Source organism: Leiobunum rupestre, chromosome 2 (genome assembly GCF_980474605.1).
Source record: "Leiobunum rupestre chromosome 2, qqLeiRupe1.1.hap1, whole genome shotgun sequence".
Classification (NCBI taxonomy): domain Eukaryota; kingdom Metazoa; phylum Arthropoda; class Arachnida; order Opiliones; family Sclerosomatidae; genus Leiobunum; species Leiobunum rupestre.
Genome location: NC_143385.1, coordinates 34,518,040 through 34,662,218, shown reverse-complemented (window position 1 = coordinate 34,662,218; position 144,179 = coordinate 34,518,040). Strand labels below are relative to the sequence as shown.

The 144,179-nt window shown below is 36.2% G+C and overlaps 6 protein-coding genes across 6 annotated transcripts in view; 4 read left to right on the top strand and 2 right to left on the bottom strand.

The window, feature by feature from the left end:
- Positions 1–33,472: 33,472 nt before the first annotated feature.
- LOC149957419 (histone-lysine N-methyltransferase SETMAR-like) lies at positions 33,473–34,608 on the bottom strand. The gene is made up of 2 exons (XM_090167021.1): positions 34,390–34,608; positions 33,473–34,312 (listed from the first exon to the last, which is right to left on the bottom strand). Exons 1-2 carry the CDS (start codon positions 34,606–34,608, stop codon positions 33,473–33,475), a joined length of 1,059 nt encoding a protein of 352 aa, XP_090023147.1.
- Positions 34,609–58,233: 23,625 nt separating this feature from the next.
- On the top strand, positions 58,234–91,318 carry LOC149957418 (uncharacterized). Its single transcript, XM_090167020.1, has 11 exons — positions 58,234–58,294; positions 58,350–58,497; positions 58,548–58,686; positions 58,741–59,059; positions 59,129–59,229; positions 59,289–59,597; positions 59,651–59,860; positions 59,913–60,023; positions 60,129–60,271; positions 60,331–60,707; positions 91,054–91,318. The coding sequence occupies exons 2-11, from the start codon at positions 58,351–58,353 to the stop codon at positions 91,316–91,318; spliced, it is 2,121 nt and encodes a 706-aa protein (XP_090023146.1). The 5' UTR covers positions 58,234–58,294; position 58,350.
- An 8,601-nt stretch (positions 91,319–99,919) lies between these two features.
- Positions 99,920–101,375, top strand: LOC149957417 (uncharacterized). Its single transcript, XM_090167019.1, has 2 exons — positions 99,920–101,033; positions 101,101–101,375. The coding sequence occupies exons 1-2, from the start codon at positions 99,920–99,922 to the stop codon at positions 101,373–101,375; spliced, it is 1,389 nt and encodes a 462-aa protein (XP_090023145.1).
- Positions 101,376–101,428: 53 nt separating this feature from the next.
- LOC149957416 (uncharacterized) lies at positions 101,429–104,206 on the top strand. Its single transcript, XM_090167018.1, has one exon. It carries the CDS (start codon positions 101,429–101,431, stop codon positions 104,204–104,206), a length of 2,778 nt encoding a protein of 925 aa, XP_090023144.1.
- A 69-nt stretch (positions 104,207–104,275) lies between these two features.
- LOC149957415 (uncharacterized) lies at positions 104,276–105,963 on the top strand. Its single transcript, XM_090167017.1, has 3 exons — positions 104,276–104,917; positions 105,641–105,733; positions 105,859–105,963. Exons 1-3 carry the CDS (start codon positions 104,276–104,278, stop codon positions 105,961–105,963), a joined length of 840 nt encoding a protein of 279 aa, XP_090023143.1.
- A 35,976-nt stretch (positions 105,964–141,939) lies between these two features.
- The window catches only part of LOC149957414 (uncharacterized), an 8,702-nt gene continuing 6,462 nt past the window's right edge, over positions 141,940–144,179 (bottom strand). Inside the window, exons 3-6 of the mRNA XM_090164798.1 lie at positions 144,105–144,179; positions 143,348–143,541; positions 142,220–142,345; positions 141,940–142,153 (exon numbers count right to left, since the gene is read on the bottom strand). The exon at positions 144,105–144,179 is cut by the window's right edge and continues 48 nt beyond it. Of these exons, the coding sequence (XP_090020924.1) occupies positions 142,097–142,153; positions 142,220–142,345; positions 143,348–143,541; positions 144,105–144,179 (452 nt within the window). The 3' untranslated portion in view covers positions 141,940–142,096. The remainder of the gene's footprint in view (positions 142,154–142,219; positions 142,346–143,347; positions 143,542–144,104) is intronic.

Sequence of the window (144,179 nt, the reverse complement as noted above, 5' to 3'; positions counted from 1 at the left end):
AGAACTAGAAATATTTGAAAATAAAATCTGCCAAAAATCTAATTTTAAATTTATTTGGACCACTATCAATACTTTGAAATAGTTTGTATTACTTATCTTACTTTTAATAGCTCATTACTGAACTTTGGTCGATTTTTATTAATTTTCTCTTTTCATCAGAAATAAACAACTGACGATTACATAAAAAGAATTTGGTTCAAGGAAGAATTTTATTCTTGAGTCTGTAGGCTGTGTACCGGTTTTTGGGATAGTTTTTTTGGTAACACATATCTCTGAATCAAAGCACTTAAGGACCCATTTTCATGAGACATTTTCTACTCTTTAGGATACATAGAAAAAACGTACCGTGGCAACGAGCTTGGACACAAAACGTTAAAATGCAAAATTGTTTATTAAAATGTTACAAAAATCACCCAAAATACTTTAAAATATTTCGGTATTATTTTATCTAATTTCTAACTGGCTGAAAATAATTTATTTCCGCAAACAGAACGTGAGCAATAAAAGCCGTATTTTTCAATAAATAGTTCTGCTTAGTATGGCAAATCAGTATAGGATACAATAGATACAAATACTAAAATCAAAGTATGTAACGCTTTCATTTTAATCAAATCGTAGAAGTGACAGAGTGCATTTCAAATCGATTCCAGTTGGGAAGCGAGAATTCTTCGACGTCATTCAAAGGTAATACATTTCGTTTTAAAACTAGTTTGGCTCTGCCACGGCTTAGCTAATAAACTCCGTAGTGCCAGGATTGCATATTTTAAAAACCTATTAATGGGTTCTCACTCACCCAAAGAACTTTGGACGATAATAAATAATATTATGGGAAAAAACAAAAAAATAAATAAAAAATCCACTACCACAACTACTCCCCCAGACACATTTAACAATTTTTTTGTATCACCTAATGATACTAATATAAGGAATAATAATTCCTATACCCTAGTTAATAATAATAGCAATTCGATTATGTTGTTTGAAACGGACGCCTCTGAAATCTCCGAAATAATCTTAAGTTTAAAAAATGATTCGGCTCCGGGTCTCGACGAACTTAGCCCAAAACTCGTAAAATGTATTAGTCAATATATTGTTCCCCTTTTGTTTTTTTAATTAACTTGTCATTCAAAAATGGTATCTACCCAAATTCACTAAAAAATAATCTTATAATCCCTATTCATAAAAAAGGCGACATCGATGACCCAGGAAACTACCGTCCGATTGCGTGTCTTTCTATTTTAGCAAAAATTATTGAAAATGTTTTTACCGACGCCTAATGAAATTTGTGATTAAATTTAATTTTATATCCGAAAGACAGTATGGTTTCAGAGAAAACAGTGGGGTAGACTATGCCCTAGCACACGTCTATAATAAAATTATATCTGCTATAGATTCCTCCAACATAACCATTGCCGTTTTTCTGGACCTAAAGAAGCCATTTGATTATATCGATCACGGTAAATTACTTAAAAACTATATATAATGGGTATTAGAGGTTTGCCTAATGAGTGGATTAAATCTTATCTTTCGCACAGACCCATTCAAACAAAAATCAATAACTCAGTCTCAAGTAAAAAAACATCTCGCTGTGGCCTCCCACAGGGCTCAATACTATCGCCGATTCTTTTTAATTTATTTTTTAACGATATCACGCAACTATTTAATAATGATCCACTAACTTTGTACGCGGACGATTATCTATTACTTAACAGCGACTGCGATATAAATATTGTAATAGACAAAACTAATGAAAATCTTAATGACATAGAAATCTGGCTTAAAAATAACAACCTCGAACTTAATAAGTCCAAAACTGTTTGTATGCTCATCTCAAATCGGAAAATTAATTTCAATATCACTAATAATGTACGTATGGCTGGTCATACCCTGGAAAAAGTTTCGTATTACAAGTATCTAGGCCTTTGGATAGACGAATCATTAAACTGGAGAGAGAAGGTTACGGTTTGGTTTATGAGATTATCAGTCTGATATCTTATCTCACTAACCAAACCGCAACCAGTAGACTCTCTCTGCTTCTCTTTCCGCCACCCATTCGCCAGAATCTCTGATTCCCTTCCCCCTTTCTGCCCCCATTAACCATAATCTCCAGAACGTTTTTTCCAGCACTGTTATCTTCGTTAACCAGACTGTAACAGCAAGATTATCCCCCTTCCCCCATTAACCATAATCTCCAGAATCTGTACTACCAGTGCTACTATCTTCGTTAACCAGACTGTAACAGCAAGATTCTCCCCCTTCCCCCCATTAACCATAATCTCCAGAACGTTTTCCCCAGCACTGTTATCTTCGTTAACCAGACTGTAACAGCAAGATTCTCCCCCTTCCCCCATTGACCTTAATCTCCAGAATCTGTACTACCAGTGCTACTATCTTCGTTAACCAGTGCTACTATCTTCGTTAACCAGACTGTAACCGCAAGATTCTCCCCCTCCCCCCATTAACCATAATCTCCAGAATCTGTATTCCCCGCGCTACCTCATTAACCAGATTATAATCGCTATATTCTCTCTGCTCGCCCCACCCCGTTAACCATAATTGTTATCTCTCAATCCTAAGTCCGTAATCAGTAGACTCTCTCTCTCTGCTTCCCCTTTTCCCCCGTTAACCATAATATAATCTCCTTTGGTTTTTCTTCCAATCGCCATAATTTCCACTAGCGCTTCCATTAACCATAATTATCATTATCTAGAATTTCTCCCCCTGCCCTCTTTGTTCACCCAATTAACCATAATTTCCAATCTCTAGGCAATAAAAACAAGATATTTAAATTTAATTTATTTTTATTTTAGTACTTTGTTTACATGATTACGTAAAATTGGTTCTATGACTAATCCGATATTATATATAATCCGTTTAAATCGTAATTTATCTATATAATTGTAATTAATTCAATCTTCGTAAGGGATATAAACAATTTCATTTAAGGGTTGAAATGAACTACCTTCTGCAAGTGCAAGTTGTATAAATAATTTAATTAAAAGTTCTACATCACCACGTCTGACCGGAATAGAGATGAAGTTGTCCTCCTCCGGTGCCGCTGACCTTGGTGGTGCCGGGATGTCCCATTCTTTAGAGATGTACTTTTCCGATGGTGAATTATCACTCGACGGACAGTGTGGAAAGAATCTGGCGTGGTTCCATTCTGGTACGTCTCCTGATTCCCAGTCTCCTAAGATGCCATGGCACTTGTAACATCGTACTTCATCGCCCCGTTGAATATAATAGAATCTGGCCTCCGCTAGTTTTTCTTTGGCAACATGTGGATTTTTCCAGTGGTGAAACGTTTCAAGTCGATACGCTTCAATGTCCCTAACTGATCTAGACCAAATATTTTTCTATAGTTTCAAATGATACATTCTCTAAGCCTACATGCTAAAGCCTAATTTTCTCACTAAGCCTACTAAACCTAATTTTATCAATATGGTTAAATTTCTACGCTAAAATTCTCAATATAAAACGCTTTTTTTCAATATGCAAATTGTTTTAAATATGTCTAAAAATATAGTCTATTACAAAGAAAAAAATAGTTACTTACTTTACGGTAGGAAATCCTTTGTCGAGCTGTAAAAAAAGACGGAATGATTCGACAGCAGGTCTTTATTCGTCAATGCGCCGAAGATAAACGACGCGTGGGAGATTAATCAGTTCCTATCTTGTCGAGATTAATTCATCACGTGATCTAAACTTCAAATAACCCTCAAATTCTATTGGCTGTCTCTCTCTGAGAGTTTAAATTGCCTCTAATGATTGACGTCACATATTAATCCACTTGAGTATTTGGAAAAAACCCTTTGCTACTCGAACGAGAGTTTCGAAATAAAACGTTGACGATATCAAAATCAAGCTCTCACTTGAAAATGTTTACGGAAAACAAGTGTTATGTTTTTTTTAATAATTAGTCTTTTTTTTACATTTTAAAGTATTTATTAAGAGTGAAAAAAGTTACATAGGAAACATTGTTTACAATTATTTTTTCGCGTACATAAGTTTGCATTATTAAATAAAATGGCCGAGTCAAATTTCAAACTTTTTTATCATAACAAGGCCCAAAGCTAACTAAATCTCAGTTAAATTATCTAAGGTAATGTTTTTTTTTTCACCAATCTTATTTTGCGTGTACTGAAGATAGTTTGTTAATGACGGATAGAAAACATCTTTCAATGGTTCAAGACGGTAACAGATTTCAATGACTTTTAGAAAGTACTTTAAATAGAACGTGTGGGAATAATGCAATAATATATTTCTACCAATGATTTGTTTTCATGCTAGATTGCGTAAACCAGCCCGTTGTCCTAACTATTATACCAATACTTCCTGATTCAATTTGATTTTTTTTTGTTTTTTGGATGGTTTATTTTATTCAAAAGTAGATGGTTTCGCGCTCGTAGAAGCGCGCGCATGTTTTCGAGAGAGGTCGCGTCTTATCTCTAAAAGATACCAGATGGCGTGGGAATATATTGTTTTATCCTCTGGAACCGGATTTTTTCCAGTCAGTCACCATACCTTTCTTTCTAGCTATTCGAATCGCCAAATTCGATGTGATGATTTTTCTAGCATGATTTGCGAAAGATAAAAATATCTTGTGGTCGTTTTTTTCCCAATTTTTGGAAAACGTTTGTTAGTACGTTTTTGTACTCTGTCCTTTAGCTCTATGCAAAATATACATTACGCAATATTCACCGCAAACGTTACTAGTTAGTCCTTGCAATCGTCTTTTACTAAATGTTCCCGTCTTACACATTGAATTTAAATATTTTCTGATTGGTGGTAAAAACGGGGGAAGTCCCATTGAATCAAAGTAGAATCCTCGTTTCCGGCCATCGAAAAAGACGCAAATCCAATGAGAACCGGTTTCGCCCCTTTTATCAAAATTAATGATAAGCGATTGTGGGTATTTCGCGACGGGTTTTAAATTATCTGAAGAAAAACGCCTAAAAAGTTCGGTGTTTTATACAGTGTCTAGATAAGTCCACGTTTGTCGTAGTCATTTTAATAGTCTCGAATAATGTTCCTATTTTTATCTATCTTTAAACAAGATTGAAATTCGACAATTTCTTTTTACTTTTCTAAGCTACGCGTTAACTGGCTAATTTTCTAAGGGTATTTTTATGACGAGATAACCTGGTTTTTTGGATATTTGATAGTTTTACGTTACCAATTGAAGTGTTATGAATACACTCGGCTATTGCATCTATGAGGGATTTGTCAGCTTTAGCTAAAATGGCTTTTCGTTGAACGGGTTTGCAACGACCGAGATATCGGAGAGCGTCTCTCTCGATACGCACTCTACGAGACATGATTCATAACTGATTGAGATTACGAAATGTTTGTTCTATTTATTTGGGGAGATAGGCGTAGCACGTTTCTCCCGGTAAAATATTAGTTAAGACCCTTTGATCTTCGGGACACGTTTGAGTTAAATTGAATACTAGATAACCGTGAGGTCTGGAAGTAGCGTCTTCGTAGGCGTCTACTACAAAACGCCATTTATCCGGGAACATTTGTCTTGTGAGATAAGCCACTTGTTGACGGTCTCGGGGACTTTTCAATAAAATAATATAATGCGAATTCAAGGAAACTGTTCGGCTATCTTTCGATTGATGGAATAAGTTCTGAGTAATAAAAATAACGCTTAGAGAACGGTGATGCGTCCCTTTCACGAATAAATCGCCAATTTGACCTTTACTCTCGCTCATTTGGTCGTCGATAACTAATAATATAGGATCTTTTCCGTCATAATCAGATAAAACCGGCAATCCTTCTTTAAAAACTACCCTATGCTTCATTTTATCGTATAAAGGCTGCCATTCTCCGTAATACCAATGTATTTCTTTGAAACCCGGAACAAACATTTCCTCATTGTGATTAATTATAGATTCAATTAAATAGCTTTTGCCACTTTGACTCGGGCCTGTCGTTACGCAATTAAACGGATGAATAAATTGCATGGTTATCTCCCTTCGAGTACTTACGTACAAATGAAAATGTAAATTAAAATTCGATTAAATTTATGGGACTTTTCAGCGGAGGAAAAATATAATCGAATAACCTATTTCGTCCCTTACCCCGTATAGGTTTTATATTCACTTTGAAGTCGCAAGACTATATTCACTTTAAAGTCGCAAGACTATATTCACTTTAATGTCGCAAGACTGAAACCTATATTCACTTTAGAGTGGTGAGACTAGAAGCTTAATTTTTAGCGATAATTAGCGATTGACAGCCGCTACGTCCCCTTCCTCAGGACGAATTAGATTCGCTTTTTATAGCCGTAGGGTACCGTAGTGAAGTCATCCAGTAATCTTACCTTGTCTACGACGGGTCTATAGATTTTAGTACGGTTGACGGACACGACCGTATGGTCGGGAAGCCGTAAAATCTGCCGCGGCTGGGGCACGATTACTGGCTCGTTCGTTTCTCCATCGACGCCTATCAATCTTTTAATCGTGTCCATATTAACCAAATCTTTAATGCCTTGATTTATACGGAACCCTTTGACCTTCATCTCGTAGGAGACTTTACCGGTCATAGGGTTCAGTACTTTAAAGGCGTAATTTTTTGCACCGCCGGTAGCCAATTCTTCAATGTACGCACCTTTTCCGTACTTTTCCAACTCATCTGTCATTTCTCCGAGATAGTTTCCCGTCTCAATCTCTATACCATCAAGTTCTTTTAGATAAATGCAACTGTCCGTATCATAATAATACGAAAGCGGGCCTAATCTCCTAAATAAGAGTATAACTTGATCCTAGCCATTGCCGTAGTATAGGCGGCAATTACTACGTTCGTGTTTTGGTAAACAAGATCGATATCTTTCTAAAACGCCCACTTGACCACGCAATGCGTTTGACTTAAGGGAATAACCGATTTAACTTCTATATCCGGGTCTAAGAATAGATCGAAAAACTTTTTGGGTTCGCTAATAATAGCCGATTGGTCTTTGCGCGGGTTAAGACCGAACCGTCCCCAAAAAGAGTTAAGGCAAAGCTTCGCGATGGTACGAAGTCCGGGGTTCTTTTTAATATTGGTAGGATCAAGTTTTACTCCTTCCGTATCATAATATTCGTCAACGTATTTCTTAATCTCTTCATCGGTCTCTATTCCCGAGGGTAAGCCGCTGGATTCCTGTTTGAGTTTAAAAAAACATTGACGTATTCGGAGAATAGACCACCCTCTTTCGATAACGGATCGTATTTTACTATCTCGTATTCCCAAATTTCGGGAATAGGAATGACCTTGTAACCCATTTCGATTGCCAACTGTACCTCGTCAGCTAACAAAGTACCAGTTATTTCTCATTCAGAGTGTTTGTGGGAACAATCCTGCTGGTTACGAGACTCGCTTCATTTTTGGCAGTTGGCAAACACTAGTTTCGAACCTATTCTTTGGGGTAAAACGGGATGATAGAGAGATAGAGACGGTAGCATTGTCGCTTTTATTAAACTGTTTACAGTAGAAATGTTGGGGAAAGGAGCTTTTACGTGTATTTTAGGGTGTCCCACGGGTAACTTGCAATACTTGTTACACGACGGATAGAGTGAACAAATATCAATGTATTTAATTTCCTCCCCCTCCTTACACTTGTGATGTAATTTCAAGGCTGACGTACGTCCTCCGAAAAAGGCTTCGCGGGGTCGGATTGACTCTTTAATTTTTAATTTTAAAGTTTGAATAGAAAGATAGGCCTCGATGGCAGAGTTAGTACTCCTCTCGGCTTTGAAGGTACATCCCCATTTCTCATGGACAGTGTATCCCAATTGCTTCAAGCGGTTTGTAGTAGCAATGGTTGACGCGTATCGCGAATTATGGGTCTGTGTCTGGTCGCCGTATAACGCTAAGTTTCTATTGATAGGAAAACCCTTTTTACAGCCGTGAAAATAACAGCCGTGATATTGAAACACTTCGTTATCGAGAAGTCCGTCCACGTTAATGTTAAGAATTCTAGATTCAAATACATTAAAAGCGGACTGTATTTCCTTCCCTCGTAAGTGAGACATCCATTCAAGCCATTCGATCGCTCCAAAACTCTGGTTGCAGTTCATACGATAGCCGAAAGGGGGCACTACACCAATCGTTATCGCGGTTAAGAATGGGTCTATTTCGAATTTATCCATGAAAATAGAACGATAAGATATACAGCCTTGCAAAAGAATATTGACGTCCTGGCGGCAGTACCGGATTAAGTCTCTTTTATAATCAAAATAATTAAAGTTGGGGTCCGAATTACTGCAAGCTTCCGACAGGGAATCGTTATACCACTGGATAAATTCATCGTAGGCCTTACCGCTTAAACGATTAGGGTCGTACGCTTCGATCGGAGGCATGTCATCATGTAGTACATAATTGGTTTCGTTCGAACGCGTAGGATCAAATTCATGGTCTACGGAATTAAACAATAAATGTGGGAAATGTCCCTTATTTAAATTATTATCTAAACGGAATGTAGAAACGAATTGAGAAAGAGCGAAAGGCATAAAATTTAGGGAATCTAAGAATTTTAATTTTTTATACTGTACGTTCATGAATTTGGTCCCGTCAGTCAGGACTTTAGGAGTCCACTTTAAATCGACCATTTTACGTACTATAAATTGCGCATCGTAACCTTTAGCGTTATGGGCGATACATATTATCTTATCAGCCACTCTGTTAAGCGTACGAAGATACTCCACAAAGTCACCGACGGGGTCTTTTGAGATAAATATTTTCTCCCGTGGACCACCACCGCATTTAGCGCACGCGTACCAATTATCTTTTTCTTCAAAACAGAATTGACACGCTTTTTGCGAGACGCATAAAATTGGTTCGTGAATCAAAGAATTGGCATCAGTACGCTTTGTTTGTATACATTCAAAGTCATAAAAAACGAAGACTTCCGTTATTGCAATTTTTTCGAGAACGAGTAGTTTTTTCGGCAGAATCTTTACGGTCGGTCTTTAAAGGTTGCATATAACATAAATGACCAGCGGGGTTAAACTCACTACACGAAAGACAATAGATCTCTCCGCAAACGTGTACTGCCTCACGCTTAAACATACTGACAAAATTTCCGCAAAGATTACAAACGTAAATTTTATTACATTAGGGCTCAGGTTCTGATAAATGATAATCGTAACAATTTTGATTAGGGAAAACTCTTAAACATGTTTGGCAAGTTATTTTAGTCACTCCCTTCTGACAATCTTGCTTTCTACAACAAGCGTGACAGAAAAGAAAGCATTTATGATCTGTAAGATGATTATAACCTACCAAACATTTCACGCAAAATCTATTACGTTGAAATGATTGTCAATATTTAAAAGGTAAAGACGTTTGCGGAGAGGTCCATTGCATTCCCTCTCTTCATCTACGTCACCGAAAACAATTACAGGAGCCGGATTGTGTAATCGAAAAACTATTATACTGTATTCGGGTAAGATTTCTTGGAACCGAGTTAACGTTACCGGCCCTGCGCATTCGTCATCGGATAACGCTAAAAGTTCCCTCGCTTCCAAGGTTTGTAACTGTGTTTCAATGTTTTTACCCCTACAGTTTCTTATAGTGTTATATTTCCTTTTTAGTTCGGAGTCGTTCTTATTATTTATATACTCTCGGTGAGCCAAGGCTACAACAAGAGCGCGTGCTAAACAAATTTTATCCTTATTGTCTATTTTTTATAAAAAGAAAACTATTTTTCATGGGAAATTCCCAAATCTAATCTAGATCCTTAACCTCCTTGTGGTAGCCTGACTCGATTAAAAGTAACCATAACGATTCCTTCAAAAAAACTGCCGTCGTTCTCGGATCTATAGCTTTTTTCATCGATATACGTCATCAACCATTGCAAATCTATTTGGTCCCGACGTCGAAAACTGACGTGAATTTGAAAGCCTGGTTTGTTGACGTTCACGAACGAAACCGAAACCATATCGGAAGGCAAACAGTCTTCCAATATGGTTTCCATCAACGTATAAATTCCGTTTTCGATATTATTTTCTAGGCGAACATTTAAAGTCCGTCCCAATAGTCCAAAATTTGGGATATTTTGGACATTATTACTTAATATTTTAACAGAACCTTGCAAATTAGAAAATGATAGCAAATTCAACTAAACCACCTGCAACTTGAGGAAGAGGTGAGAGAGAGAGAGAGAATGAGAGTTTGAATTTTAACAGCATTTAATCAAATAGACAATATACATATTTTTACAATCGGCTGAATTTCGATATCAGTAAGTTACAGTACGGTTGTATTCAATAGTTTTACAAAGTTTGGGTAAGTGGGATTAATAATTACAAAATAATAAAAAATTGTGTTATTTAAATGACGACCACGAGGGATTCAATACGACTGACAATTTTAAATTAAATTAAATAAAGAAATATCATATTCGGGAGTGGAGAACCTTAAGTCGGATGATTTTGAATATTTAAAAAAAATAGTTAGGAACGGTGGTATTACAGAGAATCGATGTATGCGTTTGATATGCAAAAATAAGGTGATGAAAGAATCAGCAATATTCAAATAAATTAAAGCGCGTATATACAAGTAGTTTAATTATTTAATTAACGTTCTCAGAGACAGGTGGGTCTGGGAATTAGGGAGGAAGAAAATTTTGAAGATTTCGAGCAGTTACTCCCCAGGTGGCCTAGAAAGCCGGTGGTCGATTGTGGGCAACGGCCCAGAGATATTCGGTGCGAATTGCTGATATAAAACGGCCTCGGCCCTGGCAGAACAGCCGGCGGATGGAAGGGATGAAATCGGGAGCGCCGTTGCGGAAGCAGTCACTTTCTAAACCGCGACGATAGACTGTGTCCTTAAAAATGATAAAGCCGAAGTTACAGAGACCATGGTTCGCTGATGGCAGTAGGAGAGAGAAAGAGAGAAAGAGAGAAAGAGAGAGAGAGAGAAAAAGAGAGAGAAAGAAAGAGAGAGAGAAAGAAAGAGAGAAAGAAAGAGAGAAAGAGAGAGAAAGAAAGAAAGAGAGAAAGAAAGAGAGAGAGAAAGAGAGAGAGAGAAAGAGAGAGAGAAAGAGAGAGAAAGAAAGAAAGAGAGAGAGAAAGAGAGAGAGAAAGAGAGAGAGAAAGAGAGAGAGAAAGAGAGAGAGAAAGGGAGAAAGAGAGAAAGGGAGAAAGAGAGAGAGAGAAAGAGAGAAAGAAAGAAAGAGAGAAAGAAAGAGAGAAAGAAAGAAAGAGAGAAAGAAAGAGAGAAAGAAAGAGAGAGAGAAAGAGAGAGAGAAAGAGAGAGAGAAAGAGAGAAAGAGAGAGAAAGAGAGAAAGAGAGAAAGAGAGAAAGAGATAAAGAGAGAAAGAGAGAAAGAGAGAGAGATTTTCAACGTATTTTAATCAATTTGGCATTTTAACATTTTAACGAGTTTTACAATGAGATGAAATCAACTTCGAATGCAATTAATAAAACTACAATGATATAATCATATAAATATAAAAATAAAACATACGGTTAACAATTGGTTAATGAAATTTAGAGTCAGGTATACGAAAGAGAAGGCATTACTTTTCAGTCTAAATTAAAAGATAAAATGGTTTATGAGCGGGAATTAAATGAATTTGAATGAGATCAAACTAGGATTACATGGTGTAAAATATGCTGAAAAGTACAAACAGAGAAACCAATAATATATATAAGCAAATTACAATAAATATAAATTTGGTGTATGTACATGGATTGCATATGATTGTTCAAAAAACATTCTCAGAAACAGGTTCGTCGAGGCGGTGGGAATTTATGGGGGGAAGAAATTTTGAACGTGACCAGCGCTAACGCCCCAGTTGGCCTCGAAAGCCGAAAGACGACTGTGGGCTATGGACCAAAGATAATCGGAAGGGATTACTGTCAGAAAACGAGCTCGGACTTGGCAAAATAGCCGACGAACAGATGGGAAAAAGTCGGGGGCTCCGTCTCGAAGACAGTCACCGACGAGTCCGCGACGGTAGACGGTGTCCTTAAACGTGACAAAACCATAATTGCATAGTGCATGATCTGCCGGTGGCAGCAGAAACCAATAATCGATGGTAGAATGAGCGTGACCGGTAAAATTATGTAAGAAATCGAGAAAAAGATGGAGCGCCGCGGAGACGAGTGGACAAGAGAAGTACATGTGAGGGGCATCGCCTATCGCGGGACAGTATGGGCAACATGGCGACGGATACTCAGGGTCGAGATGTATGAGACGACGCGGGATCGGCAGCGCGTTATGCAGCAAACGCCACTGAGTAGCGTTGGCGAGACGGGTCGAAAGACGATTGGCCCGGGTGACGTCCCAAAATCTAAAAATAGTGCGAACGAGTACACCGTGTGGACGGCAAGGATCGGGAAGATTTGCCTTTAGAGAGATCGCCACGTGGTAGATCGAGCGAGCAACGCCTTTGCCAAGCAAAGGTGATGCGGAGTTTACGGGAAATTGACAAACTGGGAACGCGTTATCGCCAAATACAAAACCGTTACGAACGCCGTGAGTGTCAAAAACTAAAGGATAATTACGACAAAGTGAGGCGCGTAAACTAGCGTGCCCTTGAACTAGAAAACGTGAGGGGCGAGCGTCAATGACGAGGAAATCGCCGAACGGGCGCCACCAGAGTGTGAGAGGGTCAAGTAGATTCGCAACGGTAACTAGACCCGCGTTGATGAGATGAGTATGCAAAACGCTGTTGAAGGAGAGACCATCGCTGGCAGGGATGGCAGGGTTGTTAAAAACGGGGATAAGATCTAGAGCGTCATGATCGCAAGCGTCGAAGCAGATACGAAAATTGAAATTTGACCAGGAAGTGATGAGTGACTCGAAAAAAGGACTAGAGATTGATGGGCGTGATCGAGATAAAAAAAAGAGCGGTAAAGAGAGGGTGTCGCAGATGGAAGCGGCGGTGGTTGCGCATGGCGCGGAAAGAGAAGATGATTCGAAAAGACGCAGGCCTTGCGATACTCTGAAACTGTGAACCTTTGCTGGCAAGCATCTCACGCAACCCAGTGGACCCGATCCCACAGGAAATCAGTGAGTAGACGCTCGCAGCGTCGGATGAACGATGGCGGTGGTTCGAGAACTTGAAGCCGGTGCCAAAGTACGGACGCGGCGAGACTATTCGTGATAAGAACTCTGCCAAAGAGAGAGCAGTGACATTTTATGGGGCACCATCGAGCTAAGACTCGCGCGAGCCTTTCTTCAAGGTCGGACCAGTTACGGTTTAAAAACGCAGCGTTGTTTCCCAGAAAAACACCAAGAAAGCGACAGCCGTCCGAATTAAAATTGAGACCGAGCGGGGAGTCGTTTCTGCCAATCCAAGAGCCGCACCAAAGACCGACCGATTTGGTGCCATTAACGCGTGCACCGGAGACACGGGAAAAGACGTCGAGACATTCGCGCAGGACGACGAACTCGGGATCCGACCTGATCAGGGCGGTGAGGTCGTCGGCGAACGTGGAGTTGGTCAAAGCGTGATGAGGTTTCGTAGAAAAAGGCCGCGACAGGCGTCTGTCTAAAAGGCATAGAAGCGGTTCTAAGGTAATAACGTAGAGAAGACTTGATAGGGGGCAGCCCTGACGGATACCCCGTTGAAATGGAACCGCGGTGGTAAGGCAATCGTTGACGCGAATATGAACGCGGGGATCCGTATACAGTAAGGTGATGACGCGTACGAAAAAAGAAGGGAACCCCATCGTGGAAAGCACCCGGCGAAGATAGGCGTGATCGACTCGATCAAACGCCTTTTCTTGATCGATATTGACTAAAGCCAAAGGTTCGGCGTTAGCGGCGGCCAAATCAATGACGTCGCGCAGGACATGGATGTTATCGGAGATACGGCGACCGGGTATTGAGCACGTTTGTGAGGGTGAAATAATATCGTGGAAAATCGGGCCTAGGTGGATGGAGAAGCACTTTGAGAAGATTTTATAATCGGAATTAGGTAGCGATATGGGTCGTTTGTTAAGCAAAGAGCGCGGATTGCCGGATTTCGGGATAAGGCACACTACCGAGGATGAGAAAAGCGGAGCGTAACGACGATCGTCGGGATTGCAAAGGAGTTCGCGATACACCTGGAATAAAACGGGACCGATAAGATCCCAAAACTTGGCGTAAAATTCAGTAGGAATACCGTCCATACCCGGTGCGCGACCCTGCGGCAACGCACTCAGAGCGCGAGAAACTTCGTCGAGTGGTAAAGCTAAACCGAGAGAATCGGCCGAGGCCTCCGAAAGTCGGGGCAAATCGTCGAGGAGCTCGCCTACCAGGGCACGGGGCGCGCTAGCGAAAGACTGGTCGGATGAGCTATATAAATCTTTATAAAAGGAGACGACAATGTCACGCAAATCCGCCGGGGATGTTGCGGCGTCACCATTGGCATCGAAAAGCGAGTCTATGGTAGTAGACTGCGCGGAACGGGAGCAACAGCGGAAGAATTCTTTCGATGGCGTATCGACGTGACGGATAAAAGACATCCTGGAGTTGAGAAGGGCTGAGCGGGCTCTCTGATCGACGAGATCGGCGAGCTCGCGACGTAAACCGGTCGAGCGAGAGGGATTGGTATCGGCAATGAGGGCGAGTTCGCGTTCGATGGATTGAAAACGACTCCGCTCGGTCGCGGTGCGGACGGCCCAATATTCTTTGGCGAAGACACGTAATCGGGGTTTGAAGGTGGAAAACCACCAGGTGCAATAAGCCTTGGGATTGGGGCCAACCTTGAGAGAATGGATAAGCTCGCTGATGAAAGAACGCGTATCCTCGACAAAAGCTTCGTCTTCGAGGGAAGAAACGTTAAATTTCCAGTAGGCTGGACGGAGTTTGCCAACACGAGCGTTGGATTGGAATTGGGCGAAGACGGCGTCGTGATCCGAAAACCCGCACGGAACGTGATTAACGACTCGAGGGGGGTAAATGCGGTCGAGACGGGCGTGGTACCGTGACGACGCGTCATCAGAGTGCCACGTGAACGATCGAGTTAGAGGCGCGAGAACGCGAAAAGCGTCTCGAAGATTGGTGGAGTTGACGATGTTGCGGAGTGAGCGTGCTACGGCGGCGCGGCGCTCCACGCAGCCGAATCGGTCGAGAGCGGGGTCGAGGGTACAGTTAAAATCTCCGGCTAAAATTACCTGGTCCGAGCTGGAAATGGCGGATAAGTGTGTCAAAACCCACGCCAACAAGTCGAGAGCGACTTTATCTTGGCGAGCTGGGACGTAGATATTAAGAATGTGTATAAAGCAGTTGGAGTGGAGAGCCAATTTGGCGTAAATGCCATTAGAGGCGAACGTGTCTCTAAGAATGATGCTGGAAAACAAGAAAGGGGAAAAACCGATGGAGACGCCCGACCCAGGAGGGGACGGGCAAGGTAAGTGCAAAAACTGAAGGGACCAATCAAACCAGAGATGGGATTTTAAAAACGCTTCGTGGATGTTAGTCTCTTGTAAACATAGGCTATCGGGAGCCAAATCCCGAACGAAAAGGCGAGCAGCCGTGTTTTGGGGTAGGGGTCCCGATACCCTGTGCGTTAAGAGATAATACCGAAAGCATAAAAGTTGCAAAAATTTTTTGAAATAGATTCATGTAAAAATCAAGTAATAACAATAACAAAACGAAAAAAATTACTAGGCAGTGGTGAGCAGGGCCCGTTCTGCCCTAAGGGCAGCAGCGACTTTCCGTTCCCACTGGTAGATTGCACCGCCGGTGAAATTTGAAAGTGCGCTTTTCGCGTGGGTAGTTGTAAAATCGGTATTTTGGAGCGGTAGGTGATGTCGAAAAGAGCAGCGAGGTCCGATTGAGAAAGGAAGTCAGCGGTAGGAACTGATTCGGTTGAGTCCATGAAATCGTCCATGTTAATGTCTGAAAAATGACTGACTTCAGAGTAGGTGTCGGACTGAGCCTTGGCCTTAGGGGTGAGAGAACACCATTAGGTAACTCTGAATACCAAATAAATTGGCAATTTTTTAGGTAAGGTACGTTTATGAACTTCTCTGTGTTCTATTTGCTTATGAACTTACCTTATGCGTATACATATTGTATATACAGGTTGTAAATTAAGAACCGAACTGGGCCGTTAATCTCAAAATGTGTTTTAGTTACGAATGTGAAATTTTGGGGGACAGCTGATTATGAACATTTCAATGACCTTGACCATAAGTATACTGTAACATAAGTGTGACACTTACTATTCCTCATTTAGAAAAGTTTTACTGAGAGCTATTCGCAAGACAGACAGCATTACGGGCTTTGTCACCGTTTTCCGTCCGCTTGCTCCCGCGTCACACGCAGCCTTTAACAGCGCCTAGCTAGGGGGATATTTTCTTCTTGTGATGATGTCACTCCGTGACTAGCTCTCAGTAAAATATTCCCTAAAGTGACAAACTTATGGAACGATATTATAGACTTATGCCTTGACTCATGTCTTCAAGGACATCCGAAAACTATCTCGAGAACCCAAGGCAGTATCTCCACCTGTTTCTGCGATAAACAATCATTGAAAGTTTTACCTAGGGCCTTATGTAGAGGCGCCAAATTCAAACATTTCTAAGACCTTTAAGCCATATGAATGTTTTATAAGCTGATATAATTTTTTAGTGGTTTTTTTGGCTTATTAAAATAAAGCGCAACATACCTCAAACGCGAAGTGTTCAGAGTTTGCCAATTCACTTGGATTTTTTTTAAATTATTTATAAATTTAGTTTTGGAGCAATTTAAATTTAAAATATGGAGTTCATAGAGAAAAGGCTAATATTTTTCGTGATTACGTGTTTTTTCAGGTCTTTAATATTCCCGAAACCTTATTTGCAGGGCCACAAGTCGTTGGCGCGAATCAAAATTAACACTTTTTAAAATGAACAACCTGGGGGGTACTTTTGTAAAAGTCGAACCGTTTTCGGATCGTTCTACAACTTCTAAATATTTTTTATGACATTCCACGGTTCTTAAACTTTAAAACATTGACTTTCTTGTAAATTTTTATTAAACCAATTTAAAGATATGAATTTTTAAACGAAAAGTGTTCAGAGTTAGAAATGTTGAGAGTTATCCACTCTGACTATAGTCAATGTAGAGTAATGGTTATGCATATTGCTAGCGTAATGACCAATCAATAAAAGTAACTGATTTATCTTATCTATTAACGTAATCCGTACTTTGATTTCTTAGTTTCAATGCTGACACTTTACTTTAATTGAACTTCCCCTAGACACGAACTAATTAATTTTTCACATCTCATTAAGGTTGTATCACATTTAAGTTTTGAAAAACGTATATAGAAAATTAAATAAAAATCTGAATTTGTATCAATAATAGCTCATAATAGACAGTGTTTTTTAAAATATAATGCAATTAACAACTTCTTTGATTACGTACAGTTAACGCGCAATTTAAAGGTAATTTTCTTAGTCCGGCACCGTGAAATTGAATTTCTGTAAAAGTATTATTTCAGACTTCATAATACTTTTACAAACACGTGAGATAATCGATAAATAATCCATTAAGTCTCAAGTTGAAATAGTTTTCCCTAAATCAATCTTTTTTCTTGTAGACTATAGCGCCACTAGTTCATTTAAAGGGGAACGGTCAAGCTTTAACCAGTTCGATAACCCTATAGCCCACAGAAAACTAAAATTTATGACGAAAACCGCATCAAAAATTATTGAGTGGTTAATTTTTAATAAAATAAAGAAATTTCGGGAAATTGAAAAGCGCGCGTCCGCCGCGACACCTGGTGAGAAATCGGTCAGACAGAAAAACAACGTAAAAGTGCGCGCTGCTGAAGACGCGAAAAATTTGTTTTGCACACGCGGCGCGTTCCAGTTATAAGAGACCTAAGCCTAAATTGAGCGATTTTAAAAGTTTGGATAGTTCGCAAATCGCTCATACGGGGTTAGGGGCGCTGGCGGCAGCCCCTAAGATGGCGGCGAAAATTCAAACCCAAACACCTAACGTTATTTTTCGTTTCAACTTTTTGGGCCAAAATCTATTTTTTCAAGACAAAAAAAGGTACGTGTTAGTATATTAAACGTCTTGTTAATCTTTTGATACGGAAATAAGGCCATATTTGGAAAAGCTTGGCCGTTCCCCTTTAAGAGCATTTGCGGGTTGGAATATTTCCCACTAAAGAAGTCGATACCATTCTCTATAATGATTAAATATACTAGAAATTCAAGCTAGTACTGTCAATTCCTGTCATTACAGACGATAATTCTTAAATTAAATGAGATGAAATGCTTTATTTAACGTGAACATCCACAATAAATAAATACCTACAGGTATGTACACGACAACGCCACAATATGTACATCAAACTTAGAATGCCATGACTTAGGAGTTTCAATTTCTTAAATATAGGCAACACACAAGGTGTTTGAAATTGATCGATACAATCGTTCTTTTCCAAAACTATGTATTGTATAAGTACGAAATTTTCAGGTGGTATTCAATGACTAGTTGTCGTTTTCAATTTTTATTTTTTCACAAAAATCGGGGCACTTTTCATGGTTTTGGAAAAATTATATATCCAAAACCATGAAAAGCGCCCCGATTTTACCAGAATCATTGAATACGTTTTTGAGTTTTTTATTCACTAGCAAATATATCAATGTAAAAATTGCTTCCATCGGTCAATGTATAATGTAAGCTGTCAGACCTCGCATTTTAATTACTCCGTTACAGCTCGGTCATGGAGATTTAACGTATTACAAATTAGCTTCTAGATTTATCGTCGACGTTTTGCACGCTATGGGACTCTCTTGCTCCTACGATGAAGTGCAATTGTGCTGCTAATAATTATAAATCCGATATTAGTAAATTTACATTTGACCATTTTGTTCAGTATATGGCGGATAACGTTGATCACAATATATGAACGGTATTTGGATACGCCAATAACTCCAGCTATAAAAATTTTAAACGTAATCCACAGAGCTAAAATATGTGAAGAGGAAATTCTCCAGGCTGAAAAAACTAATGTTAACTGCCTGTCGTTGATAATATATTTCACTTTAAAAGATGAACAATCCCAATTTGTGGATAATTCCTCGATTGCCTAAAACTCCTAGAACAAATTGGAATGTCTTTTTGAAAATGGCCAACTATGATACACACTCTGGTGTTGCGTCCATTTCGTACCTACCAATGATTGATATGGACCTTCCTTCATTCGTGTTTCTTTGAGTTCAATATGTAAATAGTAATTACGAAGAAACAACTTCTCAATAACGATGAAAATAAACAGCTTTTCATCAATCACCTATCAAAATACCTTCGCGATGATGGATGCACAGTGTAGAACTCAAATAGTGATGCCGATTACGACAGAGCCAATTTTGTAATTTAGAACACGCGGCAAAATATAACGGAACTTATTGGTAAACATACGGATCTTTTGATAAGATAAGAGAACAAAGTCACATAATTTAGAGGTGAACCAAAAAGCAAAGGCAAGCCGAGAGAAATACAGTTTTTACCTCTCAGTGTCTGTCTGTCGGAGGGAGGGGGAGCTTTCACATTACCGGGTCAAAGTGTAAAAACCATCTTCGCAGTTTCGTGAATTTGTTATTATTAAAGTTTGGCAAATCTGCCGTGACCATGTTGAGCGTTAACGGATGATATTTGCGTTGGGGTTTTTTTTTCGTCAATGCTCACCGCCGCAACGGTTGCGATTTTGCAGTCTTATTTGAAAAAAATTATGGTTATGGTGACTTTTATTGTGAGTTTGTGTCGTGTGTGAATGGTAAGTTTGTTTTTAGTTATTTACTGAAAATTAGAAGCTCAGAGTATATTAATAAAGTCTTACATTTTTACCTCTCCGAGGGTACTATGTCACCTAGGAGGGGTTTTACAATCACCGTGTCTGTAGGTCTGTGGGTCTTTGGTTCTGTCTGTATCGCATTTTCAGGGTAAAGTGTTATCATTGCGTACGCAGTTTCTTGAAATTACCGCGTTCGCAGTTTCTTTGAATTATGGAAAAGGTTTTTCCAAAAACCCCCTTTTCGTCATCAGGCGTAGTATAACTTTTCTTCCGCGTTGTGTGATTGTGACCAGTGTTTGTCTTTTGGGACGGACCGACTGATTCAACGTCCAAAGGGCAGGGTTTTCACCAAATGTTCACGGTATACGTCATATTATCATTATACTATTGCATCGGGCGGGTTTTGAACCCGAGCCCTACTGCATGACAGGCGAGTGTTCTACCAAAGCGTAATGCGTAATCACTGCTTACGCAGTTTCTTTGATTCTAAATTGTGGCAAAACTGCCGTGATGGTGAGCGCTAACGGATAATATTTGCGTTTGGGGTTTTTTGGTGTTTTGTTCATCAACGCTCACTGCCGCGACAGTTGTGCCTTTGTAGTCGTTTTCGAGATGTTGCGATTGTAATGTAGATGTATATTGTGCATTTGTGACGTGTTGTGGTTTTGTGATGTTAGTGTTTCGTTTGTGTTCTACTCTCCAACGTCTATGTATTGACTTTTCGAACGGACCGATTGCTGAGAAGTTACGATAAACGTCTCAACGTCCATAAGGTATACTTCCTATTATCAAATTGCGATCGCATCGGACGGGTTTTGAACCCGGCCCTCTTGCATGGCAGGTGAGTGCTCTACCAAAGAGCCACCGATGCAAGAGGGCCGGGTTCAAAACCCGTCCGATGCAATCGCAATTTGATAATAGGACGTTTACCTTATGGACGTTGAGACGTTTATCGTAACTTCTCAGCAATCGGTCCGTTCGAAAAGTCAATACATAGACGTTGGAGAGTAGAACACAAACGAAACACTAACATCACAAAACTACAACACGTCTAATGTAGCGTCTTCTCTGTTGATTAAAAAGAATGCGCCGCCCAGGTCTTGAACCCGAGCCCTTCTACATGGCAGGCGAATGTTCTACCACAGAACCACCGATACATGTTACATTTCTTTGAAAATTATAAACTCAGCTTAGCGGATGAGTATATTAATGGTTTTTAAAGTCTACAATTTTTTACGTATGGAATTTTAAAGGTCAAATCTTGTTTTAGCGCAGTCAGCAGAGATAAGAGGATTAAAGGGTAGAACCTGTGGGTTTTTGGTTATTTATTTACGGGTTTTCTTATCGTCTTAAAAAAGTTGTAATAATGCAAAGGCCTTTATTTACCGTGTATTGATGTACGAGCGGTTGTTTCGTCAAGTGGCTCTCTGTGCTTTGTTGATGGTAAGGTTTTTGCTTCTTGTTAATACATTTGGTGTGGAAATTTGGATATCTACGATTCCTAATGGCGTCATTGATTTCCTGGGTGTGCGACTCATTATATGATATTGGAAATTGGACGGCATTGGTCTTTTTCATGTGGTATGTGTCACAACGTCAACTGGTTGTCTACGAGTCATCCACTACCAGATGTCAAATAAAGCTATTCTACGGTATCTTCATCAAGGGCTAGTACTGATAAACTTGTACTGTATAAAGGGTTAAATTCAATTGTACATTGTTTTAGTACGTCTCACTCACTGTTGTAACAACTTAATTTATAATATTCTTAATAAATTATACTTGATTGTTTCGTGTCAATTATTTTAATTATAATTAAAACTCTGAATTGCAGAGATATATCTTTAAGGGTCGTCTCGAGAAATTAATACCACGAGGGACAATTCTTCCGAGGAGAGGTATATTTTGGCTTGCCAACTTGTTGCTTACTGTACTCGCAACTTCGTAATTTAGTTAACGTTTTTCTTATCGGCTTTAAATGTGTGATACATTTTCATTAATGTGGTTACGTGGGTTTTATATTTTGAGATATGCGCTGTTGTTTAACCTTCACTATTCAGTGAAGCTTTTTTTTGTGTGCTTTATAAGTCGGGAATTGTTAACGGTAGGGTGTTTTTGGTTTTTTCTATTACAATTTTCATTACCGTGGGTATATGTATTGACATTTTCTGGATTTCTAAGTATATGAATTACCTTGTTTGTTTGATTGGGTTATTATTATATATTTCTATTGCATATTTCTGTTAATACTATGTTTATTACTGTTGGTATTTAGATTGACTTTTTCTTTATTCCTAAGTATTTTAATTAACTTGTTCCTTAGTTGGGTTATTATTATATATTTTTCTATTGTCTTTTCTTGTTTGTTGTTTAATTGGGTTATAATTATTAAAAATTTTATTGCTGCTATTACAATTTTTATTACTGTGGATATTTAGATTGACTTGTTCTTGATTTTTAAGTATTTGAATAAACTTGTTGCTAGGCTGGGTTATTATGTATTATTGTCCTGGTTATTTTTCTTGCTTTATTTCATTTATCGAAAGTGTTGATAATGTGAGGGATTAGCAATGTGTACGATTTTTTATTTGCATTGACTTTTACCGGATTCGTTGGGTGGCCGTGGTGAGACCAATCAGTTTTGATTAGTGCTATCAATTATAGTTTTGTTTTTCCGTTTACATTTGATTGCTTAAAAGCTATAATACAATGGGTTGGTTTTTCCCTTTAAAATGGTTTCTCACACGTATATATTTAACGATTCGTGAGCGTTTTCATTGTTTATTTGGAACGTTCTATTTTCCCTTTTTGTCGCTTTATTAATTTAATAACGTTTTTGGTCAAAAGTTGATTTTGTTGTGCTATTAATATTTGAAATTTATAATATTTATTTTAATTACAATAAGAATATACTACTGGTAGGGATAGGAGTGGGACTATGTTCTATGCCCTGCATATGACGGCATATCGTTGCGGGCCGTGTCCAGTAGTAAATACGCCCAAAGGCAAACTTTCCCGAGGAGAGGCATATTTTGGCTTGCGTGTACATATTAAAAGTTTACAGGATAGTTTGGGTAGAGATGTGTGCCAAAATCACACGTTTCTGGGGGGGGGGGGGGGGACACAACTTCGAGGTGTTTTGGCGTTGAGATTGAAATTAATTAGGAACAAAGTATTCCAAGAACCAGGTCTTGTTTTTCGCAATCCAAAAAACAGCCAAAGCAATATTAAATAAGATGTAAGACTTGTTCCGCGGTCGAAAAAACTGAGAAATTCACGACCAGAGGTTCCCAATTTTTATTAAAAAGGTTGGAAAATCGAAGAAAGATGTAAAACTAGTGTACTTATTGTAAGGCCCACGAGGGGTCGGAGTGTGCAATAACTGGTAGCTTTATCGGGGAGTCGGGTTCCGGCTCTTTTAACCTATCACGGGCGGTGGCGCGCTGGGAGATGTTAGCTCCGTCCAAATGGTCCTATCTCCACCTCCGACTTCGGTCCGGTGTGGGCTGGTAACTGGGCTTCGGCCCAGGCTAACGGAGAGGGTCCAGGAAACCTGGCCGCCTCAGCGGATTGGGTAGCCTGCTGTGGGGCTGCGAGCCTCCGTATGAGGGCACGGCGGTCCTGTTTCTCGGGTTTTCGGACTCCCGCCGGGATATCCGGTGCCGGCTTACTTGGACTGCTGTGTGCTCGCCGTTCCCCTTTAGGTGCTCTATCCAATGGGTTGGGCTCTCTACCTTCGTAGGTAGGGTGTCGGCCGGAGTTGCCAGAGCATCCGCTCTCATTCCCACTGCTATGTGTGAAGTGGCGCACTGGTCGGCCCATTGCTGCACCTTCTGCTGGGTTGAGCGGCTTGCGTCAAGGGTGCGGCCATCAGTAGTGGGATTCTGCTACCCATTCTGGTTTTGTCACCTGTCCGGGTTCGTTTACGCTGGCGTACGGCATTATGATGACAGACCTCCGGTGGTGTGGTTTGAATCTTACCGGTACACCGGGCTATAAATCTGATGCATGTATTTATTGTAAACGTATGTCGAAAACTCACCGATATATTTTATGACTTTAAAAATATAAAACATTAGTAAAAGTAAAATATTGCCTTAAAAATTGTTCCTTTTTTCACAATTGTTTTTAGAAAACCGGAAAAAGATGTTATTTTCTTAGAACTTATAAAATGGTATTAATAAGTGTTGATCTCAGCAGGTTGAGGAAAAATTATAAAGAAGGTGTTCTATATAAATTTTGTCTGTTGGATATATTTCAGGCAAAAGCATTTTGTTAACGATTGGCCGTACGACCAATATTATTGTCTTAAATCCAAAAATTAAGTCCGGAAAATCAGCTTTCCAACGATGTATGTTAGTACAGAGCGAATGTAATACGAATTTAAAGTAATTTCCTGCCAGTGGGGGAACCATTTCTCCCCACGTGTTGGCGGGAAGTTCAAGCCCGGTAGAGCAATAAACTTTTTTTTATTGAAATCAGCGCATTTTTTACAACTATAATGAAAATTACAATTTGTTTGATGTACTAACGCATGTTTACGTACGTCAACTACATCCTGAGAGTTATTGCAACATTTTTATCATTTAAGCCAAAATGTTTTCTCTCTAAACTAGCTTGTTTAAATGTGCCAGATTTCTAAACTCAGTGGACACCAATATTAAGGGTTAAGTGAAGTATTTGGCGAGCCAAAAATGAATCTAATTCATTCGGATGCGTGGTACAAAATGGTCAGGGTAAGGATGTGTCAAAGTTACGCCAACGCAAGAGATACATAAAAAATGGCGGATTTATGGTTTTCCTCAAAAAACCAGCAACTTTATCGGCCTCCCATACGCATGGGATAAAAGGAGCTCGCAGCACTCCCGGCTGAAACGGGACTTTGTAGTTACAGTCTGGTAACTTTAAGTGTAGCGAGAAATCGAAAACAACTTTGGAACTATAAATTCGTAGCGGAGGAGTGCTTATTTTTTAGGCATTGCAATTTCATTAGCGCACACTCTGGTCAATTGCAAGGTTGCTGTGTGACCTACCCCGCCTTGCTACGGCTCTGCACGCAACCAGAGATCGTTATGGTACTGTACCATAGCAACGCAGTGAGAACGGGCAATATTAATCTATCGCTTCTTCTAAAACGCACGACTGTAAATGCTCAAAATAACCTAATTGTTTATAGAACGATATATAATAATCTGAATTGCCTCGCGCTTTAACTAACGGACCGATTAATTTAAATAAATGAAATTGCAAAGAAAAACAGTCCAAGCTAGTGTACCCTAAAGAAACAACGCTAAGGAGCGGACTTTTACCTTTTTCAAGTAGTTCAATATTTGAAGGCTAATTCAAAACAGGCGATTCTGGCACAAACGTTTTTCTATTTGGAAAATAATTCATTTCCGTTACTGCTTTTCTTCTATATGACATCGTTTTTCAACGTTAGGTACAAGTAGTAAACTAAATACGAATTGCGAGAGAAGTAAAAACATTTATGATCTGTATTAAGTTAATATATTATCAGGCTTAAAACCACTGTGGGCTTTATCATCTCCACCTGTATTATGAAAAGGCCCATGTTATTAGAGTGGTAATTGGAAAACACGAATTTATTGGATACCGTCGTGCCATCTATTAATGGCAAAGGAAGCAGAAATTCAAAATAGCGAAAAAATAACGTTGTCAGAGAGCCATTGTTGAGATTTAAAATTAGACAACTTATACTCTACATAATGGACTTTATCCTAATTGATATTTCCCAAATAAAATATATTGTTCAAAATTACTATAATTTAAGTTATTGGCAAATTTACAAACGAGCCAATCAACGCGAGATATACTATTATGTCCCGCCTTTTGGGTCAAAATGAAGCTTAAATACCTTGTTGTGATTTCAACGCTAGTGACATCTGTTGATAAAAGAGCTACGACGAACCGACACTTGCTTTAAGGCAGTTTTTAAAGGGCTTGAATTTTGCAACAAACCGAAAAAGCAAATTCTGCTTAACTACTGACAAATTTCGCCGTAAATTAGTCATCATTAAAATGAAAAATGTGAAAACATTACTTTCAGAAAACTGCATCATGTAACAGGAAGCTCTTTTCTTACCTAGCCACTTTGATAAATAAACAGAAAACATGTTTGAAGAGACCTTAAATGTAGCGTCATTGGTAAGATATAATAGTTCAGTTTCATGAAAATAAGTATTAATTTGCATTTGCGAATATGTTCTCTAAAAATGGTTTTTGAAATGAGTTGGGGTTCTAATAATTTTTTAAAACGTTGTTAAAGAGAGGGTTATTTCCGTACAATCGAATTGCATAAAACGAAAACCCTTAACGGTTATTTCGGAAAGTGTAAGTTACATTGGCACTACTGTCTTCTGTTGGGGTTGAGAATAGTGTTCGTACGGGGTCAAAATAAAGTCGGGGTCGGGGTCGGGGTGGGTCTAACCCCGCGAAAAACCAGTCGGGGTCGGGGTCGGGGATGGAAAATTCTTTGTATTTGCTATAAATCAAAAAAATATAAAATACCAGAAATTTTACTGAGCCTAGAGACTATTAGTAATAGTAACTATAGATACGGTAGGTAGATATTAAAATAGAGGTCTATAGCTTAGGCAATTGTTTAAGTTAAGCCGAGCCCAGTTCACATTATACAATTATTTGGGCCGCTTAACTGTATACAACTAATTGTAAGCAAGACAATTGTATAGTGTGAACAGACAAATTGTAACAATAACTCCCACTTTTTACCTCTCCGAGGGGACAAAGTCCCCTAGGAGGGGTTATACAACGACCGTGTCTGTCTGTGGGTGGGTCTGTGGGTGGGTCTGTGGGTGTGTCTGTCTGTCAGGCCTGGGAACGCGTTCGCATTTTCGGTGCAAAGTGTAATCACTGCGTACGCAGTTTCTCAAAGGGTTGGCAAAACCACCGTGTGACGGTGAGCGTTAACGGATGCATTTGCGGTTTGGTTTGGATGGTGTTTTTTCGCTCACCGTCGTGACGGTTTGGTGTATTACGTTTTTGTAATGTTTATGCGTAGGTTGTGAGTGTTGAATTTCTTGTGTTTGTGTTCTGATGGATGTGCATGTTGAGTCTGTTGTGTTTATATGGGCGTTTTCTCCCCAACTTCTTCTTAATGACTTTGGGACGGACCGAGTGCTGAGTGTAATGCTACCTCTCAACGTCCAATGGCAGGGTTTCCACCAGTTGTACACGGTATTCGTCTTAGTATCAATTTGCGATCGCATCGGGCGGGATTTGAACCCGAGACCTCCTGATTGACAGGCGGACGTTCTACCACAGAACCACCGACACTTGTTACGCCTTATTGAAAATTAGACCTTCAGCTTTATCGGAAGCGTATTTAATAGAGTAGGAAATTTTGGTTTAATTGAAATAGAATTGAAATTGAAATTATTGCATCGAAGAAATTCTAATTTAGCGTTTCTCTATTGATTAAAAACAAATGCGCCACCCAGGTTTCGAACCCAGACCATTCGGCTTGGCAGTCGAGCGCTCTACCACAGAACCACCGATAGCTGCTTAGATTCACTGAAATTAAGACAGGCATCGTAAGCATAATAGGTAATAAAGTCTTTTTTTATTAATGAATTTATGAAGGCCTAATCTGGTATTTTTTAAAGGTTAAATCTTGTTTTAGCGCAGTCAGCCGAGATTAGAGGGTTAAAGGGTAGACCCTGTGGGTGGTCCACTTTCTTAACGACCTATATATAGTTCTGTTAATTCAAAGGAGATAATTTAACGTTAATTGCTTTAAGAGCTGGCGGTTTGTCAAGTGGCTCTCTGTGCTTTGTTGATGGTAAGGTTTTTGCTTCTTGTAAATACATTTGGTGTGGATATTTGGATATCTACGATTTCTAACGCAGTCAATGATTTCTTGGGTGTGCGAGTCATTATATGATATTGGAAATTGGACGGCATTGGTCTTTTTCATGTGGTATGCGTCACAACGTCAACAGGAAGTGAACGAGTCGTCCACTACCAGATATCTACGGTATCTTCATCAAGGGCGAGTGTTGAAATAAAATGAGCGTTAAAGATGCGGCAAGTATTTCGTAAGCGAGTAATTCCAAAAAGCCTCTGTAGATATTTCTTTCATTAAAATTTGCTTCGTATTATATTTAACTGATAAACTTGTTCTGTAAAAGGGTTTAATTCAATTGTGCATTGTTATAGTACGTCTAACTTACTGTTGTAACTACTTAACTTATGATATTCTGAATAAATTAAAATTGCTCGTTTCGTCTCAATTATTTTAATTATAATTAAAATTTTATACCGGGCGGGATAGAAATGGGTTAATATTTTTAACAAATAACTCTAAATTGCGGAGATATATCTTTAAGGGTTATCTCGAGAAATTAATACCACTAGGGACAATTCTTCCGAGGAGAGGTATATTTTGGCTTGCCAACTTGTTCTGTTCACACTTGATTACAATTAGTTGGATAAATTTAAATGGCCCAATTAGTTGTATAGTGTGAACTGGGCTTAAAACTGAAAAAAAAAGCGACTCAAGTCGGAGTCAAGCATCAAGCGAAAACTACGTCAGCGGCATCAGCCGAAGGTCATTCGGATCATTCTATTGTCGCCCACGTAAAAAGGGAGAGAAGGAACCTATATATTTTATATTTTTAGGATTTTAGCGGGGTGCGTCGGCTCGAAAATTTGAAATTACACTATGAAAACATAACCCCGAAAAATGGAAAACCCCGACTTAGTTTGCGATAGTCGGGGTCGGGGTCGGGGTCGGGGACAAAAGTCGGGGATCCCCGACTTTCGGGGTCGGGGTCGGGGTCCCCGTACGAACACTAGTTGAGAATTATCGAAACGATTGTTGAGAAAGAATTAGGTTGAACTCAAATCTGATCATATTTGGAATAGCTAACAATCAGTCACGCTTAAATTGGATAGACGAAAATTTGGAATTCGAACCATGTGTATTGCAACTGTTACATTTTAATATCAGCAGTATGGAATAGTATGTCGCGAAACACTGCTCGGGAGTTGATATTAGTTTGATTTAAATATTTGGGAGGGCTAAATGACTCGTAGGAGTTGCCCGACTGAAAAAGCTATCCTACGTTAACTTGATTATTTAGTTAGTTGGGATTAGTTATTAGTCGGTTTAAAATAACTACAACGGTTTTTAAACTAAATAAAAAGAGTTTAAGTTTTATTTTTCAGAGTTGGAGAGAAGAGACCCATTTGGGTTGGTATCTCAGTTCGAACTGTCGTATTCAATATACAAAAATCGCGGAGGTGAAGCCTCCGATTTCAAAACGAGGTGTAGCACACCTCGAGAAATCCCCTTTTTTCTGGGAATTTTACAAGATGGGTTAGAGAGAGAGCTGACCTAGCTAGCCGCCTACAAATTTAACCTTGTGGAAAGTTTTTGGGCCGCAGCTCTCCGACTAACAATGCCCTTTTCCCTTTCGGAAAATTCTATGAATTTTGTTTTACAAGCGGGTTTACGAACCCTTTTATATTTCACAAGTTTACAAAATTATATTTTACGTTATACAGATATATATATATATATATATATATATATATATATATATATATATATATATATATATATATATATATACAAATTTTAAACAATCTTTTAATTCTAGACTTTTAGTTCATTATTTCACATAGTATATTAATAGCCACCACACTGACAGATTCGATTTCCACCAGATATATTTAGCATTTCATCCTTTGGAGGAATAGTGGCTTATAGATAGTTTTTACCTCTCCGAGGGGACTTTGTACCCTAGGAAGGGTTATACAACCACCGTGTCTGTCTGTCTGTCAGGCCTGCGAACGCGTTCGCATTTTCGGGGCAAAGGGTAATCACTGCGTACCCAGTTTCTAAGAATCAGGGAAAAGGTTTTTCCAAAAGCGCCCTCTTTTTGTCATTGGGTGTAGTACAATTTTTTAATCGGCTGGGATTCGAACCCGAGCTCTCTTGCACGACAGGTGAGCGTTCTACCGCAGAACCACGGATACAGTTACGCTTCCGAGGAGAGGTATAGTTTGGCTTGCCAACTTAACTTGTTCTACATTACAACTACTGCTATTCTATAAATGCATAAATTAACTTTTGATCTTTTTTAAAGAAAATTGTGGGAGGAAAATTCTATGATATCAATGGAAGAGTTTCAGATATATCCGAATTTTGCTCACAAGTTTTATCCATCCTCTCATGTCAACTTAATTTCAGGTAAAGATCCACTATGCTATTTATTAGGAATGAAAATTTAAGTTTGCCCGATAACATCCTGACGCAAGGTTGGTAGAAGTGCTGTAAAACGCACTATCCAACCGTCTTGCCCTACCAAGACTGGCTTTGTCATTAACGGAAGCCACTTTGGGGAAGCAGACTCAGGGGAAGCAGACTCAGGGTCCATGCCCCTACCCACGCAAAGGTCCCTTCAGCATTCCTGTACGAGGCTCCTGGTCATGGCACCTACTTAGTTACGGTTATCAGCCAACGTTATATTATGTAAATATTGTTCGGATAAACTATTATCCAGTTATTGCTTACCAAAGAACATGTAGAGATCGCTCGTTTAGATGGAAACAGACGATTGCTCTGTTTAAATTAAACTAGAGTGAACAGTTCGTATCATATGATATATAAACCGAAAATAGCGTCTATTCCTGAATTTTCTATTCAGAAGCTCGTAAAATACGCGGTAAGATTTCAATAAGTATCAGGCCCATTGATGGTCCCTTATCCCCCATAGAAAAAGGAACTTCCAAAATGAAATGGAAAGTACACTGTTAGAAAAAAAACGAAAGTTATACAATTTGCACGTTTCTGAAGAAAACTGCACGAATCATAAAATGAGCAACACAATTTTAAAGCACCCACTTAAGTTAAATAGATCATAAAATGTATGATTTATTGCATATGAGGGAAAAGAGCCATTAAATAAATTCATGGCTATATGATAAAATATAACAAAAATCAGCTACTAGCTTTAATATACAATTTTTAATTATAATTAAACGGTTCGTAATAAAAATAAACTGAAAACCTTCCTTATCCTCTATAGGCACCAATGGTGGTTTTGCTCGAAGTAGCATCCCATTCCCAACCGCGCCAAACGCCTAATTGTCCTTTAAAATACAACGTTATAATAACTATCATAATCATATTTATTTGTTTAAAAATTATTTAGGTCTTTCAAAACAAGACCCAGTTAATCATGTTGCCAATATCGCGTATTCCTGGTCAAGGAGTTTTAAAAATAACAATTCAAATAATTATTAAAGCTTTGGTAATTGAGACGTGACATCGATCGGCCAAAGAAGTTTATGTGTAAATGCTTCAGCTTCAGTGCTAGTTTCCTGCAGTGAAAGACTAATTTTATGTTTCAATTTCATAGCTATAATTTAGTCGCACCAAAGGAGGAATAATTCGGAAAGAAATTAAGCAACAACTCCTGGACTGGCCTTATTGGAATGGTCCATAGAAATGTGCGTGAAATTTTTGTAAAAAGTCTTAACCGAGAAACCATAAGGGCGTTTCATGGTCAGATAATAAAAATCATGTTTTTTTGTTTCCTCAACCAAGGAAGTCCATTTTGCTATAGACACAATCAGTGCTTATCCAGACCGAGTTTTTGCCGTTGATTACTCGTCCCCATTCTTTGATGACTCACTGTCGTTCTTCCTTCGATATCCGAAAATTTCTGAAAGACGCTAATTTTTTTTCTTTTTGCGTCCATTTACTTCTCAAGTATGAGGCCATTGATACCATCATAGACACTGTATCTCTAACCGGACGGGAAAAGCTGTAGCTTCCACCAAACAAAATCACCTGCCGCCACCACCAGCTCTCTGTAAAGGGGGGAAGGATCTAAAATTTTGAAAGTTTCGGGCTGTCAAGGCCATATATTTCGTCAGGTGATCAACAAAACGTTCCGTTTGAAATGGGGATTTACATTCTTCGGAATGACCTTGACGGCCCTTCGAATCGAGTATGGCTGACTATTTCAGCTAATACGAAGTAGGACGCAAACGGACAGTGAGGGGGTACCTCTTTTAAGCTGCTTTTCCCGTCCGGTTAGAGATACAGTGTCCATGATACCATTCACTCCTACATTACTTTTCATTAATTCAAAAGATGAAATATGTCATGTTGTCCATGTCGTTTTAGGTATGGATGGTTGGATTAATATTATACGTTTTCATTCGGCTTACAAAAAACATGGTGACAAATATCCGAAATCTATATGAAAGATCTAAGGTAAGAATTATGGATTCCTATCCGATTTACATTTGAAGAAGGATTGGTTGTTGATCTAATGCTGGATTTACGTATGTGCTAAGTGTGCCTCGCGGGGGCTAGGATTCCACTCTTTTCGTAAAGGTTTTACAACAAATAAAAGAGCATTGCCACCTACAAAACGTTTGTAGGAATTGGTACCAGTTTCCCGGAGCAGCGGGTTTTTCCTTTCCCCTCCTTGGTGAAGTTACATGTAGTTCTTAGACTGGCTTGTACTGTCTTATTGGTCTTCGTTGTACCGGCCACACAATAAAATCGTCACTTACGGAAGAACCGCTTTTCCGGTGGTGGGAGTGACGAGTTACGCTTTCAAACTTAATTACCTGATAAATGACACTTTTCAGTTTAAAAAGTGCAGAAGTAAATTTCTTCAATATTTTACGAAATATCAGATTTTGATTCCACTGAGAGAATCATAGAGCTCGGCGTTTGGATAAAAATTAAACACTTAGTTTTAGGTAATGGATAAAAATAAATTATCTGAAAATATAAATTATGTTTTGCATGTTAAATCGTTGTATATCCATGGATAATATCCATAAATAAACAGTTAACCAATATTTACATTTAATCGAAATTCTGTCAGTTAATTTATCTGTTACGCCGAGTTCTAGAAAATCATGAATAATAAAGAGAAAAATCTAAAATCTTCACGAAAGGACAAATCACAATTTAAACACAAGCATTTGACCAGTTTTTAGGTAGAAGTTTCATCTCATGCTTTGAATAAAATCCAAATAAATGAATTTACATTTGTAGAAATAAAAAAGTATTTCTGTTATGATTGTCATTTGAAAATTATGTAGCTAAAAGGTTGTGCCTCATCTTGATTCTATCTAAAATTTAAGGCTGGTGACGGTGCCTTTCAAATCTATGCACGCCGCACGGCCACGATTAAAATTTATTAAAGTATTTAAACATCAAAATAACAATTTAAAAATACAAAAAGTCTTTTGAACGCCACATGTGAATTAAGTATATACAGGGTGTTACGGTAAGAGTAACGAAACTCTTATAATGTGTTCTATGGGTCAATACGATTTGCAAATGTCTAATGAACCATCCATTGTCCTAAAATGTACCGTTTAGGAGATACAAGATTTCAAAATTTAACCTAAAAAACACCGAAATTCACGCAAATGTGTAATCTTTATTATGCCTTGATCACAATTGTGTCTTAAAATGATCGGTTATTTTTTAGAGATAAAGTGATAAAAGGATCGCCGAATATCAAAAGATCATTACATTATCATCCGGAAGTATGCACCTCCAGATTGTGAATTTACGAAGAAGCTTTAAAAACAAGACGTAATAATTTTCGACGTTTAACTGTAACCTAGTCGTGTTTGATAGTACAAAAACCAGCAGCACGTAATTAATGGTATGTTTTTATTTATCAAAACAGAACAATTATTGACATTGTTACACGCACCGTTCACATTATTTACAAGAGTTGTTCGAAAGGCCCACCTTTAACTCTAATGCACAAACAACAACGTCGTACAAATGATTGACGAACGTTTTCCAAGATATCTGGTGTGTTTCGAATAGTCTCACATGCATCGATAATACGCTGGCGCAAGTCGTCGACATCTCGGACCTCTGTTTTATAAACTACGTCTTTCAGATGTCCCCAAAGATTGAAGTCACAAGCGTTCAAATCGGGAGATCGTGCTGGCCATGGAATAGTTCCTCCTCGTCCTATCCACCTTAAAGGAAATGTCGCATCGAGGTGGTCTCTCACGGCAGGGCTGAAATGTGGTGGCGCCCCATCGTGCAAGAACCGCATCCGCTGTCTAGTCGCTAACGGAACATCTTCCCGAAGCTCTGGTAGGGCTCGTTGCAGAAATTCCAGGTACGACTCTCCATTCAATCTTGGCGGAAGGAAATAGGGTCCCACTAAGTTGTCTCCAACAATGCCGCACCAGACATTTAGGTGGAATCCTTCTTGGTGAGCTGCGACCACCGTTCCGTTAGGGGGGTTTTGGCTCCACTGATGGGTATTGTGTAAGTTGAGAATACCATCTCGCGAAAAATTGGCCTCATCGCATGCTAAGATGACAATTGGGAACTGCGGATCTTCTTGCACTCTGTCCACAATCCACTGACAGAAGTTGCGGCGGTGTGGATAGTCGGCTTCGCTTAAGGCTTGGACTTTCTGTAAGTGGTAAGGGTGATAACGATGACCATGAAGAATTCTCCAGACCATCACGTGATTTACACCCAGCTGTCGTCCAGCTTGACGGGTACTTGTGCTGGGGTCATCATCGAAAATTGTCAGTACCTGAAACATTCCAGATGGTTTTTTCAATGAAAACACTTATAAACTAAATCACGCAAACAGAGATTTCCAATAATTACCTGTTCTTCTACGTCGAGTGGAACGTCTCGCATTCCTTCTCGAGAGGGTTGACCAGTTTCTCGTAAACGCCGGTCCACACTTTCAAAGGTTCGTCTATTCGGTAGTCTTCTGTTAGGGAAAGTTTCTTGGTACAATCGTCGGGCTTCATCTCCTCTTCCTTCGGCTCGTCCGTACATCAAGTGCATGTCGGCGTATTCCGCGTTGGTAAAATGCGCCATCATTATCGAAAGTCCGGTGTCGAAGTAAGTACATTTCCAAATTAACACGTCGTTTTATACCGAAAATTGCAAGAGCAAAAAATTCGCAGTACCTGAAGCCAGAAATAACTCGGAAAGGTTATCAGTGGGATGGAAGGGGCGGGGGTGGAAAATTCGTACAGTCAAAGCTACGCCAAGAAAGAGGGTTTTGTGAATACATCTACAAATTATTTTTTAATCAACACGTTTAATCGTAATAGATGCTCTAGTGATGTTGAAATTTTCGGTATAAAACGACGTGTTAATTTGGAAATGTACTTACTTCGACACCGGACTAGACAGCGGATGCGGTTCTTGCACGATGGGGCGCCAACACATTTCAGCCGTGCCGTGAGAGACCACCTCAATGCGACATTTCCTTTAAGGTCGATAGGACGAGGAGGAACTATTCCATGGCCAGCACGATCTCCCGATTTGAACGCTTGTGACTTCTATCTTTTGGGACATCTGAAAGACGTAGTTTATAAAACAGAGGTCCGAGATGTCGACGACTTGCGCCAGCGTATTATCGATGCATGTGAGACAATTCGAAACACACCAGACATCTGGGAAAACGTTCGTCAATCATTTGTACGACGTTGTTGTTTGTGCATTAGAGTTCAAGGTGGGCATTTCGAACAACTCTTGTAAATAATGTGAACAGTGCGTGTAACAATGTCAATAATTGTTCTTTTTTGATAAATAAAAACATACCATTAATTATGTGTGGCTGGTTTTTGTACTATCAAACACGACTAGGTTACAGTTAAACGTCGAAAATTATTATGAGTCTTGTTATTAAAGCTTCTTCGTAAATTCAATCTGGAGGTGCATACTTCCGGATGATATTGTAATGATCTTTTGATATTCGGCGATCCTTTTATCACTTTATATCTAAAAAAACAACCGATCATTTTAAGACAACAATTGTGATCAAGGCATAATAAGGATTTCACATTTGCGTGAATTTCGGTGTTTTTTAGGTCAAATTTTGAAAGCTTGTATCTCCTAAACGGTACATTTTAGGGCCATGGTTCATGATACATTTTCAACTCGTATTGACCCATAGAACACATTATAAAAGTTTCGGTACTCTTATCCGTAACACCCTGTATAGTTAATACATATAATAGAACTCGATATTCCTCCGCTGGGTAATTCCACGAAAGATTTTCCCACCTGGGGCACCCTATATCCACTTCTATTTAGAGATACGGGATAGGTGACTTTATGAAAATGACCTTGACCCCTAATACGTTCATATAATTTTCTCAGTTTCCACTTATCGTAAAAACGTGTATGAGGTCTCATTTTAAAGAAAACGGAGAGACAAATACGATGAAAAATACAGATTGAAACAATACATATTGTTACCAAGAGAAAAAACGAGTTTAATTATTTGAACCTTGACTCTGAAAATAGCTATTTTTTATTATTTTTTTTTAAATATTGTTTTCAACTTCTCCATACAAAATAAAGAAGGAAACGAAAAATTGCGAGGGTAAAATGTTTAATTTTTGAGAAAATAATATATTTATCTACCCCCTCCTCGGTTTTATTCCCATAACAAAATTAAAGTTTATTTAAAGGTTTATTTTTTAGACAGAAACATAAAAAACACTGTTCTATTTTTATCTTATCTGCATCTTTTATGTTGTATTTACTTATAGAATGGTTTATTAGTGAAGGGCATTGCATTTTGCATAATATATTTTCTATTGGAACCCAGCATTTATCAATTTTTTAGGCCAATTAAAATAATTTAACACGTTTGCAGGGTACATAAATGAAACCAGTACATCACCAAATTCTGACGATGAGTCTAAAACCTTTCCGATATAATATTCTTTATCGTACACAGCAGCCAAGAACTCCCCTTTCTTGAAATTTTCTGTTCCAGATGTTGGATTTTCATCATTTGGCTCTTTGAGACCTCCTTGGGGTATTTTGGCTTAACCAAAAGGAACTCACTCCGTTTGAGTGTGCACATACCAACAAAATATGAAGCTTATGTTAGCATCTTTTCCCAAAAGAGGAACGTTATTCTCCGTCACTGACTTGATGAGTTTGATTGTCTGCGATATTAATAGTCGGAACTGCAAAGACAGTCCAGGAAATGCAGTCACCCGAAACAACGATTTAGTTGCCGTATTTGATGGCATTGAAAGGCATGAGTACAAACAGTGGCGGATCTGGGATAACCCTAAATAAAAGTTTTCAACGAAATCGGAGGATATAGGGTGCCCCAGGTGGGAAAATCTTTCATGGAATTACCCCGCTATGAAATATAAAATTAAGCTAATTAATTCAACCATTCTCTCAAAATAAATCCCGGCCTTCAGCAAAGCTAATATTATACCCCTCGCTAATCAAAGTTTTTTGCTCTCTATCACAAGAACGTGGTGCAATACATTCCTCTCCCTTCTCAAGCCCAGGTTTTTTCCCAAAACCTTTCCGAGGTATGAGTTAGACCGAAGACAAAACCAGCAACATTTGCTCAGCTCACAGAGCGCCCACGAAACAATGTTCATGTTTACGGACCTCGGGCCTACCACCAGGTAATAATACCTCAACAAAAGCACGATTTGTCCAAGGCCGTCGCCACAGGGTCGAAAAGGCGCCCGGGAGTTTCCACTTGGAGGCAAAAATAAAAGTATAAAATCCCGCAACCCCGAGCGAACTTTCCTAGGTCAGGCGACGTTGTCCGTACCATCACAGGACACGAGTCTTAGGTAAACCGATGATCCACATAAAACGTGAAGTCACCATTTGGTTTTATTTCAACTCCGCCCCACAATCCCCGGAACAAACCCGATAGACAGATCAGCCCCAAAAAGTCAGAATTCGGATCTGGCTAGTGATGTAAATAATTCAGACAGTCGAGTGCGCGGAATGCGCGATCAGTCGCGCTTATACATATTAAATAACCTCGCCAACTACCCAGATGAGATCCATCCCGGGAATTTCATCCAGAAGAGCATTATCCAAATGAGCATGAATCCGGGAAGCGTAATGTAATCGCCACCCTCAATTCAGAATGAGACCGATTCCCTCGCCTAACCAGATTTTGAGACCGAAACCTGAAGTACCTACGCCAACTTGTAAGAAGTTCGTCGTTGTCATCCGGACATCCGTACAGTGGCGGCTTAAGAAGGCTGGATCCCCGGGGTGGCAATGTTTTATGACACCGCCCAGGACCATGCAGAAGTTATCACGGATCCTTCGTTTTGCACCCCCCCCCTCGAGCCCAATCAAATTTAATCGTTCTGTTTTGCACCCCCCCTCGAGCTTCTCCGATGGCACCCCTGGCTACCCTGGTACCCGGGGTGGACCACCCCATTCGCCCCCCTCGCCCCCCCTTACGCCACCACTGCATCCGTACCATAATGCGATGCGGCTCGTAAGTCAGCGTGTGTCTTGGGTAATCAGGAGCCCCGTAAACCGGAAGCTCCCGTAATCCGGAATCCCGTAAACCGAAGAGCAGCCACGAAGAGAATCAAGTGATGAGTAGATATTTACCATAAATCCCCCACTTGCAGAGTACCCAAGGTCGAAATCTGAAATAAACAGTGATATCATTTGTAGATAGAAATTTTTCTGATCAAGGTTTAAACACAAATTGCTTGAAATTTTATTAAACGGCGAAAAATATTATGTTTTAAATTTTAAATTAATGATTGCTCCAATTTTGTTCAAAATCAATTCGAACTGACAAAGATTTATAGTTTTTGCAGTTTCATTTCCTCTTTGTTCACAACATACTATTGGACTGATATTAAACACTTACGTCTTATTTTTACCTCTCCGAGGGTACTTTAGTAGTCTTCCCCCTTAAAGAAAACATTTTGATTTCTAGAAATCAACTGAAAATTCCTTGGTTATTCTTGCATCAACAATTTTATTGATAAGCTCTTCTATTTTTGGCATTATTTCGCTATCGACTTATTCTTCGAGACTTACAGCTACGGTTAGTGTCAGTTTTAAAGAACCACTGGTTGAAACCATTCAGGAATTGATGTATTTGATTAAAACTGGACACTATTACGCTATGGTTCCCAAAAATGGCGGTTTATCTAAATTTCTTAAGGTACGTATGCTCAGCATTTGTTGAAATTAAATCATTGAAATTTATAATAATTTTATGTCAAGCGCTTATAACAGATGTCACACTATTTTTTCTCAGTTCTGACTCCTTAATACAGGTGTTAAAGGGTTGATAAGTGGTTCTTACGGCATTATTTGTATTTTCCGAAGAGGTTGGTCATTAGTCAAAAACTAGTGTTTACATTCTAATTCTGGGTTTATTGATTGGAAACGTCGTTTATCACATTCATAAATTGTGTAAAAGGAGTGTTTGAGAAAAGCTAGAAAACCTCATTATTAAAAAAATATTTATATAATTATAATTGCCACAACGATTTTTAGATATATTTTCCAGAGTATGTTCAAACGACTTTAAAATATGTTAAAAGGCAAGATGAATCTTTAACCGAATTGACCCGACACAATTCCGCTTCTTTGTATCTTACGAAAGTAACATTCAATAACATTGCGAAGATAAATCTTACATCGGAGATTTACTCGATTAAAGAGACTGTGAAAATAAATTTCTCCTTTATCGTTTTTCGAAAAGGGAGCACCTACTCTTCTAAATTGCATAAAATGTAAGTGCAGGAATATTTTTCAATCAATATCATTGTTAAAAATATAATTTGCTCAAATAAATCCAGCAAAATAAACAAGGTCTTGCTTCTATTAACTATTACACATTCAAGCTTACTTTTGTTATGATAAAGACATGTATGTAGTTTTATCACATGACGCGGGGGGGGGGCGTTGAAGGACTTGGGGGAGGGGAATCACGTATGAGGATGGTCTCATTCCTATTGATTAAGTTTACAAAGTCTTAGGGCCCATTCCAGACCAACTTTGTAGATTTTATTATTAATATAACTTCACATTCGGTTCATAGTTGGCTGGTTTTCTGATCAAATTTTATCGATTTCTATTCATACTTAACGATTTTTCTGTTTGAATTTAATATTATGCTCAAAGTAACCCGATTTAATTTTCAAAGCTGGAACCATTTTCATCAAAGTGATGGTCCAGTCCCAATTTTGACTGTTAAAAGTTAATATTTAACGATTAAAAACTATATGAAAACATTCCCAATTGTAGAAATTGCGTGGAATAGGTCAATTGGCCCAAAATCGTTCACTTTTTCTAACAAAAACCAAACCTTAGAATTGAACGAACAAGTATTTGGTTATCAAAATGTATTTATCCCGAAAACCGAACGGAAAATCAACATTTATAAAAGAAAAAAATTAACGATATTCCTTGAAAGTCGCCATCACAGAATCATCTAGACTACCAGAACCATCTAACGAATTCCTGTAACTATCCCAAGCGAATTTCTCTTTTCTAAAAACTAGTGGAGCAAGTGTTGCCGGCGAAACCACCGATGACCCAACTTTAAAGAAATTCCTCGGATATATGGAAAACGGTTGGCCTTCGAAAGTGTGAGGAAATACGAGTCTTTATTAGTAAAGGAAAGGTGGTGCAAATGTCCGAATGATCATTTGTCAGATATAAAACAGGATTTGTTGCTTTGGTCTAAATATTTTTTGTCTATATGTTACGTAAGGTTAAGTTGAGTTGGGTTAAGTCGGGTCGGGATGGGTTAATTTTATTAGGTGCGTTTACTTCAGCTGGATTTTAACAAAATAAATGTATCTTATTATTTCGGACAATTGGTTGTTCGGACATTTGCGGCAACTTTCGGACGTTTGGTTTTCGGACAAATGTCCCCAAACCATTCCAGAGCCATGCCAAAAACAAGGTCTGGCACAGTGCAGACAAAACCGCTCGCTCGAAGCAACGTCTAGTAGCTTGAATTGAATGCACACATTGACCAACATTGCAATATTTGTCAAGAAAATGCTGCAATTCCTATCGAAACCATATTCAAGTTGGCCAGAGTATAAGACTTTTCGGGTTAAATTAGTGGAAAATATCTATTAATTCTATTCGACTCAACTACGAAATAGCAGGAAAAAGCGATATTACCCACCACCTTTTCATAAAAAGTAAGCACAGAAAATTAAACAACATGGTTTGAGGTCGACACCAGTGAGTGACTAAGCCACTTATTTTACGAGTTAAGAATCAAATCCCTTAATGGAACTCAATGAATTTAAACCAAAAACCATTGAATCAAATGATACTGCTGAATAAGTGGTTCGTAACGTGAAAAGCTTTTTGAAAAAGTAAGATGTTTTGGAACGCATGCGGAAGGGCTTCATTTGTTTCAAAAATATTTTTCCGATGCAAAAGTGAGTCTGTTAAGTTCTATTAGTTGAAATGGTAAATTAGAACCAAGGGTTGCTTGGCGGGAAAACGATAATGTAGAAAAAAATGTAACAAAGCTTAATTTATCTGGGCGATAGTTTCTAAATATTTCATAACATAGAATGAAATTGTTTTTCATTTTACTTTGGTTTTACAGAATTAATCTTCTACGACAAAACGGATTATTCGAAAAATGGAGTTCTGAGTTGATGTTTAAATACAATGAGCAGAAGTAGAGATCACTCTTTGCATCTGAAACATCCACTTTTATTAACTGTGACGACGTGACGCGACTCTTTCAAATTTATTTGTCTTTAAACGCCATTTATGTTTTATATTCTTGCCTAAGTTGGATGTATCAAAAATTTCGATTTACAAAAATGCATTAATGACCTCGAGCATCATAAATTTTACGAGGATAATGCACTCTTTTAATTAATTATTTATCCAATGCACACTCGTCTTCTATATTTATAAATAGCTCTAAGTCATCTAGCCACTTTTATTGCTATTAATTCAGGTGAACGGGATACAATGCAAGCCCACAGCACCCTTAACTTTCTATCATAAGCGGTGAACCATGATTCCTTCGTCTTTTTAAAAGAAGAAAGATAATGACAAGCTTCAAAGATTTCACTGTCAACTTTTCATTTCTGAAGTTCAGTCATAAAAGAGATAAGTGGGTGCGTCTACCGATAGGGGCCCCTGCGGGCGGGGGAAACGGGGTTGAAACGGGCTCCTGTGGGGGTAAGCATTCCCCCCATTTTGCGTACATTTTCGGTAGGTCAAAAGGTCAATAGCTGGAGGCACCCCATTTTAGGGTCAATAGGTTAGATGATTTACGATGTTACCCTCATAAAACCTGGGTCAATAGGTTATCTGCCCCTATTCCGCAGGTGGTGTGGACTGACACGATGTTATGCAAACAGACGTTAAATAGATCCGTCAAAACCGGTGAATGTCTGGCCCCTGTCTTTCGAGTTGGTAATAAATAGTTCAAAGGGTTTCCGCCGACAAACACTTTCGAACACTTTCGGGCCCCTAAGGGTACCGTAAAATAGCGGGTGGTCATCGGTAAAAGTGTTTTGGAAAAAAAGAGCAGAGTGTATACAAATTATATGGTTTTATTTACATATTTTTCGAGTACAGGCTGTATAATACGATTTACATTGGAAATACGTCTTTGGAAATGTATTTTATTTATATCATGGTAATTACGTCGATCTTCGTAGGGTATATACCGAAGTTCACTCAAAGGGTTGAAACGAACCATCTGAAATTAGCGTTTTTACGAGCATTTTCATTAAATGTTCTACCTCGAGGCGTTTGATGGTAAGAGTTACGATTACGTCGTCGCCGTGTCCCTTGGGGCTGGTTGTGGGTCCGCCGGAGATGTATTTTTCGGATGGCAGGATATCTTGGCCCTCCAAAGCGGCGGGTGACGGACAGTTGGGATAAAATTTGTCGTGTTCCGCCTGGGGTACGTCGCCGGTTTCCCAACTGCCTAACTGTCCGTGGCAGAGGTAGCATTCGACTATGCCGTCCGAGTCTACAGCGAAAAGTCCGGCGTGGGCCAAGTCTTCCTTGCTCACGTGTACGTTGTCCCATTGCTTGAACGTTTCTAGCCGACCGGTTACGGTGTTGAGATCCTCGTGACTAGCCATCCCGATTCTCTTTGAGCTACGGAATAATATTTCTGGGTCTAAACCCCCAAAATGACGTAATCTATAAAAATGACGGGTACTTGTGCTGGGGTCATCATCGAAAATTGTCAGTACCTGAAACATTCCAGATGGTTTTTTCAATGAAAACACTTATAAACTAAATCACGCAAACAGAGATTTCCAATAATTACCTGTTCTTCTACGTCGAGTGGAACGTCTCGCATTCCTTCTCGAGAGGGTTGACCAGTTTCTCGTAAACGCCGGTCCACACTTTCAAAGGTTCGTCTATTCGGTAGTCTTCTGTTAGGGAAAGTTTCTTGGTACAATCGTCGGGCTTCATCTCCTCTTCCTTCGGCTCGTCCGTACATCAAGTGCATGTCGGCGTATTCCGCGTTGGTAAAATGCGCCATCATTATCGAAAGTCCGGTGTCGAAGTAAGTACATTTCCAAATTAACACGTCGTTTTATACCGAAAATTGCAAGAGCAAAAAATTCGCAGTACCTGAAGCCAGAAATAACTCGGAAAGGTTATCAGTGGGATGGAAGGGGCGGGGGTGGAAAATTCGTACAGTCAAAGCTACGCCAAGAAAGAGGGTTTTGTGAATACATCTACAAATTATTTTTTAATCAACACGTTTAATCGTAATAGATGCTCTAGTGATGTTGAAATTTTCGGTATAAAACGACGTGTTAATTTGGAAATGTACTTACTTCGACACCGGACTAGACAGCGGATGCGGTTCTTGCACGATGGGGCGCCAACACATTTCAGCCGTGCCGTGAGAGACCACCTCAATGCGACATTTCCTTTAAGGTCGATAGGACGAGGAGGAACTATTCCATGGCCAGCACGATCTCCCGATTTGAACGCTTGTGACTTCTATCTTTTGGGACATCTGAAAGACGTAGTTTATAAAACAGAGGTCCGAGATGTCGACGACTTGCGCCAGCGTATTATCGATGCATGTGAGACAATTCGAAACACACCAGACATCTGGGAAAACGTTCGTCAATCATTTGTACGACGTTGTTGTTTGTGCATTAGAGTTCAAGGTGGGCATTTCGAACAACTCTTGTAAATAATGTGAACAGTGCGTGTAACAATGTCAATAATTGTTCTTTTTTGATAAATAAAAACATACCATTAATTATGTGTGGCTGGTTTTTGTACTATCAAACACGACTAGGTTACAGTTAAACGTCGAAAATTATTATGAGTCTTGTTATTAAAGCTTCTTCGTAAATTCAATCTGGAGGTGCATACTTCCGGATGATATTGTAATGATCTTTTGATATTCGGCGATCCTTTTATCACTTTATATCTAAAAAAACAACCGATCATTTTAAGACAACAATTGTGATCAAGGCATAATAAGGATTTCACATTTGCGTGAATTTCGGTGTTTTTTAGGTCAAATTTTGAAAGCTTGTATCTCCTAAACGGTACATTTTAGGGCCATGGTTCATGATACATTTTCAACTCGTATTGACCCATAGAACACATTATAAAAGTTTCGGTACTCTTATCCGTAACACCCTGTATAGTTAATACATATAATAGAACTCGATATTCCTCCGCTGGGTAATTCCACGAAAGATTTTCCCACCTGGGGCACCCTATATCCACTTCTATTTAGAGATACGGGATAGGTGACTTTATGAAAATGACCTTGACCCCTAATACGTTCATATAATTTTCTCAGTTTCCACTTATCGTAAAAACGTGTATGAGGTCTCATTTTAAAGAAAACGGAGAGACAAATACGATGAAAAATACAGATTGAAACAATACATATTGTTACCAAGAGAAAAAACGAGTTTAATTATTTGAACCTTGACTCTGAAAATAGCTATTTTTTATTATTTTTTTTTAAATATTGTTTTCAACTTCTCCATACAAAATAAAGAAGGAAACGAAAAATTGCGAGGGTAAAATGTTTAATTTTTGAGAAAATAATATATTTATCTACCCCCTCCTCGGTTTTATTCCCATAACAAAATTAAAGTTTATTTAAAGGTTTATTTTTTAGACAGAAACATAAAAAACACTGTTCTATTTTTATCTTATCTGCATCTTTTATGTTGTATTTACTTATAGAATGGTTTATTAGTGAAGGGCATTGCATTTTGCATAATATATTTTCTATTGGAACCCAGCATTTATCAATTTTTTAGGCCAATTAAAATAATTTAACACGTTTGCAGGGTACATAAATGAAACCAGTACATCACCAAATTCTGACGATGAGTCTAAAACCTTTCCGATATAATATTCTTTATCGTACACAGCAGCCAAGAACTCCCCTTTCTTGAAATTTTCTGTTCCAGATGTTGGATTTTCATCATTTGGCTCTTTGAGACCTCCTTGGGGTATTTTGGCTTAACCAAAAGGAACTCACTCCGTTTGAGTGTGCACATACCAACAAAATATGAAGCTTATGTTAGCATCTTTTCCCAAAAGAGGAACGTTATTCTCCGTCACTGACTTGATGAGTTTGATTGTCTGCGATATTAATAGTCGGAACTGCAAAGACAGTCCAGGAAATGCAGTCACCCGAAACAACGATTTAGTTGCCGTATTTGATGGCATTGAAAGGCATGAGTACAAACAGTGGCGGATCTGGGATAACCCTAAATAAAAGTTTTCAACGAAATCGGAGGATATAGGGTGCCCCAGGTGGGAAAATCTTTCATGGAATTACCCCGCTATGAAATATAAAATTAAGCTAATTAATTCAACCATTCTCTCAAAATAAATCCCGGCCTTCAGCAAAGCTAATATTATACCCCTCGCTAATCAAAGTTTTTTGCTCTCTATCACAAGAACGTGGTGCAATACATTCCTCTCCCTTCTCAAGCCCAGGTTTTTTCCCAAAACCTTTCCGAGGTATGAGTTAGACCGAAGACAAAACCAGCAACATTTGCTCAGCTCACAGAGCGCCCACGAAACAATGTTCATGTTTACGGACCTCGGGCCTACCACCAGGTAATAATACCTCAACAAAAGCACGATTTGTCCAAGGCCGTCGCCACAGGGTCGAAAAGGCGCCCGGGAGTTTCCACTTGGAGGCAAAAATAAAAGTATAAAATCCCGCAACCCCGAGCGAACTTTCCTAGGTCAGGCGACGTTGTCCGTACCATCACAGGACACGAGTCTTAGGTAAACCGATGATCCACATAAAACGTGAAGTCACCATTTGGTTTTATTTCAACTCCGCCCCACAATCCCCGGAACAAACCCGATAGACAGATCAGCCCCAAAAAGTCAGAATTCGGATCTGGCTAGTGATGTAAATAATTCAGACAGTCGAGTGCGCGGAATGCGCGATCAGTCGCGCTTATACATATTAAATAACCTCGCCAACTACCCAGATGAGATCCATCCCGGGAATTTCATCCAGAAGAGCATTATCCAAATGAGCATGAATCCGGGAAGCGTAATGTAATCGCCACCCTCAATTCAGAATGAGACCGATTCCCTCGCCTAACCAGATTTTGAGACCGAAACCTGAAGTACCTACGCCAACTTGTAAGAAGTTCGTCGTTGTCATCCGGACATCCGTACAGTGGCGGCTTAAGAAGGCTGGATCCCCGGGGTGGCAATGTTTTATGACACCGCCCAGGACCATGCAGAAGTTATCACGGATCCTTCGTTTTGCACCCCCCCCCTCGAGCCCAATCAAATTTAATCGTTCTGTTTTGCACCCCCCCTCGAGCTTCTCCGATGGCACCCCTGGCTACCCTGGTACCCGGGGTGGACCACCCCATTCGCCCCCCTCGCCCCCCCTTACGCCACCACTGCATCCGTACCATAATGCGATGCGGCTCGTAAGTCAGCGTGTGTCTTGGGTAATCAGGAGCCCCGTAAACCGGAAGCTCCCGTAATCCGGAATCCCGTAAACCGAAGAGCAGCCACGAAGAGAATCAAGTGATGAGTAGATATTTACCATAAATCCCCCACTTGCAGAGTACCCAAGGTCGAAATCTGAAATAAACAGTGATATCATTTGTAGATAGAAATTTTTCTGATCAAGGTTTAAACACAAATTGCTTGAAATTTTATTAAACGGCGAAAAATATTATGTTTTAAATTTTAAATTAATGATTGCTCCAATTTTGTTCAAAATCAATTCGAACTGACAAAGATTTATAGTTTTTGCAGTTTCATTTCCTCTTTGTTCACAACATACTATTGGACTGATATTAAACACTTACGTCTTATTTTTACCTCTCCGAGGGTACTTTAGTAGTCTTCCCCCTTAAAGAAAACATTTTGATTTCTAGAAATCAACTGAAAATTCCTTGGTTATTCTTGCATCAACAATTTTATTGATAAGCTCTTCTATTTTTGGCATTATTTCGCTATCGACTTATTCTTCGAGACTTACAGCTACGGTTAGTGTCAGTTTTAAAGAACCACTGGTTGAAACCATTCAGGAATTGATGTATTTGATTAAAACTGGACACTATTACGCTATGGTTCCCAAAAATGGCGGTTTATCTAAATTTCTTAAGGTACGTATGCTCAGCATTTGTTGAAATTAAATCATTGAAATTTATAATAATTTTATGTCAAGCGCTTATAACAGATGTCACACTATTTTTTCTCAGTTCTGACTCCTTAATACAGGTGTTAAAGGGTTGATAAGTGGTTCTTACGGCATTATTTGTATTTTCCGAAGAGGTTGGTCATTAGTCAAAAACTAGTGTTTACATTCTAATTCTGGGTTTATTGATTGGAAACGTCGTTTATCACATTCATAAATTGTGTAAAAGGAGTGTTTGAGAAAAGCTAGAAAACCTCATTATTAAAAAAATATTTATATAATTATAATTGCCACAACGATTTTTAGATATATTTTCCAGAGTATGTTCAAACGACTTTAAAATATGTTAAAAGGCAAGATGAATCTTTAACCGAATTGACCCGACACAATTCCGCTTCTTTGTATCTTACGAAAGTAACATTCAATAACATTGCGAAGATAAATCTTACATCGGAGATTTACTCGATTAAAGAGACTGTGAAAATAAATTTCTCCTTTATCGTTTTTCGAAAAGGGAGCACCTACTCTTCTAAATTGCATAAAATGTAAGTGCAGGAATATTTTTCAATCAATATCATTGTTAAAAATATAATTTGCTCAAATAAATCCAGCAAAATAAACAAGGTCTTGCTTCTATTAACTATTACACATTCAAGCTTACTTTTGTTATGATAAAGACATGTATGTAGTTTTATCACATGACGCGGGGGGGGGGCGTTGAAGGACTTGGGGGAGGGGAATCACGTATGAGGATGGTCTCATTCCTATTGATTAAGTTTACAAAGTCTTAGGGCCCATTCCAGACCAACTTTGTAGATTTTATTATTAATATAACTTCACATTCGGTTCATAGTTGGCTGGTTTTCTGATCAAATTTTATCGATTTCTATTCATACTTAACGATTTTTCTGTTTGAATTTAATATTATGCTCAAAGTAACCCGATTTAATTTTCAAAGCTGGAACCATTTTCATCAAAGTGATGGTCCAGTCCCAATTTTGACTGTTAAAAGTTAATATTTAACGATTAAAAACTATATGAAAACATTCCCAATTGTAGAAATTGCGTGGAATAGGTCAATTGGCCCAAAATCGTTCACTTTTTCTAACAAAAACCAAACCTTAGAATTGAACGAACAAGTATTTGGTTATCAAAATGTATTTATCCCGAAAACCGAACGGAAAATCAACATTTATAAAAGAAAAAAATTAACGATATTCCTTGAAAGTCGCCATCACAGAATCATCTAGACTACCAGAACCATCTAACGAATTCCTGTAACTATCCCAAGCGAATTTCTCTTTTCTAAAAACTAGTGGAGCAAGTGTTGCCGGCGAAACCACCGATGACCCAACTTTAAAGAAATTCCTCGGATATATGGAAAACGGTTGGCCTTCGAAAGTGTGAGGAAATACGAGTCTTTATTAGTAAAGGAAAGGTGGTGCAAATGTCCGAATGATCATTTGTCAGATATAAAACAGGATTTGTTGCTTTGGTCTAAATATTTTTTGTCTATATGTTACGTAAGGTTAAGTTGAGTTGGGTTAAGTCGGGTCGGGATGGGTTAATTTTATTAGGTGCGTTTACTTCAGCTGGATTTTAACAAAATAAATGTATCTTATTATTTCGGACAATTGGTTGTTCGGACATTTGCGGCAACTTTCGGACGTTTGGTTTTCGGACAAATGTCCCCAAACCATTCCAGAGCCATGCCAAAAACAAGGTCTGGCACAGTGCAGACAAAACCGCTCGCTCGAAGCAACGTCTAGTAGCTTGAATTGAATGCACACATTGACCAACATTGCAATATTTGTCAAGAAAATGCTGCAATTCCTATCGAAACCATATTCAAGTTGGCCAGAGTATAAGACTTTTCGGGTTAAATTAGTGGAAAATATCTATTAATTCTATTCGACTCAACTACGAAATAGCAGGAAAAAGCGATATTACCCACCACCTTTTCATAAAAAGTAAGCACAGAAAATTAAACAACATGGTTTGAGGTCGACACCAGTGAGTGACTAAGCCACTTATTTTACGAGTTAAGAATCAAATCCCTTAATGGAACTCAATGAATTTAAACCAAAAACCATTGAATCAAATGATACTGCTGAATAAGTGGTTCGTAACGTGAAAAGCTTTTTGAAAAAGTAAGATGTTTTGGAACGCATGCGGAAGGGCTTCATTTGTTTCAAAAATATTTTTCCGATGCAAAAGTGAGTCTGTTAAGTTCTATTAGTTGAAATGGTAAATTAGAACCAAGGGTTGCTTGGCGGGAAAACGATAATGTAGAAAAAAATGTAACAAAGCTTAATTTATCTGGGCGATAGTTTCTAAATATTTCATAACATAGAATGAAATTGTTTTTCATTTTACTTTGGTTTTACAGAATTAATCTTCTACGACAAAACGGATTATTCGAAAAATGGAGTTCTGAGTTGATGTTTAAATACAATGAGCAGAAGTAGAGATCACTCTTTGCATCTGAAACATCCACTTTTATTAACTGTGACGACGTGACGCGACTCTTTCAAATTTATTTGTCTTTAAACGCCATTTATGTTTTATATTCTTGCCTAAGTTGGATGTATCAAAAATTTCGATTTACAAAAATGCATTAATGACCTCGAGCATCATAAATTTTACGAGGATAATGCACTCTTTTAATTAATTATTTATCCAATGCACACTCGTCTTCTATATTTATAAATAGCTCTAAGTCATCTAGCCACTTTTATTGCTATTAATTCAGGTGAACGGGATACAATGCAAGCCCACAGCACCCTTAACTTTCTATCATAAGCGGTGAACCATGATTCCTTCGTCTTTTTAAAAGAAGAAAGATAATGACAAGCTTCAAAGATTTCACTGTCAACTTTTCATTTCTGAAGTTCAGTCATAAAAGAGATAAGTGGGTGCGTCTACCGATAGGGGCCCCTGCGGGCGGGGGAAACGGGGTTGAAACGGGCTCCTGTGGGGGTAAGCATTCCCCCCATTTTGCGTACATTTTCGGTAGGTCAAAAGGTCAATAGCTGGAGGCACCCCATTTTAGGGTCAATAGGTTAGATGATTTACGATGTTACCCTCATAAAACCTGGGTCAATAGGTTATCTGCCCCTATTCCGCAGGTGGTGTGGACTGACACGATGTTATGCAAACAGACGTTAAATAGATCCGTCAAAACCGGTGAATGTCTGGCCCCTGTCTTTCGAGTTGGTAATAAATAGTTCAAAGGGTTTCCGCCGACAAACACTTTCGAACACTTTCGGGCCCCTAAGGGTACCGTAAAATAGCGGGTGGTCATCGGTAAAAGTGTTTTGGAAAAAAAGAGCAGAGTGTATACAAATTATATGGTTTTATTTACATATTTTTCGAGTACAGGCTGTATAATACGATTTACATTGGAAATACGTCTTTGGAAATGTATTTTATTTATATCATGGTAATTACGTCGATCTTCGTAGGGTATATACCGAAGTTCACTCAAAGGGTTGAAACGAACCATCTGAAATTAGCGTTTTTACGAGCATTTTCATTAAATGTTCTACCTCGAGGCGTTTGATGGTAAGAGTTACGATTACGTCGTCGCCGTGTCCCTTGGGGCTGGTTGTGGGTCCGCCGGAGATGTATTTTTCGGATGGCAGGATATCTTGGCCCTCCAAAGCGGCGGGTGACGGACAGTTGGGATAAAATTTGTCGTGTTCCGCCTGGGGTACGTCGCCGGTTTCCCAACTGCCTAACTGTCCGTGGCAGAGGTAGCATTCGACTATGCCGTCCGAGTCTACAGCGAAAAGTCCGGCGTGGGCCAAGTCTTCCTTGCTCACGTGTACGTTGTCCCATTGCTTGAACGTTTCTAGCCGACCGGTTACGGTGTTGAGATCCTCGTGACTAGCCATCCCGATTCTCTTTGAGCTACGGAATAATATTTCTGGGTCTAAACCCCCAAAATGACGTAATCTATAAAAATGACGTAATTTAAAAATGACTCACTAAAGATGACGTAATCTACACCATGAACCGTAAAGATTACGTAGATGCGTTGCGGTTTTCATAAGCCAGCCGCTATGGGAAAGAGGAAGATGTCTCCGCTTAGGGTACCCAAGAAATGCTGGATATGCTCGGAAATATACCGGTCCGTGAGAGGTTTCAAACAACATTTAATGACTCATTTATCGTGTAATACAATGAAAGAAGATTCGGATCTGGCGTGTGATTGTGATGCGAGTGAATCTCTCCATTACACGGAGGCCGAGGAAATGTCAGATGATAAAATTATCGATTATCTTAACGAACTTATTTGGGCATGTAAAAAGCGCGGTGCCACAATGGTATTAACCGAGTCAACTACAGCTAACCTGACAGCCGAATTAAAAATGCCGACTGAAAAGGAAATGGCTGCTCTGATTTATTTTCAAGAATATTGTAAAACTAATCAAATTCATAATATTAAAACCGCTGGAAAGAAAATGTGAATAAACGTTTTTATATTGAATACATTGTTATTTTTAAAGGTGACCGTATAAAGTAATTTTTACATTGGTAAATTGACACTTAATATTTTTAAAATTCTAAAATACGTTTATAATATTTTTCCAACGGGGGCGAATGAATGGACACAAAGAACTATTAATTACGTAATCTAAAAAATGACGCGAGCAATGAGAAATAACGAGCAATGATAAGATAATAAAAAATATTTATTTTTACACAAAACTTTTATAAGATGATATATTACAAAAATCATTTTTCTTTTACGAGGGTCGAGCCTTTTGTGTTTTCGCCGACAAACACTTTCCCCGTGTAACATTATTTTCAAACAATTTCACGATGCGCAAAGCTATCCGTCTTACGGAATATCGGCCCTAAAGGGTAAAGGGTAGCTAGAGAATGGCCCTTACCCCCAGCGCGTAAAATAGACACAGCGGGTGTCCCCCCTTGCTAGCTAAAAGTGTCGTTTTGGTAAAAAAGAGCCGAGTGTATTATAAAAACGGTTTATTTTTCTACGACATTCTACGATTTGTAGAGACCATGTCGAATAAATTGAAAAAGTGGCCCCCAACTTTTTACATCAGGTGTGGATTCTTAGCACTAAAATGGTTATAACAAACGAGTGTTCCCACCAAAAATGTTTTTTTTGCGCGTAGAATTTTATGGAGGCCCATAAACTAGTAGCGGGAATAGAACCTCTTAACTATTTCAGTTTAAACTACGAGGGATTCTCATAGATTTTTACATCCCAAAGGGCCCTACGTATGGGGGGGGGGGCAAAGTGTGTATGGGGGTCCTAGTGTGTATGGGGGGTCCTTTTGGGTATAAAAACCCAGGGATTTGGTCCCTAAGACATCACAACTCTGTTCTTTTTTTGTATCCAACCAAGTCCACTAGAAATCCATCTCCGCTGTTCTCGGATGAGGACGTAGCCATCTAAGTTTTTATCAATTTTTATATTTTTAGCTTGGTGATCTATTCCAAAATTAAATGGTAACCCTGTATGCGTAACAATTTCAATATGCAAGATACTCGAGAATGGTAAAATAGTCTATATTTAAATTTAAAGTGCGAAAACTATATTTGTATAGTCGAAATGTATTTTAACATATTAAAAGCAGAATTCATCTTTCTGCCAAGAGTCTTACCCATCATACATACACCATCTAATCTGGAATCTATGTTTAACAATTGGATGAACTCATGTTTACGAAAGGTTCTTTTTAAACGTAACTTAGTACATTAATTGAGTATTTTGAAATATTTGAATATCGGAATTTTTTTGATGTATTAAAAGTAGAGTTAAGATGTTTTTATAGTATTTTCTATGTATTTGCATATCTATACTTGCGGTTCAATTTTGGGTATATGCACCACTTACACGCTTATGATATTAAAATGAAGTTTAAAAATATTTCCATTTGAACGAGTCCCTCTTTTTACCTCTCCGAGGGGACAAAGTCCCCTAGGAGGGGTTATACAACGACCGTGTCTGTCTGTGGGTCTGTGGGTGGGTCTGTGGGTCTGTCAGGCCTGCGAACGCGTTCGCATTTTCGGTGCAAAGTGTAATCACTGCGTACGCAGTTTCTCGAGATCTCTGCGTTCGCAGTTGCTAGTAATTAGGGAACAAAGTTGAAAAACCGTGTTTGCAAAACCACCGTGGGACGGTGAGCGTTAACGGATTAATTTGCAGTCGGGGTTGGTTTGGTGGTTTTTTTTCGTCAACGCTCGCCGTCACGACAGGTTTAATTCAGTGGTTTGGATATTTCGCTATTGTAATGTTTATGTGTAGGGTGGTAATGTTGTGTTATTGTTATGACGTTTGTGGGTGTTGAGTTTGTGGTGTGTATGTACGGGTGGTATCTCTCCAACTCTTTCTTATTGACTTTTGGGACGGAGTGAGTGCTGAGTGTAATGCTACCTCTCAACATCAAATGGCAGGGTTTCCACCAATTGTTCACGGTATTCGTCTTAGTATCAATTTGCGATCGCATCGGGCGGGTTTCGAACCCGAGACCGCCTGTTTGACAGGCGGACGTTCTACCACAGAACCACCGACACTTATTACGTTTCATTGAAAATTAGACCTTCAGCTTTATCGAAAGCGTATTTAATAGAGTATGAAATTTTGGTTTTATTGAAATAGAGCAAGATTTCGTGGAAGATTTAAATTATTGCATCGAAGAAATTCTAATTTAGCGATTTCTCATTTGATTAAAAACAAATGCGTCACCCAGGTTTCGAACCCGGGCCGTTCAGTTAGGCAGTCGAGCGCTCTACCACAGAACCAACGATAACTTAAAGCTATACTGCAAATAAGACACTCATTGTAAGCATAATAGTTAACAAAGTCTTGAATTTTTTTACGAATGAAATTGTGAAGGCCTAATGTGGTTTTTTTACGAAAAAATTATAAAGACTTAATCTTGTTTAATATAATAAGTTTCTTTATTTCAATTTGGTACTTTTGTTTAGGGTTTTTTTAATGAATGGAGTTAAAGATTTTTTTCTTCTATTATTTGACGTTTTATTTTTGCGGTTGTATATTTGTTTTATCTTTTATTCTTTTAAAATTATTTACTTCTTCCGCAAAATGGTTCATTTTTTGGAGGAACCTTTTTACTTATTTTTTGTGTATTAATGTTTTGAGAACCTTTACGTTTGGGAAAGGATAATTTTTGACGGAACCTTCAAAGTGTATACGTCGCATTTTCAAAAAATTTAATGGTCAAATCTTGTTTTAGCGCAGTCAGCAGATAAGATAAAGGGTAGAACCAGTTAGTTTTTTGTAATTTATTTAGTTTTTTCGGCCGTATATTCTTATCTATTAGGTTTAGCGTATTGGTTTTCAAGCTTAATAATTCATTTATTAACAACATATCAAGTTGGTCTGGTTTTCAACTCGGTCGTAATTTATTTTAAACGTTTTCTCGGCTGATTAAGATGTTTAATGCAGTTCATCAATTGGGTTCGTTTGTGTTTATTTATAAAGAACCCTAACTATTCCCTCTACGGTCATTTATTGATATACGTATAGTCTAGTGGCTTTCTGTGCTTTGTGAATGGTAAGTTTTTCGCTTCTTGTTAATAAGTTTTTTGGTGGTGTGGATATTTGGATATCTAAGATTCCTAATGCAGTCATTGATATCCTGGGTGTGCGAGTCATTATATGATATTGGAAATTGGACGGTTTTGGTCTTTTTCATGCGGTATGTGTCACAACGTCAACAGGATGGTTCCGACAGTCTACGAGTCGTCTACTACCAGGTATCTACGGTATCTTGATCGGGCGAACGTTGAAATAAAATGAGCGTTAACTATGCGGCAAGTATTTCGTAAGCGACAAAAATACAAATACCCTCTGTAGATATTTCTTTCATTAAAATTGGCTTCGTATTATATTTAACTGCTAAACTTGTACCGTAAATAGGGTTAAAGTCAATTGTGCATTGTTTTAGTACGTCTAACTCACTGTTGTAACTACTTAATTTATAATATTCTGAATAAATTAATCTCGGTTGTTTCGTCTCAATTATTTTAATTCAAATTAAAATTTTATACCGGGCGGGATTGAACCGGGATTACGTTATTAGTATATAACTCTGAATTGGGGAGATATAACTTTGAGGGTCATCTCGAGAAATTAATACCGCTAGTTGTATTTTAATTTTGATTGTGTTGAGCTTTTGGGCGGTATTGTTGGCTTTAATTATCATTTTTTCGTGTGAAGTGGTTTAAAGAAGGTTTTCTGTGTTGTTATATCGTAAGCGATAAAAATACAAATACCCTCTGTAGATATTTCTTTTATTAAAGTTTGCTTCGTATTACATTTATCTGATAAAATTATTCTGTAAATAGGGTTAAATTCAATTGTGCGTTGTTCTAGTTCGTCTAACTCACTGTTGTAACTACTTAATTTATAATATTCTGAACAAATTAATCTCGGTTGTTTCGTTTCAAATATTTTAATTCAAATTAAAATTTTATACCGGGCGGGATTGAACCGGTATTACTCTAAATTGGGGAGATATATCTTTAAGGGTCATCTCGAGAAATTAATACCACTAGGGACAATGCTTCCGAGGAGAGGTATATTTTGGCTTGCCAACTTGTTATATCCGCAAAATACTGAACGATTCTATCTTAAGGATTAAAATAGTTCTAACAATCATATCTATTAGTGCAATTACAACATTTGAGAAAGACACTTTTCCCATTGTGAAAGTGGAATCCAAAATAAGAATCACTTTAAATTTCAATATAGACTATTTTACCCTTCTCGAGTAACTCTTTTTTTCTTTAAAAGCTGAAGAAATATTAGAAACAACATCAGTGATCAATTAATTGTTTCCGAGTATGACAGACGATTTTTGATATTAAAGAATCATTTTTCAAAAGTAAGATTGTTTTCGGTTATTTTTTTTTAAGCTAGCATAGAAATCACATTATTTTTATATATAATTATTAAGTTGTAATGTTAATTCTTAATTACTGGTAGCCTTCACTAGAAACTATTATAAGATTTAAATATGAATTTATAACCAAGCGTGTATTTACCACTAGTGAACGCTATATCAATCGAAGAATTGAAGAAAGACGGAATCACGTCATTATTAAGAACTGGTGACTACTTCTGTATATTGTGACGGTCCAGTATTTCATGTTCCAACTGAGTAGAAGGAAAGTGAGGTCGACCCATCAGTCCCGGGTTCGGGTTTGGGTTCGGGATCGAAATCCGGGATTTAAGGGATGAAATGGGGGTAAAATCGTCAAAAAGTCAATGTATTTATGATATTTCTCGCGACGATTTGTTTTCCCACATATCAACATATTATGTTCAGGCCAACTTGTTTATTTATCTACGCTTATCTCGAAAGACACTTGAACGTATATCTTATCAAGTTTTATCGTACGGAATAAGTTGAAATGATGTAAAAATTGATAACCTAGGCGGCGCGCGCGCGGATTACCCGGGGGACGCGGTTAATTTGAATTTAAGAGTTTTTTGACGTCATGGAATATGGGACGCGGTTAACGTGCGCGGATTGGGGTGCGGTTAATTTAAATTTAAGAGTGTTTTGACGTCATGGAATATCCATTGTTAAAGTAGAATGGAAATATTTTTAAACTTCATTTTAATATCATTAACGTGTAAGTGGTACTTAAATATGCTTGGCATTTGAACCTATCTCACGAGTATTTCTAACGAATATTTTAAGTATGAGAAACGTATCATTCTCAAATGATACTTGAATATACTATAAAAGGGGTTGTATAGCGTTGTGGGAGGTCATTCCACGGTTAACTACGGTAGCTATATTCAAGATGCCTAAAGCCCAACATATTTGCCCTACGTGCGCGAAAAGTTTCGCTACCAAGTCCTCCTTAAATCGGCATGTTAGAGAAGTACACGGCGATAGACATACGTTTGTCTGTGAAGTATGTGGTAGGAATGTTGCTAGATAAGAGCATTTTAAGAGCCATCAACGAACTCATGACTTGAACACACCCGGCCCTTCCGAACCCATGGACCTGTCTCGCACACCATCACCAATGCAACGTTCCACCGTCACCTAGTTTGCTTCAAGACATTCAACTGGAATCTACCCGTACACAGACATCTACATCAGCTTTACCCAACAACCTAACACCATCACCTGTTCCCGCCTCATCAATACTTGATGAAACACCACCAGCATCTCCAAGTATGGTCCAGGCCTTGAATGATACGCTAGCGTCTATTCGTTATAATGCCGAAGACTATGATATTGATGCAGGGATGTTTATCGGACGTTACCGAGCCGCTTTCCGTAAATTTTTAGTAGAAAGACTGGCTAGTAAACGTGGAATTAAGTGGTTCCTACTCGTAAGATCTGTTTATATGAGACCTTTAGGGGGTGTAGAACAAAGAGCGGAAGTACGACCCTATTTCCGGAGCACTATGCAAACAACATTAACGCTCGACGTCATTGAAAACCAACTGAATGACTGCATTGAAACAATACAGTCAGCAGCGGAAAACTTTGAAGCGACAGGTATGTACTAAATATAAAAGTTATATTTTGAACTAAAACATTATATATTTGATAGGATCAGGTTGGGTAATTGATCGTATTCTGTATGTAGAATTAAACGTAGCATCTTACCAACCGTTGCGGGGGTCATCGTATATGGAACTACCTGAAAAACTATCTCAACGTCGTGCGATTCTTAATATTAGAAACGAAAATGATGAGAAATGTTTTCTCTGGTCCATTCTAGCTAAACTTCACCCAGTTCCTTGGACTCAAAACCCTCAACGTGTTACCAAATATAGACCTTATGAAAATGAAATTAATACCAGTGGCATATCTTTTCCTTTCAAATTAAACGCTACGGAACTTAAAAAATTTGAATTAATGAATAATTTATCAATATCTATTTTGGCTTCTCGGGAGATATATTTCCCCTTTACGTAAGCGTTAACAAGTGTGGTAAGGAAAGGGAGGTTGATTTGCTATACATCACCGATGAAACTAAAGATATTGACGATTGGAATAGACATTACTGTCTTATACGAGACCTAGGAAAACTGCTACAGCATCTAACAAAACACAAAAGTACAAGTTATTATTGCAGGTAATTTAGTTTCCAATATATTAGTTTGCAATCTACTAATTATTTTCTGTATTAGAATGTGTCTTCACCGATTCAGTGGAAACAACGCGGAACAGCGACGTGATGCGCATATCGAAGAATGCGCCACCCACGGCGTCCAAAAAACAGTTTTCCCTGCTAAGAAGAAGACTCTTTATTTTGATAAATATGAGTGGACGGAAAAAGTAAAAATAAAAATTATTTAATTTAACTCTTAATGAAATGAAATTATTAGGTGCAGTATGCATTTTACGCCGATTTTGAAGCAATCCTACCGAGAGTTCAAGGATGTGATCTAGATCCCGATATAAATACCAGCAAAGTAAACATGCACATCAGCTGCGCGTATTCGTGGGTGCTAGTTGGACCTAACGGTAAGTTTTTTGGCAAAATTCCCTTTTAGATATATTATAAGAGAATACTTATAGGTGTACCTGTTCGAACCGATTGCTATCGAGGTCAAGATGCAACTCGAAGATTTCTGGAGTCTATTCTGGAATTAGAGAAGGAGTTGATGGAACTCATTGAGACCAATGTACCAATGATTATTACCCCGGAGGAGGAGGAACAGTTTCAAGCTGCTACGCATTGCTACATTTGTCAGAAGCAGCTAAATCAGGGAAATATGCCCGCTGTTCGAGATCATTGTCATTTCACTGGCAAATATAGGGGGCCAGCGCATAACCTCTGTAATCTTCAAAAGAAAGTTCCAGAATTTATTCCCATTTTCCTTCATAACCTTAGCAGGTAAATTTATTAATTTAACTAACCAGGAATAGTAATAATAATAATAATAATAATAATACATCTTCATAGATACGATTTACATCTTATATGTCAGGAGATTGGTTATTTTAAGGAACAGACTCTTGACTGTATTCCTTCCACTAGTGAAAATTATATTTCGCTGAAACTAGGTAAAATATATTTAATTATGAATCTAGCCTTAACATTAATTTATTATTATTATTTTTAGGGATATTTCGGTTTTTAGACTCTTATCGATTTCTAAGTGATAGCCTCGATGCTCTAGTATCTAATCTCGTTTTGGAAGGAGCCAGTAAATTTCAGATTGTTAAGAAATATTTTGAAAGTGATAAAGTTGAACTCCTCCTGCGGAAGGGGGTCTACCCGTACGAGTATATGGACGATGAAAAGAAATTTGACGAGACGATGCTGCCATCTAGAGAAGCGTTTTTCAGTTCATTGAAAAATCAAAATATTTTAGAATCCGATTATTTACACGCCCAAAATGTTTGGACAGCGTTTAATATTCAAACATTAGGTAAAATTACTATAGTATAAATTTTTCAAATCTCTTAACCTCGGTTTTCGTAGGGGAATACACCGACCTCTATGTGAAAAGCGATGCGTTGCTCTTAGCCGACGTTTTTGAAAATTTTAGAACATTATCTATAACTCATTATAAACTAGATCCCGCTCACGCTTACACCGCACCAGGTTTAGCCTGGCAAGCAGCTTTGAAGATGACCGATGTTCGCCTCGATCTTATACTTGATATAGATCAACACTTATTTATTGAAAAGGGTAACGCTTTTGTGATATTTTAAATATTATTGTATTTACATTGAATTTTTAGGGATTCGAGGCGGTGTTTCAATGATCTCAACTCGTTATTCTGAAGCGAATAACAAATATATGGCCGACACATATGATTCGTCTAAAGAGAGCAGTTATATATGCTATTTAGGTAATTTACATTTTTAAAAAAATAAATAATTTGTTTTTATTTTTATTTTATTTTAATTATTTTAATTTTAATTATATTAATTAACTTAATTTAACTTAATTGAAGATGCTAATAATTTGTACGGTGCTGTTATGTGTGAACCACTACCGCTAGGCGACTTCCAGTGGGTTCAGGAGGATGATTTGCAAACACTCTGTGAAAATATTCTGAGTATTCCCAATGACGTTGAAAACGGATACATTTTAGAGGTAAATAACAAGTGTTATAATTATTGAATTATATTTTTAAAGAATTGTTTCCTTTGCAGGTGGATCTTGAATATCCTCCAGAGTTGCATGACTTACATAACGATCTCCCAGTAGCGGCGGAATCTAAAGTTATTACACATGATATGCTATCTCCATACTCCAAAGATCTCTTAGGAAAATTAAATATTAAGGAGAATCAAAGTCTACCAAAACTTCTTCCTAATTTAAATAATAAAGAGAAATACATAGTACATTACCGCAATTTAAAATATTATGTAGAATTAGGTTTGAAAATAACCAAGGTTCATCGAGCTCTAACCTTCACTCAAGGAAAATGGTTGGAAAAATATGTTAGATTCAACACTGAACAGAGGAAATTATCCAAGGGCTCATTTGAAAAGAATTTCTGGAAACTTATGGTTAACTCTGTTTTCGGGTAAATCAATTTAAATAATTTATTGCTGTTTTTTCCCTTACTTCATTTAATTCTTTAGAAAAACAATGGAAAATTTACGGAAGCATATAAATTTCGAGTTGATTCATAAACCAGAAAGAATGTTAAAAGTTACAAGTTCCCCGCAGTTTGAACACTTTACCATCTTTAATGAAGAGTTAGCCGGCGCTCATAAGAAGAGAGCTAAAATTGTTCTTAACCGGCCTATATTTACCGGATTCACCATTCTAGATTTATCCAAGGAGCTCATGTATCGGTTCCATTATGGATTCATAAAAAATACGTACGGGGACAAAGCATCACTATTATTTACAGACACTGGTAATTTAATTTAATATGCATTTTTTATTTAAATAGTACTAATATATAAAATATTTACAGACAGTTTAACGTACAACATTAAGACGGATGATGTTTATAAAGACTTTGAAGTTCATAAAAACCGCTTTGACTTCTCTGATTATCCACCTTCGCATTTCCTTCATTCTAATCAGAATAAAAAAGCTCTCGGTTATTTTAAAGACGAGACAAATTCGCAGTTAATTCAAAGCTTTGTAGGACTTCGTCCAAAGCTTTATTCTATTAAATTGTACGGGGAGTCTAAGACCGCTGAAGAGATAGAAAAGGAGTTGCGATTGGGGAAATCTTTAGAGTCAATTTTAAACCATAAAAAGGTTTGTAAGGGCGTTGCCATGAACGTTATTAGAAACGTCATCCGCCACGAAGACTATGAACGTTGTCTTTTTAATCAAGAAACCATGTCAGCCGAGTTGATGCGTATAGCTAGTTTCAAGCATGAACTATTTACTTTAAATACTAGAAAACTTTGTTTATCACCAAATGATGATAAGAGATACATTCTACCCTGCGGGGTTCGTACATTAGCGCACGGTCATAAAGATATTGAAAAATTATAATGAATGCTTGTATTTATGTATATATATAAAAAAAAACTGCTATTGCTATAAATTGTAAAAAATTATTTTATTGGATACATTTTACACAAACTCTTTAATCATTTTATCGTTTACATATTTATCTTTCTTAAACCTAGACACAATGTTATACATTTCTATTCCTTTACACCTGTTTATAGCAAAATAGATACAGAATGCTCCACACGTATTACTAGAATTACTCTGTAATTGATTAGAATTAAAAGTTACAGTTTTACTGTTTCGTTCAATAAAGTCATTAAATTTAAAATAATCTGGCGGGTTTCCAAAGGAATCCATGAATTCACAATTTTTATGTTTAGAAAAATATATTAGAACCCAGTGTTCTCCAGGTTCAGCACTCGTATCGGTATTTACAATAAATAGAGAAGGGAATATTTTTACGTATTTAGGTAGCTTGTCAGCCGCGAGCACGCCTTGAAATATACTTTTAGTACTTAAATCTTTTTCAAGAATTTTAGTTATCTGTAGCGAATCCATTAATTACTGTAATCGAAAATCACGGTTCGATTTTTATCAATTTCAATCAAATTTTAGAATGGAAATCGTCTCCGGTAACGGTTTTGCAAATTTTAATTCTAATTTCAGGTTACTGTTTTTTACAAGATGCAAGTGATTAGCGTTGTTATTAAGATCCGAGGTTAAATTGTACGCGAATAAACAATTTCCGTTAGGGTAATCTTCCCGACTTATCTGATTCCCTTCATCTACGTTCCACTGATTAGTTTGAATGAAAAGATTACAATACGCTTGAATATATTGATTTTCCTCAAAGTTTAGAGATAACGCCTTATGAGGGACGCTGCTACCGTCAATGTACAATCCAATGCTTGATAAATCGAAATGTTGAAAGTTGTACGGCGATTTTTTCAAATCTCCTAGAAACGCTTTTTGTTCCACAAACCCGATAACAACTTTCTTGGGTGCTTGTCCGGTAAATAAATGATCTTGCACACTAGCCATAAGACCAGCGGGTATAGAAAATGAGGTGCACTCCGAACGAGTTACAGGATATTTAGCGGTTCCATATTGTAGCGCCTTAGCTTGAGCGAGCGATAGTTCCGGTATCACTTTAACTTTCCTCAGATAAAGGGAAGCTGATAAAATCTCCACTTTACATTTTACGTCGGAGTGAATTTTTATCGAATTTAAATTTCAAATCAACCATATTTAATAAAAAGCGTGGCTGTTGACATAAATCAGTATGGACTACGCCTAACAAGTCAATCGCCCCTTTTTGCGCTAAACTCGCTCGTTTAGAGAAACCATCGTTATCGAAAAATGAATCGAACTTTCCAGGCGTATCCCGATAGAAAAGTGAACTCGTTAAATAACTTTTTTTCGCAGAATCTCCGAACGTTAATAAAGTTTGTATCATACTTTTATAAGCGTAATTTTGACTGGAAGGTGTTACTGATCTTTCATTAAGAAATACGTGGACGTCGCTAAAAAGCGAATGAAGAAACAAATTCTCGGGGGCGATATTGTCGGCTGGAGTTCCGGCGGCCCCACCCGCAACACCTGGAACCGCGGGTTGCGGTAGTTGACCATTATCTTTAGTTACCTTAACTCGAACGTGAAAGGTCTATATACGTTTCAGAGTTACCGTTGATAGAAAATGTATTTGATGCGTTATCAACTATATTTGATATTGGATTATACTCAACCCATTCTCCACCAATAATCGAAGATTGTGTCATAGGTACTTGAAAGAAATCTAGCTCGGAATTTATACACTCAACTGAGCGCGGGTGTAAAAGGGACATTATGAGAATATATCGGAACGTTTAGGGAACCGTCCTTTCGCTATCCTGCCTGCTGTTGAAATGGCGCTTTTCGACTGAGTTCGTTTCCTTTTATTTCCGGAACCCGTCATTCTTTTAATATGATCCGTAGCTGAAGATGTTAGTCTCATGGCTTCATCAGCTGCTGAAGCTAAAGTTTCCCTTCCAGCGTTAATAGAATGCGATTTAAGCGCTGTTTTAATTGGGACTCCGCTAACAACATCGGTCGCTACTTTCGCTCCGGTACTTATAAGTTTTTTTCCCAAGTAAGTAGCGCCTTTCTTCAGTAAAGGTACCGCGAATCTAAACGCTGAAGATAATATATTTCCTAGTCCATGTCCTCTTTGCACGGCTAAACCTCTATATACAGGTATTCCACCGAAACCAACCTGGTTTAAATAGTAACTTTCATAATGAGTTCTTGAAGGTGAATATTCAGACCTCATGATGTTAACTGTTCGCTCTCTTAAGCTAGAATGAAGGTGTGTCCTGAATGATTAAAGGTTTATAGTGAAGTCCACATTTTACGGGGTTTAAAATGTAATACAACGTGAGCTTTTTCACTATGAAACTGTATTGGCTCACCTAAATCATCTGTTATATTAATCTCTATAGTCTTAATATTATTACACACGACTGGTAGGTAATGAGGTTGTGAAAATATTTTTGTAGTTGTTTTCCCATTAGACTCGGCTTTCTCTTCGACGCTTATGATTCTTAATAGAGGTGCTAAACTATCCCCAACAACGCTATTTTCAACCAGATCAGAATAAACGAATAAGGAATGTAACCCAGCGTTCATATCAACTGGGTAGGGGGTTATCATTGAATTTAAAATGGTGAAATCATTATCTCTTCTATCCTTAAAACCTAGTAAAATCGATAGATCGGGGCCAATTACAGCTCTGATTTTCGGTTGCAATTTAACTTTAATTCGATTAGAATAATTTAAATAAGCGAATGTAACTTGTTCTTCTTCTTGATTGTGGACGTTCATAACATGTAATAGTTCTTCCGGAGTTTTATAAAAACCCGCGGGAACTTCAATTATTTTATCATATTCGAGAGGTTCTTTAACTAGAGGGTTATCAGTCATTTTATCATATTCGAGAGGGTCTTTAATAACCAATAGATTAGGTTTTCGAACGTTATGCCATGTCCGAGGATAGCTTATTTCCGCTAACCCAACTTCGTACTGTTCCTCAAATCTTAACGGTTCAGCTAAATACGTTCGAAATTTACCAACGCTATTATCTTGGTAATATAATGACGAGGAATCTGAAGGTAGCGTTACGTAAAAACTCATTTTAAATCCACTTCTTGTATCCAAGAATTAAATGTAGGGTCGTAATCTTGCCACTTGACATACAGTTCTACGCGACCGTCCGATTTTTTCCTCTTTTTTATTACTTTTTCGATTATGAAGTAACAGTCTTTTAAATCTCGACCAACAATCTGAACCTCCTCTCGATAGAATACTCCTAAAATGGGGTTAGAATTTAAATCCATCAGCTTATATACAGGTGGGTCACGTGGTAGTCTCTCAGCTATTTTAAACAATTCTGTAGTAAAATTCGGGTTATATTTCTTATCGAAAATTGATAAATTTCTACTTATTCTACAAATATCTCCAATTTCAAACGCGTATGTTAACGGAGGAGAAAAATTTACCGAACCGTAAAGATTTTTCCATATTTTAGCAGAGTTATCTAGAGTAACTTCCGCGGGCTTACATTTAATTGATCTGTGATAACTATTGTTATAAGCGTTTATAATATCATCTAAAACGTCGATATATTTAAGGGTGTTATTCTGCGTGAAATAGCGATATAAACGAGATTTAAAACTTCTAATGAATCTTTCAATAATGGACGCTTTCATTTCCGATCGGGTAGCGAAAAATTTAATGTTCCTTCGTTGTAATTCACTCTGCACTTCTTGACAGACAAATTCGTTTCCATGATCACTTTGAATTCTTTTCGGTTGACGGCCTTTTTCAAAAACGTTACGTAACGCTTCTAAAATTGTTACACCTTTCTTATTTTTAACCGCTACAGCTAAATATGTCGATAATACATAATACATAGCGAGATCCTGAATTATATTTAGACAGCTTCTGAAAATCTGCCAAGTCCGCTTGCCACTGTTCGTCAATTCCATAAACAATAGTTCGATTTCGTTTGAATCGTCTTCTAGCAGGTTTATGCAGCGTATATGTATCCTGCTTTATTAGAAATTGTTTTACTTTTTCCAATGAAACCTTTAAACTTTTATGTCGAGCTGAATGATAGAGCGCTCGAACTCCAGCGAATGACCCTGGGTCTGCGGGGTTAGTATAGATCTGCTCAAGTTCTTTCTCCATATTGGGTAATATTTTGATGTAATGGCATGTAACGCCAAAAAAGGAATTTAAATAATTCTAATATTATAATAACTATGATAATTAATACAGATGTGATAATTTTCGGTGATTTTGAAAATGATTGTGATAAATAGGATAAAAGTCCTAAAGAGACCGTTTCTGTACAACCTTCCATTGTAGGCTTATACTATGAAATTATAACAAAATTATCAGGTTAATATATTTTATTTAGTATGTATCCAAGGTCTTAGAGGACTAGGTGAAGATGATGATAACATTGAACTACTTGGTGGTGTATGAAATACAGCGAATGTTTTTAACAGTGTCAATCTTACAGGATTTTTAATTAAACGTTTTGAAATATTTGACTTATGAATGCCCTCGTAAAACTCAGTAACTCCTATAGGATCAATCACTGTTCCAGGCGTTTTTCTCACAGCGTCATACAAAAGATCGATTATATTAGATCCTCCAATCACTTGTCCTCGAATAGAAAGCTCTCCTGAGTTAGTCCATCTAATATATCTCGGATCTTCCGTAGTCGCTCGGTATAATGAAATTGCATCACTAACATAAGTTGCAGGTAGAGAATAAGATATTTGCGCGAACCAAGTTTTAGGTCGTTCAGAGTTTTCAATAACGGGAGAGATTTGCTCTTTACGTACGTAAGTTAACCGTCGTTGGAGAGTTTGATTGTATAATGCTAATTTCTCTGATTCGTTTAAATCTGGATTATCTAGAATAGATTTCATTTCATCATCGAGTGTCTTCTCTTTTTGAAGTTCAGGTGTTTCTTCTGTTTTGGAAGGTGTATTGTTTTTTTAATCTCTCCATTACATCTTCAGGTACTAGAAGCATTTTTCGAGCCATCATCGGTTTATAGCTCGGCTTATTGCACTTCCGGCGACTGAGCTAACGATAGATAGCAGTGCCGCTAATAAAAATGGAAGAAAACCACCTTTTTGTACCAGTATCTTTCGTCGTTTTGATATAGGATTCTTCTTCGACACGTTTCGTATAACCGCGCTATGTTTCTTTAACCGCTTACGATGACGTTCTGACAGTTCAATTGTTCCGTGCAATACATTTATACAACATTCAACGAGAGCCAATATAGCTTCCTTGCTAGCGTATTTAATAGCTGTCTTTCTTTGATTTAGATTACAGGATGTCAGGAAACGTAGAAAGTCTAGGTTTTCCTTTACTCGATTTGAGACATCCATTTAGAGATTTTCTTAGCCTTTCTTAAAGCGCAATGAACAGTTTCGGAATGAAAAGGGCAGTTTAATTCAACGTCTTCTAGTTCTGATAATTTAGGACAACCGGTATCTTCGATGTTAGTTACTGGAACACCGAGGAGTGTCGATAATACTGCAGCTTTTTCTAAACCTTTGGTGAAAAACGAAGTAGCTTTTTCCGCTATCTGATTGCAAATGTCACGTCTCGTTCTGTAAGGACGTTCGCCGTCATCCCATCGAAGATGACAAATGTTATGAGATATCCATCTGCATTGTCTTTTATTTTCGTTTGAAAGCTCTTTGAAAGGGCATGGAGATTTGAAAGTAAACACTTCCGATTCTTCAGTTTCTAATACTACGTAAGCTAATTCTTTAATAATCCACTCTCGATTAACCCTAAAAAAATTCCCTTCTATAATACACTTCATTTTGGAATAAAGACAGCCGATTCTTCACCTGGTATTAAACCTGTTCGTAGTAAATACTGATCTGGGGTGTGAGGTTTCAAGTCAACTAATAAATACCCAAATTTCCGTGACGTAGCTTGTTGAAACGCATCAATAACGTATTTGCTATTGGTTGGAGATATCTGCCTCGCGAGATGATAAATTGTTGATTTATCTCGTGGTGATTTAAAAATAAATAGATAATGAGCATTTAAATTTAAAGTTCTTATTTCTTTTCCGGGGTAATAAAGGTTTTGCATTAAAATTAGTACGGAGGTGTTTCTGTGATGAGATCCACGAATAAATAAATTAGTTACATCTTTATTATTAGATATCTCGCATAACAAATCGTCTAAAATAACTAAATTCCTAATTTGCGGGTTTAATATATTAACATCGAGTAACCCTTCGTGAAACTCGACTGAAGGTGTGTGTTCTAATATTGATTGAAATAGTTTCAGCTGATACTCGGTATAACACCATATTATCCTCTCCGGAGGAGGGGATATACAGGTCTTCTTATATTGAATCAACCGTCCCACCAGGAATGACTTTCCGCATTGGGTGGACCCGGCTACAAGCCCATTCATTGGATGTTGTAAGCTTAAATCCATAATGGTAAATGAGAATCGGAACATTAGTGCAATCAATTTTATTAGTTTTTTAACAAGTTTTTAGCATTGCATATTATTAGTGACATTATATTATTTAAAATTTCTTTCGACAATTCACAGCGAATAGTAAACATTTCAATAATATTTTCACAATCTACCGACATAATTATTTCATAAAAATGTAAATCTACGCGCTTAGAATAATCCGTCATGATACAATCATGCTGGAGTTGAGATGGATGATCAATTTGACAGCCATTGCACGCTTTCTTAAGAGCTTCGTGTAATTGTTTAATAACAACGTTAGTCATCGCCTCCTTTATTTCCTTGATTTTCTTTAAACACTTCTGAATAGACTTGTACTGGTCGAGGAAATTCAACCAAGAAGATTGAGCGAAAGCTACCCCCTCTTTAGTCGGTAACAGTTTTCCATAGTTTACTCCATAACCATGGTACATTTGTCTAACATCTAAAACCTTTTGTTCGGCAAATCGATGAACCGAAAACCGTTTGGTTTCAGAACCCGTGAAAACCCACGAAGTTTCAGCTTCGTTATTGAAATAAGCTTCAATGGCATCTTTCTTTGTCCATAGCTCTTGCAGTTCCGCTTCTGTTAGTTTGATACCCTTTGTTAAATCTAATAGACCGCAGTAGATGGTTTCATCTGCATAAACGATTAACCCTTTGTCAGCAGACACAGGAAATGAACAATTCCTATAAAATAAATACATTAAGACAAAGTTAAGAATTATCACTGAGTATTCCTACTTACATTTTAAGGTTCCTCGGAGTCACTTCCAATACAATTCAGATGGTGAACTTTCTAAATATGGTCTTAGTATTATACGGTTTTCCCTTTTTATACTCTGAAATTATTTATCTTCGATATCTTATTTTTTAAAATGGAGTTTAAAATTAATTCCATTCTACGTATACGCATTTTGAAGTGTATCGCGTTACGTATATATGAATTTACCCGGTCCTCATACGGAATCACGTGTACAATTACAATACTTGAGAACGATACGTTTCTCATACTTAAACTTTAGATATTCGTTTGAAATACTCGTGAGAAAGGTTCAAGTGTCAAGCATATTTAAGTACTACAATGATATTAAAATGAAGTTTAAAAATGTTTCCATTCTACGTCATTTTAACAACGAATATTCCATGACGTCAAAACTCAAATCCATGTTTAAAATTCAAATTAACCGCGCCCCAATCCGCGCACGTTAACCGCGTTCCATATTCCATGACGTCAAAAAACTCTTAAATTCAAATTAACCGCGTCCCCCGGGTAATCCGCGCGCGCGCCGCCTAGGTTATCAATTTTTACATCATTTCAACTTATTCCGTACGATAAAACTTGATAAGATATACGTTCAAGTGTCTTTCGAGATAAGCGTAGATAAATAAACAAGTTGGCCTGAACATAATATGTTGATATGTGGGAAAACAAATTGTCGCGAGAAATACCCTAAATACATTGACTTTTTGACGATTTTACCCCCATTTCATCCCTTAAATCCCGGATTTCGATCCCGAACCCAAACCCGAACCCGGGACTGATGGGTCGACCTCACTTTCCTTCTACTCAACTGTCGGAGGGCTAGCAGGGTACTGTGACGGATACTCAATCTGTTTGAAGTACCGTAAAGCTGTTTATTTCCAATCTAAAAGAATTCTAAGTACAAGAATTCCACCAGGTGTATTAAAAGCGTTACCACGCATATATTTGTGTTTAAATTGCGATATGTTAGGGACTAAGAGAGCAGCCAATTTGTCATATTGCGAAGTAACTGGTGGATGTTGTGTATTTCCAAAAATTAAAAAAAAATAATAGTATGTGTGTTTTCTATTATTTTTCCACCTATATTTGGCGTATTGAAAACTATTTTAACGTATTGAACGTAGAGTCAGGGGTTTTTATAGTATTTTACTACCTATATTTACATTTTGGAAAGCTATTTAAACGTATTGAACGTACAGAGTATTTATGGTAATAAAGGGTAATTATTGTAGAAAATAAAAGATATTTTAATTAAAACATTTCGGTGACCTATTCCAAAATGAAATGGTAACCCCCGTATGCGTAACAATTTCAATAAGCAAGATACTCGAGAATGGTAAAATAGTCTATATTTAAAGTTAAAACACAAAAACTATATTTCTAGTGTTCAATTTAAAAGAAAATTACTTCAGCTTTTAAATAAGATTTTTTGTATCTACCCTATATCATTTATGTATTATTTTTGTATTCTAATTTAACCATCATTATTATTATTTTCAAACACTTTGCGCGTGCGTCTTATATGGGCCCTAAGGGGTGTAAAAGGTAGCTTACCCTTAATAAAATGGGCACAGCGGGTGTCCCCCCTCGCTAGCTAAAAGTGTCGTTTTGAAAAAAAAAAGAGTCGGTAGGTCAATAGATCAAATACCGATAGCTGGAGGATCTCCCATTTAGCGTCCCTATTCGGTAGGGGTGGTGGAATCATCTGACATGATGTTATGCAAACAGCCAGTACTAATTTAACCATCACTTTAAAAACTTTGCAAGTCTGAATAGCTGTGTAGAGTACTATTAACAGAGATAAATATTTGTGGGTTCAGTTAATGTGATGATTCGAGTGAACAATTTGCATATGTTAAAGTTATTGGATTGAAGGAATATTCAATGTTTTCAGGGTGATAATTAAGGGAAGTTACCTTACAATATAGTTGAAAATTATCTTTTTAAGTCTGTGATCACCTATAGAATATGTTAGGAAGTGAAAAAATTTCATTTAGCAAGCTTTTCTTCAATTTTGGTATCCACCCTGTATCATTTAAAAACTCAAGCATTGTTTTTATCAAGTTAATTTTAAACATATCTTAAAACAAGCTTTACTAAGTCTGAATAGCTTTGTAAGGTAATAATAAAATAGCTAAATATTTTTTGGGTTTAATAATTGTGATTCTTAGTGAAAATTTTGCATATTACAGTATTAGGTTGGCTAATTATTTTTTTCACCTGCTACCATTCTCAACGGGTGAAAATAGAATAACAAAGATAATTTTCCAATATATTTAAAGCCAACTTTCCTTACATTTCACTATGAAAACATTGAAGCTTCTTTCAAAGCGATAACTTAATTACGGGCAATTTTTTTCCCAGAATTACAATAATTGAATCGAAAAATTATCCAACTCAGCTTATCAGACTTGGGCAAAGTGGTTTTTAAGTGATGGTTTTAAATAATAAAATATACTTCAGCTTTTGAATGAGATTTTTTTCTATCCAACCTATATCATTTATATAAAAGCTGAAGTAATTTATCCATTCAATTCAACAAGCATTACAAAACCAGGTTCAAGTCAGAATAGCTGTGCAAAGTACTAATAACGTAGAAAATGTTTTTGGTTCAATTGACCTGATGAAAAATTTTCATAGGGTAAAGCAAATTTAATTTATGTCCATTTTAATTTTTTTGTATCGCATTATAATATTTTTTGGGGCGTAAAAGAAAAATAATTTTTGTAATATATCTTATAAAATGTTTTGTAAAAAAAAATATTTTTATTATCTTATAAATCAGACTCGTTATTTCTCATTGCTCGCGTCATTTTTGTTTTTAGATTACGTAATTAATAGTTCATTGGGTCCTGTGATTGTGGCGATTATTACATTGGGCAATGCCGTCGCCCATTTCATCAAAGGCTTAAAGAGCACAAAAATATAAACAACCCATACAATAATTATCCCCTTAACGAACACCTTCGTGTTTTTGGGGCCATAATGCTAGGTGGGACTCAATAGACATACTAGCTCAACCAAAAATTACATAAAACTCATTTTAATGTACGAGAATCCATCGAAATTTAAAAAAATAAATCTGCGCAATGTTTAAACCGTGACGATGGTCCCTTTAACTTATACACGTTTTCTCCACTTTTTAAACGTGTTTATGGGCCTCACCCTCTCACACACACAACAAACCAATTCGTCCTCTCGCAGAATCCACCATTCCGACAATAGTAGCCTCGAGCGCGAAAGAAGATATTGAGCCCGTTGCTGATATAACACTTCGACGGGGTCGACTCGCCTTTGAGAAAAAACGCTCGCGGCTAAAGAACAGTAGCCTCCACTATATGTATAAAGCGCATAAATATTTTTTCGTCCCAAAGTTTTACCATCGTACTGTCAGACTTGTAAAAATCCCTGAAGAACGAGGAACAGTTCCTCCGAAACGTTCGATTTTTTAAATAAATATATTGTGAATTTTAAAAACGGTTAAAATCTCTTTTCATTAAGTATTTTTAAATATTTGAATATCGGAATTGTATTTTGCCGCGTTAAAAGTAGAGTTTAGATGTATAGTCGTTTTAAGAAATACTCGTGATATAGGTTCAAGTGCCAAGCATATTTAAGTACTACAATGATATTAAAATAAAGTTTAAAAATATTTCCATTCTACGTTACTTTAACAACGAATATTCTATGACGTCAAAACACTCAAATCCATGTTTCAAATTCCAATTAACCGCGCAAAACACTTAAATCTTGGTTTTCATTTGATTTTTAAATTAACCGCGACGCGCCCCCAGACCACGCCCCCCGAGAAATCCGCGCCCCAGACCGCGTCCCCCCAGGGGAAATCAGCGCACGCGCACCGCCTTGAAGTTACGTTAACTGTGGGAGTTGAAACATCTGTATAGAAACTTCAGATTTTTTGTTATTTTAACAATTTTAACAGTTGAAAATGGTAACGTTTGTTATAAGCTTGTTGAGATAGCTATAGTCGGCTGATATGTGTTCAGCATGTCTTATGGGAAACCAAAGTCATTTTAAAATTTGTTTCAGCTTCAATTTTAAATATATATAATTAAACAAAATAAAAGAAAGAAAGAAATAAAAAATATAAAAAACAAAGTTTTGAAATTATGGCCGTTGTCGGAATTCGCGAACATATAGGGTCTTCTATCTAAGGCGATACCACCTTTGAGGTCGGGGATGGTTAACTTTTATTCAATAGATAAAGCTCTCAAAATTATTCGTAAAACATTTTGATAAAGTAATTTATATTTCTGTATTATCCGACTACGCGCACCGCTCAGGTTATGACTTTTTACGCGTTCTATCTGTTTGTATTTGGATTTTTTAGCCATTTCTATCTGGGTTGAAAAGGAACGAGTGGGCTCGAAAAAGCTTCCCCCAATATTCTTTTTAACAAAAAATTATTTTAAACCATGAAGTATCTGTCTCTATAGTATATTACTTACTATTTACTAGTTTAAATTAACCATGGTTAAATTTTGCGTTTAGTCATTACTTACTATTATCATTAAACGACGTTAGTCATAACTTACTATTAGCGTTTAGCTACTTTAGTCATTACCTATTATTATTATCTTAAACCTCCACGAATTATTATCGAAAGGGGAAACCGATGAGCTCGGGGTAGTATTTGCATCGACTGTCGCCGTTATGTCTTTTTTGCCCTAGTGGAAACCAACCTTTAAGAGCTTTAAAAATTTAACGGTATACGTTTTCGACAATACGACAAGTTCGCATTAACTTGCGATGGACGACGTTACCCTTTTTTTGGTATGAACGAATCTTTTCTCGGTCAAACAGAAAAAAAAATCCGTTTTAATACTTTATTGAAACAGGTCTGCTCGTAACTTCAAACAAAACTAACTCGGTTTGGAATTATTAACAAAAACGGGATACTAAAATATTCAGTGGATTAATTAGCGATACAATCTAACTAATCTGAAGTTTCAAGTAATGAAAGTGCCATATGTGTAGTTACAAATGTTTACATGACGGTTAGATTTATTTATTTATTTATTTATTTAAGAGACATACCTACGAAGCCGGAACGACTTACATGTAGGTATTAAGATATGTGCTTTAGCTGATTGATTGATGATGAGCGCGATATTTTGCAGAGATGTTAATGCAAATGCAATGAGTTAACCGACGCCTTGTGAAATATAATATTATACATAGTTTATATACCATTAATATATTAGCATCTCTATATAATGTAAGTTGCGAAAATCATAGTGCGCGTAAAACTCCGACATTATATAGTGACTAGTAAAACAATATAGCATAGTGAACAAGTTGGCCTGAACACAATATGTTGATATACGAAGCCCTCCCCACCTCGCCGTAGCCCGGGCGGCGCGCGTGCGCTGATTTCCCCTGGGGGGACGCGGTCTGGGGCGCGGATTTCTCGGGGGGCGCGGTCTGGGGGCGCGTCGCGGTTAATTTAAAAATCAAATGAAAACATAGATTTAGGTGTTTTGCGCGGTTAATTTGAATTTGAAACATGGATTTGAGTGTTTTGACGTCATAGAATATTCGTTGTTAAAGTAACGTAGAATGGAAATATTTTTAAACTTTATTTTAATATCATTGTAGTACTTAAATATGCTTGGCACTTGAACCTATATCACGAGTATTTCTTAAAACGACTATACATCTAAACTCTACTTTTAACGCGGCAAAATACAATTCCGATATTCAAATATTTAAATATATTTAATGAAAAGAGACTTTAACTGTTTTTAAAATTCACAATATATTTATTTAAAAAATCGAACGTTTCGGAGGAACTGTTCGTCCTTCTTCATGGATTTTTACAAGTCTGACAGTACGATGGTAAAACTTTGGGACGAAAAAATATTTATGCATACATATAGTGGAGGCTACTGTTCTTTAGCCGCGCGCGTTTTTTCTCGCAGGCGAGTCGACCCGTCGAAGTGTTATATGAGCAACGGGCTCGATATCTTCGTCCGCGCTCGAGGCTACTATTGTCGTAATGGGTGGATTCTGCGAGATGAGGAATTGTTTTGTTGTGTGTGTGAGAGGGTGAGGCCCATAAACACGTTTAAAAAGTGGAGAAAACGTGTATAAGTTAAAGGGACCATCGTCACGGTTTAAACATTGCGCAGATTTATTTTTTTAAATTTCGATGGATTCGCGTACATTAAAATGAGTTTTATGTAATTTTAGGTTGAGCTAGTATGTCTATTGATGATAAATGATATAGGTTGGATAGAAAAAAATCTTATTCAAAAGCTGAAGTATATTTTATTATTTAAAACCATCACTTAAAAACCACTTTGCCCAAGTCTGATAAGCTGAGTTGGATAATTTTTCGATTCAATTATTGTAATTCTGGGAAAAAAATTGCCCGTAATTAAGTTATCGCTTTGAAAGAAGCTTCAATGTTTTCATAGTGAAATGTAAGGAAAGTTGGCTTTAAATATATTGGAAAATTATCTTTGTTATTCTATTTTCACCCGTTGAGAATGGTAGCAGGTGAAAAAAATAATTAGCCAACCTAATACTGTAATATGCAAAATTTTCACTAAGAATCACAATTATTAAACCCAAAAAATATTTAGCTATTTTATTATTACCTTACAAAGCTATTCAGACTTAGTGAAGCTTGTTTTAAGATATGTTTAAAATTAACTTGATAAAAACAATGCTTGAGTTTTTAAATGATACAGGGTGGATACCAAAATTGAAGAAAAGCTTGCTAAATGAAATTTTTTCACTTCCTAACATATTCTATAGGTGATCACAGACTTAAAAAGATAATTTTCAACTATATTGTAAGGTAACTTCCCTTAATTATCACCCTGAAAACATTGAATATTCCTTCAATCCAATAACTTTAACATATGCAAATTGTTCACTCGAATCATCACATTAACTGAACCCAGAAATATTTATCTCTGTTAATAGTACTCTACACAGCTATTCAGACTTGCAAAGTTTTTAAAGTGATGGTTAAATTAGTACTGGCTGTTTGCATAACATCATGTCAGATGATTCCACCACCTCTACCGAATAGGGACGCTAAATGGGAGATCCTCCAGCTATCGGTATTTGATCTATTGACCTACCGACTCTTTTTTTTTCAAAACGACACTTTTAGCTAGCGAGGGGGGACACCCGCTGTGCCTATTTTATTAAGGGTAAGCTACCTTTTACACCCCTTAGGGCCCATATAAGACGCACGCGCAAAGTGTTTGAAAATAATAATAATGATGGTTAAATTAGAATACAAAAATAATATGTAAATGATATAGGGTAGATACAAAAAAAATCTTATTTAAAAGCTGAAGTAATTTTCTTTTAAATTGAACACTACAAATGTAGTTTTCGCGTTTTAACTTTAAATATAGACTATTGTACCATTCTCGAGTATTTTGCATATTGAAATTGTTACGCATACGGGGGTTACCATTTAATTTTGGAATAGGTCACCGAAATGTTTTAATTAAAATATCTTTTATTTTCTACAATAATTACCCTTTATTACCATAAATACTCTGTACGTTCAATACGTTTAAATAGCTTTCCAAAATGTAAATATAGGTAGTAAAATACTATAAAAACCCCTGACTCTACGTTCAATACGTTAAAATAGCTTTCAATACGCCAAATGTAGGTGGAAAAATAATAGAAAACACACAACATCCACCAGTTACTTCGCAATATGACAAATTGGCTGCTCTCTTAGTCCCAAATATATGCGTGGTAACGCTTTTAATACACCTGGTGGAATTCTTGTACTTAGAATTCTTTTAGATTGGAAATAAACAGCTTTACGGTACTTCAAACAGATTGAGTATTCATCACAGTACCCTGCTAGCACTCCGACAGTTGGAACATGAAAAACTGAACCGTCACAATATATACAGAAGTAGTCACCAGTTTTTAATAATGACGTGATTCCGTCTTTCTTCAATTCTTCGATTGATATTGCTTGGTTATAAATTCATATATAATTCTTATAATAGTTTCTAGTGAAGGCTACCAGTAATTAAGAATTAACATTACAACTAAATAATTATATATAAAAATAATGTGATTTCTAAGCTAGCTTTAAAAAAAATAACCGAAACAATCTTACTTTTGAAAAATGACTCTTTAATATCAAAAATCGTCTGTCATACTCGGTAACAATTAATTGATCACTGATGTCGTTTCTAATATTTCTTCAGCTTTTAAAGAAAAAAAGAGTTACTCGAGAAGGGTAAAATAGTCTATATTGAAATTTAAAGTGATTCTTATTTTGGATTCCACTTTCACAATGGGAAAAGTGTCTTTCTCAAATGTTGTAATTGCACTAATAGATATGATTGTTAGAACTATTTTAATCCTTAAGATAGAATCGTTCAGTACTTTGCGGATATAAAAAGAGGGACTCGTTCAAATGGAAATATTTTTAAACTTCATTTTAATATCATTAGCGTGTAAGTGGTGCATATACCCAAAATTGAACCGCAAGTATAGATATGCAAATACATAGAAAATACTATAAAAACATCTTAACTCTACTTTTAATACATCAAACCATTTAATTTTGGAATAGATCACCAAGCTTAAAATATAAAAATTGATAAAACTTCCGATATTCAAAAATTTCAAAATACTCAATTAATGTACTAAGTTACGTTTAAAAAGAACCTTTCGTAAACATGAGTTCATCCAATTGTTAAACATAGATTCCAGATTAGATGGTGTATGTATGATGGGTAAGACTCTTGGCAGAAAGATGAATTCTGCTTTTAATATGTTAAAATACATTTCGACTATACAAATATGGTTTTCGCACTTTAAATTTAAATATAGACTATTTTACCATTCTCGAGTAACTTGCATATTGAAATTGTTACGCATACAGGGTTACCATTTAATTTTGGAATAGATCACCAAGCTAAAAATATAAAAATTGATAAAAACTTAGATGGCTACGTCCTCATCCGAGAACAGCGGAGATGGATTTCTAGTGGACTTGGTTGGATACAAAAAAAGAACAGAGTTGTGATGTCTTAGGGACCAAATCCCTGGGTTTTTATACCCAAAAAGGACCCCCCATACACACTTTGCCCCCCCCATACGTAGGGCCCTTTGGGATGTAAAAATCTATGAGAATCCCTCGTAGTTTAAACTGAAATAGTTAAGAGGTTCTATTCCCGCTACTAGTTTATGGGCCTCCATAAAATTCTACGCGCAAAAAAAAAACATTTTTGGTGGGAACACTCGTTTGTTATAACCATTTTAGCGCTAAGAATCCACACCTGATGTAAAAGGTTGGGGGCCACTTTTTCAATTTATTCGCCATGGTCTCTACAAATCGTAGAATGTCGTAGAAAAATAAACCGTTTTTATAATACACTCGGCTCTTTTTTACCAAAACGACACTTTTAGCTAGCAAGGGGGTACACCCGCTGTGTCTATTTTACGCGCTGGGGGTAAGGGCCATTCTCTAGCTACCCTTTATCCCTTAGGGCCGATATTCCGTAAGACGGATAGCTTTGCGCATCGTGAAATTGTTTGAAAATAATGTTACACGGGGAAAGTGTTTGTCGGCGAAAACACAAAAGGCTCGACCCTCGTAAAAGAAAAATGATTTTTGTAATATATCATCTTATAAAATTTTTGTGTAAAAATAAATATTTTTTATTATCTTATCATTGCTCGTTATTTCTCATTGCTCGCGTCATTTTTTAGATTACGTAATTAATAGTTCATTGTGTCCATTCATTCGCCCTCGTTGGAAAAATATTATAAACGTATTTTAGAATTTTAAAAATATATTGAATATAAAAACGTTTATTCACATTTTCTTTACAGCGGTTTTAATATTATGAATTTGATTAGTTTTACAATATTCTTGAAAATAAATCAGAGCAGCCATTTCCTTTTCAGTCGGCATTTTTAATTCGGCTGTCAGGTTAGCTGTAGTTTACTCGGTTGATACCATTGTAGCACCGCTCTTTTTACATGCCCCAATAAGTTCGTTAAGATAATCGATGATAAAATACGCGTATTTTATCATCCTTCTCATAGTCCATAGGTGTTTTCTTCTAACTTAAGATAATCGATAATTTTATCATCTGACATTTCCTCGGCCTCCGTGTAATGGAGAGATTCACTCGCATCACAATCACACGCCAGATCCGAATCTTCTTTCATTGTAGTACACGATAAATGAGTCATTAAATGTTTTTTGAAACCTCACACGGACCGGTATATTTTCGAGCATATCCAGCATTTCTTTAATACCCTAAGCGGAGACATCTTCCTCTTTCCCATAGCGGCTGGCTTATGAAAACCGCAACGCATCTACGTAATCTTTACGGTTCATGGTGTAGATTACGTCATGTTTAGTGAGTCATTTTTAAATTACGTCATTTTTATAGATTACGTCATTTTGGGGGGTTTAGACCCAGAAATATTATTCCGTAGCTCAAAGAGAATCGGGATGGCTAGTCACGAGGATCTCAACACGTAACCGGTCGGCTAGAAACGTTCAAGCAATGGGACAACGTACACGTGAACAAGGAAGACTTGGCCCACGCCGGACTTTTCGCTGTAGACTCGGACGGCATAGTCGAATGCTACCTCTGCCACGGACAGTTAGGCAGTTGTGAAACCGGCGACGTACCCCAAGCGGAACACGACAAATTTTATCCCAACTGTCCGTCACCCGCCGCTTTGGAGGGCCAAGATATCCTGCCATCCGAAAAATACATCTCCGGCGGACCCACAACCAGCCCCGAGGGACACGGCGACGACGTAATCGTAACTCTTACCATCAAACGCCTCGAGGTAGAACATTTAATGAAAATGCTCGTAAAAACGCTAATTTCAGATGGTTCGTTTCAACCCTTTTAGTGAACTTCGGTATATACCCTACGAAGATCGACGTAATTACCATGATATAAATAAAATACATTTCCAAAGACGTATTTCCAATGTAAATCGTATTATACAGCCTGTATTCGAAAAATATATAAATAAAACCATATAATTTGTATACACTCTGCTCTTTTTTTCCTAAACACTTTTACCGATGACCACCCGCTATTTTACGGTACCCTTAGGGGCCCGAAAGTGTTTGTCGGCGGAAACTCTTTGAACTATATATTACCAACTCGAAAGACAGGGGCCAGACATTTACCGGTTTTGACAGATCTATTTAACGGTTTATAGCTGTTTGCATAACATCGTGTCAGTCCACACCACCTGCGGAATAGGGGCAGATAACCTATTGACCCAGGTTTTATGAGGGTAACATCGTAAATCATCTAACCTATTGACCCTAAAATGGGGTGCCTCCAGCTATTGACCTTTTGACCTACCGAAAATGTACGCAAAATGGGGGAAATGCTTACCCCCACAGGGGCCTGTTTCACCCCCGTTTCCCCCGCCCGCAGGGGCCCCTATCGGTAGACGCACTCACTTATCTCTTATAAAAAATAGAAACAATTTGAAAGTAGCCACTTCTTGTTTCACGGCCACAAACCAAAGCCGTACTGGAAAAACATTTCCACACTTACGTTCGTTAACAGTAGATAAAAAACAACTGGGTTCTGTTTTTTCATCCCTCTTCAACGTGAGTCAAAACATTATTGCATTTAATGATGGTTAATTGACAGTTGATTTAAAGCGGAGAACATTGACGATTTTCGTAGTGTCAATGTTTGCTATATATATGCTGTTATTGGCATAAGCGTTTGCCAATAGCCTCTAAAATACCTCTACTTCTTAGAAATGTACGTTAATTAAATCTTTATAGATTTACTTGAAATTAACCTTTTATTTTATCTTAAAACTAGCCGTGTTCTGTGAAATCATTCTAGATAAATATTTTTTTGTAAATATGTTGTCCATTTTGCGTCATTAAAAATAATATTTAGTACTAAAAATTATTTTAGTAGAGTATAATGTAATATAATAGAAAATAATATTATAAAATAACATTGTGAATGTGCACATCAACAGTACAGACCAGGAAATACACAGCAATTGGACAAACTTTTTAAATTCGTCTTAGATACAGTATCATAACATTCAAAAATTATAAATAAAAATGGTTATATCAAACTTTTCCAAGTTTTTATGTTAATAGTTCGAAATTGGAGACATACCTCCCAAATATAAATGGGGGCGTAATCAGCTGATTTGTTAAAACCTGTCACCCTCGTATTATTATGATCGATATTTTGGTCTAGTTAGCATAAAATTTAATAGTTTTGTAAATCTGTCACAAATATTAAATTAGTTAAGGTTAGCATTTTCTTAGATTTTAGTAAAAATGAAACCAATAAAATTTTAAATTACTAGAAGATTAATGTTAAATTTTGTTGTACATTTTGAATTTTGGTGAGCTAAAATATTTCATATATTAATTAACTTAATAATTTATACTTAAAAATTAATAGTTTCAGTTTGTTTCTGAGGCTGTGTAAACTTTTTACGTAAGTTAGCTAGATTGGAAGTCTGTATTTGGTTAAAGATTTACAGTGGTATTTGTACTAAATAATTTCCTTAAGAAATTCTAGTTACGTATTAATTTAATAATTAATTGAACATTGTAGTTTGTAATAAAACTCATTTGCTTACTAACCTCATACTCTCATTTTTTCACTAACTAATCTGAATTGGCAACGGTCATTCCTGTTGGCAAAATAGCTACCCTAACACCTTGAATATTTAGTAATAAGTACAATTTTAATCAAACTATTTGGCATTTAAATAGTTAAAAATATAAAAAATATTTAAAAATTTTTAATGTTAGTATAAAATTTTGAACTAACGGGCCTATAGTGATAGGCGGAAATTTTTTAAATAATTTTTTTCGTAGGAGTAAGATTAATTTTAAAATTTTTTAAAATTAAAATAAACATTTAATGAAAAGGAATTTAATTTTATTATAATAGATATCATTGAAGGCACTTTAAATTGATTATCATATTAATATCATCATTAGTACGGTTTTTTTAAATGAGAAGTGTGACTAAAATGGCGATACTTTCACATTGTTAATTTGTACTTTTTATGTTTAATTCATTAAAAGCGTTAATCTGTAAGAATTTTACAAGATATTCCTATAAAATATCTGATATGGCTAAACTCATCAAAATTTTACATTACGCAATTGTAAAATGTAAGGTAAATTAATAACTAGATATTGAATCTACAAATGAAGTTTAAAACAATTTTATTTCCTTTTTTCCGGCCCGATTGCGATAAATTTGTTTCTCGAACCCAATTTGTTTTCTATTTATTTCATCAAAAACTATTTTTAGCTTTTAAGGTCTAAGAACTACAGCATTTTCTACCATAATGTAATCGAATATTCAAAAATGGGCAAGAGCGTGCTAACTAGGAGCAACAAATACAACACCCCCCACAAGGAGATCGCAACCCGTCAAAAGTCGTGGATTTTCTTGCGTACGTTTTTCATTGGCTAGACGCCCGTAAAACGTTCAGCGTAAAGGCTCGTGACGCTCGTCCAATGAAATTCGTACACAACCCTTCGTTAGCGTGTTTATAAGCTAGCTGCGTTCTCCTTGTTTTTGTTGCTCCTAGGTGCTAAGGTCCATGTTGCGAAGGTCCAATAATATTAGCGAGAGGAGTACTTCTCTTGTAAGTGGCATGTTATAACTTGTGGTGGCCCGGAATTGATCTTTAGAACCAGACGAACCGTGACTTTTCAATACCCTATTATGTTTATTCGTAAATGTCTTTGTTAGAAAAAAGTTTTAATTTTGTAAATTTCAGCAAAATTGAAAAACATTTTCGCAGTTTCGAAAAGAAATTTGAAGAGAAAGTTGTAGAGCACACTGAATGATGAAGAAATAGAGCTGCTTCGATTGAAATGATCTATTTCTCATTAATCTTCGAGGTTATTAAAAAAACAAGCTCGTACTTTCCAGAATGTCAGAAACGAAACGATTCATCATCCCAGGAAAATTCTTATCGCTTACGCGTCAAGGAAACATTTTCTATTCCGTGAAACATTAAGATTTATTATTTTCAAATACAAATTTGAATTTTTCCACCCTGTCTCTAGTGTTCACTTTAGCTTATTCTAAATCGAAAAATATCAAAGTTAAATTGCATTTTTTTTTAAATTGGAAACTTTGTAAAAGTTTCATTATAATACTTAAATAAGCTATCACTAGGACTTGGTGAGTGTATATGTCAACAGGCAATAGTAGCTTTGTTATGTTAAATTAAGAAAAATTATTCTGAGCACGAAACAAAATAGCCATTTACTATTTAACGATTTGAACCTAAATTGTCTGAAACAACAGAACTGTATAAATATGAAGTTACCAATCAAGACTCATGTCGACTGAATCAGCTTGATTGGGAAGGGTTCCATTTTATTTGATTACAGTAAGAGTTTTTTTCAACGTTTCAGATGACCAAGAAGTAAAATGAAAAAAAAGGTTATTCAAATCATGTATCAAAGTAGAGAAGCGGCTCTGTATCAGAACAACAATATTTTATAGTTTCCCAATAAAAGCTACTAGAAGTATATATTTAATCCCTTTCCATCCCTCTTTAGTAGGTGAAAATAAAAATGTAGGTTCTTGGCAGTTGAATTGGAACAATATCCCAGCCCCGCCAAATCCTGGGACCATAAACCGTATCACCACTGAAAATTAGCTGTTGATTTTTCACCAACGAACCATCTAAAATTTCACTGCTTATGAATTAAACAATTTTATTCGTATAATTATTTCCGAAAATCCTTTTGGCTTAATTAGCATAATTAGTTTTTTAATCGAAAAGTCAAATATCGGCGAGAGTCTTCGAAGGTCCATGTTTCGAGGGAATAATATTAGCGAGATCAGAAGATAAGTACAATCATCTCTCGTAAGTGGCATGTTAGATTCTTGAAATGGCACTGAAATGTTCCTTAGAACCAGACGAACCGGGACTTTTCAATAACCTAATGTTTAGACGTAAATGTCATTCAATAGTTCGCCAAGGAACTATTACAGCTTTCTCTCGTAATATGATCTAATTTACCCAAAAGGAACATTGATTAGATATTTTTTTACAATAACGACCATTTAATGGCTTATTATTATAATCCAGAATTTATTGTTTTGTAAGGATGATTAAAGTTAGTTGCCAGTTCGCTTTCTTGTTGATAAATTAAACTTGAAATTGAGATTAACCGACTAATTTAATTGAATTTCTATAAGAAATACGTCTGCAGAATAACAGAATTGTTTTTAAATTAAAGAAGAACTAATTTTTAGAAAACTAAGAAATATTTTAGTTAAATTGTTATATTAACGGATGATTTATTATAAAATTCCACTATTTTCATAATAAATTTTTTATTCAACTTCTAGTAATATATACACTCCTGTATTTGTATCATCAATTCGGGGCAACACCTTTAACATTAAGGCTTCACGGTTTCCAGGAAGCTCCTTTCAATTTAAAATGTTATTTGTGGGACAAAAATCGAGAGTAATCAGTGCGAATTTGCACTTACAATTGACCCAGCCATCACTAGTTAAAACTAGTTAAAAATAATATATCCGCTGTTGTACAATTAAACGTTATATATTTACCACACAACAAAGGTTTTAAATTAAGGTACAAGTGAACCGGTAAATTGGTAATTTATTCATCACTTGTTAAAGAACCAAGAATGTTTGTAATCAATAATTAACAAATAAACAACGCTGGATTAGACAAACATGGTATATTATCTTTTAATTTTTTTTCTACAATTGCGAAATTTGTTATAGCATAGTTAATAAACACCACCGATGAACTGTAGTGAGAAAGTTCATAAAACACGCAAAAAGGTGAAAACGTCTACAATAAACAGGGATCAAAAAATCTAAACTCTCATTAAGTTTAAAACAATTACAAATGTAATGATATCAAACAATGATATAATATCATAATTGATATAAGAAGACGCAGGACCTTAAGAAATTCCCCACTTCCCTCACTTCAAAATTAAGATAACTAATAATTTTGCATTAAAATCTGAAACGTGTTTACAAATTCTCACTATACCGACATTCGTTCTCTCTTTGCATGTTGAAATTTAGTAATTGTGATGTTTACGAAAATCTCCAACACTAAAACGAAGGTGCAGAGTACGCAACAGAACAGGTAGAGGAGGAGTATGCTCTTGACCCCTTCGAATCGAATGGCTTCATTTTCTTTACTTGGTTCGGTCCACCTGAGACGGCCGAGGACGTAGTATTGGACGTCGTCCATTTGGATACGCAATTGGTTCTCCAAGTTGTAAATAAAACTGAAAAATTATTTTGAAATAATAATGAAAAGACAATTAATTTTTGACATTACGAGAGCTCTTTTGTAAATAAAGTAGAGACTAAAACGCGACAGAAAAGTCCCTTAAAAACACCACTGCGGTAAGTTGATACGGCAAATTTGTTGGAAGAAAACACGATGTTTTAAACGTTTTTTTTTTCAGAAAAACATATCGCTTTTATAAGTAGAATCCTTCAAAAATATATAGACTTCTGAAGTTGACGAGATTTCAAGTGTTCTTACTTTAAGAATGTTCTTACACTCATCAACTTTTTTCTTAAAATAAGGAACCGTTCTAGTGAACTTGACGCATCGCATAAAATACTTAATAACTTACTGTTTGTTTACATTATCGAATAATTCATTCTTTGAAAAATTGTAGGAAGCCATAAACGCGAAAAACGATTCTGATGTAGGCGGAGAAATGTAGATTTTTCCGTAAACGTTTGTCAATTTTTCCGAGTCGTGATTCTCTACCATTTCTAAAATTTTTGTCAATAAAAACCAAATGTTGGTTATCATGATTTTTTTCTCATTGACCACATCTTGCAGCCAATCTCCAAATATAAATTCCAAAAACGTAATCCTAGAGTTGACGTCTTTCAAGATATGATTTCTCGCCATTGACATTTGGTTTTCTTTGTTCTGTGTTATTCGGAAAAGAGGAAAACAATCATATCATCAAACAACATTTCTTTGGACAAACAAATATTTTATACTTTTTTCATAATAACTGTTTCTTCCGGTGAATCTTCAATGACCAATATTTTATCTCTTCCCGCTTTTCGAAAATCTTCGAATGAATCGATTCTGTCGTAAATGCTTTCTGAATAGTCGGATCGCAGTCGGCTCGTCATCTCGACGTAAATCACCACTAGCGCCAACAGCCAAGTGCCCGATAGTACGCGCCAACTTACGTAGCGTGAACACTGGTTTAATGCTTAAATATTAAATGAAAAATATTTAGTAATATTTGAACTTGAGTTAAATCAATAATATTAATAAATAATTGAAGTCCGATTTTATAAAATAATATTTTTAAACATAATTCTAACCAATGAAGAAATTGCTTTGGAAATTATTATCTATTCTTTGACTTTTTTGCACGCGAATATATCCGCTGATGTTTTTATCGCGAAAGTTGGTGATATAATATTATTATATTTATATCCGAAGAAAAATTGAAAACTTTCGACCTTCTTTTACAGTCGTTGTTATCTGATATTTACTACGAAGAAACTAAAATTATTAACTTTGTTCCTCAGTTATTAACACTGGTCTAAAGGACACCAATATTTTTTTTATATAAGCTAATGTTTGTGAATGTCCTCAGGCACTACAGTTAAGAGTAATGTAAGTTAATTGTAATATCTTTCACTTTTGTTTTACACAAAATGAATTTTAGCACAAATAATTAAAACAATTTTGATGGTGGCAACACCGATTTCACCTAATCTTTTCAAAGCTCTTTTTTTGGTCGGAGTAAGCAATGAAATAAATATACTTTACGCTCGAAAAAGAAAAGATGAATCAATTTCCATATTTCTCCAAAATATTTCACCAGGAACGATGGTGCGCTCCATTTAATTTCTTTTGAGGTTAATCGCATTTCAATAATGACGATGTTTAAAGCAATGACAGCTACACTTGTCACTAAAGCATATGCCGTCTGTAATTGTAAAACGTTTAATTAATGAGAACAACAAAAAAGTCTGCAGTATTCTCGGACAGTGTAACAGAAAATGGAGGAGTATTATATGCAAAGAACTTTTCGTACCGCGTGGTCCATTGAGAGGAATGACGAAGTAGAGGCCGTTTGCAAAAGAGGCGCGGGTGAAAGCAGACACGTGGAAGTCGAAGCCAGTATATTCATGACGCTGATTATATTTTCGTTATTAATAAGGGTTAAAGGCATCATCGATAAAAATAAAGGAGTGAAAAATATATCCACACCCTGAAATAATGAGGTTTCAATTTAGGAAACTGCAGTTGAAATTAGTTTCTTCCATCTGAAGTTACCTCAGGGATAATCCCAGACATGGATATCTTACTTATGTGTTTCAGTCCAAATAACACGAAGCTCACACTGAAAATACTTTATTTATATAAGTAGATACTATAAAAAGTTCGCCTTAATGAGGTGCATTTTGTGAATATACCATGTGCAGTATAACAGTTAATTATTACCACTTTGACTCATCTTTTTTGACCCACTTTTACCAATTTAAAGGAAAGTTCCAGCTACTATTTTTATTTAAAAGATCAAAGATGCTTTTAAAATAAAAAACAAGAATTTAAAAACCATAATTAATTATGGAATTAAAATAATTAGCATTTTAGTACAATTTAAGGGCGCAGCCATATACCTGAAATATGCTTCACGGCAGAGCCCGAAGGCACAAACATCTGATTGGCTCTGACCATCGACGGAAAAAAAATACTATGTAGTAGTCTCTCTCACTAAGGCCCCCTGCACGTGCTCTCATATAATAACCAATAGACAGACTTGCATGAAACTATTTTAGTGGTTTTTAACTTCTTCAATTATTGTAGAACCTTAAGTCATCTATTTATGTCAAGAAATTTAAGTTCATATGATTTGGACCCTGTTTTTATTGAGGGGGAACTAAAAAGAGTACAAAATGAAGCGGAAATTCAAGGAAGACCAAATGTTATCGAGTTAGAAAATATTTTAAATATCGACGAAGTGAGGAACAGCTGTGAATGTGGTCACTGGCATTTTGATTACTTTGCCACCTAGGCCTAACCCGAAGACACCGAAGTTTGAAATAAAAAATGTATCACGTGATCTAGACACAGTCTACTATTGGTTAGTTTTAGAACCAAGCGGGTCGCTGTGCCTCCGTGTTATGCGGAGAAGCATGAAATACAAAAACATGGCTGCTAGCACTTTCAATGATTAAAAATTAAATTAGGTAAATTTGAAATTATTATTTCTTTATTTATTGGCATTTTTGGTATTTTTAAAACACGTAAAATGTTTTAAGCATAAAATAAAAACAACCTGAACCTTTCCTTTAATAAAAACCTATTTCATTGGCACTCACGCCATCTGTTCTAAATTGAAAGTTATCACAAGGTGGGAGGCGCTTTCAGGGTCCCTGGGCAGTCGCCTTGTCCTGACGACGGAGATCACATTTTAAGGTCAGTAATTCTAAATCCAACTAAAGTCGGACGGGATAAAATGTCCAACCAATACACGGCCAACGTTTGTGATAATGCATGATGTTAAAAGTATATGACGTTCAACATAGAGAGAAAGTGATTTATAAATGTTTTTATAGTTTTCTACCTTATGTTTCCCCGTCGTTTCAGCGTTTCCGTTACTAAATTATAAGTTCCGTGGATTGATTTCATTTCCAATGTTTCCTAATGGCAAAGGGAAGAACCAGTTTATATAATAAAATTTTCGTGTGCCTTGAATGTCGTACATTCAAGATGATTAGTGTCTGAATTATCAGAAAAACATTATGTGACGTAATAAATGATGTAACAGGTAGGGTGGAGTATACGTTGGTAAATCTACCGTGGAATTAAACCACATAAAATATTTAAAGGTAATTCTTATAAAATTGGTTTATTACCTTTACAATGGCCACTGATAACTCTTTATTGCCTCCTGAATACATTTCGAATTGACTAATTAAAAAATGTTGAAATGGATTAAATATTAAATATACATTTTGTGGAAGTATCAGCATTCGTTTATTGCCGTGGCCCTGAATGAATACGAATCTCGAAAGCATTCACATTTCCATTAGAAATAGCGAAATAGCTAAATTGCAAACAAGTTTACCAAAGGTCGGCGGATTGCTTAGGAATTAGTTCATAAAGTACTAAACCTATATGAACATTCAAAATCTAGTAAATTTTCAAAATGTCTAGCAGTTAAATTCTTATGTTAAAATTAATAACACCGCAGGGGCTAGTAGGCGATATTTTGTAGCTCTCTGGCGCTCTTTTAACTCATCGTAGGAAAATGGGGGAAAAAGGCATACTTCTCGACTCATCCCCTACAACCCCTTAATTTTTTGCATATCCTATTATATACAATACGAACTTATACATATGCATGTCAGGTTCAGGAAGAATAGGAATTTTAATGGCAATATTTTTTTAACATAAATTATAGTAAAACAATTGCCCTAATGATTTAAGAAATATATCTTTTGATCTTAAATATTTTAAATTTTTGTTCCATTAACAACGACGATTTCATACGAAGTTAACAAATCAAAAAGTTTCAATTTTACAGTGGCTCTTATAAGACTACCGTGATTCATAGTTTACTAATGATAAAAGGTATATGACTTAAAGTGTTGTTTGTTTCAGTTGACTTGCAGTAGCAGCTTTGAGTCACTTTTACTGATGAAATACTGCAGTTGACTTTCTTTTTTTGGGTTCTTTCATGGTTTCTCTTGTGGCTTTTGGGTGTTTGAGTGGTAGAGCTCGGTGAAAGAGCTTATGTCGAAGAAGCATGTGGTTTCAATCTTGAACGGTGATTTTTCTACCAAATTGATGGTATACTATCAGACTGATAGGCGTTTCTTGATTGAGTAAACCATTCTGTTGTATTTCTCTGGTTACTACTCAGACTTTTAACTTCTTTTCCGAACAAATTTACTACTTCCATATCTCTCCAAGTCCGCATATTTGATGATTATTTTCATATGTTTGCGTTTTACTAAGAGTTGGTATAATACTGTATATTACCTTCACAAATTGTGTTCAATGCCGTTTAGAGCAGAAACCGCCACTTCCACTTTGTCATAAAGTAAACCTAATATCACATTTTCAAAGGCTCGCGTTGCGCTTTTTCGATCGAAATAAACTGCTATTTGACAATAGAGTGTCCTCTTCCAAACCCTTTAGCCAATAATTGTAGTGCATAATTTTAATTGGCGGCACGTTTTTCAAATCATGCTTTGACGCGGCTATGTTTTCTTACATAGAGACGTAACCGCTGGTTTTATATTTTTGTGAAAATATTTCGGCTTAAGTATCATTTCTTGTAGTAGGCTGTTTTAAAAGGGTTGGCGTGAGAATTTTCCCACCGACTGACTTGGAAATACCAATTACATCTAATTTAAATCTCTAGCATGCTCGTGTTTGGTATTGATGTTTTTTGGTCCGGCTATTATCGCTTGCAATACCAGAAGTGCCATATCTTATTAAAGGGAATAGTGCAGAAAAACGGGTAATTATCCTTGACGCAGCCTTAAGACAAATTGCTTCACTATATCTTAAGTGGTACTGTTAGTTTGTAAAGTTTTCGAGTTTAGGTTTTGCGTGGTTACACTCTGTGATTAAATTATTCCCCATCCTTTATTTCTTTGGCCACACTCCACTTACAATTGTAAGATGGTGTTTACCTACGCTTGTTATCACTTTAGCCTCAGTTGGTAAGCATTGTGATACTAGGGGTTAAAATTACTGTTCATTTACCCTTATAAATGAAAGAGTTTTTTTAAGAGTAGTATAGGTTTTATTTTCGAACACACAAAATCTTCACCTTATCAAAAATAGATAAGGTGTTTCTTAGGGTAATATGCGTACAATAAACCTTTTTCTTTTAAGGGTACTGTTAAGGTGGTTTATAAAGTGTGAAAACTTACTTTAAAAAGTGGGATGCACTAAACTGATCAGAGATATTTTATAACTAACATTTGAAATTTACTAAAATTGTTAAGTATTTATTACAAATAATATATAATATTTAGATATAATATAATAAAATGGTGCACAATTTTAATAGGTAATACAAATGAAGTGTATTTATTTGGTTTAGCCGCCATAACCATATTGTAACGTCGCCCAAAACAACACAGCTCAACCATCCAGATCCGCAAACGGTGAGAGGATGGTGCGACACTCCTCTCTACGAGGTCCGCGCTCCGAATAGAAATAGAGGGGTTGCAGCCGAGAGAGGTCAGACTCACACCACTCTCAGACGTAGTCGCGTCGCTCACGGAGCCGCCCTACGCCAACGTCCAGAACTTGCCCACCACGCCAAGCAAGCAGTCCTGCCACCCGCCGATGAAGCCGTTACTTGAACCGCAGTAGAGTCGCGCCTAACTATTCCCATGTACATATTGATTTGTAAATAAATAACTTGTAAACTAAATCCGACGTCACAATATGTTATCTCTTTTGAAGCTCCTGAAAAGTTAACAACCAGTTGTTATTAAAAATTATTGATAACTAAACTGATCTTCCTTTTAAACTTTATTCTTAATATCGTTTCATCAACATAGACTGACTTTTAACAACTAGAAAAGGTACATTTTGTTTAAAACAAAATATCTCTATACCTTCCTAAATTTAGTCGCGTTATTTTATTAGTGGATATTAAAACAGTAAGTAACTCTTGTTCTACACCTTTGAAGTTGTAGAATAACTCTTGCCTTACACCTTTGATGATTTGGAATAACTCATGTTTTACACCTTTGAAGATGTAGAATAAATCTTGTTCTACACACCTTTGAAGATGTAGAAATATACATTTGAAAACCAAAGGTGTACAAAACACCTTTCATGTCTTCAAAAGAGTTAAATAGTTTAAGGTTCTAGTGATATAAACTGCTACAAAAGCTATGAAAAAAACGTTTAAGGTATCTTTTCAATGAATCTAATTAATAATTATTTTGGTAATGGTGTAACATTGTATTTGTAAAACTTATTCAATGGTGTAAAGTAATAACCCTAAAGGGAACAAAGAGGTGATAAACTACACCCCGAGAGTGTTTCCTGATATGCCTAATTATTAACGACCCAGTCTCGATTTCTGAACATGTTATTCCGTTTCTTGGTTAAACGTCTTTAGAATATTAACTTTCTTGATCAGATGAGTCAATTGAACTTTTGCAATTCGATGTTAACCGGGTCTTAGTCCAAAACATTTCTTTAAAAATATCCATTTTGCTAACATTGCCTTTGTATCTAAGTTTGTACAATCAAGGTTAACTGTTAGTTTTGCTTAAGCATCTATTTTTTTCTGGGGTCGTCCACATAGCTCGACATCTTGTTATATTCCCTTGTTTCTTACATTCAAAATACGTATCTCGCGATTTTGTCTGTGTCATGGCAAATGCATTTTATCTAATCTAAGATTATCTAACCAATGACGAGAAAACAGTTACTGTTTTGCCATTTTCAACTCTACATGACCTAAAAACCCTTTGTGTAGAATATCACTTACCTAAATTTCCGCTGTACCTTAGTTTTCGCGAAAACTTTCTATTTAACTTTCACTTTAAAAGACGCAATTTTAACTCAATGAAAACAAATTACTTCTACTCACGCGCTAAACAAATCCTATTGTTAAAAAGTCATTGTTTTCTCGGCATTTATTGACATAAGGTGTTGTGACATATAAATCAATAATATTACCACATTTTTACCGAATACTGTTTTCATTAGGTCTCTTTTGTTACACGTTTATTTTTCACGACGATAAATAGGCGAAACTATTAAGTTCTTTTGGTCTTCCCCAGCCTGTTAAAATGGGGAAACAAAAAAAGTGATATCGCTGTGTGGCATGGGCCCCAATTTCTGCATTATTATGCATAACTCTGCTAGTAGAAGAGTTTTACCTTATAATAGTCATCAAATTGATTTAAATGATAATTTCAGTTTTTTGAAGGCAAGAATGAAATAACATTTGGCGAAACTAAGACTCGAATAATTAATGGTTATTAATATTAGGATTTCATTGGAGCATAAAAGCATAGCAATTAATAATAAATTTAATTTTTCCAATGAAAACTGCCGTAAACAGTTAAAAATTATTCCTCCCTCTTTCAAGGAAACAAATATCAGAAATCATCAGAACAATTCGCATCTGGCACTCGGGTATCCCATGTGTAAATCCTGGATAAATGGCAGGAAATTTTTCATCAGTTAAAGTATCTTCACGGTATGAAATTGCTAATAACATTATTAACTATGATGAGAGTGTTAACACGGCTTGGAACAGATGTAAAGTTGGAAGTTGCTAGGCTTGCAAACAGGCTGGCTACGTCCTTTGGAACATTTTCGATTGCGTAAGAGGTTCAAGGACTTTTGCTCCTGATGACCTAGCACTTATGGAAAAAGTCCGAAACTAAAAATTAAATAAGAAGACATTGTTGGTGTTGGGAAAAATTTTGTTAATCTAGGATCGATCTGAAAGTTAAAAAAAAATATTACCGTAGGAAGAAACTGGCATTAAAGAAGATGAAACAAGTTGTCACGGACATTTTAGTACACACAATCCCCCCGATGTATTAACTATATTTCAAATATTCAATTTATATTTGAACAAATTTCCGGTCAACTTATACTTTAACTTAATAAACCCAAGAGCAATTTTATCGAAAACTAATTTTTCGAGTCACCTGGTTTTGGAAATAAAGTAGCGAAACGCGAACGAGTTAGATGACGCCTGTATATAATTCGGCGGAACAGATAAATTAATCGCCAGAATTTTAATTATTCATAAAAATTTCGGTTAACTTTTTATTTATGAATATTATTCGCGGTTATTAAATGAATTAATATGCCAAAAATAAGATTTATTCGGATAACTTTCGGCTATGGATAAAAACAAATAAAACGGACATTTCTTATCCAAATGCCGAGATCTACGCTGTATCAATTAGCACCAAATTCAAATAAGACAATAGTGCGTACACGGGTTGTGGGTTCACGCGAATTGGCCAAAAAGCTCACTTAAAATTAAAAATTCTTAATGCAACCAAAATAGTAGTACATAAATTATCAGTCCTAACTAAAAATATAACATTCAAACAATTCACTCTTTATTTTAAAAAGTACGTACATTTTAAGACGATAATCGCCAAAAACACTTAAATGGGCAAATACCCCACTTCCGGGGCCCCGATTCCAAAAATTATGAAAATCCCGTCGAGGCTATAATAGTGCCTACTGATTGAGATATCAATCGCCTTTGTACCACTAACGTACCGCGAGCAATAGTGTGTACGGTGACGGCGGCGGCGGCGGTGGCGGCTACACAGTAGATGATCGTAATACACATAAATCCCTAACGATTGTTTGTAAAAAACGTAGAATAGAATCAAAAAGCAAAGAGAAAGATGGATTTCTGGGAAACGCTACCTTTTTTTCAGTCTTAGTGAAGTGAATGATAATTTTGCACCAGCTTAAATCCTATCTAGTAATGGAAAGTCAACTGATGCTAGTCCAACCCCAAATAGAAGACGATATAAAATAACATTTTGCCCAACAATGTTGAAATTCCCTGATGTTCTAAAATTAACGTCAAATGCTGCGAAAGCAAATCCGGAACCACGGACTCCAAGTTTGTTGACATTCGCAAGCGATAAAAACGAGGTGAAAGAAACCTTTTTAAAAACTATTTTAAATGGAGCTGATATATCCCGAGGGAAATAATATTAAGAAGGTTCGAAAAATGAAGAGTGCTCCTCTTAAGTACCCAAATATTTGTCGCGGTGCTTAAACCTGAACTGTTGGTCTGTGTTTAAATCCTACACTACCTTTGCTCGGCGCTTCCCTTGATAGATTGTCTGGAAATAGTAACCTTCGCAAAATGCAACGACAAGTATTGCTGAAGCTTTAGAAAAGAACGAATCTATTTGTAGATTCTTAAAAAGGCTAAAAATGGGGAAACATATCTGAACCTAAACCATGCATATTACTACCAGATTCAAGGCTAAATAGGCTTAAAATCTCTAAAATGGTAGGACTTTTTACCGTTATTGAATCCCCTGCTACGGGAAGCTTATATCAGCCCGATCCTGGAGTTATCTCTACATCAGACAATCTTGCGGATACAAATTTGGAAACCAAACCGAAGAAGTGATTGGATATAATACCAAAAGCAGTGTCACGGCTCTTTTATGATGACCAGGTATTACTCTGAGTTTAAAAAATATATGAATTTTGGATAAATTTCTCGACTATTATTAAGTTTTCGAAAATTTGGCTTTAAATTCTTCTGGTCTGAAACGATAAACTTCCACAGGCGTTTTATACACTTCCTCCTTGACTCCCAAAGGAGCACTCGTCGTACACAAGAATCAAATGGAGGAAATCTTCGTTTCCGTCGGCCATAGTACAAAACTAGTTACAGAAATCCAGCCGAAGTCGCTGATCACCATCGTAAAGTGCTTGGTGGAGCGTGACACGAAAAGGCTGATAGTTATGACGGTCAAGGACACACCAAACGTAGTACTTTGACAAGTCCAAATCAGAGCAGGCCATTCTTATTCTTGCTCGAGGGTAACGACAAAGTAGGCGATGACTGTGTCTTTCATATGGATGTTGTCATGGCCAGGTCTGCGGAATCTGTGAATCACGTTGCCTTCGTTTTCAAAGTCACCGACAGCACGGAGAACAGTGTAGTGATTTGGATGACTGTCAAGATATCCAAATGTATTTTACGGTACGGGGGTATAAAAATCCTTTAATCCATGTCAAGATACAACGGTTCACAAGGGGTTGGAGTGTGCAATAACTGTTGGCTTTACCGGGGAGTCTGGGTCCAGCTCTTGTAACCAGTAAGGGCGGTGGCGCGCTGGGTGATGTTAGCTCCGTCCAAATGGTCCTATCTCCAACTCCGACTTCGGTCCGGTATGGGCTGGTAACTTGGCTTCGGCCCAGGCTAACGGAGAGGGTCGAGGCAAACTGGCCGCCTCGGCGGATTGGGTAGCCTGCTGTGGGGCTGCGGGCCTCCGTATGAGGGCACGGCGGTCCAGTTTCCCGGCCTTTTGGACTCCCACCGGGATATCCGGTGCCAGCTGTGCCGGGTTACTTGGACTGCTGTGTGCTCACCGTTCCCCTTTATGAGCTCTTGCCAATGGTTTTGGCTCTCTACCTTCCTAGGTAGGGTGTCGGCCGGCGTTGAAAGAGCATCCGCTCTTATTCCCACTGCTGTGTGCAAAGTGGGGCTGGTCGATCCATTGCTTCACCTTCTGCTGGGTTGAGCGGCTTGCGTCAAGGGTGCGACCATCAGTAGTTGGGTTCTGCTACCCATGCTGGTTTTGTCACCTGTCTGGGCTTGTGGACGCTGGTGTAGGGCATTATGATGATAGACCTCCGGTGGTGTGGTTTGAATTTTACCGGTACACCGGGCTATAAATCTGACACATGTCAGGATACAACATTTGAAATAATCGAATCACTTCACATTTCGTTGACCATCTCCGTAGTATAATTCGACCATCCCGGACCGCTGTTCACAGGTATAACGAGGCATCTTTTTATTTTACTGGAGTACGTTCAGAGAATGATTATAAACGAAGCTGTGTCTCTTTAAATACTAAAATGGAGCCACACTTTAAGCGACAGAGTAGTGCAAAACGCGGCGGATATTTAGTTTGCATAAATTAGACGGTTTCGTGGACTTCTTGCAAAATTCTTTCCCCAAATAAGACGCGTGAATTCTGGAATTCTATAATGTAAATTGTATTTTCTCTAAAAAATTATTTAAAATGATTTGACTCAAAAAACAGCCTTTTTTATCTTTACAAACATACGATCATTTCAAATTAGATAGGTTTAACTTTCTTTTTCATGAGACATAAACCTTTTTGGGTAGTACGAACTTTACGACGTATTATTTCAATGAAACATTGTCCGTTTTTGACCAAACCAATTACATTAGAGGTTTTCGAGTACGCTCTACAACTTGTTGATTGAAAATTTTCGTCTACCACCTATCGTTCAAAAAAAATTTCAAAACGGTGAAAAATTTCACGATTTTTCTGAAAATATCAAAAGAAAAGGGTCCTTTCCGTAAGAGTATATCCTGATAATTTCGCATGTCTAGCAACTATAGTTTTTGAGAAAAATGCCTGGGCCGATCGCTGTCTTTCAAAGAAAAGCCCACTTCATGTAATAAAGAAGAAGAAGCAACCTCTCCAACAAATTCACTCGAAAGATCAGGTTAGCCGTTTAGCTCAACTAATTCGACAAAATACATTAGGATGTTGTATCTTTCTTTGTTCTGTTGTATTGTAGTGATATTTCACATCCATTGGTTTGAGTACTCGAAGGTCATCTTTCCATTTTTTAACACTGTTTATCGTATTAATTTGAATAAACTCGATCTATTCTTTGCGAAAATTTAAATTTTTTGGAAATGCCCTATATTTCACATGTGTGTTTCTAACACGGAGACGACCTGAGGTGTAACCCACCGATTTTGCTTAAACTCGGTGAGTTAGTAGACCTTAACGTAATTTCAAAATTCTCAAAGGGAAAAGTTACGCTGGGCTTTCGTTTTGCCATGGCAACCGAAAAGGTTTTTGACAACACCAAATCCGAATTTCTCTATGTGATTTAACATGGGAAAATCACATATCTCAAGGAGGCAAGGGTCCCCCTATGAAAAATCAAAGAAATTTAAAAAATATATGTAAATTGGGTAATATTTTGCATTTTTGAGTAAGAGAGACTATTTTTGGGTGAATTGGTACGTCGTTGGGTAAAAGCGAGTGAGGTAGGGTAAATAGGCGCTTAAATAAAACATCTTCCCAGAAATTGCCAAGAAGTAATATTTCCGACAGCCAGGACTCATAAGTTACTATTTATATAGTGCTTGTTGAAATATTAGAAAGCTGGAAACTTTTATCGAACGTAACATCGGTTTTTTGCTAAGCCTTAACACGACAAAAAAAGTTACCTGGTTAAAAGGAAACACTTGTTGCATATACCGTACTGCAAAAGTAATATGTTTAGTTCTAAAGGAATGGGTTTTCATCTTTTTCCAAAAGATAATTTTATACGAAATGAATTAACTCTGCCTCCATGAGAAGTTTTAAAATTGCCCGGTATTATAAAAATATAACATATATTTTTAATTATTTATACCATAAGAGGATGATAATAATAATAATATATCTTCTTATACTTAGTTTTAGTAACATTATATATTTTACCTTAAAATATATTATCGAAAATTAACATTAGTATGTTCCTTATACACGTGAGCCGACGCGTTTCTTATCTGACGCAAAATTCTCATGAGGGCAAAAACGCGTCTCCACTTGGCTTAAATATGACTTTTTGGCTAGCCATTCTAACCGTTTAACCGACCGACCGGAAATAGCTCCTTCCCAGATGAATTTGGAGAGGGGAGTAAAAACCGAGTATCTTTTATTGAAGCGTACATTGAGGTAAGTTCAGATATTTGTGAATAATTGCTAATAACAAGGGCATTATCAAGGTGGCGATGATAAAGCCGACCGTTGCTATAAGTGCGGGGATATATTTGGATAATACAGATAATACTGTATACTTCTCTCGAAATTCATATTTCATTTACTTCTGGGATCTATCGTTGAAAATCTATGGCATATAGAAGAAAAGTAGCCATGGAAACTTAGGGCGCGGATACAAATTAACATTCAAACAGAAAAACTTTGTTGTAATCTCGCGTGGTGAGAACTAACCCTCTTATATTAAACTGCCTAGCTGATTATTATTATTATATTATTATTATTACTACTTGAAACCGCTCTTGAGCTTTGTTTCTTTAGTTTATTATTTATAGGCATATAATTGTTTGAAACTATAAGTTTCCCTTCTCTTAACCCGAAACACACTCAAAGTGGATTAAGGTCAACCGTGACAACTGGCATCCATTAGGAAACGATTTGGTTTGTAGTGACCATTTATTAGACGCCAATATAGAAATTTCAATTGGAAAAGGGAGACTTTTACGCAACGCAATTCCAACTGAGAATTTATATCATGTTGAAGTAGAATCTTTAAAGGATATCTCTCAAACTACTGACCCATACTTCGATCACGGATCTATTCATGTAGGTTTAAGTATAAATATTAATCTATTATTAACTCGCGGAAATTACTGTTACTAGCAGTGCATTCTACATATCTAATATTTCCATGAGGAAAATAAAGGGATATTCCACCTTATAGTGGAAATATCATTTTACTCGAGTATCTAAAAGCTGAAATATATTTGATACCTAAATATTACGGTAGAAATGATAATGTAACAAAGCAGAACGAGTCGGTTAGGGTATCAAGCTGTTTAGGCTAATATATCTGTATCAAATAATATTCGAAATGCGAATCATATACCCATAAAAATATAAATATAAAGTTTGGATATGTAAAACCATTGAGCCATCAAAGAAGAAACAAGCCGCCTCGATAATCTCGTATTGGTATTGCCCTTCGACCTTCATTCTTTTTCACGAGAAACTGTAAAATTGTAATTTCCCACGGGTCAGTGTTTTAGTGAGTTGGACGCTAGAGGGCGAAAATAGTTTAGTTTTTCGGAGAGACTTGGTCGAGGATAGATATAACAATGATAGCGCGAGCCGCCGTAGTTCGATGTAACGGTTTTTGAATGTTATTATTTTCGTGAATTAAAGACAGTTCGTTTATTACGTTGCGTTTGATTGTTTTACTCATTTGTACACGAACATTTTTGGTCCGTCGAGCCGGATAGTATATTCGCTACGGTTTAATTTACAACTAAACCTAGGAACTGGCTATTTGCATTTTCTTGAAACACTGTGAATGACTTCCATCAACGCGTCGGATTAACGTCAACTTCGGCATCATTCGGACTAATCGGATTAATTGTGCCTTTTGGATTACTTCTGTTTTGATCATCCAACTAACAAGATTAATCAATCAACATGGATTCTCTGAAACCAAAGAGGTCATCATTAAAGGGTCAAATAACACGTTTAGAATCACAAAGAGCGAGTCTCAATCAAAACATATCCATTGTAGCGGCAAATATGTATTTACGTAAGATTGAAGATTTAACTGTTAGTTACACTAAATTATTCGAAGATATAGCTCAAGCGTGTGACCCTAATGAGTATGATGATCATGAAACGGAACACAATCTAGCAATTAATAGGTTGGAAGACTTACAATTATATTACGCTACTATCGTTTACCAAATTCAACAGAGTACAGCAGCTGCTGTTCCTCCGGTTATATCCGCGCAGCAATCCTCTTCTCAAGGCTTCAGTTCAACACCTAGTCCGGATATTAAATTGCCAAAGGTAGAATTACCCATTTTTGGTGGAAATTATGTAGACTGGTTTACTTTTCATGATCTTTTTTCGGCCATGGTTCACAACAATAACTCACTAAGCGGCGCTCAGAAATTCCAATATCTCAAGGCGTCCTTGAAAAACGAAGCAGCGATTCTGATCAAAGCTATTCCAGTTACCGATGGTAATTGTCCCGAAGCGTGGGACCTACTGACAAAAAGATACAACAACCCTAATGAAATAATAGACGCCCACATCAAGCGACTTTTTTCTCAACCAAGCGTTACTCATGAGTCAGCTATAGCATTACGACGTCTTATGGATACCACAGCGGAGTCTATCCGAGCCCTGAAGGTTCTCAAGGAGCCAGTTCAATATTGGGATTCAATATTACTGCATATCGTTAAAGAAAAATTGGACCAAGCATCTCGTCGCGAATGGGAACTCTCATTGCCAGGCAACTTTAAGCCCACATTTGACGATATGACGACATTCCTTGATCAACGTGCAAGAGCGTTGGCTGCAGCTCAACTGCCAATGACCTCTACTAGATCTAAGTTCGTTGTTCAGCCCAAACAGACAACAGCCAGTCATCATGGAACAACACGAGAACAATGCGCTATATGCAACGAAGGGCATTCGATCTATAGATGTTCTACCTTACTAAAGAGTCCTTGCTCCGAGCGTTGGATGCTTATCAAGAAGAATTCTTTATGTTTTAATTGCCTACGAAGTGGTCATCTAGGTACAGAATGCAAAGCAGGCCACTGCAAAAAAATGTACGTCTAAACACAATACTCTCCTTCATCAAGATAATCAGGAACGCAAAGCCCATTCAATGATGGGAGAAGGTTCTGAAGTTGTCTCAAATATGTCAAGAAGATCAGTCAAACACTCGCAAGTTTTATTGGCAACCGCTCATATTCAGGTTGTCGATTCCAGCGGACAGCTTCAGCCGGCGCGAGCACTACTTGATAGTGCTTCACAAGCTAGCTTCATCACCGAGCGTTACGCTCAAAGGCTTCAATTAAAGCGCAACCACTTCAATGTATCAATCGGTGGAATCGGAGCTTCGACAAGGCTGTAAGACTCAAGGTCGAAGCATTGATCTTGAAACGTGTTACTGGAGATTTACATAGCATGGCGTGTGACCCTACCAACTGGTCGCATCTTCTAGGATTACAACTAGCAGATCCACAGTTTCACACACCAGCTGAAGTGGACATTCTCTTGGGTGCAGATGTTTACATAGACATCGTTCGTAATGGCCAATGCAAGGGACCAACAGGAACCCCAGGTGCATTTAATACCGTTTTTGGGTGGGCTATTTCTGGACCCCAAGACTCGATTATCAGCAGATCGGATGTACACGTGCTTCACTGCACCCTTGATAGCCAATTACAAAAGTTTTGGGAGATCGAAGAACTACCTTTTGAGAAGAAATTAACGTCTGCCGAAGCTCAATGTGAAGAACACTTTTTCCAGACTCATACTCGCGATACTTCTGGCAAATACGTAGTTAGATTACCACTCAGTCATCAACCTCAAGTACTCGATAGTTCAAGGGATCAAGCTGTTCGTCGTTTCTTAGCAAATGAACGACGTCAACAATCTAATCCTGATCTATATGACCAATATCGAACCTTTATGAAGGACTATGAGGCTTTGGGACATATGGAGCTGATCAAGCCAAGCGAACTAAAAAATGCTCATACGGTTTCCAATTACTACTTGCCTCACCATGGCGTGATCAAGGAAACAAGCACGACTACTAAGTTGAGAGTGGTTTTCGACGGCTCAGCCAAAACGTCTACTGGCTTGTCATTGAATGACATAATGATCGTCGGCCCTAGGTTACAAGATGACTTAATCAAGTTGTTAATTCGGTTTCGTTTCAACCTTATTGCAATAACAGCAGATTTGGAAAAAATGTATCGGGAAGTCTTAGTACATCGTGAAGACTCGGACTTAAAACGCATTATTTGTCGAAATAACATCAACGAACCTATCCAAGATTACAGGTTGTTGACAGTTACATATGGTACTGCTTCAGCGCCTTACTTGGCTGTCAAGGTTCTTCAACAACTAGCACAAGATGAGAAGGAAGAATTCCTATTGGCTTATGAAGCAATCACTCGAGATTTTTACATGGATGATCTCATGTCTGGTGAGAACTCAATCAGTCAAGCCTTGGCTTTACAATCAGAATTAATTCAAGCGACTAGTAAAGGAGGTTTCCGATTACGAAAATGGACCTCAAACGAGCCTGTTCTATTGGAATCAGTGCCCACTGAAGATGGAGAGGTCGAAGCGTCACTAAATATTGACAAAGACGAATTCATTAAGACATTGGGTCTGTATTGGCATCCTGCATCCGATAAATTCACATTCATTGTGACGTCACCAAGTTCTAGACTCAAGGTTACTAAACGAAGTATACTGTCAGACATATCGAAAGTCTTTGACCCACTCGGAATTCTAGCGCCAATAATCATAAGAGCAAAATTACTTATGCAAGAAATGTGGCGACAAAAGCAGCAATGGGATGAAGAGTTACCTTTTTCTCTACGGCGGAAATGGCAAGAGTTCCGTGATGAACTTCCGGAAATAGAATCTCTCTCCGTTCAACGCTATATCTCTCAACCTGATCCAAAGGCTATTTCTATTCAAGGTTTTTGCGATGCATCGGAAAAGGCATACGCCGCCGTTGTTTATTTGAAGACCACCAGTATCAACGGTCAAGATAAAACTCAACTAATCGCCAGCAAAACTAGAGTTGCTCCATTGAAACCAATTACAATTGCCAGACTGGAACTATGTGCAGCTGTCCTACTTGTTAATTTGATACAGTTAATCTTAGAGACGTTAAAGGTGAATATACCAGAAATCCACTGTTGGTCAGACTCAACAATAGTATTGGCTTGGATAGCATCATCTCCATCACGGTGGAAAACATTCGTCGCAAATAGAGTTTCAATCATTCAGGAGACTCTTCCTTCAGCGTATTGGCATCATATACCTGGTATCCACAACCCGGCTGACTGTGCCTCGAGAGGTATTCAAGTTAGCCAGTTACGGGATTTTTCATTATGGTGGAATGGACCACAAAATCTGGATCAGTATTGTCTAACTAAGGATGACCTTACTGATGACTTCGAAGACTGTCTTTCTGAAGAAAAGCGGGTACAAATAATCGCCGCAGTCGGTCAAATCGACACAGCCCTACTCTCAAACTATTCTTCATTAACTACTCTGATTCACGTAACAGCGTACATACTTCGCTTCGTTCACAATACAAGAAATGGAACTTCTAAACGTAAGGGACCGTTAACAAAAGTAGAAAATGATCTTGCCTTACGTCATTGGATCAAGGCTATTCAAAATGAATATTTCCCCATCGAAATACAAAATCTTCGTCAAGATAAACCACTTTCTTCGAAGAGCAAAATCTTATGTCTTCGTCCTTACCTTGACGACGATGATGTACTAAGAGTAGGTGGTCGCTTACGTCATGCCAAGATGCCAATAGATCAAATTCATCCAGCTATCATACCAAGACAAAGCAAGCTCACCGAGCATGTTATCATCCATGAGCACCTGAAATATTTTCATGGCGGATCACAGCTAATCCTCGCTAATTTGCAAAAACGATACTGGATTATAGGCGCTCGTAGCGCCATCCGCTATCACATTCGGCGATGTATTAGATGTGTACGTCACCAAGCCACCACAGTGCAACAAATAATGGGCGACTTCCCTTCAGTGCGAGTCAACCCTTCTCGCGCCTTCCTCAAGTGTGGGGTGGACTACGCTGGTCCATTGTTACTAAAGGTTGTCAAGGGTCGTGGTAATAAAATGTTCAAAGCATACATCGCCGTTTTTGTTTGTTTCACAACTCGAGCTTTTCGAATTGGTTAGCGATATGTCAACCAACGCGTTCATAGCAGCGCTAAAAGTTTCGTATCGAGGAGAGGAAAACCTTCAGATATGTTTAGTGATTGCGGAACCAATTTCGTAGGAGCAAACCGAGAATTGAAGGAGTTCATCAGACACCTAACGACAACAACAAGCAATGACCAAATCACAAGATGGTTAGCAGACCAAAGCATAACTTGGCATTTTAATCTACCAGCCGCTCCCCATTTCGGAGGAATTTGGGAAGCCGGAGTAAAATCGGTGAAACATCACCTTAAACGCGTCATAGGTCAAAACAGTCTTACCTATGAAGAAATGGAAACTTTACTTTGCCAAATAGAAGCCTGTGTGAATTCAAGGCCACTGACAGCTTTTAGTTCAGATCCTGATGACCTACAAGCTCTGACCCCGGGACATTTTTTAATTGGAGACACATTAACAGCGATTCCCGAAGAAGATTTGACATCCGAAAAGGTCAACAGACTAACACGCTGGCAGTTACGCCAAAAAATATTTCAGCATTTTTGGAAACGCTGGCAAAATGAATACCTCACGCGTCTTCAACAAAGACCGAAATGGACACAACCACGCGAAAATCTTCAAGTAGGGAATCTAGTGTTACTGAAAGACGAAGTTCTTCCTCCTACTAAATGGAAGTTGGCTAGAATTGTCGATATTCATCCGGGTGTCGATGAATGCGTTCGGGTTGCTACAGTAAAAACCGCAGAAAAGACTTTCATAAGACCAGTTGTCAAATTATGTCCGCTCCCATTGGATTAAGTAGTTTAAATTTTGTGTGTATAACAATTGTTTTTTTTTAAATATTCATTTCAAGGTGGCCGGAATGTTTAGGCTAATATATCTGTATCAAGTAATATTCGAAATGCGAATCATATACCCCTAAAAATATAAATATAAAGTTTGGATATGTAAAACCATTGAGCCATCAAAGAAGAAACAAGCCGCCTCGATAATCTCGTATTGGTATTGCCCTTCGACCTTCATTCTTTTTCACGAGAAACTGTAAAATTGTAATTTCCCACGGGTCAGTGTTTTAGTGAGTTGGACGCTAGAGGGCGAAAATAGTTTAGTTTTTCGGAGAGACTTGGTCGAGGATAGATATAACAATGATAGCGCGAGCCGCCGTAGTTCGATGTAACGGTTTTTGAATGTTTAATGTTATTATTTTCGTGAATTAAAGACAGTTCGTTTATTACGTTGCGTTTGATTGTTTTACTCATTTGTACACGAACACAAGCTGCAAATTTCAATTTGTCAAACTTTAGATGACACCTTGAAAGAAACTCATTCGGTATCGGTTTGCGTAAAAACTAATTTTCATGAACCTGATATTGAAAAGAATAGAGTACTAGTATATATTTGTGTGCATTTTTAAATTAAATAAACATTTGAAACAAAAGTTGTAACTTCTGTTAGGTCGCCTCTCAAAATGATAATTTATCACTTCCGGAGGATTACACATCAACTTTGAATCAAGAAAAGACTTCCACTTTCAATACGTCTGATGAAGTACAGTACAATTATGCTAAGTTATTACAATAGTGCAAATATGTTTTCAAGACTTTTTTTTACATTTACCTTTTACATTTTCAAGTAGTATCAAATCTTACTAATTTAAAAAATATTAACTTTAGTTGGATAATTCTAACCAGGGTGGGGATCATGAAAGCTTGATTCGAAAAAAGAAAGAGCCAAAGTCTGATGAAGAAACTAAACAGAGTGTCAGTAAAACTCTCTAAGACGGAGGATATAATACACAATTTGCAGGACTTACTGAAAGATTTGAAGGACCAAAATTTATTTATCAAAGAACATCTAGTTATCATTAATGAGAACTCGTCATCTAACTCAAAAGCCCTATTTAAAGAACTTCGCGAGCATGGTTCTAAAATACTAAAAAATAAACCTTATTCTGATGAAGTTACGCAATTCGCTTTAACGCCTCCCTTTTATTCCCCAAAAGCCTATGCATTTTAGATGCAAAATTTTTGCTTACCCCACGAGAACACCATCAGGGAGTGGTCCAATAAAGTAGAAGGCAGGCCTGGGTTCATTTTATTTCAAGGGCAATAGCTGCTCACTTACCTTGAAAATTTTAATATGGTGGTACGTGTCACAGTACTACTTAAAACCTGATATGGAACCACATAACTTTTCCACCTTTACCACCCGAGATACACGCGATTTACCATTTTTCCCTATGGAGAAAAATGAAAAATGGTAAAAAACGTCAAGTAAAAAAAATACCTCGATGTGGTTCCATATCAGGTTTTAAGTAGCACTGTGACACGTATTACCATAAAAAATTTCATAACTTTACCACCTTTACCACGCGATTAACCATTTCTTTTCCTAAAGTTGCGGAGATGCGGTGCAGCTTAGAACAATTTAATTTTAATAACACCATTTAACTAAGATGCGCGCGCCCTCGGCAACAAGAGCGTTTTTTTGCTATAAAAGTTTTTCCAGTCGGTTTTTTTCAAAAATAAAATTTAGGTAGTCGAGAGTATAGTTCAAGGCATGTGTAAAAAATTTTCAGAGCTGTATTCCAATTTCGAACAATTTATCACCATGCGCTCTCACTACCAAGGTTGTTAAAATGACCAAACGCGATTTTCTTGTAAGCGCCACGGTATTTATTTACTCACGGTACGCGGTATATCAATCAAATAGGGTACGTAAGTGCCAAGGATAGGCGAATCTTTGGAAGAATTGTGTAAAAAATGGCTGAAACTTTAACAGATTCAACAAGTCTAAGAAGGAACGGCTAGTGATCAGAGAAAGACAGTTAAGACTCTCAAGTCCCGGGCCACAACCTCAGCTTTAAATTTAATACTAGCAGGCTTTTTCAGTTCGTTTATTAAAATGCTATTGATTGGCATTCACTCATGGCATCTCGTGGCATTGGAGACCTACCCTATTATAATAAATCAACTATCAAATATTTGCATATAAATAATTTGTATATAATAGGCGAAATCGGACTACGGAGACGCATTTGCAGTAAAGGAGAAATCGAACCAAATAGATCTTCGAGTCAAAAACAAATTAAAATGGATTTAAAATAATCAGAATTTCCAGCGAAAGACCGGTTTCGCCCTATTTGGAGCTCATCAATACCGCGCCGGGAATCTGGCTTGCGACTACCTAAACCGAAAAGAGATATATCATCTTATAATCTTAACCATTTCATTTCTCCTCCATTTGGTTTCTCCTCCATTTGGTTTTCATTGTTTTTTTTATACCATCAATTATTTTTAACTGTAATTCACACCTACATCTGGTATACCTGCAAGGCAGTACATTAGCTACCATCGCTTCATAGCCTGTATCAGTAAATAAATCAACAAATGTAGCCGAGTTTAACAAATATTTCTTAACTGTGTTAAAATAATTATGTAACTGAAAATGTTTCTTTAGCTGTCAAAGGGAAAGCACGCTTAACCGATTATAAAGAAATTAATTACAAGAGCGTCCTGTTTATCCTCTCTACAACTATTAATTACTAGGGATGCAACGGATAACCGGAACCGGAACCGCTCATATAAAAATTTGTTAACCGTATACGGAACCGGAACCGAGTTTTTCATTGTTTTAAACGGTTTTTAAACGGTTCTATAACTTTATTTACCAACATTTAGCGCATGTGGAAATTTAGTAATTAAACTTCCTAATTTACTATTAGTTTTTCATATAAGCTCATCTTTATCCTATCTCAGATAACTCTATGTGGGTTTCTACGTAACTGTCGACTGACACACCCTTACGTATTCTCAATTGAAAATCGGCTCGTCCTCCAAATGTTTGCTTTCAAAACTGGCATAATCCGGAAATCCGCGATAGTTTGTTTTATTTTCTTCAGTCGGAAAACTCGACACAATTTCACAAATGTAGCAAAGGCCACATAAAATATTTGTCGTCTAATGCTACTAGTGTGCTTTCCAAGCAATTATTTAGTGGGGCAATGGGCAAGGATAATTTGTGATCCCCTTCGCAAACGACTTAGAGGAGAAACAGCAGAAAAGCCAGTGGCTTCCATCGAGGGGCCCCCAAATTGCCTATGGGACTGTGTCAAAACTGGACAAATTTTTTTGTAGACAGCCACAGGGTGTTTTTTTTTGTTCGGACTAGTGATTTTTTACGAAACCTACTTAAGGTGGCGATTTGAAATTTTTATGATTAAGTAAATACACCGCGGGACATTGATTGGTGAAATTTCATCGTTTTCTAATATATTTATTACAACAAATAGTAATAGCCATAAAAAATAACAAATAGTGATTGTAACTGTGATTACAACAATTAGTAATAGCAACCAACAATAGCAAATAGTGATTGCGACTGTGATTAGTAACTTATTGGTAAGTTTAATAATAACAAATAGTGATTGTGATAACAACAAATAGTGATTGTGACGGTGATTACAACAATTAGTAATAGCAACCAACAATAGCCAATAGTGATTGCGACTGTGATTAGTAAGTTTAATAATAGCAAATAGTGATTGTGATTGTGATTACAACAAATAGTGATTGTGACGGTGATTACAACACTTAGTAATAGCAACCAACAATAGCCAATAGTGATTGCGACTGTGATTAGTAATTGGTAAGTTTAATAATAAGAAATAGTGATTGTGATTGTGATTACAACAAATATTAATAGCAACAAATAATGACACATAGTGATTGCGACTGAAATTAGTAATTGGTAAATTTAATAATAACAAATAAGTTGAGTATGAGTTATCTTTAATTTTTCCACATTTTTCTACAACACTTTATAGATTCTAGGTTACATACAAACCATCCATTTTTGGACATATAGAGATAAAACAAAGATACACTGGCAGGACAACGTCTGCCGGGTTCACCTAGTATATAATAAACTTCTGGTAATACTTTTGGGTTAAAGTAATTTTTATTTAAATTTACTTTTTTGAGATAACTGGTTTTGGAAATAGGGTAGCGATATGATAAGATAATTCTGGTGCTAAGTTCTTATGAATCACAAGTTTTGTACAATTAAAATATTCATATTCATTTTAAAACCTTTTTTATTTCTTAAAATAAAGTAATTTTTGAACATTTTATAACAATAAAAATAATTTAAAATTTCATCTGAGTGAACCCTATTTTGAGTCAAGTCAATAAAGCAGAGGTTCACTCATAGTGTTCACTTAACATCCAAAAATCATGCACAAGTTGTTAAGATGACTGCACATGGAATTTTGGAAGATATACTTTAATAAAACTATCAACGGCTCTTCAACATAAACGTAACTAAAAACAAGAGATCCACAGGATGCGTAATAAATTCGTTTTATTGATAAACTCCCGAATAGGATAGCGAAACTAGTGGTCGCTTTCTAATAAAATGATTTTATTACGCATCCCGTCGATCTCTTGTTTTTATTTATATATTATTTGTTTTTTTTTCATATCCCCAATACGCCGGGAGTAGTGACGTACTCCTGTAATCCCAAACGTCTGAGAGGCAGAGTTTGTGGATGGCTGTGTGATTACGACCACCAATCCCCCAACGGTAAATGGAGAAAGGTTCAATTTTACTCCCTTGCTTTCGAAATCTTCTTCTATAATGAATCCACGGTCAGCCATGACAGAATCTCCGGGTTCTAACAACTCTATCAATAGTTAACTCTATATCCGAAATTCAACCCTTAGCAAGTTGTGATACAAAAGTGTGTAGAGGAAAATAAAGCGGGGTGTTCTATGTTAAATTAGGTCCGTGAAAGAGGACACTTAGACCAATAGAATTATGTTCGAAATTTAATCTTGCCATTCCGAATAAATTAACCGGGTTAACTAGCTTAACTTTTCGGGGAAAGCGGTAGTTAAAATAAAAAGGTATAAATATTGAAACTTTTAGCCATGGTTTATTTTAAATTGTTAAATTTTAAAAAAGCTGCTACTTCATGACTTAGAAAAAAACTTTATTTTATTCGGAGCTTTCGGACCGTGGTCCTTCAGCGAGTGACTGTTACAAGTCACTCGCTGAAGAAGTAGCAGCTTTTTTAAAATTTTACAATTTATAAAAAGGTATCTTTAGGCGATTTTAAAACATAGTGTGTGATAGAGCTTCAAAGTAAGCTGCAAAAAGCACAAAACCAAGCAGCAGGGACTTCAAATACTGTTTAAGCTTACTTTTTACACTGGTTACCTCGATTTGTTTACAAACCTTATCGTTCTCATTTCCCTGCTGCGTTTTTTGCTGGTTGCAGCCTACTACTAGGGGCTAGTATGCCACACTCTGGCGCTCTTTTAACTAATCGTATGAAAATGAAAAAAAGGCATACTTCTCAACTCACCCCCTACAACTCCTTCAAATTTTTTCATAACCTTTTGAAACACCCTGTATGGAGAAAATAATTATGAAATAAATTTTAGAAGGTTGCCTTGAAATTAAAAATTTAATAAGAATATGAAATTAGAAATAATTCTGACATTAAATAATACTTAAACCTAAAGGGGAAATTAATTTTAACCACACTCAGTGGCGTGTGCACACTCATTAGAGCAATTAAAAGGGACCAGAGCCCACGTTAAAGGTTGGTAAATATACTTTAGTGTCATAAACAGATCCACGTACAGTGGGTAATAATCCTTTAACCAGTTGACGATTGAACTATAATTGAACAAGATAACGGCCCAAGTGGGTTTATTTTTTCAAAAATAAATTTGTATCACCATGTCCGATATACACTGTTTATTGTACAAAACCATTCTTAGAAGTTCGGAAAAGTTGCTACGATAAAGGCAAGGTGTTCCGATACTGAACTCGGTGGTGGTTTATGGTGAGATACCGGCTGCATGACCGCAGATACCGTCATGTTAGCGCAGCAAAACCTCAGTTTAAAAATCGTACGTAGTTTTTAAAAGTATATATATTATCGAATACAATTAGCTTGGAACAAATGTGAGACATTTAATTAAAATAACCGAACTCTTTTTCGTAGCCCTAAAAGACCACTAATTTAAAAGCACAACTAACTTTTTAGTATGGGTACAAGAGGCCCAAAAAGAATACACCAGCCGCCAAATTCGTGCCAACTTGCCATGTGGCTAAAAAAATCCTTTTGGTGTCTACTTTGGCTCCAATGCGGGGTGGACAACAAAGTTTTTTAGGGGGAAAGGGGTGCAAGAGGAGTAGTGGGAATTTGGGTTGATCGAATTCGGTCGTGATGACAAAATATTTGCAGAAAAAAGTGGTGCTGGTTTTCAAATATTTTTAATTGACATTTAAACCTCCAAATTTGCTTGATTTTTTTCTAATTTTATTTATTGTTTAGCAATATTGTATTCGCCTAATGTTTGCCACAAGAAGCATGCTAAAGCATGGGTGACGTTGGTAGACGTCATACTTTTACTACTTAATAGTCGCGCTATCTTCGTTTTATCTTACCTCCGCAGTTGGAATCCAATAAATGCGATAAAATGGTGTCTGGGTCTCAAATATGAAAATACCAATCTTCAACATCCTAAATAAATTTTTTACTAAACTTTGCATGTCGCGCCATCCGAAATAATTTTTGCGTGGTCATATATCGTAAATGTTCGCGTACGCCTTCTGCGCATAACGATGTATCCCACTTAATTCAGTCAGCTTCCTCTTTTATTGGGGGTTCCATTTGCGTGTAAACGTGCTTACCTTAAAAGTGGCAGGTTTGTGTTGTCATCTATTTGAGATATAACTCGGATGGTGACGCACTATACCGGGGCCAAGCACATCGCCTGATGATTTGTTTCAAGTGTGTGAAGTCAGTTGTAGATGAGAAAGTCACACCAGGCCAGTGTTATCAATTTCTAGTAATTAATTTAAGTAGAGAAATTGGGTGTACCTTTGTACGAGTAAAGATATTTTTCATTTTCATTTAGCGAATTTTCAACGAAAATGTGGCTCTTTCAGTCGTTAAAATTTTTAAAAAATGTAATATTTTTTATTTATATTATTTTATTTCAGGCACTCAACTATTGTCCACACTGAAGAAATGCAGCATTAAATGGGGCGAATAGAAACGCCTGCCGGTAGATGATCTTACTCGCCAGACCGTAATACATAGAAGTTGCAGAAAAACTAATACCAAGCTATGGTTGACAGAAGATGATGATCACCTCTCACCGAAGAACAAAATTAGATACCCAATTTAAGTTGGCAACCAATTGTTTTAATGAATTGAAATTGTCTCACTGACAGGGAAGTGCAGCTGCCGACATGAGCTTTTAAAGTTGAAGTTCTCCGATGTGGACGGTAAGTAGTCAGTCGGATTGCTGTGAAAGATTTGGAACGTGTTCAAACTCTTTATCATAAAGCTTATGGGTTAACATTTTGTAGACGAAAAGTGAATCCCAATTTTGTAGGTCTTCCTCAAATGATATTACAGCGGCTATGGATGAGATATGTCAATATATGGAGGACAGTATAGATTGAAAGTTCGATGTGGCATAGTTATTTGCTTTGGTGTCCAGGAAATACGAAATAAGTGAACGCACCGTCAATCGAAAACTCATTGAGGAGTATAGTGAGCGTATCACTATCACGAGCTTTAAAAAAAAACATTTTTTGCTTCATAAATGACAATTGGTACCTTTAGAGGGAGGAAACAGAAGAGCACGAAGAACTTAGCATTGTACGAAAAGCAGGATACATTGTGAGGGAACACATAGACCTAATTGCTTGGGATACCAAACTACGTACACCAGCGCTTACAAATTCTTTAGTCGCGTAGAAAGCTTGTCTTGGATGTATGTGCTTCCTCGGTATATGCCTATTAGCGCAGTTCCCATTTGCGCGGTTTCCCAATAGCGCGGTTTCCCAATAGCGTGGTTCCCAATAGCGTGGTTCCCAATAGCGTGGTTTCCCAATAAGAGAGAGTCGATAAACTAAAACTACAGTCACTTTCGCTGACAGTTGAGAAAAGGGATTGGCAGACGTTGTACCCCAAGCTTTCAAACATTTACATGTCCGGTTTACAAGAGTTCATTATGCCAGACCTAAACAAACTTTTTCCAGTGGATGAAGTTGAGGTATTTACTAGTGCCCATAACGTTTTGTGGATGATCCCCAAGTTTAAAAAAAACTGCTGACATTCCAGGTTTGGCGAGGGTTGCTGGAAAAAATCAATAGTGAGGTTTATAGTGTGATAACTCTCCCATTCATCATGGCTAATCCGTCTCGCCACGACACAATCAACACTGCGTTATTGGCCGTTGAGCGTGCTTAAAGTGTTGGCTTGCAAAAGGTGTTCGTTACATTCGACCTTCCACTTTACATGAAGGCTGTTGAGATAACAATGTCCGCTCCTCCCAATTCACCCTTGAAAGCTGTCGCGTTATAACTGGGAGGATTCCACCTGTTGATGTCGTTCTTTGGGTCCTTAGGGTATATCATGGTTGACTCTGGATTGTAAGAGATAATGGACTTTGCGTATGCAGAAAACACAGTTTAGCACATTCTGACGGGTCACGCGTACGCCAGTTCTATTCGAGCACGTAACCAGGTCACGACTGCTCTGATGGATTTGATTATGAAGGACGTTGACTTTACTCCAGAAGAAAGGGGATCAATTGGAAACCGGCTCAAAGACTTTGGTTTAATGCGACCAACGAAATACGCTATTAGGTGAAAATTCCAGCTTTACTAGCTGTGCTACTAAAATTATCAAAGAAATGATTCAAATTAAAGGGGTGGGGCCCAACACCCAAACTCTGGATTCAATACATCCAGATGGTAACTTTTGTGCGTAAGTTCCTAGACGCAGAGAAGACTGGTAAGTGGTAACTGTAGCATTCATCTCAACATGGTGAAATTGATGGTTCTATATTTCAAAGCAAGCTTGCATTATGTTAAAGAGTTTCACATTAACTTGCACCATATGTCTTCCCTACACAGAAAATAACGAGGTTTAATTTCAGATATATTTAGGTTTTTATACGCGTCAAATTACGAAACGTTTAGATATAAAGGGTGTAAAGTTCTAAAAATAATTGCTTTAAACGTGTCGAGTTTTCGAAATGATTAAAATGTAAACTTTTCGATTTCGAAAAACGTTTAGGTTCTCGACACGTTTCACTTTTAACGCGCGAGTTCTCAACAAGGTTAGGATTTTGAAATAAATATTGTATCTTAAAGACAGGTTTTAATTTTTGAAAAAAAATTATGGATTATTATCTAACATTTTCGATCAATGTCATATTCTTCAACAAACTTTTAGTATTTTATACTTTTAACAAACGCAGATTTTGGGAACTGATCATTTTGAACGTATTCTTGCAAAAACCCCAAAACTTCAAGGAAAATTTCTTTTTCTTAAGTTTTATTATTTATGACCAGTTTAGGCGCACTTTTCAAAGTTGCTTCTATAATTATTCCCTGAAATTAGATAACCAATATTTTAAAGTAATAATTTAATTCCTGAAATTAATTAAAAGGATAATAGATACTTTCTTGCGTATGAGGTTAAGGTGGCGAAAAGTATTCAAATAACTATTTCAATCTTTCCTATTTTATCTGACCAAATGAGGTATAAAGTTAACTTTATTTAAAATTAACTAAAGCTTAAATAGAAAATGCGCTTCCTACAAAACTTAGTCCTTTATTTCATTAACAACATAAAATCAACCCCAACCTTTTTTCTTACATCATTCTTGAACAAAATTGTCTAAAATTAACAAATATTGTCCCGTGTAGGAAAGTAAACGAGAATAGGTAAAGTTAAAGTGGAGCTTTTATTGGTATATTTGTTGAAAACATTATTTACAAAAGCAATAGGTTTAGCATCCGTAGACGATGGCGCGGACGCAGGAAACTCTAGGTACAATCATGTCGCAGCCGCGAAGACTTGTCCTGCGGCGAATTCTCACGAAGCGGGACTTTTCAGTCTTTCGGTCTTAGGGCTGCCTCTGGAAAGGGAATCGACCTGTGTCCCTTGAGTTGTCGTATTTTATACCCGGCTCTGCTATTCTCGCTTTGTCCGGCTCTCGTTGGCGTTCAGAATAGGTGGCGCTTCACTAATAACTCTCGTTAGCCCACCTTTCAAATAGCTCGCGCGACAATATCCGTTTTTTTATTGTTCGATCGTGTTTCCAAAATTAGTAAAAATGAACTAAAATGATGATACAAAAACTAGAAAAGAAAAACCTAAGTTGGGCATCAGACTTAAAGTAAAGTCCTAATTGTTTTTTAACTTCGACGAATAAAACAGCTCTCACCTACTTCTTTACAAATGTGTTCAAAAAGTTGCCGTTTGCACCCTTACTTGATATTTGGAAAGGTTTCCTCTATTACCGCCGAAAATTGCTCTTCGCTAAGTCCCTGCTCACAGTTATAACTATAACTACAACTACAACCTGAATAATGTTTATCAAGCTACTTTTCAGGTCATTGAAATAGACAGTTTCCAAGTTAAATAATATTTACATTTGAGACATTAGCGATGGGAATGGTTCCGATTTTTTTTTTCTCTTTATCTGTTTATTTCTTCGAGCCTTTGGATCGTTGGAGAGTGCTGATTTTACTTTGCAAGGAAAATATTATGGCCCATTCGTAGTCATCATTCTGAGAAGTTTAAATATTTGTATTTTTTAAAATAAATGGAGATTTTATAAATATGTAAATTGTACCATTTCATATCTTTTCGTTAAAATTGTTGAAAGTTGTAAAAGGTTCTCACTAAACCTGTTCATGGAATTTTCAACATTTAGCAGCAACTTTATTTCAGCTTATAGCCAAAGAAATAAAAATTGTAAATTTTTATAAACCAAAGTTTTTGTGTAAGAATAAATAAAATTAAACGCACTTACAAATTGAACGTCCCTAAAATGTTCGAATTTGTCGAAGATATCCTCATATTGAACGGATTATTTTTCTATCCACTTACGCCTTTTTGTGAATATTAAGCGGGTTAGCCCAAGTTGTTCAGAAATATCCATATCCACCTCGTTAAAATCTTTACTAATTTGAAAAAAAAAAATCGTACGACATTTCACTTTCAGTGGTTTCCACTTCAACAGTACATGAATATTGTTATTCATCAGATATATTTCGCCGTTTACTTGACCGATGCTTTTCCATTACTGCACTTCTTTGCTCAAATATTATTTCCCTCTGCTTTTCTAACATTCTTATATGTCTCATCTTTGCTGAAAGCTTATTGATTAAGAATCCAACAACATATTTAATTAAAGGCTGGTTAAAAATTGTGGTAACCATTATTATGAACAATTTCTAACGCAAATAGCTTTTTAAAAGCTTTAGCGTATAAAAAAGGATATTGCTAAAACCACTTGCCAAGTTGTTCTTGGGATTTGTTTTTTTTTAAACCGGCCTTTAATTAAATATATTTTCAATGTTATTGAATCGCTGTCGAAGTTGCGTTATTAATAATCGCTTGATGCATTTTAGGTGTTTCCCAATTTCGACGAAAGTTTGTAAACGCGATAACTTCTCAACCGTATGTTGTAGAGGGATAATTTTTCCACTTTCTAAATTTGAATCGACCATTGTGAATTCAAAAACCGCGCGAGTTCAGTGCCGTAGAACCAATATTTAAAAAGAAGTTGTCAAAAATGAGTTTTGACGGTACCCGCCAAAACTATTAATTTTTGGTGGACGAAACCGATAAATAACGAAAGATATTGGAAAATAAATAATAGTTGCAATTGGTTTCATCGATCTATCTATTATAGTTTTCTAGCAGAATTAAAAAGAGGGCAAAAATTTCACCCGTCGAAGACTTTTTAAACAGAGTGTACAGTGTAGCCGATGCCGCCGTGTTGCGTATATCTCTTCAACGGTTAGGGTTAGAAGAGTCAATGATATCTCGTTCGAATGTAGATACATCGCCATTGATAGCCTTTCATAAAGTTTTCAAATCGGAGCCTTAGAAGTTGGGCATTTGCCCAATTTACTATTTTCGGTGGTTTCGCTTTATGTGGTAGATATTTATTTAAAATTAAGTCCGATAACGTTAAAAAAATATTATTGGATAGGTTAGGATTCAGCAGACCTACAACTTCGGTCATATCAGTAAATATTAAATTAAAGTATAGTTTTCAGGGTAATTTACGGGACCCCAATTTTCCTGGTTTTATATTTTCGCCTAAAAATCTACATACAGTTCCTTAATTTAAGTTCGATTTTCATAAAATTTATATTTTAATAGCTGTGGTTTACATATAACCTAGAGTTGCAAATACGTTGCTTAATTTTAATTATAAGTTAGGTTTTTTGGGCAGCGTATACGGACCCCCGCAATTTCCAACATGGTAAATCCGCGTGTTTATAGAGGTCTACGCGCCCGTTTCCCTAGCTAGCGTTTTTTAAGGCCGTTCAGAGTGCGTCGCGCTTTCAACGTATGACCAGAAGTAACAATAAAGCATGACACTGATTGACCTAGTATGCGGCGTATGACCAGAAGTAACAATAAAGTATGACAATGATCGACCTAGTATGCGGCGTATGACCAGAAGCAATAAGTGTGACAGTCAACTTAACAAATAAGTGTGATCAGAAGTAAAAAATAAAAGTGACACTGATCGAAGGAATCCTCGATGCTTTTAAAGTATGACTAGAAGAAACAAATAAGAGTAAATACAATTATGTGTGACCGTGGATATATATCGTTTGTGATACCGGCGTTGCAGGTTGCTGTGAATAGCTGAAACAAACTTAACACATTAGAAGGATTGTGTGTTATCAACGGTAATGGAATGATATTTTCTATGCATAAGGTTGTCTATAAATGCATATTGATGTTTCGTCCTAATTTCAAATTTTGCAAGTAGCCCGTATAGTCCGGGAGCTCGCGTGGGAAAATGTGACAAAATTTCCATCAATGTTTATGGTATGTTGGGATCCCAAACTGGTCGTCTGCCAGTCCTAACTGGCAGCGTTAATTATTTGGGGACTAATTATTTAGTTAAAAAAAAACATTTTGTGACATATTTCTACCAGGATGGTTGCTTCGCCATTTGAACCGCAAATACGTATAGATTTAATTATTAGCGCGTCTGTGGCCGAAAGTGGCAGCCCTCTGGTGGTAGACGCCAGCAAAAACGTCCAAAAATACTTTAAATGAAAGGTTCTGACTCGTAGATTACGAACATAATTATCTGTCAGCTTTAATGTGTAGCGAATGCAAAGCAGACGCTGCCAAGTTTACACTAGTTACGAATCAAAATAGATTTGATTAAGAACCAGTTGTTTTTTCGGCATTGAAATATAGTCTGCTTTAAAAAGTCGCTTGATGACTAAGGCCTAAGGTGGTGCCTAGCTGGTTATTATTTTTTATTTTTTTAACGTGCAAAGTTAATTCTGCAATTTTAAAATATATTAAAACTGGCGTGCTAGGAAAAAAGTGCATATTTTGTGGCAAATCCTATATCTACTATAAAACAAAGAAGTTCGGTTTAAATACCTGTGAGACTAGTTATTAAAAGTCTTTCGGGAAGCAAAAACATTTTAAGAATTACTTCACGACCATAGAGGGCTAGATGAATTCAACGGACCGACGTAAATGATATGCTAATAAAACCCGAAAATTTCAATTTTTGGATTTAATCTCACGCGCTGCTAGACGAAGACGTTCCCATGTGGACTGGATGAAACCACAAAATATACAAGAACAACTTACCAATGCAGAAAGTGTAGTATCTTCCTCCAATTAACTCTTCTTCAACTTGCCTAGAGAGGTACAGATATTTCTTTAGATTTTAAGAGATATTTTTTGCAATTACTTTCAAAAGCCAAATATATTTTATTACATTTCATCAATTTTCCTCTCCTTTTCACAAATTGATATTCATATTTATCAGATGGAAATGTATATATTTTAAAACCCTTTCCTTAAATTTGAGACTTGAAAGTGTAACAGGAAACTGATAAAATATTAAAATGCAAAAGATTAAGTGTAAGTTGACCATTTAATTTGTTGCAACTCACCAAAGAAAATACACTATTAAATCAGTATAACTGTTTTGTAATCTCCCTAATCAAGAATATTATCAACTACATAGCCCCTAATTTGATGATTAATTTAGTATTGATCTCCACCCATTGAGATGTGAGAGAGACTGCAACTATATTAGGGGAGTGTTATGTTTTCCAGTAATATCCAGAAAAAGATAAGAACTAATCAGGATTTTAATTCTAATAATAATAAAAATAATAATCAGCTAAGCTAATACCCAAGTCACAAACCACAGGCTAGCATCTTGTTAGTCATGATTCAAACTCTAATTTAATGTGCAAATATTATAAATTTAATATATATAGTTTTCAGTATAATAGTAAACTGGAGTTAATTTATTGGGTAGCGTAGTACAACCAGTTTTAAGCATTATCAAGCCCTAAAAATAACAATAAAAACCAAGTGCCACTTCATTTTAAAATATTATAAAATGCAAACTAACAGACAGAATTTATAAATTAAATGAAAGTAAAACTCGCTTACATATTAATTAAATACAAATAAAAAAGCATGATAATTACTTTACAATAACTGTGTACTTCTTTATTTATTCAAACTAGTGACCACACCGTAGCAGACGACTGTTTTAAAACAAAGGGCCAGATATAAGGTTATTAAAGTAAAAATCTGCTTGCTATGAGTATGAAGGTTTCGTTATTTGGAATACGTGTATTTTGCTGTGTCTCTTTTCGCTATTTTAATATGGAAAAAGCTCAAACTTTTTAAAAGTGAGTGATTTCCAATATAGTCCCCCCCCCCCCGAATAGAAAACCCTGGACGTACACGCGTACTCCTTTGCATTTTAATATTTTATCAGTTTCCTGTTACAGTTTCAAGGCTCAAATTTAAGGAAAGGGTTTTAAAATATATACATTTCCATCTGATAAATATGAATATCAATTTGTGAAAAGGAGAGGAAAATTGGTGAAATGTAATAAAATATATTTGGCTTTTGAAAGTAATTGCAAAAAAATATCTCTTAAAATCTAAAGAAATATCTGTACCTTTCTAGGTCCCAACTCACCCCCCCCCATAAATTACCTTTAAACTGCTTTGATAAAAGCATTTTTAATTAATAATGCTATCTTTGTCCCCTTTTCCCCTTCATAATTAGCATTTATTATTTCTCTTTGATTCGTCTTGTTTCAGTCTCTCGAGGAGTTTCAAAGTTTGTCTAATCATTAATGGGTTGAAATCTGTCGCGATTTAATCTTTCTCTGTTTCTGAAAAACAGGCTAGACAATAATGTGTACCTTTTAAATTATGTTACCCATTTTTGTGCATAGCTTTTCTGATATTAAAATATTTAATGGGTTTGTCTGAAATAGTTAATAGTTAGTGTAGGGAGCTGTTGGCTCGCGTGGCATGAAGGGCTTGCCACCACGCTCCTACGCATTGTAACCCGGCCACCTGAATTCATGGCTTTAAAAGTCGCTTGATGACTTAGACCTAAGGTGGTGCCTTGGGTGTAAGCCTAGCTGATTATTATTATTTATTTATTATTAAGATGGTTAATTAAACTATCCTGCCCGGATGGTACCACCGTTTTCTTTTTCCTCTCCACACAACACAACATTAACGAATAGTTATCTGTTTCAAATTATTTTGAAGTAACGTGGAATTTATGTATTTTTTAATAAAACCGATGTCGACTTAAATAATTAAACGAAATAATCAAACAACTTAAGCTCGTCTTTCTCGAAGAACAGGAAAATTAAATAAAAATACTTATTTCCAAAACTAAAAGAACTTTACTGATTCGGTTAATTAACATATTTTAAATATATTTGGGCAGGTTATCTTGTAAGCAATGACATCCGGGCTCATTAAAACATAACATTCAAAGGTGGGTAAAAAAACATTAAATATAAACTTAACTTATACTCAATTTTTTTAAATAACAAAACAAATTTCAGAATGATATTTTATTTCACTCTCTTATAAAACGATCCAAAATACTTAAGCTATTTATTATTTATTAAAAAGCTTTTTTTACCGTGTTCAAATTGAAACGCATGCCTTTAAATCTTTGCTAGACCGAGGCTCGGAGGACGAGTACAAGCTATACTTTCTTTTTATAGACACAAAAAGGTTTCCCTACGAATTAATTAAAATATTTAAAATTATTGTAAATTTCGCCGCCTTAGATATTAGATTTTTAATTTAAAAAAAACTAAAATTTGATCGTTTATGTAAGGGATAATCGGAAACCACTCCTTGTAATACCTCCGGACCTTAAATTGCCTGTGACGTCTTTTTTCAGTAATAGATGGCGTGTGTTACGTCTTTCTTTTAAGTAGTTGTACCAGATGAAATAATCTTGCTTCTTTAAAAATAATAATAAATTAAATACAAATTACAATTAATTAAGCAGATCATTTATTACTACCGTTACTATCAACAATTTTTTTAAGGAAAGGGAAATCCGTAGAGCCTTTAACTGGTGAGGCTAGAACTTGCGGATGCTTTGGACGGAATGTCCGTTCAAGGCGGGAAACAAATAAGCAGGTTTTTATTTTGGAACCCAAATACTAAACAAAAACCAAGGCCCATTACATGTTAATTATTCTTAAAGCAATTGTCTACTCTACGTGAAGTAGCTCTTTTTTCAACAGGTGTCGCTAGCGTCGAAATCAAAACAAAATACTTAAGTTACATTTACACCCAAAATACTGGATATAATCGTATTCCTCGCGTTGATTGGCTCGATTATAAATTTTACAACAACTTAAATTATAATAACTTTTACACTATATTTTATATGGGATATATAATAAAGGTTAAATTCCACTTAGTTTAGTTTAAGTTTTCGAATTACAATAAATGTAAATTGTTCTCTGACGACGTTATTGTTTCGCTAATTTGAATTTTAGCATCCTGTGTCATTAATAGATGGCACCACCCTCTCCAGTGATGTCGTTTTTTTAAAGAATCGGAGATATTAATTGCTATCATTAATAAAAAGGGCCTTATCATACTACCGGTGGCATTGATAAAGCCGACGATTTCCTTAAATGAAAACTGATTTAAGGAAATACAAATGTATATCAATTTTGTAACTTATCGCATACTGACCAAGAATGGTGTTATTAATACTTTAAAAGAATTACTTTGTTGGGCAGCACCGTAACCAGGATTTGATTTCAGTGGGGGCACGCAATGGAAACAAATATAAATAAATTTACGTACAACCATACGTTTCAGGGCGGGCACGGCCCGACCGCCCCCCTGGTTACGGCCCTGTTGTTGGGGCGTTTTTAGCGTTGCAACCAATCGCATCAATGCTCAAAGAGTAAAAGCTGCTTTACCATAAAAATCAAATCCTCTCGTACGAGAGAAACTCTTGACCACAAAGGCCTCAGATTGGCACAAGCAATTCATTCGTACATTAATTTATGTACAAACCGAAATAAAGGTTGTTCTTATTCCTCTAAGGACTAATCCAAATTAAATGTAATTTTTTGACAGTGGCTACTGGCGGAAGAGGGCTCAGCTGTGGCTTTCAGAATTTCTGTGAACAATATTAGTCATGGTACCTGGGAAACTTTCCCTAAGGCTACAAAGCTTTTTTTCAGCTGCCAGAGAGATCGACCAGTAATTTCGTTAGATTTATGAAAATCCTAGTTCTGTTCATTGAAATTAATGTCAAATATTTCGTAAGAAACGGAAGCGAAAGTATAATAAAAGATACGGACGCAAATAGACACACGAGCAAGTCGGAAACGCACTTTGAAATTCAATTTATTAACGAAAACTACTATTGCCAAATTGTAATTCTCATGATAGAAGTCTTTGTGTCACGTAAGTTGACATTTATAGTAAACGCACTATTTAACCAATTAATTACCTGTACAATAATTTACTTTATTTCAATATTACTAAACTTGTTTGTGGTGCTGAGCAATAGGTATATAATGGTGGACATAAGGCAATAAACTTTTAATTACAATTGAACCAATTTTTTATTTTGATATTTTTATAATTTATTCTTAGGGCTTCAGCGGTTCTGCGGGGATGTGAGTGTGGTAGCCTCATTAATAGACTATTTTTAGTTTAAATGAAATATCACATCTAGTCTCTTTATCCATATTCTTTTGCATCTCTGCTTTAATGTGTCGGCGGCCAATCTTGTAATTCGTCTTCATTATTTTAAACCATTTTTAAATTTTCAAATCAAAATGTCAAGCGGAGAGTTGATATTTGCACTTTGTCGTTCATTTTAATTAATATATATTGTCTTACGTGGTATATTAAACGGAACTGTTTAAAAAATAAGGTATTTATTCACAAATGTAATAAAAAACAAAATGAAAATTTTACAATTAAAATAAAAAGGTTTTAATATGGACAGTGGAATGAAATCCATAAAAACGACTAGTTTCGCTTATTTGTGCAAATTTTACTCACTGGATTTAGTTTCAGTTGTAGCGTTTGTAGAAAATGTATAAACAGTGCATTTAGAGAATGTGCATCACGTTAAAGTAGATTTTCTGTATATACAAACTGCCCATAATACACATACACACGTTACAACAGGTGAGATTATTTTCTAAACTGAAATAACCACAATTATTAAACGGGGTGATGAAAGGATTTACTAAAATCTAATGTATTTAAAGCGTTACCAAGAGGTCTATTTTAAATTAGCATTCGCTGGTAAAGTTCATATCGGTAGAGATCTTTGGAGAGGTTCCATGAGGTGCTTGGCCAGTGCATATTTTCAGGAAACCATTGTTGTGTTTAGTTACGATCCATATATTAAGGGGTACATAACCCCTAGAATCTATTTCAACTCTTTCTGTAGTACGATCTTAGATCTGATGATGAGACTAGAGACTATCCATTAATGGACAGTGTAGTACCCTTACAACGACAAGGAAGAAAACCATTATGAATCATGGCACTATAACTTTGGTCAATGATACTGGAAATGGCCCACAATAGAAAGTGGTTGAAAAACTATAGACTATAGAGTTGTTAATTTTCCGGAAAAATAAAATGCGGAAAACTTTTCAGAACATTTTTCGGAAAATGTTTCAAATTTTCCCCAAATAAAAAATAAAAAATCAAAACATAAATTACTTTTTAAGGGTTTTAATTTTTTTTACCTTTCATAGATATTAAGTGTCTGATATCAGTAAACAAACTACAAAACATTAATAGTGTTACATTGTTAATCCGTTTAAACTAGTCTAGCGGTTTAGTTTAACTTTTAGATTCGAAAAAATGAGGCGAAAATGCCGCTATATATAAATTTGCAAATACTATATTAGACTTATCATGGAATAAAAAACATTTGATTTTTTTTCCGGAAAATACGGAAAATTTTCCGACTTACAACACTAAAAAACTATGTCAAATCGGGAAAATACCTTGTTCTAAACCAATGGGTACCTTCAACAGATATCCCTCCAATACTCCGTTTGCCGTTATTGGAATAGACCATGTACATGTAGGTCCTTCTATCAAGTCAGGAAAAGGCAACCATAGAGAGACCTGCCCAATAATTACAATGAGTGTCATTACAGCGTTAAGTGTCAAATTACGCAATTAAATAATCGTAAGTCTCGCCATTTCAAACCTTATAATTCAATTATTTTACCAGACTTTTCTGTACTCTTTGCAATTTTTTTAATAATTTTTTTCTTATTTCCTCCATTTGAAAGATTATTATTATTATATTTTCATATTTAACTAAAATCAATGATATTTACAGTGATTTGTCTAACTGGTTTCGAAATGCTAAGCTAACCATTTTGTTTTTGGAAAAATATTTATTTTAAAACTTAGCTGATATCAATTATAATAACTGTAAAATATTTCAATAAATTGGGAAAAAGCAATTTCACGAGTGTCCAAAAATGTTGCAATTATCTTAAGCAATTTCCAGCGAAATATCCGTTATTGATCACATGTAAAACTATTGTCCTGTGATCACATCTCTAGCTTTTTCCTTATTATCAGGCCTAGTCAAGGTATAAATTGTAACATGCTATAAGCTTGTACATTTAATTGACCGGTTTTTTTAAGGTAATACATCAAATTGGCTCGGTAAACTCTTGATGCATGCCAAATAGACTCGAATATTTAAATTATCCAATACATATTTCATCGCATTTCCTAGTCTATACCTGGGAATGGTTTCTTTTGGGTAGATGGAAACTATTTGAATTAGTATGAACGCTGGTTGATAGCTAAAGATCAACACTATAGCCAGAACTCTAGTCAGAACCATTTCTTTAGTTTCAAGTTGACGTTATAAGTATTGGCGCCTAACGGCGCCGCGCACTCACCCAACCCCATACTAAATAAAGCGATGTGCCGTCTATAAAGTCACCTAGAGGACAGTACCAAGCCTTACGCATCAAAAATGGTCCAACCCGATATTAATCCAACCAAAATTATTTTAACTTGCCTAAGCCTGTGTTTTTAACAAATAAAGAAAACGTTTTCAAAGCGATAGCCAAAATGATCCGGTCAGCGTTGCAGATATTGCACGTTTACCTTAGCTCAAATGCTGAGAAGATAGGGTTTTTCATTTTGACTTAAGATTTATTTCCAACAGAATAATTCGACCAACGATATTTCAACTAAGAAAAGCTTAAAAATGATTGGTATTTACACCGCAACCGGTAATTAAAAATACACCAGCAGCACAGTTGGATGGTAAACAAAGTTATTTTGAAAATAATCGGCTAGGAAAAAACCTCTTTTAAGGTAAAAAGGCTTAATATAGAATATTCAAGTCGTGGGAAGCTGCGCAAGTGGAAAACCGCGCAAATGAAAAATGCGCCAATGAAAAACGCTTTAACGGAAAACTGTGGAAATGTGATACTGCGCAAATGAAAACTGCGCAAATGGATATCCGCGAAATTGCATATGCGGAAATGGGAACTGCGCAGTTGGCCCATTACCGAGTGAGCTCTTCAACGTTTTCCTTGAACATTTTGGTTACCACCTGCCGGTTAAAACATACTTTCCAAATCCGGCAAATATTTTCCGATTTCCCTAATATTTACATATTAAAGAGTTCCTTTAGTAGACAACATACCCTAATCGTTTCAGAACTCTGGTAGAAATGGTTTTTGATAAAAAGACCTGGCCGAATAATTTCAGACACCCTCTATATAATAGGCTGGGGCGAAAACCAACATTGTGCGTCGAGGAAACGCCTGGGTGCGGAAAAGTGGCCCAGTCCAATCCGAAACTCAGCGCACTTTGAAATTTTGAAATCGGATAATATCTTCAGTCTGTTCTTTGAGGGTGAAATCTCGAAATTTCACTAAAAAACACTAAAATTTAAGGTTTTGCAAAAATGGGCTTAAAATCGATACCGATACCTTCCAAGGGTGATTTTACGATGAAAAGTCATCAGAGGGTACTTAGAGGTCCGTACCGAGTCGCCAAAGTCACCCCATGCCAATCCTCATGGAGGGGGAAATGGCTCAAAATTGCGTATTTCCGAGTAAAACGCTTAAATACTTGTGCAGTCCCTGGGTCATGTCTGTCTACGAGCACACGAGCGTCTGTTTCACCTCTACACTGAAGCTGGACCCCCCCCCGGTTTCCGCTCTCCTTCTCCCCTCCCTCTGGTCGAGCGTTGTCGAGACTTGTCAGAACCTGTCAATGGCTCGTACTGTCGGCTCACGCCTAATGTTCGTTCACTCGCAGGTGCTAGTCGACGTTATAGTTTCTTCTTCTCATTGTATCGTCATTGGTTCTTTTGGTGGTAGAGATTCTGGTTCTACCTGCAAGCACTCCCCTCTTTGGTTTCTATGCCACAGCATGTCGAAATTCGCAAAGAGAGACTTTGTGCAGTGCCCTATATTTGGTCCGAACGTTTTGCCAACGAGGGCTGACGTTCTGCGATGTTGTCAGGAGGTTCGAAGGCAAAAGGGCTGTCTTTCAGAAAAAGACAAGGAGCCTTCGTTCGGAGACATTGCCGACGAAGTCCGTTCCAAACTAATAGATATTTGGGAATCTGCTTCTATCCCAACGGTCTCAGAGCAGCGCATTAAGGAATGTCTCACAAATCTTCATAAAAAATACACTACGTTGAAAAATTTATTGAAGAGTAAAACAACTTCCCAAAGTAATAAGGATGAGAAAATCGCCGCCTTCAAAGAGTACTGCTCTGAATTATTTAACATAGCCGCTTGTAAGTGCGTTGGCTTGTCTAGGTGCTCCTGTCCCAAGGAAAAGAAGGTTCCAGCCATAGAGCATGCCTTCTATCTTGACCAAAGAGGTAAAAGACTCATGGGAATCGCCAGCGTAGATGTCTCTGAAACAAAAAAAAGGAAAAAAGAGAGCAGAACGTAATGCAAAAAGAGGCAGACTTGAACGGGGAGAGGGTTGGGAAAGCGTTCCTACTGGATCGGCCTCCACATCTTCCTCTACGATTGATATGGATATAGATTTAGATTCCTTCTTTGAGGAAGGTGAAGGTGATAATCCTCCTCCTGAAATTAAGGTAAAGGTTGATGCTTCTACCAATGATGACGATTTTCACGACATACCACGCAGACTTGTGCAGAAAAAATCATCGCAGGCCAGACTTGACTTATCTGAAGCCGCAGTAGTTGCTCAAAGATATGGTATAAGTCAACGGGCTGCGGCACATTTAAGCTCGTCTGTACTCCTCGCTGCCAATCGAGCAGGTATGATCTCCCCGGATATTTCTCAAAAAGTACCTGAGTGTCTAGTCATAGATAAAAGTAAGATAAGGCGCGAGAAAATTAAAACAGGCTCCAAGTTGAAGGATGAATCACGCCATGAGGATTCTATTCGTGGCTTATACTTTGATAGTCGAAAAGACGAAACATTGACAGCCTCCGGATTTATTAAGGAGGAACACATATCTTTGGTGGCCGAACCAGGTTCTAAATACGTAGGCCATGTCGTCACACCATCGAGCCATGCCCAAGATGAGTGTGATTCTATTTATAATTACGTAACAACAGAACTGAATGGAGGCTTCGATGCAGTGGTAGTCGTGGGCTGTGACGGTACAAATACGAATACGGGCTGGAAGGGAGGAATTATTCGTCTACTAGAGGAACGACTTGATCGTCCATTGCAATGGGTTGTCTGTCTATTACATTTCAATGAGCTACCGTTCAGAAGTCTTTTCGTATTTATTGACGGACCTACCTCTGGTCCGAACAAATACTGAGGGCCAATAGGGGGACAACTTTCAACTTGTGAGACCCTGGATGTTGTAAAGTTTAAACAAGTTGCAAGTGACTTACCTGAGATTGAGCCCACTGATCTCAGCTCAGATCAAAGGTATCTTTATGAGATATCAGATGCCATACGGTCCGGAGCGTGCTCTCCTGAGCTGGCCTCCCGGAAGATAGGCCCCATCAACATGGCTCGCTGGCTTACAACTGCAAATAGAATTCTGAGATTATACATATCAACAAAAAGACCCACAAAGAATCTGAAAGTATTAGTTGAATACTTACTCACAGTATACGTACCTCAGTGGTTCCACATCAGACGGGATAAGTCTATCGCATATGTGAGTCGGCACCTCTTCCAAGCAATCAAATTGTCAAGGTTTCTTTCTCTGAAGTACCGCAATGTGGTAAACACTTCCATTCAGAGAAACGGCTTCTCCGCCATGCCAGAAAATACACTTCTTGGAATGGTAACCGACCCTAGGCTTACCGTTCGCCAAGACGCACTCACCAAAATCCTGGAAGCAAAACATAAGCAACAGACAACTGTTAGATACAATATTGTGCCAAAAATTAATTTTGGAGCTAATGATTACACAGAAATGATTGATTGGGAACAGACAGATGTTTCACTTACCGTACCTCCAGTTTTAATTCTTATAACAGAGGATGAACTTACCGCTAAGCTATCTATGGCCAATGGCTTGGTACCAGACTGGGACTTTACATCTTTCCCTTGTCACACAGTAGCGGTGGAAAGAACTGTTAGACTGGTAACAGAGGTGTCCAGACAAGGCATCGGTCCCGAGGCTCGGGACCGACAGATACGCGCCACACTTCTTTCTCGAAAGACTGTCAAATTATTTGACACTAAGAAAGACTTTGTGGGTGAAATTAATGAATCTGAGACTTAAATAAGCACGTTCTACATATGGTTGGTTGGTTGGGTAGGGCGTGGGTGGAGCCCGATGTGCAGCCACCTCCACGTGGTGGGCTCTGGGTCACTCGAAGTAGTAGAACTCAGTGAGCTAGGAGCTGCACAAGTATTTAAGCGATTTACTCGGAAATACGCAATTTTGAGCCATTTCCCCCTCCATGAGGATTGGCATGGGGTGACTTTGGCGACTCGGTACGGACCTCTAAGTACCCTCTGATGACTTTTCATCGTAAAGTCACCCTTGGAAGTTATCGGTATCGATTTTAAGCCCATTTTTGCAAAACCTTAAATTTTAGTGTTTTTTAGTGAAATTTCGAGATTTCACCCTCAAAGAACAGACTGAAGATATTATCCGATTTCAAAATTTCAAAGTGCGCTGAGTTTCGGATTGGACTGGGCCACTTTTCCGCACCCAGGCGTTTCCCGGACGCACAATGTTGGTTTTTCGCCCCAGCCTACTATATAATGTAGAATATTAATTTATTGCGTACCTACTTCCTTTTCTAATTCTTAGTTATAATATAATTAAAATTGAAATAAGAAAAAGTAATATGCACGAAGAATAATAAGTTTATTTTTTTATAAATAACACTATATATAAATGTACTATTACTAAGACCAAGAATTTATCTATATATAGAGAGAATGTTTATATTCCTTCGATTTTTACCTTCGATCCTGTTGCAGCTCTAGGATAAGAACCTGGCATCTCCCCTTCAAATTCAATCAATTCCAGGCGGCGCATTATTGGCTCCCTAAATATTACGTCCCTTTGAGGCGATTAACATTCGCGTGAGTGACGCGTTAAATAAGAACGCCTCCTTTTAATTTCCTCCCCCCTTTAGTTGATTCCCCTGGTTCATGATGCATCGCGACTAACGGAATATAAACATTATCTCTATATATAAATAGATCAATTCTTGCAAAAAACAACTAATTTTAATTAACAATTACGGGGGACCCCAGTAGAAGGAAAGTGAGGGTGTGGCATCGATCCCGGGTTCGGGTTTGGGTTCGGGATCGAAATCTGGGATTTAAGGGATGAAATGGGGGTAAAATCATCGAAAAGTCAATGTATTTAGGGTATTTCTCGCGACGATTTGTTTTCCCGTATATCAACATATTGTGTCCAGGCCAACTTGTTCATTTATCTACGCTTATCTCGAAAGATACTTGAACGTATATCTTATCAAGTTTTATCGTACGGAATAAGTTGAAATGATGTAAAAATTGATAACCTAGGCGACGCGTGCGCAGATTACCCCGGGGGACGCGGTTAATTTGAATTTAAGAGTGTTTTGACATCATGGAATATTCGTTGTTAAAGTAGAATGGAAATATTTTTAAACTTCATTTTAATATCATTGTAGTACTTCAATATGCTTGACACTTGAACCAATCTCACGAGTATTTCTTAAAACGAATATCTCGATCGCGTTTTATCGTACGAAATAAGTGGAAATTATGTAAGTTGTATGATACTTGATAACCTAGGCAGGAAGATAGCGCGCGCGTGCGTGGATTACCTGGGAGGCGCGGATTGCCCGGGCGCGCGGTTAATTTGAATTTAAAACATGGATTACCTCCGAAATAATTCATGTACCCAAAATTGGACCGCAAGTTTTTTTTTCTTTTTAGGGGAATCTCTATGGGAGTTTAACATTACAATAAAGCTAATAGGTCCAGTTTGGGGTACTTTTGGTCCGAAATGGGGTACATAGGGCCGAAAATGGTGACTTTGGTCGTTTTAAGGGTACTTTTGGTCTATTTTGGTCCATTTTTGGGTACATCAGAAAAGCAGTTGGAAAAACGAAGAGCCTTATTTTTCCACCCATCTCCAAACTCCAAAAATTTATTGCTTTAATTTATTTATCGCTTCCGTAGGTATAAAATAAGATAAAAACCACTTACCTATATTTTAATTACGGTAAATTAAAAATAATTAGTGTACTAAGTTACGTTTAAAAGAACCTTTTGTAACAATTCCAATATGTATATATAGGTAAAAGGATTGAAAAAATACTTAAAGTGGTTTTACTGATAAACTCTAAAGGAATTTAACTTTAAAGGGTATCTTAGATTATTGTTTTTAATTTTATTCAAGTTGAAAACGTATTAAGAGTCCTTCAATAAAAGGATTTTATTTACGAACTTAATTCATATTTTCTTCAAACTTTCAATTCGCTTTTATTACTATTTAAATACGGTAAAATATAATTCTTATACACAAATATAGTCAGAAAGATACTATAAAACACTAAAATTAAAATTAAATTAAATTTGTGTGGATAAGATTTGTAAATATCATTTTGAAACTAATAACTTTCACGCTTTATTTAAGTCAAGCCAATAAAAACAATTACCTATATTTTAAATACGGTAAAATATAAATACATTTCCGATATGTAAATAGGTAGAATAACACTATGAAAAGTTCCTTTTTCTTCTTTTAATACGACAACACACAACTCTGATACGCAAATATATAAAGAAAATATAAAAAAAAAATTTACTCTACGTTCGATACGTTAAAATACATTTCCGATACACAAATATAGATAAAGAAATACTATAAAATGTTAAAAGGTAGAAAAATACTACACATTAACCATTATGAATTTAAGCTTACAACATCCTTCACGTATAGAGCATAACATATATGTTCAGAGTTAACTTGTTTCCTAGTTATCTTTATCGCATGTGTTTTAAATAGCGTATGGAATAAGTTAAGAATGTACTGAAATGGTGTATGTTTAAACCTCGTAGAATAAAGAGTAAAACATATGTTCAGAGTCGGCTTGATTACTAAAGCGAATAACACAGAGACGTTTCCGGTGTAGTCACGTAGGAAGAAAAATACTACAACACTCTCTATACTCTACATTCAACACGTTAAAATATACTTCCGAAATGCCAATATAGGTAGTAAAATACTACAAAATCTCTATACTTTACCTTCAATACGTTAAATTACATTCCAATATGTAAATATAGGAGGAAAAATACTACAAAAGCCTCTTTTCTTGGCGTTCAATATGTTAAAATAGATTTCTGAAATGCAAATGTAGGTAGTAAATACTACAAAATCTCTATACTCTACCTTCAATACGTTAAATTACATTCCAATATGTAAATATAGGTAGTAAATACTACAAAAGCCTCTTTTCTTGGCGTTCAATATGTTAAAATAGATTTCTGAAATGCAAATATAGGTAGTAAATACTACAAAAGCCTCTTTTCTTGGCGTTCAATATGTTAAAATAGATTTCTGAAATGCAAATATAGGTAGTAATTACTACAAAAGCCTCTTACTCTACGTTCAATACGTTAAATTAATGATATGCCTCCGATCGAATCGTTCACATTTTCCTATTTAAATATACGCATTTAAATTAGAATTGCTTCTAGTGTTCGGCAGTCGATTAATTTTTATCCACAAATTTTCCGATTTATTTAAAAAACGTTGGTAAAAAGAATATCATTTTAACTTATTTAATTGTGTTTTTTACCCAACCAAGCATTTATTTGAATAAAAGTGATATTTATTTAAATAACCAATAGTTAAATAAAAATTGTTAAATGTTTAAATAATCGAAAGTGAACAAGCCTATTTTTTAAATAAAACAAACAGACTTTAGAGTTGATAAGATTTGTAAATATCATTTGAAACTAATAATTTTCACGCTTTAGTTAAGTCAAGCAATTACATTTTTAAAAATGAAAGAAGTTAAACAATATAAAAGTTTGTAAATATTGTAAATATTGTTAGGTAATAAAGAAATTTAGAAATGTTTTAATTAAAATATCTTTCATTTTCTACTACATTTTTAAAAATGAAAGAAGTTTAACAATATAATTATTCTAATATAATTTCAAAATCAGGTATTATTTTAAGTACAAATGCATGATTTAGTGAAGCAATTAGTATTTAAATACTTTTATTTAATTAATTTGTGTATCTGAAATGTATTTATTGAAAAATAAGTGGGTTTTACTATTTATCACGGTTTTATATATATATATATATATATATATATATATATATATATATATATATATATATATATATATATATATATATATATATATATATATATATATATTGGAATTGTTACAAAAGGTTCTTTTAAACGTAACTTAGTACATTAATTTATTTTTTAAGTTCAAAACGTATTAAGAGCCCTTCAGAGTACTATAAAAGGATTTCATTTACAAACTAAATTAATATTTTCTTCAAACTTTCAATTCGTTATAATTTGAATTTAAATGGAAACATCATGGATTATAGGTACGTAATCTACTATTAGACCGAACGGATTAAAAAATACTTAAAGTAAAAGGTTTTACTGATAAACTAAAGGAATTTAACTTTAAAGGGTATCTTAGATTATTGTTTTTAATATTATTCAAGTTCAAAACGTATAAAGAGTCCTTCAAAGTAATTTAAAAGAATTTTATTTACGAACTAAATCCATATTTTAGAAGTTAGTTTGTATGAAATACTTACTAATACCTGAAAAATGGACTTTAGAGTTGATAAGATTTGTAAATATCATTTGAAACTAATAATTTTCACGCTTTATTTAAGTCAAGCAATTACATTTTTAAAAATGAAAGAAGTTAAACAATATAAAAATTTGTAAATATTGTAAATATTTTTAGGTAATAAAGAAATTAAGAAATGTTTTAATTAAAATATCTTTCATTTTCTACTACATTTTTAAAAATGAAAGAAGTTTAACAATATAATTATTCTAATATAATTTCAAAATCAGGTATTATTTAAAGTACAAATGCATAATTTAGTGAAGCAATTCTTATTTAAATACTTTTATTTAATTAATTTGTGTATCTGAAATGTATTAATTGAAAAATAAGTGGGTTTTACTATTTATCACGTTTTTATATATATATATATATATATATATATATATATATATATATATATATATATATATATATATATATTGGAATAGTTACAAAAGGTTCTTTTAAACGTAACTTAGTACATTAATTTATTTTGGAAGTTCAAAACGTATTAAGAGCCCTTCAGAGTACTATAAAAGGATTTCATTTACAAACTAAATTAATATTTTCTTCAAACTTTCAATTCGTTATAATTTGAATTTAAATGAAAACATCATGGATTATAGGTGCGTAATCTACTATTAGACCGAACTAATTAAAAAAAAATACTTAAAGTAAGTGGTTTTACTGATAAACTCTAAAGGAATTTTAGAATTTTCTAGAAATAAAACTAAAACGTAAACCAAGTTTAAAACGAAACTAATAACTGGGAGAAAGGTTGAAGTAAGTAATTTTTTTGATTTTTCGTTTTTTAATTTTTGAGTTCCCTATATTATTATAAACTAAATTAAATATAATTTTTGAAAATTTGTGATAAAAGATCTGCTCCTTCGTGTTTTACATATATTTAAAAACTCGAGATTTTAATGAATTGTTTTCAAAGCATGAAAAATATAGCAGATCCTTTGATTTTAATTGTAGTTAGTAGTTACTTAAAAAAAAAGTCGCTAGCTGACTTGGAGCTGGTGTAGTTAAATTTTAAAAATGTGTATTTTAAATTTTGTTTGTAAAAGTTTTTTTTGAAAAAGTTTAGTATTATAGTTTAAATTTATTAAATAAAATAAAATATAAATTATACATTTGGTTTAGTATTTTACTATTGCAAGTAAAATTAATTGTAATTTCAATTACTTTTTTAGTTTTTTTTTTTGAAAAATATGCAAACTATTTAGTTATTTCAAAAACAAATACGTCGAATTATTTGGTATTCGAAATACTATTGGTTAGTTTTTATATATTTAATTTTATTTTTCAGAACAATTTCTCTTTGTCTAGCTTCTTCTAACTTTAATTTAGATGGCCTTAAAGCCAAGTATTTAACAAATTTTGTAACCAAGTAGATGGAGCTTTAAGCAATTTTTCAGTCATGTATTCAAGGAAATGTTCAAATATACGTGTATTTGGTCATTTTGATGGTCAAATAGCCCAGTATGGAACTGCGAGATGATAGTCAGACATTGAGACGCGGGTGGCGCCCGTGCCCCAGCGTCCGCGCCCTCGCCCTGATGGTGCCCCGAGCCTCCGTCGACGTCTGAAATGTGAAATGGGGCACCGACGGGGCTGGCTATTTTTTTAAATTAGTTCGGTCTAATAGTAGATTACGCACCTATAATCCATGATGTTTTCATTTAAATTCAAATTATAACGAATTGAAAGTTTGAAGAAAATATTAATTTAGTTTGTAAATGAAATCCTTTTATAGTACTCTGAAGGGCTCTTAATACGTTTTGAACTTCCAAAATAAATTGATGTACTAAGTTACGTTTAAAAGAACCTCTTGTAACAATTCCAATATATATATATATATATATATAAAAAAACCGTGATAAATAGTAAAACCCACTTATTTTTCAATAAATACATTTCAGATACACAAATTAATTAAATAAAAGTATTTAAATAAGAATTGCTTCACTATATTATGCATTTGTACTTTAAATAATACCTGATTTTGAAATTATATTAGAATAATTATATTGTTAAACTTCTTTCATTTTTAAAAATGTAATTGCTTGACTTAAATAAAGCGTGAAAATTATTAGTTTCAAATGATATTTACAAATCTTATCAACTCTAAAGTATGTTTGTTTTATTTAAAAAATAGGCTTGTTCACTTTCGATTATTTAAACATTTAACAATTTTTATTTAACTATTGGTTATTTAAATAAATACCACTTTTATTCAAATAAATGCTTGGTTGGGTAAAAAACACAATTAAATAAGTTAAAATGATATTCTTTTTACCAACGTTTTTTAAATAAATCGGAAAATTTATTGATAAAAATTAATCGACTGCCGAACACTAGAAGCAATTCTAATTTAAATGCGTATATTTAAATAGGAAAAAATGAACGATTCGATCGGAGGCATATCATTAATTTAACGTATTGAACGTAGAGTAAGAGGCTTTTGTAGTAATTACTACCTATATTTGCATTTCAGAAATCTATTTTAACATATTGAACGCCAAGAAAAGAGGCTTTTGTAGTATTTACTACCTATATTTGCATTTCAGAAATCTATTTTAACATATTGAACGCCAAGAAAAGAGGCTTTTGTAGTATTTACTACCTATATTTACATATTGGAATGTAATTTAACGTATTGAAGGTAGAGTATAGAGATTTTGTAGTATTTACTACCTACATTTGCATTTCAGAAATCTATTTTAACATATTGAACGCCAAGAAAAGAGGCTTTTGTAGTATTTTTCCTCCTATATTTACATATTGGAATGTAATTTAACGTATTGAAGGTAAAGTATAGAGATTTTGTAGTATTTTACTACCTATATTGGCATTTCGGAAGTATATTTTAACGTGTTGAATGTAGAGTATAGAGAGTGTTGTAGTATTTTTCTTCCTACGTGACTACACCGGAAACGTCTCTGTGTTATTCGCTTTAGTAATCAAGCCGACTCTGAACATATGTTTTACTCTTTATTCTACGAGGTTTAAACATACACCATTTCAGTACATTCTTAACTTATTCCATACGCTATTTAAAACACATGCGATAAAGATAACGAGGAAACAAGTTAACTCTGAACATATATGTTATGCTCTATACGTGAAGGATGTTGTAAGCTTAAATTCATAATGGTTAATGTGTAGTATTTTTCTACCTTTTAACATTTTATAGTATTTCTTTATCTATATTTGTGTATCGGAAATGTATTTTAACGTATCGAACGTAGAGTAAATTTTTTTTTTATATTTTCTTTATATATTTGCGTATCAGAGTTGTGTGTTGTCGTATTAAAAGAAGAAAAAGGAACTTTTCATAGTGTTATTCTACCTATTTACATATCGGAAATGTATTTATATTTTACCGTATTTAAAATATAGGTAATTGTTTTTATTGGCTTGACTTAAATAAAGCGTGAAAGTTATTAGTTTCAAAATGATATTTACAAATCTTATCCACACAAATTTAATTTAATTTTAATTTTAGTGTTTTATAGTATCTTTCTGACTATATTTGTGTATAAGAATTATATTTTACCGTATTTAAATAGTAATAAAAGCGAATTGAAAGTTTGAAGAAAATATGAATTAAGTTCGTAAATAAAATCCTTTTATTGAAGGACTCTTAATACGTTTTCAACTTGAATAAAATTAAAAACAATAATCTAAGATACCCTTTAAAGTTAAATTCCTTTAGAGTTTATCAGTAAAACCACTTTAAGTATTTTTTCAATCCTTTTACCTATATATACATATTGGAATTGTTACAAAAGGTTCTTTTAAACGTAACTTAGTACACTAATTATTTTTAATTTACCGTAATTAAAATATAGGTAAGTGGTTTTTATCTTATTTTATACCTACGGAAGCGATAAATAAATTAAAGCAATAAATTTTTGGAGTTTGGAGATGGGTGGAAAAATAAGGCTCTTCGTTTTTCCAACTGCTTTTCTGATGTACCCAAAAATGGACCAAAATAGACCAAAAGTACCCTTAAAACGACCAAAGTCACCATTTTCGGCCCTATGTACCCCATTTCGGACCAAAAGTACCCCAAACTGGACCTATTAGCTTTATTGTAATGTTAAACTCCCATAGAGATTCCCCTAAAAAGAAAAAAAAACTTGCGGTCCAATTTTGGGTACATGAATTATTTCGGAGGTAATCCATGTTTTAAATTCAAATTAACCGCGCGCCCGGGCAATCCGCGCCTCCCAGGTAATCCACGCACGCGCGCGCTATCTTCCTGCCTAGGTTATCAAGTATCATACAACTTACATAATTTCCACTTATTTCGTACGATAAAACGCGATCGAGATATTCGTTTTAAGAAATACTCGTGAGATTGGTTCAAGTGTCAAGCATATTGAAGTACTACAATGATATTAAAATGAAGTTTAAAAATATTTCCATTCTACTTTAACAACGAATATTCCATGACGTCAAAACACTCTTAAATTCAAATTAACCGCGTCCCCCGGGGTAATCTGCGCACGCGTCGCCTAGGTTATCAATTTTTACATCATTTCAACTTATTCCGTACGATAAAACTTGATAAGATATACGTTCAAGTATCTTTCGAGATAAGCGTAGATAAATGAACAAGTTGGCCTGGACACAATATGTTGATATACGGGAAAACAAATCGTCGCGAGAAATACCCTAAATACATTGACTTTTCGATGATTTTACCCCCATTTCATCCCTTAAATCCCAGATTTCGATCCCGAACCCAAACCCGAACCCGGGATCGATGCCACACCCTCACTTTCCTTCTACTGACCCCGCAATTCTATTAACCCCACTGTTATTAACTAACTAACCAATTTAGTTACTCCGCTTGGTACCCTTCTGTTTCTCGTTCCTAAATGTTTTGTACAGGCTGAAACTAAATAGGTCAGAATCCAGTGCCGGACATTTCGTCGCGGGACATTTAGTCCCCGGATATTTTGTCCGCGGACTTTTTGTCTTCAAGGACAATTCGTCCCCGGAAAATTCGTCTCCGGACCTTTCCAATAAAATAATTTTACGAAATTCGAAATATAAAAAATAAGTTTACGAAATATAAAAAAATTATATATATATATATATATATATATACCTCATACTTCATTCTTGCATAACGCATATAACATGGAATCGGGTAACGTACTTTCTAAAGTAACCAAGCGAGGTGGCGACGTTTTTTCAAAAGACGGTTTTACATATACTGTAAACAAAAGAAACGCGTTGACTGGTAAAATTATTTGGATTTGTCGTGAGCGACCACTCACGCCAGTGACGTCATAGCGGTTGAAGGATTGCTGACTCGAGCAACAATGAAGAGAAAAGCTGGTAATTATAAAGTGGTATTTCTGTATTCTTTATTTTATTTTTATAATTTTTTTAGTGGAAATCGGCATAACGCCCCATAAAATAATGTTCGACGCTGCAGCTGAGGTTAGTGACGCACTAGCTTCTCGCTTACCGAATGTGTATCACATGAAGCGGACGATTCGACGACAAAAAGCGAAGTCTTCTAACAATTTTTCCTGTGCCAACGTCCAGAAACGGTTATGAGATACCTCTTTCAAGTAATACAGCACTCGTTGAGCATATTGGCCACTAATTTTATGGTTGACGTTTACACAGAAAACGTCCAAAGGCAAAAGTTTCTTACTAATTGATACAGGGAAGGATGACGAAATGAGAATTTTGTCATTTGCAACTAAGAGGAACTTGAGAGTACTCGAATCTTCGGATTGCTGGTTTCTTGAAAAATGTATTTCCCAAAGCCACTTTGCAAGGGCACGAAACTATTCCGGGGACGAAATATCCTAAGAGACAAATAGTCCGGGGACGAAATGACCTGAGCGACGAAAAGTCCTACACCCGTCAGAATCAAGGCTTAACACAAAAGAAGAAATAAAATTATTATAACAATTTAAAAAGACAAACACTAGTTTTTACCTTTAGTTTAATGATTTCTCTGATCTTCACTTGTACCCGATAAATACAAAATCCGTTACGTAAAACTAAGGTAAAAAATTAACTGTGTTCTACGTGACCACTAGTCCACTACACGACAAAGAGAGCACATAGCTGTGGAGCAAAGACATATTCCATAGTAAATTAGTCAGTGTCTGTATTAAATGGAAAAATCGCTACCTTAGTTCCAAATCCAAGGTAAGTCAACTCGATCAAAAACGCTATTTTGGAAGTTTTCATATTTATCCAATTTATTTATACTCAGGGAGAATGAATATGTCGAGATTATTTTTAGCGTTTCTCCAATCCCACCCGTTGGGGCCCCCGGTATGCTCCTCCGCTTTAATAAAATCAAATAATACTGTAATCTCATTGGTTCTTAAAAATTACATTTTTCGACGCGATTCACGCTGCTGCGAGGACGCAAAAAAAACAGACCACCTCCTTCCCCCCCCCCCCCCTTAGCGTGACGGGGTTATGGCCTCAACGTGTCCGTTGATAGTCTCGACATATTCATTCTCCCTGAGTATAAATAAATACATTCTTGGTAATACTAATTATTTAAATTTTAAAGCAATTATCAGCTGGACCTGAAGAAGCTCTTTTTCGAGATCAAAACTAGATACTTAGGGCCCGTTCCAGAGACATTTTCCAAAGTCTCGTTAAATAACAAGACCGATTTAACGAAACCCAGAGGTAGGAAAACGCATTCCAGAGAGATTTTAATAGGCTCCGCCACGGCTGTAGCCAATGAAAACGTTGGAAAATGTTGACGGGAAGCGGCTCACTTCAATCGCTCAGTTAAGCCTTAGCGTTATCTGTTATTTCATTCTTTTAAACAGCGGCAATTTTCCACTTTCGACTTCGTAATCTCGGATAGTTATCAGTTATTTTATTATATATTTATTAAATTTGATTTATATTTAAAATTAATAATTTTATTTATATATTCACAATTCTTTATATATAACTTATATTTATTATTCATAAACGCGATATTGTTTTAAAAATGGGGAAAGAAAAGTAGCAGAGCAAAGGGCAAAGCAGTTTAACCAAGGTTGTACGAACAAGAAAAGGAAGCAATTGTCGCTGAGCTTGAAGCTAGAATGGATTTGGTCAACAGAGTTATGGGAATAGTGAAAGAGTACGAAAAAGTAGAAAAAGAGTGTAAAGAGATTGCAAAGGAAGTATCAGCCTTTGGTATGTGGACAAAAAGAACTGGCCCACAAATTAGAACAAAATCAATACTGTTTAGGCCTGGCTCAATTTTTTCAAGTAAAAAAACAAATTGGTAAAACCTTACCCGAAAAACCCGCAAAATACCTCTAAACCGTTAAATTCTTCATTTTAATATGCGCGAAATTCATTTATATTTTTCATGGCGGAGTTTATTATCTCCGTGTAAATTATACTAGCGTTTTTTTATTAGTGACATGTCTACTTTAAATCGCACTCAATTCAATCATTTTCATTCCAAAAGGTTTTGTAAGTTTTTACTCTTTTATAAAAGAATGTAGTTTTCTTTTTAAAACCTAAATTGGGAGTTTCAGAATATCTATGAACATGATTTGATGAACTAAATGTTCAGTTAAAGATAAAATATTTTCATATTTTTAGGCAAATATATTTGGAATAATAGTGGATAGCTATGGAACGATTGTTATCCTGGACATAAGAATATTATATTCCAAGGATATTATAAACTTTATAGGATATTTACGGTACATTACATTTTTTAAACGTTGAGAAAAGGATATTTGAACTAATTCTGAATATCCATAGAACCTAAAATAGCTTGAAATTTAAGACATTATTAAATAGGGATATTAAGGTCAAAATTAGATATATTGAGCTCCTGCAATTGTAATTTCGCCATAAACAAATCATTCATTAGAAGAATTCAATGTTATCATTATAAGTTCATTCTGAAACTTTAGATTCTTTCCCATATTTTTTTTCGTCCGTATAACAAGCATTTAACTTTTGAGCGGCTTATGATAAATTATGGTCATAGTCCATGAAATTAAAGGTAAAATAAAACTAAACGTTTATTAACTTTTATCTTACTTAATACACATTGTTGAGCACCTTATAGACCTTTAATAGTATAGTAGTTAATAAATAAATAAAATATTACAAGCAATAATTGGCTCTTGCGCGTTGACTATAATAGTTAATTTACAAGACGCCAATCCTTATCTCAAGATAATAAAAATGAAGAAATCATAAATTTGGAAATTAGTTGGATTTCACAAATTTTTACGTATTTTCGGTCTGCATACCTTTTTAAACCTTTGCTTCAGTTTCTTTAGAATGATTTTACTTTAGTTTCAATAAAGACAACCAGGAATAACCTAAATATAAAAAATTACCGGTCGATCTCTCTGGCAGCTCATAAATAGCCTTGTAGCCTTAGGGAAAGTTTCCCATATTCCATTACTAATATTGTTAACAGAAAATCTGAAAGCCACAGCTGAGCCCTCCTTCGCCATCGGCCACTGTCAAAAAAAATATATTTAATTTTGATTTGGCCTTAAATGAACCAGGACAACCTTGAATCCGCTTTGTTTAAAAAATGATGCATTTATACTTTAACTGAATGACTATCTACGGACATAATGGTCTAGTCTTTCCCTCCCAGCGCTTTAATTCACTTTAACAAAGTCATTCTTTTAAATTATGAAAGAAAAAAACAGAATAGAATTTTATATGAGAAGTAAGCTAATAAATGGATGAAAGTTTCCCGATAAAAATCTGTTTACTAAAGACTCAGTTGCACGAAATGGTCCTTGCCTTTGCAAAGTTTACGTTTATTGAGCTCGGATGGCATTGCCAAATTATAAATAATAACAAATTCAATATACTTAAGCCTTGTCCTTACATAAGTTTTGATAAAGAAATATTCACCATATTTCTTTAAAAACATTAAGCTGCGACAAATCTTATTACAAAAATCAAATTTATTTTAAATAACTAAATTTTAATTATAGTTATTAAATTTAAAATTAAATAAATTAATATTTAATTCATTTTTTCTGAAATTTGAATTTTATTTAATTGTCAAGTGTTCTTAAAGAATAAAGAGCTTAAATTGTTTGATTTGTAGTCTATTAATTTATTAATTTAAATAACACATTGAATAACACATTAAGTTTGGTTTTCATAACATAAATTCAAGGTTACTTCAAAATATGTTGAATAAGATAATTATTCGTAAGTGAACTTATCACCCTAAGAGTGATCTATTGCAAGCAAACGCATTAACCGCAATGATGTCAGTTAATCCCATGCCTATTTGTTAGTTCCTGATACCAGGTGTTTTAATTTGGCCGCCAATGGTTATATCGCAAGAGATCTAAATCTATAAATGATCTGCAAACTTTGAAAATCCTCAACAGACTGCGATAATATATATCAAAGAGAAATCATCAACACCAATCATTAATGGTAAAAGCTATCAATTTTATCATTACCTCTTTTTTTTGTTAAATTTATATTACTTGTTTTGGTTGATTTTCGCCCCAGTTAGTATAATTTAAATTTTGCAAAGGTTCCTTGGTATATTCGTGAAAATAGTTTACTCCATCTTTGCTTGAAATTGGTAACCAGAAGTTATATACATCCTTTGGTGACACTATCCTCTCATTAATTATATTTCGGTAGTACTCATCTAACCATCTTTTGGAAAAATAATCTGAAAAAATCAACGGATATCAAGAATTATTAAAATTACTTCTGGTAAATCTTTTCTCTAATCAAACCAAGAGTTCAGATATTATATCTTGAGCTAAAAGCCTAAACTGGCTCTATCAAGTCCATTACTTTGTTATTTGAATTTTTTTATTTAATTATGCTTAAAAAACTTACAAATAATGATATTTTTATCAAATTTGATTTTGTGAAGTTAACGCTATGATTTTCTATAAAAATTATTTTAAATCTAATTAGAAGGTGGGCTCCTTTATCTGTTCGGGTTGGTTTATTAAGGGTCTTTTCGGGTTGGTTTATTAAGGGTCTTTTCATTTCATTTTGGGAGAACAGCGCCTAGGGTAAAGATCTAGTTCAAAGTTTTCAACGATTTCCAGGTTCACCTCCGTGTTGAAACTTATTTTATTCGTGTGATTTGTTAATTAAATGGACACTAACTACTCCAACTGATTTGTTTAAAAAATATAAACTGATAAACTGTTTTTCAGCTTATTTTACTAAATCTGATTTTGTTTCATTAAATATAGCCACAGATTTAAAATGACTAACCATTGACGTCTTCAGAGTCTGATTCGGTCAGGAACGCGGATACGGTGTTTTCGCAATGATTGAGAGCTTCTGTGT

Coding starts and splice junctions, on each gene's coding strand:
- LOC149957419 (XM_090167021.1), bottom strand. CDS start 34,608: ATGGCGCATTTTACCAACGCGGAATACGCCGACATGCACTTGATGTAC. Junction 34,313..34,389: donor CACTCGACGTAGAAGAACAG/GTAATTATTGGA, acceptor GGAATGTTTCAG/GTACTGACAATTTTCGATGA.
- LOC149957418 (XM_090167020.1), top strand. CDS start 58,351: ATGTGTCTTCACCGATTCAGTGGAAACAACGCGGAACAGCGACGTGAT. Junction 59,861..59,912: donor ACACTTATTTATTGAAAAGG/GTAACGCTTTTG, acceptor TTGAATTTTTAG/GGATTCGAGGCGGTGTTTCA. Junction 60,024..60,128: donor CAGTTATATATGCTATTTAG/GTAATTTACATT, acceptor ACTTAATTGAAG/ATGCTAATAATTTGTACGGT.
- LOC149957417 (XM_090167019.1), top strand. CDS start 99,920: ATGGATTCTCTGAAACCAAAGAGGTCATCATTAAAGGGTCAAATAACA. Junction 101,034..101,100: donor CCTACGAAGTGGTCATCTAG/GTACAGAATGCA, acceptor TCCTTCATCAAG/ATAATCAGGAACGCAAAGCC.
- LOC149957416 (XM_090167018.1), top strand. CDS start 101,429: ATGGCGTGTGACCCTACCAACTGGTCGCATCTTCTAGGATTACAACTA.
- LOC149957415 (XM_090167017.1), top strand. CDS start 104,276: ATGTTTAGTGATTGCGGAACCAATTTCGTAGGAGCAAACCGAGAATTG. Junction 104,918..105,640: donor AATGCGTTCGGGTTGCTACA/GTAAAAACCGCA, acceptor AACTTCTGTTAG/GTCGCCTCTCAAAATGATAA. Junction 105,734..105,858: donor CTTTCAATACGTCTGATGAA/GTACAGTACAAT, acceptor TATTAACTTTAG/TTGGATAATTCTAACCAGGG.